The 103,084-nt window shown below is 49.3% G+C and overlaps 2 protein-coding genes across 7 annotated transcripts; both read right to left on the bottom strand.

Moving 5' to 3' along the window:
• Window positions 1–1,194: 1,194 nt before the first annotated feature.
• LOC141748715 (transforming growth factor beta activator LRRC32-like) lies at window positions 1,195–4,245 on the bottom strand. Its single transcript, XM_074601204.1, has 2 exons — window positions 4,090–4,245; window positions 1,195–3,184 (listed from the first exon to the last, which is right to left on the bottom strand). The coding sequence occupies exons 1-2, from the start codon at window positions 4,207–4,209 to the stop codon at window positions 1,196–1,198; spliced, it is 2,109 nt and encodes a 702-aa protein (XP_074457305.1). The 5' UTR covers window positions 4,210–4,245; the 3' UTR covers window position 1,195.
• A 5,714-nt stretch (window positions 4,246–9,959) lies between these two features.
• Window positions 9,960–93,889, bottom strand: EDA (ectodysplasin A). 6 transcript variants are annotated; one of them, XM_074601352.1, is made up of 8 exons: window positions 93,529–93,889; window positions 40,489–40,594; window positions 21,907–21,936; window positions 18,068–18,247; window positions 16,660–16,694; window positions 16,206–16,257; window positions 13,201–13,331; window positions 9,960–11,197 (listed from the first exon to the last, which is right to left on the bottom strand). In XM_074601352.1, the coding sequence occupies exons 1-8, from the start codon at window positions 93,808–93,810 to the stop codon at window positions 10,946–10,948; spliced, it is 1,068 nt and encodes a 355-aa protein (XP_074457453.1). In that variant the 5' UTR covers window positions 93,811–93,889; the 3' UTR covers window positions 9,960–10,945. The 6 variants fall into 6 exon arrangements, with proteins under 6 accessions (XP_074457453.1, XP_074457454.1, XP_074457459.1 ...); XM_074601353.1 differs by having other exon boundaries at window positions 13,207–13,331; XM_074601358.1 differs by having other exon boundaries at window positions 13,243–13,331.
• Between the last annotated feature and the right edge of the window lie 9,195 nt (window positions 93,890–103,084).

The following is a 103,084-nucleotide window of genomic DNA, read 5'->3' as shown; positions in this document are numbered from 1 at the left end:
TTTGTATCCTTCCCCAGAGCTGGCTCCAGCCTTTCAGGTGCTTGTTGGGCACCTGGCTGCTCTCCCGGGGGGGGGCAGCATCACTCTGCCCTGGGAAGCTGGACGTGTCACAGCCGGGACACAGGGCCGGCTCTTGCGTGCAGACCCGGAGCATCCCACCGCCACAACAGCCATCCCACATTGCCGGGGCAGCTCACCATCCCGCTTAACATCCTGCCTGCTTCCTAGCTGGGAGCCCACCCGTATTAAACACCGGCTGCGCGTGGACTAGATGCTCCGAGGGTGCTGGATGCACCACGGCTCTGCCAGCACTTACCCCTGTGATGGAGACCGAGAGGCCTCTGCCGCTGCCGACTCGGGAGTCCAGGCACTGAGGGTGGGAACGTTCCTGCACCCATCTCAGAGAGTCCGTGACCCAGCATCAGCCAGGGACAGCACAAGACTGGTTTTCTCTCATTCTCGCTATCTCAAGGGGTGAGGAGAGGGCAGATTTCCCTCCTGCACCCATAGGGGTCATTTTAAGCCCTGCCGACTTCACAGCATCATTCAGATGACAGTTTAGCAGGAAAAGGCAGAAGAAAGGCACGTAGGATCCCGCAGAAACCCCCTCCCACCCCACCACTCGGTGCTGTGACCCACCACTGCCAGAGTCACCGACAGGCACCATTCCCTGCCACTGCCCGCTCCTCCTGGGCTGGGGAATGCCTTTGGGAACAGGAGCAGGTATTTAACTGAGCTATTAAACCTACTTAAAAGGCAGATAATGAGTGCTGGGGAAACTGTGAAACGCTCAGGTGGCACCAATGGAGACAATTCCCTTTCCATGAGCAGAGTGTGGTGGGTTCGGGGGGAGCAGACCAATCCAACCAGCCTAGGCCTTGGTTTCTTGTCCTGGGTGACAAGGACATACGATGGCAGGGCAGAAAACTCACCCACAATTGCTTATAGAGAATTTAATTTCTTGCAGGGAACAGAGGAGATGGGGACACCTTCCTTCTCGAGAAGGAGAGGTGGCCCAGAGACCACGTCTGCCCAGCCCAGAGCTCAGCACCAACCACGCTCCCTTTATTGGGTTTGCAAAACACACAGGATACTGGTGAGGGGAAAAGGCTTAAAATACAATAATATTATTAATATTATTAATATTAATTAGAGTTCTGACCGATTGCTACATTTCCTGCTCCCCATGGCTAGGCTACACTTTGGTGACACTCTCTGCTGGCCTCTCCTCGGCTGGCTCCTCTCTTTTGGGATGGTGGGGGAAGACTCCCACCCTGTTGCTGTGGAGTCCCGCGCACCCCGGCGACTTCTGCCCTTTCTTCAGAAGGCAGCAAGCCACGGAGCTGAGAAAGAAAAGGCTCATCATGACCATGAGCAGGGCCAGAGAGCTGGTGCCCTTGGGATGGGGACAAAGCCACCGAGGACTGCTGGTTATCTTGGCGGAGAAGTTCCTGCTCTTGTCCCGGTAGGCGCAGAGGGCTTCATCCAGGTCCTGCACGCCCACGCCGGCTGCCTGCAGCGTGTCCAGCCAGGCCAGCGAGCAACAGCTGAAGGGGTTTCCAGCGATGGACACGGCCTTCAGGCTGCGGGACCAGCTTGCGAGCGCCGGCTTTTCCAACGTCAGCAGGTTGTTGTTGCGAACATCCAGGCTTTCCAGCGGGGAGCAGAAAAGACCTGTGGGCAAAAGGCTCAAATTGTTGCCCGAGAGGTCCAAGACTTTCAGCGTGTCCAGGCAGGGGAGCTCTGCCTTGCTGTTGTCCATCTGGTTGCCCCTCAGAGAGAGTTTCTGCAGGGAGAACTCCAGCCCCCCCAGGGCTTCCTTGGGCATGAACAAGTCCTTGTTCCCCGACAGGTCTAGGGAGAGCAGCGAGGTCTGGTTGAAGGCGTAGGGGTGCAGCCTGGTAATGTTGTTCTTGCAAAGACTCAGGTGCTTCAAGCGAGGCACACTGTAGAAGGGGGTGCAGGTCCCTCCCGGGGCTGGCACGCGAGACCCCCCTCCCGAATTCCCTCCCTGATCGCTCCCCTGGCTCCCGCAAGGCTGGAGCCTGTTGGAGCCCAGATCGACCCTTTCCAGCTGAGGCAGAGAATCGAAAAACCAGCGTGGCAGCACGCGGATGGCATTGCCATGGAGGTCCAGCGAGTGCACGGGGAGGACGATGTGCTCCGGCGGCGGGGACGAGTGGTCGCCGGGCTCTGTGCTGCTGGCGAGCGACTCCCCAGCTACGTCCTGGAGACAGTTCTTGGCCAGGCTGAGACTGTGCAGAGAGCCCAGGCTGTGGAAGAAGGTAAACGGGAACAGCTGCAGCCGGTTATTGCTGAGATCCAAGTCAGCTACATGTGTCAGCCCAGCCACGGTACGCAAGGTCCTATTAAACCTCGCCATCTCCTTGTAGCGCAGTACAAACTCCCCCGGATGGCGTGAGCCTGGGAGCAGGGAAGCAATAAGGTTGCTGGAGAGGTTTAAGTGTGTGAGATAATGGGCTTTGGGGAGCTCTGGAAAATAGAGGAGTCTGTTATGGCTCAAGTCGAGCACTTGAAGCAGGTAGGGCTCTGCTCCCCCCTCCGAGACGAAGAGCTCCAGGGCGTTGTGGCTGAGATTTAAAACTCGCAGCTGCGTGAGGCTGAAGCCAGAGATACAGTGGAGGGAATTCAAAGCCAAGTTCACCACCTCCAGCTCTTCCAGAGCCTCAAAAGCTCCCTCCTCAATTTCCATGATGTAGTTGTTGCTGAGGTCGAGCTCGCGCAGCCGTGGCGTGCTCTGGAAGATCCCCGCCGGCAGCCTGGTCATCTTATTCCCGGAGAGATCGAGCATCCTCAGCCTGGTGAGGTTGCTGACGTACCAGCCTGCCATGTGGCTCTCCAGGTTATTTGCCGACAGGTCCAGGACCTCTATATTCCTGAGCAGACGAAAGGCTTGCCCGTTAGTGAGGTAATTGCGGTCCAGGTGGTTTGATCCCAGGAGGAGAGAGCGCAGCCAGGGCAGCTGAGCCAGGGTTGTGGCTGACACAGTTTCCAGCTGGTTGAAGCACATGTCCAGGTACTCAAGCTGCCCAAACCCTGGCATGTAGCTGCCTGACAGGTTTTGGATGAAGTTGTTGGAGAGCTCAAGGTACTTAATTCCTTGGCCAAGCTCCTTTGGAAACTTGCGCAGGCCAACTCCTTTGCAAGACACCTTGGTGGAGCTCTACAGAGAGAGAAGAGAAGCCATCAGCATGAGAGCGGCTACAAACCACAGCTCCAGCCAAGCCATTTGCTGTCCAAGATGGGCACGAGCAAGACGGAAATGAGCACCGCTCCTGCCTCCCAAGCCCGGGATGGGAAGGGGCCAGACCACCTAAAGCCACTGCTCAGAGACAAGAAGCTCGTCCCCAGGGTTAAGGTGGGCTTTCCAAGACCCTACTGAGTTGTTTCTGACGGGGCAAGGAGAAGACTCAGCCTCTGGCTCCGCAGGCTGTCCTCCCGTGCATCCCAGCAAGCAAGATGGGCAAAAAAATAGTGTAAGCACTGAAGATGCAGCAGGGTGGCGGGGCAAACCCAGCCTCTGGAGGGCACTGGGACCGCCCAAGGACTGCTCCAGAGCATCCCTGTCCTGTCTGGGCAGAGGAAGAGCACTGTCCTGGTGGGCTCCACCTTCCTTCTCCCTCCAAACTGGTTTCCTCTGTCAGTTTGGAGTCAGGAGCCTGGATGTGGAGCAGCTGGTCTCTGTCTCCCCAACCCACGAATATGGGGGGAGAGACCCCAGCCGCTCCATGTCCTGGCTCCCAACTGCCCCATGGGACCCTGCGCTCTATCCTGCCTCTGCACGAGCATCTTCAGCTGACTCCTCCCTGGCAGGGACTACTGGAGGGTGCCACCAGCGCGGCAGGGACATGGGAGCAGCGGGGTACTGGGGGCTGGCTACTGGGAGACCAGCTTGGAGACAGGAGAGCAGAGAGGAGACTGAAGCTGGGAAGGTTAAAGAGATTGAGGCTGGAGGGAGGCGAGAGCCGCAGGGAGGAGATGCACAGAGGGATGCTCACGGCCCCGCTCGGACCCAGCGATGCTGCTGGAGCCGTCCCAGTCTAGGGGCTCCTCGGAAAGCCACCTTACCTGCTGGCACGACGTGGATCTGGGCCTCACCTCCCCGTTAGACTGGGCTCTGAGAACAGAGGGGAGCAGCCAGAGCAGCAAGCATCCTCTTTCAGACAGCCGGTGTTCAAACAAGAGCATGTTGGGCTGTGGGCGCTGCCAGCCCCGTCCCGCTCCTCCGGCGCTCTCTAGCAAGCTTGGCAGAAGCCAGGCTCTGTATAAATAGGCTTCAGGATGGGACGGGGGAAGGAGATAATGCATGTGGGTGTTCGTAGCTACGGAAGTGGGAAAAGAAAGACATAAGATTGCAGAGGGGGAAAAACAGTGCAGAAAGCCACAAGGAAGGGAAAGAGAAACGGCGGGACGGGGAGGAGGCAGGGCTGCACCGGCGCTCAGGTGATCGGCTGGTCCGACCGCCGAAATCGAACGCCGGGAGGCAGAGGTGGTAGTTGGGAAAACCAAGTGGTTTTGAGGGGAGTTCCCCTGTTTGGACCTGCTCTTCCTCCAGCTTCCTCTGCCTGTGCCAGGGCCAGGCTCTGAGCTCCTGCCGTGCAGCTGGTGCCCAGGACACCAGGAGCAGCCGGCAAGGGCTCCCGGGCCATCCCGAGCAGGGACCGAGCTCCTGGCTGCAGCCGCCGGGGATCACCGCGGGACTCCCGGGGCCGCAGGTGAGCTCGCCGCAGGAAGGCAGAGCAAATTCCCCTCCCCGCGCTGCCGCAGCCCAGCCGAGGGGACTCTCCCACGGCACCTGCCCCTCCTCGGGCAAACAATGGCTCCCCGGGGTTTGCCGCCCGTTCCCAGCGGGATGCGCATCCCCCTCATTCTCATCCTCCTCCTCTTCCTCCCCAGGAGTCCGCTGTGCTGCAAGTGCTGGGCTCCTCGCTGCCACGTCCCCGTGTCCCTGCCAGGCCTGGGGGACCCTGCTGGGTCACCTCCTCACCCAGGGCAGGAACCAGACGGGGACTTTCCCTGCGGCAGCTCCAGGTGGTATCAGGGTGCCCAAGGCTGCACCCCACCCACAGGGATTTTTTTGTGGCGGCACCTCCATGTCCCTGTCACCACCCAGTGCTGACACGCTCCCTGGGTACACGCTCCTCACACGCTTCATGGAGCGTTCTGCAAAACGCACGCTTTTGGGTATTTTGGCTCACGGCGGCCAATTTTGTTCCCATCCGAAGGACCACCTCCAGGCTGCTGCACGGTTGCCCAAGGACGTGCTGGGCTGTAGTTTCAGCTGTAGAGCTGTTGCTCTACTCCTAGGTGTGTCTGGCAGGGAAAAAAATTATACATATATAAAATATATAAATACATACATACACACACACGCGTACACATCTGGAAGAGGAAGCAGCCTGGCTTCTGCTGCTGTTGCCCCTCGCCCTCCTGACCGCTGGCGCGGTGGGGAGCACTGTGTCACCTCTGGGACGTGATTCAGCCAGACCTGTGTCACCAGCCAGCCAGGGCACACACGGCGGCGGTGACAGCCAGCCGGGCCCAGCTCAGAGGCCAGGGCCAGTCTTTTAGACTGATGCCCTCCCCGCGGTGGACCTGGGCTCCCGCAGCAGCCGGGGCCAGCAGCAGCTGTGAAGGAACAGCCCGCTGTTGTTTTCAGAGGTGCGGTAAGGATAGCACATCTGTGCAGATGTGAGATCCTGCAGGCTGCTCTGGCCACGGAAACACCGACCTCTGGATGAACCTTTGCCTCCAGCGTCCCTCGTCTCCCATCAGCAGCTGAGCGCGGAGCCCCGAAAGCGGAAGGCGGCGCAGGGGAGGAACCGCGCCATGCGAGTGCTCCAGCCCCCGGCGCTGCCTCGCCTGGGGAACCCCGGCCCTCTCCTCCCTGCATCCCGAATTGCTGGGCACGGGTCTTCACAGCCGGCACGACCGATGAAATCAGCTGAAAAGTCCCTGAATTTGCTCAGGGACTTCTGCGGAGAATCCCTGGGCATTTGCATCCCAAGGCTGTGAACTCCCTTTGCAGGAGCGCCCGGCCAAGCGAGCCGCCCGCGGGCCGAGAGCCGTCCAACGTGCCCTGCGAATAACAAGAGGGTTTTCACGGACGGAGGCGAAGGCAGAGCGAACCGCACAGCAGGAATGGGAAGAGGTTTTGCTCCTGCAAATCACAGGGCATCCCGCCCTTCTCGCCACTCCCAGGTCTCCAGAGGGGTCAGTTAAAGAGAGACGCCGCTGTTCCCCCCGAGGCTTTCACGGGAAAGGTCTCCAAAGGATAGGAGGAATGAGCAACAGGACAGAGGCTTGATAGAAAAGGGGATAGAGTCACTTGCCCAATGTCACAGCCGTACCGCGGGGTGACAGACGCTCGCTCCCAGCCTGGGCGTTAAGGAGGCAGAACGGTATCGGGTTATCTACGTACATCAAATCTGTATTTCCTTCCTAATAAGTATGGTGACAAAACGGCTGTTTTCCGTGCTCTCCCTTGACTGCAGAGAGCAGCGGGGAGGTGGAACACAAATGCTGAGCAGCTCTGAGCCCGCTGAGGGGACCCGGTGCCTCTTGCATCAGCAGCAGTGGCCACAGCAGGTGCGTTATCAAATACTCCCCCAAGGATGGGGAGATGCCTTTCAGCCGGGTCCCATCACACGAGCGCAGTCAACATACATTCCACATTCCACAGAAACTCCTGGTTTGGCTGGGGAAGGAAGTCCCACCCAGAGCAGCGAGATCAGGAAAAAGCTTTATTTGCAAAGAAAATATTGACAATTTACATAAACTTACATCCTAATTTATATACATTATGTATATTTTATATACAGATAGTGTCTTGAATAAAGATGTGGAAGCACAAAACAGCATCAGTACATCACCGTGCAGCTCTAACGGGTAATGGGGGGGAGTTGTGTCTCTTCCCACAACTCCTCTCCTGTTAGGCTGTTGTTGGGGAGGCTGAGGGGCTTCCTCCCAGCCGGGGAGTGGGGAACATGGGGGGCGTGGGAGGGTTCAGGCTTGTATGGGCACAGCCACGAAGCGCATCTGCAGTTGTCCCTTCCCCTTTCCCCCAAAGCCTGGCGCCAGGAGCCAGGGCAAGTGCCGCCAGCCCGCAGTGAGCGGGAAGAACTCCCCACACCCCACCTCTTACTGGGAAGAGGGGAAGAAACACAGACGAGACAATGCACTTACTCATCTCTTATGAAGAAAGGCTGAGGGATTTGGGTCTTTTCAGTCTGGAAAAAAGACGGCTGAGGGGGGATCTTATCAACGCTTATAAATACTGAAAGGGTGGGTGTCAGGAGGATGGGGCCAGGCTCTTTTCAGTGGTGCCCAGCGACAGGACAAGAGGTAACGGGCACAAACTTGACCATAGGAAGTTCCACCTCAACACGAGGAGGAACTTCTTTCCTTTGAGGGTGGCAGAGCCCTGGCACAGGCTGCCCAGAGAGGTGGTGGAGTCTCCGTCTCTGGAGACATTCCAAACCTGCCTGGAGGCGTTCCTGTGCCACCTGCCCTGGGTGACCCTGCTCTGGCAGGGGGTTGGACTGGGTGATCTCCAGAGGGCCCTTCCAACCCTATGATTCTATGATTCTAGGATCTCCCTCCCAGTGCCGCTCGGGTGCCCTTTTCTAAGCACCTGATGTTGCTCTGATGATGCCAAGTCCCCTGATGGGGACAGGGGGTGGCAGGGAGACCACGACCGCTTACCTGGGTGAGAAAGGCGCTGAAGGGAAGCAAAGGGCAGGTAGTTTTGGGTAGGGAGCCATGACCTAAAGCTTTTATTGATGGGAATCCTTCCCTCAAAAGGGGCCCTGAACGCAAGAGCCGAGTTGGCTTCCCTATAAATTGTCTCCGTAGAGAGGCACTTGGGAGGGAGAAGGGTTTCAGGTGATGTATTATATACCAATTAGCTGCCTGCTACATTTCCGCGGCTGGAGTCCAGCCGAAAGTTGAGCAGCAGAGCTAAGGCACGTAGGTAAGAGCAGAGGCAGCGAGTACCACGGGAGCGGAAGGCTGGCACCCGGGAAGTCAGCGGTGACTGCTTTCGTGTCCACCGTCCTGCATACGCAGATGTTTGTCTATAACTGAAGCACTTCCTTCGTGACCAGACTAGGAACTGAGATACATCAAAATTCAAAGGCATCAGAGGGAAAGACTGGAGCAAGGCCCTGTTCCTGCTGCAGTTTCTTAAAACCTCCCATACGCATCCTCCTCACGCTCCTCCGAGCTGCTTCCAGGCCTTTTTGGCTCCAGTTAAACGGAAGAGGCACCGAAGATGGTGGGACACCATTTGGAGAAGCATCACACAGAAGAAGCTATGCTACAGCCCAGGTAACCTGCACTGTAATACTTCATTAATGACAACTTGTTGCTCGAGAGGCCGAAGGGTTTCAAGTGTAAAGACTCTCCACGGCTGCTACAGGACCACAGGATCCACCTGCTCATCCCAGGAACGAACGCAGCTCTCGGTACCAAGGCCACCTGCAGCCAGGTATTCTCTGCTCTCCGACTCCACGCCCAACTCCCAACTCCGCGTCTCCGACTCGGCTACACCGAGCTCATGCTTTGGTGTAACGCCAGCATCAGGAAAAGCCCGTCAAGCACCTTCCACTGCTCGCGATGAGGGAGGCAGGAACCGCTGCCTTCTGCTCTCCTCCCGCATCCCGGGCACGTGCCAGAGAGGGAACCTGACAGCGATGCAGGGGGCTTTTACGGAGAGAAGGGATTCTCCCTCTGCCTCCTCCTGCCTGCAGCCACAGTCAGGAGCAAATCCCAGATCCTGCCAGCGGGGGACAAGGAATGCAAACTCCAGCCATCGTGGTCTCCCAAGTCATTGCGTTATTTATGCTTGCCCCTAAGTCTCGCTGGTCAGGCTGTATTCTAAAGCAATTCTGTTAATGATTTGCTTAATGTTCTCACTAGACACAGTTGTCCTGATTCATTCTTGTCAGAGAAACATGTCCTTCTTAATCCATTTTAAAGGAAATAAACCACAAAGACTAGTTAAGTGCGCCTAAGGCTCTTGCTAGCCCAACATGTTAAGGCTAGAAAGGAGGAGAACATATTGAAAAAGAAATAGCAGGCAATTTTTCATGCAGTTATTTTACAAACTGCACGCCTCCTGTGAATAGCGAGGCTGTAGCCAAAGCTGGGTGCCCCCAAGAAATATTTATCTCCCAATAACTGCAATACTTGGCAAGTGAGATCACTGGCTACGGATGGGGAAAAGTGCCGGAGCCAAGAATGCTTCAGCCAGGGTGGACCCTTCTGCGGTCGGATGAGTCGCTCCAGCACGGTGCTGAGACACGTCCGCTCCCACCTCCCTGCAGGTGACCACCCCCAGCCACCTCTGCTTGGAGATGGAGGTCGCCACCGAGACACAGGTTTAGGACTTGCCCCATTGGCTACGTAGGCTGAAACTTCACTAGCCTTTTTAGTTCTTAAAGAAAAAAAACCCCAAAACCAACCACAACAACAACCAGGCTCTGAAAAGAAATCCAGTTTTAAAAAAAAAAAAAAACCCAACCCAACACAACCAAGCACAAGCCAAGGCATGACACAAAAGAGCAATTAGCGCTTCAGCCTCTTCCTCAGCTCGAGCACATCTTATAGCTTTAGGTCTCCCCAGCTGAGGGGAGGTAACGGGAGAGAGTTGCTCAAGAAGCCAAAAGAAACAATAGCGTCCCAGCTCTTCTATTAGTCACCAGAAATCGAGTTATGACTAGACTCAGCAGGGCTCAGAGAAAAGAAAAAGTGGTGACTTCATGCTGGACCAGACTTTTTAAATACAGATTATTTTTGCTTTTGCTAGAGACTCTATCACCACTCATTAGAGCATTTTAGGTAGAAGGGTGCGAAAAGGGAAGGGGTGGGGGGAGGAAGGATAAAACCCGCATCTAAAAGCAGGACAGTTGCTATTAAAACAGAAAAAAAAAAAAAAATTCCTGTTTGAATAATTTTATTCTTAAACATGACAAACTTCTTCAGAGTGTTTTCACAAGTACTTGTGTCTGCTCTACGCGGCTCAGTGAAGCCTGTAGAAATGTGTTCTGGTTTGCAAAATATTAATTAAAAAGACCAAAAAAAAAAAACAAAACCAAAAACAAACCCCGACAAAACACAAATTGCTGTAACAGCAGCAGTACTTTAAGGCAGCCCCCGTTAGGGCAAGGTATACCTCTGGGGTAATGGCAGGAGCTGAAAGTAGCAGAGGCTCTGGAACCGGTAATCGGCATTTTCTTTGGGACTTTGTGATTTCTGGAATGTGGAGGCAGTTTCTTATCTGCTAAGCCTGCTCTATTAAGTATTCCCCTTCCCCTCGCACTTACTGCTTTTGCAGCCTGCTTCCAAGCTCTAGGTAGAGGCGCTTCGCCTTCTTTGCTCGCACTCCTGAGGATGAATGTAAACACCACTGACCCCGTCTTATTCACCTCTCTTCGCACCCTGTGGCCGTTCCAGTTTGAACTGGGAAGGCAGAAAAACCAGAAATCCCCCCCTTTCTTGCTTTCGTTAGCATGCAGAAGCAGGAGTGCCTGGATCGGACAATTTGGACGTTAGTCTTTCTTCTCCTGCTACCGCCTGGGATGCTCTTGCTAGTGCAACATAAAAGCAGAGACCCACACCACTCTCAACAAGCCTCGTGTGAAGATCACAGAGCAGAATATCAGTGCAGTAATACTTGAAATACTGAGACAAGGCAGACACAACAGCCTTTCTTCCTCACAACGCTTTTTCGACTAGCTTTTTGATCCAAGTCTCCATGCAAGTCACAGAAGACAATTGTGCTTCCTGCATTCACATATAGGAATAAATAGCTCTGGATCAGTTTTCTTTATGGCCGGATTACAGAACCCCCTGAAATACTGATACGCTTATGAACAGCAGCACTGTGCAGTTCTGTGAGTATCCTTGGACACGCCAAGTTCATCTAGGATGCCGGTGCATCTCCTAGGCGTATGGCCCCAAAGAAAGTTGTGTGCTTGCTCATGTTGATGGAGATGTCAGCATGGACCATTTTCACAGCGATCTTCTGCCTGGCTTTGAGGAGGCAGACCCCAGCTGTATAGCAGGTATTGAAGTTGGTCTTGCCGGTCTCAATACTCCGAGTGCATTGCAGAAAGGGCTTTTCATCCACCACCACCTCATAGCTGGCAAAATCTGTGAAGTTTATGTAGTATACCTGATGTGAAGCAGGAAGAAGAAAGGTATTAGGGAGGGTATTTGTGCACACGGAACAAGTCCACATTCCTTTCAGCGTATACATATATGTTCCCTCTGCTAACAATCCCTTCCTTGGCCCCAGGACACCTATACTCACGGAAGGTTGACTTTTTTGAGGCAGAAAGAACCCCAGGCCAACCAAACACGAGGGAACTCCATATACTACTTCATGCTAACACGAGCATGCAGGCATCTGTGAATTCACGTATCTAAGGCCAAGCTTTAGACCCGGCTTATTACAAGAAAAATTACAAACCTGCACAGGCCTAGTTACAAAAACGTGTAGACAACCCTATCTGCTACAAACAGCTTTTCATCCAACAAACAAACAGAAAGATTTTTAACTGAAGTCCTCTTTCACTTACCTGGCCAGTCCTGCTTTCTGGGTCCCATGGGCCTCCTTTAGTGTTGACATCAAAAATGCCCTAAGATGTACTGGGAGTTGCCTTCTTTGTAAGTGGACTTGAGATGTTTTCAAAGGCATAAGCTACTACAGGGAAGACACTCTCCCAACCTCCACAGCTTGGAAGCAAATGACCTTACGGTGTTTGTACTGCTTTAACTCTTAGATCTAGCGCCTAAGTTCCCATGACTCCATTACTTGCTACTTAACCATCTCCCACGCCCTGGTTCTGAAGAACTGCGAGATGCGTGAGAAAGACCTGTCCAAAGAGAAGTCAGTCGCAGGGAGCTGCTTCTTCCTGACAGAAGAAAACCAGCCATTTTGGATGCATCTGCTAGTTCTTCTTAGTCTGCTCCCTGCCACCACAGAAGCTACACAAGACTGAGACTTCTTTTTCCTTTGATGGACTAGAAAGGACAAAGCCTTCAGAGGCACAACGTTGCGGCCAGCAATTAGCACTTGGGAAACAATTATACTCTGGCCCACGCAGAGTTATTTTTCCTGTCCCCATCCAAACCAGACACATAACCAGTTCCATGGAAGAGCACCTAACTTGGCACCCACAGCCCACTTTATCTAACTTGGTAGAGTCCCAGTGGGGCTGCCAAGTGAATAGAGGCAAATCCTGAGCAGGATTTGAATCTGGAGCAAGGTGGAAGTTGCTTAATTGTGGCTGTCACAATGAAACCCTCTTGTCTTGCTAAAATCTGTCCCAGAACCCAGACAGTGTTTCAGTCCGCAGGCGGGTGGACACCCTGCACGCTCTGGGAGAGCTTCGCAGCTCATACTCCACGAAGCTCAGCAGTTCTGTTCAGAGGTTTGCAAGACACCGGGAGCAGTGTGTTAAATGACAGTCCATTTCCTACATTTTATTTGAATGGGGAGAGGAAATAACGTCTTAATTAGCTGTATACCAAATCACAATACAATAATTTATTACTTTGTTTAGCCCTTGTTACAGAAGCAGGTCCGTACATCCATCATCGGTACCCACTAAAGCAGCAGATGAGCCATCCCGCTACACAGTGGGCATCGTGTCCGTCTGAAGCTACACGAAGAAGGTGGAGGCAAAATGGAGTTACCTGGGCCGGAGTTTGGCCAAACCACCCGGGGCCGAGAGTCCTACGCTTACAAAGAGTGACACAGCTTCGAAATGACCATGAGTTGGCAGGGTTTTGGTCTTATATCTGTTTTAAAGCACAGAGCCTAGCATCCTGCCGGGACCCTTGTTCTGCCAGGAGGTTTAGATGGGCGGGCAAATGACTGCACAGACAATATGGAGGCTTAAAAAAAAGGCACTGGTGGCATGTGGGATCTGGCTGGGCGTCTGCGCATGTGTTACGGTAACTAATCTCTTGCAGCTGGTGTCACGGCGAAACGTGTGACCTTGCACTTCGAAACTCTAACGTCTTCCTCCGACACACATCTCCTAGAGCACGAAGCGGTTAAAAGTACATACAAGTTCTTGGCATTTGCTAGTTGTCTGGAGCCCTCTCGTGGTTCATGCAAGGCTTCCATTGGAACACAAGAATAGGAGTTAGGCCTAGGACCGTACTCACTTCTACCTGACTATAGATGAAGTATGTGCCGTCCACCAGTACCTCCAGCTCCCCACTGCGGGCATGCAGCTTAAACACCTTGGGGTTCATAGTGATGCGAGACCAGTCATTGAGGACTCCACCTGAAAGATCTCAGTATGAGAAAACGGCAGTCACTCAGTACCCGTCAGAATGAAAAGCGCAGGAGCACACAAATACAGTGACATTGCAAGGTTTCATACACAACGGCTGGCACAGACTCAAGTCAAAAAGTCAAGTAACTCGGTAAGAAAATCCCAGAATTAAAGGCTATGGTGTGTTAGTTTGGACTCCTCTCTGTAGCTCCAATTACACCATCACCTGCTGGTGGACACTCATTTTGTTCAGTGCACAGCATGACTGATTTAAGCTCTACTCGTCCTTATCAAGGGTGCTTCTCCTCATCCTTGAAAGAGGCGTATGGCCCTTTGGACTACACTACGTTCATTCCCAGTGCTGGGTACAGACTAGCTTGTCTCCTCCTGACACTAAGTTGAGATTATTACCCACTCAAACGAGTGTTTTACAGGCCTGAAAACATCTTCCCAGTATCATCCCCTCGCCGGAGCAAAGACACTCCGGCACATGCAAATCAATGCCTGTACTGTAAGGCATTTGCTAAGTTTTCGTAATTCACCTGAGAGGCCAGGGGCTGATTTTTCACACTGTTTTTGTATGTTCAGCCATAGATCACAAATGACATCACAGCTGTGCTTCTAAAAGCATTTCTACAACTCAGACCCCGGGCGCCTCCTGAAGAGCATCCGTTGACAGCCCTTATAAAAGCTTTGTTTCTGGCGATTTTCCTGGTATCATGGAAGAAACTCTGCAGCAGAAGTAGGATCAGGATCCAATTCTCCGAGAAAGATCCCCAACTGACATCACCCAGCCTTGGGACCATTAAACGCCTTCCTCTACTTTCCATCTCATTCGTTCCCCTCCCCACACCTCTCTACCCAGTGTCCACATGAAACAAAGCAGAGCTTCAGCAGATGGTGTGCTGAAGACTACATCAACAGGTACGTCCTTGAGGACCACAGGAAGGCCCATCAGGAGGGTGATTCCAATCTCTCACGGCCAATCTGTCTGCCCCCCTCTCAGTGCTGCTGGGCAGGAAGATGTTCTCAGCAGCAGTGTCATGATACAGGCTTCACCCTTGCTTTAAGCCTTGGGACCATCCCTAGAAGAAAACTACCCCTTGCAGCAAAAGAGACAACAGGATTATAAAAGAAATCATGTGCAACTATGGGACTACACCGTATCTCAGGACACATCTGTGCATGGAGGCCAACTTGGGCTTAGACAATCGATTTTAATTCTGGTATTCCTTAGCTTCAGCATTCTTGACTTTGTAACTAGCATTAGTTTAACAAATGCTTTGTCATTACATTTCCTAGGTTTTTAAAAGCCAAAATAACAAACAAAGTATGAGACTGCAGCACGTCACACCACATTAACCCCTAACTGGGGTCCTCAGCACGGTTAGGGGTTTATAGATCCGTCACCCAGTCCTCTGGCACTGGAGCCAGTGGAATAACTGACGTGAGTGGACCTCTGCTCTCTGGACGGGCCAACGAGCAGGTCCAGAGGACGCGCTTCGCTACGAGCCCAGAACAGAGCCATTCTCTGTAGGTGCCTTGTATCAAACACAACTCTTTTCCTCCTAAGTCTCCGTCTGCTTCTCAGCTCCCTGCCCCCAGTTGCAAACTGGCCAGGGCTGTGTTTTCTGCCGGCTGTCAGCTGGACAGCATTAATGGCTCACAGCAGCGGATTGTTCCCGAGCAGCAGGGAAGGACACTCACAGGGCAATTCCCACTCTTAGAGAGTAGCGTACGCTCTGTAAACATACAGGCTTCCCATTAATAAAGGGATAATTACTTTTTGCACATAAGCAAACCAGCATCTTTTCCCTCGTATTGTTCTCAGGAGCGGCCAGCTTCCTTTTTGTTTTGGGGAGCTTTCCCCCGCCCCGCTGTAAGCCTACTTCCCTAACCATGAGAAATTTCAGCTCCCACAGCTCACGTCTGCCGAAAGAGAGAAATTGCCTTTCAACAGAGGCAGCGGCCAGCCCTCATCATCCCATACATGGGGGAGAAGTTGGTGGACAGGGGTCCTGCGGCCTCCAACCCTTGGGAGCTGCAGCCCTCCCGGTCCGGGGTGGGGGGTACGTGCACCAGGGCCGCTGCCCGCGCTCCCCGGGGAGCTGCACGTGGTGGCTTAGGCAGGGGACAAGACAGCCAGCTCCTCTCCAGCACAGCCAGACATCGTGAGCAGGGAGGCAGCAGCTAATGAATGAGACCCAGCTGTTGGCAAGAAGAGCAGGAACTCGAGCAGAAATCGGATAGGGAGCCGTGGAGGAAGGAGGAGAGCAAAGAGCTGCCTTGTTGGATGTGAAATGGCTCGGCAGGACTCGAGCGTAAAGGTTGTCAGTGGGGGTAGAGATGCACAAGGGACCGGGGAGGCTGCGTGTGTGCAGGATTGCAGCGTAACGCAGGAGGAGCCAGTGGCTGCGCACCTCTGTGTCCTCACACCACAGCTGTGCCTTCCCCTGCCAAAAATTACAGGGAAAACTGGAGGAAAAGCACAGGCTAAACGGGCTGAGACAGGAAAAGGATACACTGAGGGCTTAAAATAGAGTGGGAAAGAAGGCTGGCCGTCGAGGGGCTGAGGAAAACTGATGATACAACAGCAGGCTGGAGGAGGCACATATATCTGGAGGCCAAGGAGGGAGACTCAGTGGGACAGAACTACTGGGATATACAGGATAATCTGGGAGATAAATAGGAGTGTGTGGGAAACGGGGATGGAGACTCAACAGGAGACTCTGCTAAGGGGGTCTGAGCAAGGCGAATCAGACTGTCATGGGGGGAAGCCAACAGCAGGGATAATCAGGGACCCGAAGTATAGGATGGGCTGGGACCCAGACACGAGGCTATGGGCGCAGGATGGGCTCATTTCAGTAACTGCCAATATCATGAGATCCTTACCATTCTTCACTTGGATTGCGGAGCCTTGGCCTTGAAGGTGGACCACAGCTGGCTGCAAACGAGATTACAGGGATTTAAAATTAATGGGAAACACCGCATCATTTTACAGTAACTGCCCACACCTCCACAGCACTGGTAACCAGTACAGAGGCACGAGTACCCTGAAATCATTAATGCTTTTCATAAACGAAAAAAGACGATCACAGCAGCTGACAACAAGATGTTTTGGAGAAGAGATGAGAAGCCCAAGCCAGATTAACACAGCTTTCTTTTGAGCAATAAAAAGGGTGAGCTCAGGCAGTCACTCCGTATAGCTGTGATTTAGCACATCCAAGAAGCGGTGGGTTTTTTCAGAGCTATACCATGGAATACAACATTAGCAAACATAACCAGTCACGTTTACAAAAATCCAGCCAAAGCTGGATTTTTTTCCCTTAAAAGAATATCAACTAACCTGGATGTCTCTGGAGCCGGCCTTGTCTGTGGCACCTGCAAAATGCAATTTCACATCGTTGAAGAGGAAGCTTGAAAGAGCTGCAGCGAACGCTCCTATAAATAGAACTTCTCTTACCCCATAATAACCATTAAAATCCCATTTCTAACAGGAGGAGGGTGGTAACAGTGGTATGGGGTGCACCTTAATGTTAAAACACGCGTCAACAAGAAAAAGAGACATCCTGCTTTTTCCTGTTTTATTCCCGACTTTCTGTCTAACATCAATAAAATGCCCCAACGTTATTCAACCAGTTTCCACTAGAAGGAAAAATTGCACAACCCTTTTCCTGATCGGTAGTGGCAATAAAGCCTCTTGGCTGCAAAGATTACAAGTTTCACTCCGCAGTAACTCAGGTCATTCATTGCATTCAAGCTACGTGCTGAAATCTCGCTTCTCCGAGAGCCAAATCTCTATTAAAGAGGAGATGCTTGTGGGCAGCACTCCGGAGTGCTAAGGACCTCATGCTGCTCCTGGCCTCTGCTTTGGCAATTTCTGAGATAGAAACTGAGAAGGCAACCAAGTTTTCTTTTGAGAGCCATGCAAGCGAGCTATAGGGTAATAAGCCCTGATTTCCCCGAGGATATATTTTTTAATACCAGACTGTTCATATATATATATATTAAAAATATATATATTTATAATATACATGTATAACAAACAACACTGATGTCAACTTCCACTAATCTGCATTTTAAAGAGTTATTAAATCCAGGGATTTTAACAAAATAATTGGCACATGCCTCCGTGAGAGATAAACGGTATGGTGCAGATACAAAGAAACAAAGAGAAATGAAACCAAGAACCGCAGGAGAAAAACATATTTCCGTCTGGTAGAGGCGGCAAGCTGCCTCGGTTGGTGTGGTTCCTGGGCTGTGCTAAGCCTCAGCATTCCCGGTCCGGCTGCAAAGCTGGGCTTTGCGTCGGCTTTAGAGGAATTAACACAAAGTCCGAGTCACCGCCGGGAAGGGCCACCTTGCAGCCAGTTTGCGCGCACAGAAATCGCCCACCGGCAGACTTCAGTGGGATGCTTAAAAGCAACCGAGGCTCCGCAGGTCTTTGCTGCTCCTTCTCTGCATCCTCCTCCGACAGGCACCACCTGTCCTGGGGCATCGCACCCCCGCACCCGCCGCCGCGGGGCTCCCACCGCGCTGCAGAACTGCTGCTGCTCCTCTCATCCCCCCCGCGGGCGCAAGGATGAGCCCAGGAACACCCGAGTCCTACTCAAAGATGCTGCACCGTGGCGTCCAGACCCTACGCTGGCCTCAGATGGAAACCTGGAGCTTTTTCATTTATTTGTACAGCACTGTGGCATCTTCTGCATCCCCCCGGCGTGCAGGGGCTCTGGAGAAGGGGACAAGCTGGTTACCTGAGGGGCCCTGAAGTCCAGGTGGTCCCTGAGGGCCCGGTGGGCCAGGGGGGCCGGGCGGTCCCATGACGGTTGTGCCAGGAATCCCTGGGATGCCGGGAATGCCGGGGGGACCCTGGGGCCCGGGAGGACCTGGCGGTCCTTGGGGACCATTGGGCCCCGGAGGACCAGCCTTCTTACCTGAAAAACAGAAGGTCAAACGTTAGCTTCTCCGCACACGGAGCGTGGGATGGTCTTTTACCCACAGGAAAGCCCTGGGAACGAGGAAAGCAGAAGACAGGGGATGGCTCGTCGCTGGCTGGAGGGCAGGGATGAGGAGGAGCACCCAAGGGTGGGGTTGAGTGGAGGTTCCACGGCTCTGCACCATGAGGACAACCCTGCTGGCAGGGCAGAAGCAGGTCACCGCCTTGCAGGCTCCTTCTAGCATTTATAATTACATTTAAATGAGGCACGTGGACTCTCTGAGGCCTCCCAAGAGATGGAGGCTTGGACGGTCTCTGTCCCAGAGCTCTGGCCGCAGCCCTCCCCTGGCCACCCTGCTTTAGGTGTGGGGCCGGGACGTCCCACAGCCCTCAAAGGCAGCGTGCCCGGGAGCTGGTGGCACCCCTGCAGCAAGGTGGGGATGTCAGGATGGCTCCCTCCGACCAACCGCGCGCTGCAGTGCAACGCAGGGAAAAGTGGGGTATTTAAAATCGAGATGAACCTCTCCGCAGTTTCTCAGTTTTTTCCCATTTTTTGATGGAAAACGGCTGCAATCTTTTCCACCTGCTGCATACGTATGCGTTAGGATATAATCCCCGTGGCTGGATCTCCTGTCTGAGGGAGAGAGGTGCCTCCAGAGGGCAGTTCAGAGCTGAACTTCAGCTCCTCGCCATCAGCTCCGAGCGCCCAGGGCCATGCGGGAGGCGTCCCCACCAAGCGGCACGATGGGGACGCACTATAGTTGCGCGAAGGACTTCGATGCTACAGTGCCTCAAAGTATTTAAATGTGCGTTTTTTTGGGCTTTGGATGGAGGGGTAAGGGAACGGCGAACCCAATCAGGAGGGTGAAAGCGCTGAAGAATTGCCATGAGCCACAAACACATCTCACCGCGCCGTCCCAGGAGAAGAAACAGCACAACCACGTAAGCAAAAACTCTGATCAGGTATATACATACGGGACTGCAATAAGGTCTGCAGGGAAAGCCTGACCTGCGCTCTCCTGATTTTCCAGATCCCTGTGAGAATTGATGTTCTTTTCATGTAGTTTTTAAAATGCAATTTTGTGACAGCTTTTACGCCAGAGAGCTTTATTAAGTTAGCAAAATTGCTTCAATTGCTGAAACAAAGTCCACTGTAGGACAGAATTAAACACTTTTTTAGATGACAGCAGCAGTTAGGTTATGAAATAATGGTTATTGGAATTGTTTCCAAGTACATTTATGTACTTGCTTCTGTACTAAATATCCATCTTTGTCATGGAACAAAACTACAAGGAAAAACCCATCTATTTTAGTTAGTACAGAAGTGGAAAACTCTGGATGGCCACTAGCCACGAACAAGGGCACGTGGAAATCAGCAGAAGACAACTGTGCGGTTTAGTTTCAATGGGCAGAAAACTCAGTTAAAGTGAGCAGGGCTGATCACAGTAATACTGGTACTAAGGGGACAAATCGCGTTCGCAGCAGTATTTCTGCCCAGATTAGTAGCCGTGCCTCCAAATCTGAGCTGGCCACAAGCCAGCCTTCCTCTAATCCAGCAATTCTCCTCCTCCTCCTCAGGATAATGCCATCCTTTGGAAAGTATCGCCTTGCATCAAACCCCTTACCTATTTCCCCTAAAGCACACTTACTACATAAATTCTTCTCATTCACATCCTCTCCGATCCAGGCCATCCAAATGAAGGATCGTATGCACTAAGTCAGGAATCCGGCTGCTGTCACTCCTTGTTTTCCTTCCCAAGAGGGATGCACATTACAGCTGGTTTAACTAATCTGTCTCTGAAATCTGGTCTGCTACTAAATGAGCTGCTAGTTTAGCAGTAAAACAATTGCACATAATTCCGACGCCGCACAGGGACACTTATTTTCTGTGCATTCCCGCTCCTTCAAGTACTTTCAACTACTTTTCTGCATTAATGGAGCCTCACTTATTAAAGTCACACGGGGGAAAAACCAGATATTCAGCCAGTATAAAGCTCTTGATTCATCTTCTGACCGAGGGGACCCCAGCCCCACCGTGAGCAGCTTTCCAGGGAGGGTCTCCAGCACCCAAGTCCCAGCGTGCCAAGTCTCCGTCTTTACCCACATGCACCAGACAGGCTCCGAAACTCAAAGCAGGCAGAACCAGTAAGTTTTCCTTAATCATCGTTCGCCAAACAATAAGCTCTCACTCGAAAAAAAAAAAAAAAATTAAATGTGACAATACCATAAAATTAAACTATTTTATATAGCCCTACAGCTGTATATAATATAGCTCTCCGAGATCCCCCTGCTACTCCAGGATTGCTATGAATACCACAGTCATCGTTTGTTATTAGTTCGCCTGATTTAACACGGGTTTAGGGTTTCCGAGTTTTGTTAGGACAAACTTCTCGCACATAAAATTTTATGCTGCTTTTGAGAGAGTAAATATAAACTAAGTTTCTAGCTGGGGCCCGTCTCAACCTCTCAGCTGTAAATTTTGAGCTTGTACCCGCGGATTAAAAGCAATTTGATGTGCTATTAAAGTAGCACAGAACACGCAACGCTCGGCCGCTCTCGCTGCCGCAGGTCGTGATGGTGGGTCGGAGCCCGGGCCGTGTACCAGCACCTGAGGGACACAGCAAAGTGCAGAACAGCTAACTTTTCTCTTAATTAAACATACATTAAGTGCAACAGGTGGTAAGCAGACTGCGGGAGCCCCTCGGCAGACGGAGCTCCGCAGGCTCCTGCGGCAGCACAGCCCCACGTCACACAACAGTTTCTGCGTTTCTCATAACCTACAGCCCGTTGTGAGCGTGCACCGCAGTTTTTATAACGTGCACGGAAGTGTTTTGATGGTTACAAGGAGCAAAAATGGGTAATCTGACTGTGTTTCCCTGAAATCAAGACTGCAGCATACTTTTGCGGAGAAGTTTATAAAGCAGCTCAGATCTTTGGAGTCGCTCAAGTTCCTAGTAGCAAGTACGGGTATGGCGGTAAGCGTTCCCCAGCAGCCCTACACAAACACGGATGGCATCAGACGTCCCAGGGAAACACGGGGCTGCCTCTCGAATAACCCAAGTCACAACAACTCATCGATACGCGTTTTAAAAAATTACCCATTGCAAACAGCTTGAGGAACATAAGCAAGTCAGACAAAATACCCGTGGGCTGACCAGCACTCGGAATGGACAGATAAAATAATACTTCTGAGGTTAATACACAACCAGAAGTGAGATGCTGAGCCTATCTACATTGACTTTGGTGGGTCCGAAGGAGACCGCAACCTGCAGCAAGATGCATGGCAAGATAAGGATGAAAACTATAGGTGTTGCGGCAGAGACGGCCTGGCAAACAGCAAGTGGCCCCCGATAGCTGGTACGTGACTCAACTCCACCCGACTGTTTAATTATAGCATCTTCAGAACTTCCTTTATCTTTTCCGGAAGGCTTTAAGGAGTGCCGATGCTCCCCTGCCGCCGCTGGGTTGTGCAGCCCCGCCATGGCCACGCGGGAGCAGGAGAGCAAAGCCATGGTCTGTGGCGTGGGACCACGCGCCACGTTAATCCCTGCCCTCCCCGGAGAAGGAACCTGCTGTTGGTTTCTCCTTCCTAAAGACAATTCATAGCCAGGTAACACAGGCACAGAAAGGAAAATTAAATGAAAAACTCAAACTTACCCTTTTTCTTGTTTTTAACTGAACTTGGACCTACAAAGAAAAGAAAAAAAAGAAAACTCGTGAAATTCAGTGATCATTTCATCTTAGAAAAATCCCCACAGCCACCAGCACCCACCGACCCAGAGGGTGTTTCTCCAGAGCTGGGACAAAATTGGCAACAAAACCGGTAGGCCCAAAGATGTAGAGCCTTCCGTTTTCTACAAACAAGTGCCATGAAGGTGTAACGATTTCACCGGGACCCAGATCTGCTTCACCCTCTCTCAAACTACCAACCTGTGGCTGGTATAACACAAGTGAGTGTGTTTTGGTGGGCAGCTCTCCCCCTTATTGCAAAGATGAGTTAAACCACCCGCTTCTGGCCAACGGCAAAGCTCAGGGGAGGATGTTCTTCAACCTTGAGCCAGAGCTTTAACCCCAGGGACCAGCTTAGTCCCAGCTCTGCTGAACACCGCTGAGTTTTGCCATACGTATCTCCTGAAGCCGCTGATAGAAATATGGCATGTCAAAACTTCAGACAGCAGAAATCCTGAGACGCAACAGAAACCATTTAAAAATACGATCCCTACAACAGAGGATTATTTTTCAAGTGGACAACGGTTGCTTTTGCGGTCTACGCAGCCGTACGTGAAATTTCTCTGTTAGCTTGAAATCGCCCAGCTTCACGTTTAAAGCTAACGTGTTTTACTTCCCAATGAGGACAGGTTACAAGAAAGTTAGCGTGACTCGGCTCTCAGCTGAGAGCGGTATCCCAAATAGTTGCAAGCCAAGTTGTTTAAAAGTAATATTAAAATACTAAAAAATACCCCAAAAACACAAAAGCAAAGAATTAGCATGAACTGGCTCATTTAAACAATGGGAATACAAGCCTCCCCAGCAAGAAGTGAAAATATTTACAGTGAAGCTGAGAAACTACATGGCTTTTTGAGCAGAAGCTGAAGTGTGAAACATGTTCCATTGCTTCCTCAAAAATTAATCAGGGTTGGGAATGAACTGTAAAAATCCCCAAATATTCCCTCGCTGTTCATCAGCGAAGTCCCTCTCGAATCTGGGTTTAAACACACAGCGAGGACTGAAATCACCTTTAGCTGAGATACGCTTATAATGAATGGAAGGTAATGAGGTTGCTTCCAATCAGCACTGGTAGAGAAAGACAAATTAGCAATTAGTACAGAAGCGCCGCGTTCCCATGGCTTCTTAAAGGAAGAATGAGAGGACCAGAGAAACACCCAGTAACCTCACTGATGCCTTTTCAACAGCAATATTAATTTGCCTACTTTATGCTGTTGGGTCATGGGAAAATTATGGTATTATCTCATTTATTATTTCTGCTAATTTACTGGTTTTTTACTAAGCCATATATTCGCAGCATTAAAACATGCAGATAGGGTGAGATGTTTCTAACAGGGCCAGTCCCAGTATCGTGCTGGGGAGCAACACCGAAGCCAGCCAGCAGGTCCAGCACCAGCAGATGAACTGCAAAACCTCTTACGTTTGGCAAACACCCACAGGGTCGTCTTCTTTTTTTTTTTGTCATTTTCTGTGCTCCTGTGATGCAGGATGAGCTGCAACCTCACCGGCGATTTCCGCCAGCCCCCATCTTAGGCACCAGCTAGTTAACAACATTTCCAGCGAAGAGGAAAAAAAACCGTCTGGGGGACATCATTTGAAGAAACCAACCCAACCCAGCAAGCAAAATGCGAGTACCACGTATGTGTCTCCCCAGACCTCGGAGTCACGAGAGTTTATTTCATGTTATATATATCACACCATTAGCGCTATAACCAGAGTGAAAGTACAAATAGCTGCGGCGAGCCAAACACATTTGAAATGGATGGAACCAATTAGCTTCAAAGATGAATGGGAGGAATGAGAACCACATGCGATGTCAATGTTCACAGTCTATATTACAACACACGCATCTGTTCCAGGCACGGCAGAGAGAGATGTTACGGCTGTGCAAGTGAATCTTTCGACAAACACAAAAATACTTCTGACATGAAAAAAAACACAATATTATTAGCCTTGGGAGCTTCTGAGTCGCTGGGGCTTGCATCTGTTCGCCTCTCAATAGGAGGGGGTGGATAATTTAATTGTAGCGGGGAGCCATAAGGTTCATCCAGTACACGAGAAGACAGAATTTTCCTCATTTTTGCTCAAAATGGTAAACTCATCGGATCTTTCTCAATTTAGTCTGAAACGGTAACAAAGTCTCCTACTGAGTTTGGGGAGCAGAGTTCCATCAAAATAACAGATCTACATTCCTTTCAACACAAAAGGTGCTGAGGCTCGAGGTTCGAACGCTTCACTTGACATGCACTGGCCCGACACGTGTGTGCAGAGGAGAAGAAACCCAAACCATGCTTTTCTGAGGCCACGCTCCAATATTTAAGCAATAACGTCCGTTAGACGGCTGCAGTGGTTGAATGCATTATGACCTGCTGGTTATCTGTTAGTTGATGGAGCAGGTTAAATACCTACCAGTTAGGCAAGTGTAAGTCTTTCATAGAGTCTTCTCCTACACCGTTAATCCCACCTCGCCATCCCCGTCCTCCTGTGGAGACGCTCCCGGTTTCAAAGCCTTTCCCACTACCCACGTTTATTTAGTGTAGTTTCATGGAGGCCATTAGATGACTCGATTCCAAGGAAGGTCTATGAGAAGATAATTTTTTTCGCTCCAAGATGCAGACTACAAGCACGCGCATTATGTTCCTCTACAGTATTAAAAGCCTTATAAAAAAAAAAAAAAAAGTGACAGGATACCTACTGCTGCTGTGGAGTCCACAAGCTCTGCCATCTTCTTGTAGAAGAAAATTGGTTTGACTTGAAGAATTCTCCACCCATCAACGCTGTCTGCTACCGCTCTCGTCTCTGCTTTCAGGGGCTTCACTGCGGTGCATTTGAGGATTTATTCCAGTCCCGGTGGGATCTGAGACTAACCCGACTGGTCAGCTGTTCCCCAGCACCTCGTCTCCCTTCTTTATAAAAATAACCTCAAGTTTGCTTTTCTGCAGTTTCCTGGCATTACCTCTGTTCCTCATGAACTCCTTAAGGTATCCGTTACGAACTTATTAGAGATGAAGCTCGTGGTCTTGCCTGCTGGTATTAAATACGACAGCTACCCAAGAATAGCTGGTTTTCTCCATATGTGCTCACCCTCGACTTTTGTACTTCTTCCTACTAATCCCACCTATCCCCCACCTCTTTTCCGCATGCTGTCTGCTCGTGTTTGAGGTCAAACCAGACCCCAGACCTAGGGAAGTCCATCCCCTTCTACATTTCCTGTCTTTCATCTGAAATTAAATTTATGCTTATGCTCTAATCCATCCTTGAAGGAGCTGTCAGCTCTGTTCAACTCCTCATTTTAGCTTTGCTTTGCAGAGGAAGGAAAGTTGACAAGAAGTGTTAATACAGAAGAGGACCAGGATATCGGAGAGGACAGGCTGGATGGCTTTGAAGGATACAGTAATAAGCATGGAATGAGATTCAGTCATACAAAATGCATAGTCCTATAAATTATATATAGAGAGGGAATAATAAACTGTTCTGCTGGATGGGGGAGCTCCTCAGATGGAGCTGCGGAGGACAACGTCTGCACGCGCTGAGTTGCTGTTGCACAGCCAGGAAAGGCAAAAATACAAACCTAAAACAGAGCAGTGGAAATACCTCCAGCAGATATGGGGCAATACTGATGCCCCTCAGTAGGGGGGGGCTGAAAATCCTAGGAGTAATGCAGTCAATCCTCATCATCTACATACAGAAAGATTGATTTTAATGAGAACAATTTCACAGAAGGGCTCCTGGGAAGGTCAAGAAGTGGTCAAGCAGAGCTTGCCTGCTCGGCCGTCAATGCTGGGAAAGGGATGAGAGCACCGCTGGGAAAGGCTACAGTGATGGGCATGGAGGGAGAAGACCTGTTAGGACTTAAAGAACGGCACTGGCACATCCTCATGTGTGCAAATTGCTCCCAAAGACCATTAAACTGGGAATGAGAAGGCTTCTTCTAACCTCCAGAAGGAGGAGAACAGGTTTGAAGGGAGTCTTCGGGCTCAGAGCGAGCCCTCCGGCATCACGGGTCACTGCTTCAAAGTCTCTCAAAAGTTCATCAGTCCCTTTGGAAAGTGGTGAGATTATTTTTTGCCTAACCACTAAAGCCATAGCTACTAAACTCTGAAACAAGGCCGCTAGCCTGACCTGAAACGTTTAAGCTAGCTACCTGATCGACTTCTAAAATTTATAATCTCTTTCATTGGATTTCCTGTAGGAAAAGCCCACCAGCTTTTCACCCACTGTAATAACTCAGGCCAGCTCTATCATCTGCCAGCTGAGCTCTCCATCACAGGACGGGATTTCCCCAGCAAAGGTGTTGGAGTCGCAATACTGCGTGCCAGGCTTTTGAAGACCCTGAGTTTGAACAGCGCTCAAAGACCTAGACGTCCTCAAAAGCTTATTTTCTACATCTGTTGGGAAAATAAAAGGGAATGATAACCGAAAAGGAGGGAATATAAAACCAGCAAGACTGGTAAACTTTGAGGGAAAGGCACAAGTGGGAAAATACAGCTCTAGATGATAACAAAACAGCCACCCTGGAAACCTTCTGCCCGCAGAACCATCCAGCTGGGCATCTGCAAGGGAAAGGCTCCAAGCAGCGCCAAGTCACTTCTTCTAGCAGAAGCACTCTGGCCACGGGTTTTAGCAACGAGCCAGTTCAGATGCAAGCTTCTCACTTAAGCTGAAGAAAACATTTGCAACAGATGAGTTTTTTCTTGTGTAAAACCGCAGCTGTGGCCCAGCAAGCAGCAGAAGACATCTAACCGTGCTTCAGGGAGCAGGTTCTAGCCCCCAGCTCCTGCAGCCCTAGCATCTGCTGGATCATTTCCAAGGGCTTCAGAAAAAAAAAACAAACAAAAAAAACAGATGGTGATGCAACTTGAGGATATTACATATGACATGTTTTCTCTTATAAAGATTAATAGAGTTTACTCTACCCCCCCCTCCGCCCCGCCCCAATTTTTCTTTCTGCACGCTACACACTGCTATGATTTACTATAAATACAAAAATATCAAAAACTTCTTTAGGACATATGCTGATATAAATAGTATATTAAAAAAACACTGCGTTCCCTTATTAGTTATGTGTGTGGATTAACAAGAAATAGTTTAAATTCCTGCAAAACAGTTCAAACTGGTTTTATTGACGGGAACAGATCTTTGTAATTACGCTTATTTTATATAAAACCTATAAAAGGCTGACCATTCTAGAAACCAGTCAAACAAAGGACGAGTACTTCCTAAAATTCTCAGTTGCCAAGAGCAGAACAAAGTCAAGGAGTGCCACTACCATATTCTAGCAGCATCCACATTCAATCCAGAACAAAGACGTCTACTGATGTCTTCAAGGTGTTCAACCATTTTTGCCAAGGTACACTGCGGCAAGCACCGTGTCCTCTAGAGGCTGTGCCAACCCATTTTCAGCATTCGCTGCCTGCTCCTAGGATTATTAAGGCATCCCTTTTCTATTTTCCTAGCACTAAATTAGTACGGTGTATCATCAATCTTCTTACCTAAGCACAGCTCTGGTTTGGGGAATATGTAAGACCAAATAATACAACCGAGCCATCTCCATATTACCACCACCCCTCTGCCCCCAAGAGATGAGAAGATGGAGGTACTGAGAAGTTATCCTCATCGCAGCTCACAAGCAGAATCAGAGGCAAGACCTTCATGATTAATGAGATGTTAGTGTCCTCCAGAAACACCACATTGCTTCTCGCTCATCCATAAAATAAGCATAAGGCGACCCGAAATCATTAAGTCTACAGCTACTTTCAAGATGAATGTCTAATTTTGAAGATGAAAACAGAAGTGGGGAGCTCTGTGTGACTTATCTAATACGCACGTTTTTAAAACTACAACATCTTTGTGCACTAAAAAAAAAAATATTAAATTTCATCTTTTTCTTTGAAGTATGAGCTTCTGGGTGTAGATGGAAGAAGAACATTAGATTTAATGATCACTGTTCTCAACAGCTATGGAAATTTGTGTACAGTATTTTTCCAAACCCTGCTAACCATCTGGTTTAACAAAGGGACCACTTGCTAAATCTCAGACAAAGCTCTGAATACTGCCCAAATCCACCAGTAACTTCTGCAGAATAGATAGCTAACAGATTTTTAAATGAGTTCCTGGACATTAGTCAGGATACCATTATTAATGGAGTTATTGAAACACGCAAGGGTGCCGGACAAAACGAAGTTATTCCCCATTTGCATGCAGGGATGTTTTTCCTCAAGGATCCTGGATTCTCAGTCAACACAATGCACAAAGAGAAGAGAAGAAACAGAAGCCGAGCACGACAACCAGGCTCTGCGGTGCAGCGGATGAGTGTCCCAGGACTCAAGTCCTGCTAACCCTCAGGCTACCAGTCAACCCAGCAATGTAGGTTGTCTCCATCTCTCATAGAAAGCTCTGACCACCAAGTGCCCTCCAGTGCGAAAGCTTCCCCCTCTCCGGGAAGGAAGTTCTCTGCCACTTGGGGCTTCCTAAAAAAGAGGGGCAAAGCAGCTATCAAAATGTTACCGTTCCTGACCCAGGCCTGGGAATTAATCAGTCCCGTCAACTTTCACAGACATTAAGACCAGAAGGAACCATTATGATCATCAAGTATCTACCCATTAAGCCTCCCACCAATCCCTCTATCTCTCTTTGACCAATACTAAAGGCAGGAGGGGAGGAAAGGAAAGCTCGAGTGTTACTTGCGATTTCAAGTGAAGAAGAACCTACTACCTTCTTTTGTTGTTGTCTCAATGAATAATAAAATACTCCACTTTAGTCAAACTTCCAAAACTCAGTTGTTTCATTTACAGAACTGGTGTACCGATACTTACTTCATTCACATGGGTATGAGATATGTAAGGCTTTTCAAATATTTTTAAGTGCGGCGTTATTAATGCCAGACTATGGTGGAGTTGGGGAAAGAAGGATGTTAGCTCCCAAACACATGCTTAATCTAGAACATGTGGTTTTGGGGGAGGTTTGGAACCAATATGTTTTCAACATTTTCAGGAAATTTGGTCTATCCAGATGAAAGCTTCTTGGACCCTACTGAAATATCAGTCAGTGATACAAATACTGAAACAAGATTAATTTTTTCCCTTCCCTGAAAAAGAAAGTGCTTCTTCACCAATTCCAGAGGAAAAGGCAACGGATCTTGAAGAGCAGCTTTGGTATTATTACTCCATAATATTTAGAAAATACCATAAATTATAGATCTAGGAAAATTTCCCAGAAGTAAAACACATTGTGCGCTACTCAAAAGTTCTGGCATGCCTTGGCAGGGTGGTTTTTTGGGGGGTGGGATGAAGAAGGCAGGTCTTCTGCTAAGCATGCAGGAAAGATGTTGCCTTCAATTACAGGCAGAATGGCTGAATCCAAGTTAGGGATGCAATGTGCCCAGTACAAGGCTAGTACTAATTTCAATAAATCAGAATATAGTGAATATATTACAAAACAGAATGGGGAGCTCATTACACAACGTGGGGGAAGGATGAAACAGTGCTGCTTGATATATTAGTATGTAAGGCAGAGCCCAAGGCCATCCAGATTTTCCTCAAGCACTATTGTTGCTTCTCTTTCTGCTTCTGTTTCAATTTTGTGTTAAACTCTTCAAAATTCATGTGTGAACACAGTCACCCTTAATTGTCTTTTACTGGTTACATCTTAAATTGAGATGCTGCATGAAGGCATCCCATAAAACAGCGTCCCCTCCTTGTGCTTCATCTAACGGCGCCTTCCTTCCACAGCAGTACCGAGTCATGCCTGGAGGACATCCCAGCCCGCTGCTCTACCTTCGGCGCACTTAAACTCTGTGCCCAGTAGAAACAAAAGCCCGAAATTTCAGAAATCTTTGCTTAGTGGTAGCCCTGTCATATTCTGGAGTTATAGGCTGTTAAGTCCCCAAGGCTGGCCCAGAGCCAATTTATAGCTGACACTTCTTCTGATACCCCACCCCTGTGCTGAATTCAACTGCCTAATGCTCAAAGCCAGTCTCCTCCAGCCCGGGAGATCAAGAAGAGTTTGCAGCTCATCTTGTACTCTTTTTGAGGCACTCCCTTGGCTACATCCACTTTTTGAGGCTATTCTTCTTCTTCTTTAAGGACTTTTCCCATGTCTCCATACGTCTCCAGGGGAAGCATCCTGCACTGAGGTCTCCCCCGACACTTCTGGGACGCTATGCTGCTTGGCCAGAGGGTCTGAGAAGAGCTTGTGAATCAACACCAAAGGCTGAGAATCATTTCTCTTGTGGTGAGTTAGGTATGAGAGCGGCTTTCTGCTGCCTCACTGCTCTTCTCCTCTGAGCAATCCGTCAAAGGACAAGCCTACATCCATGTGTCATCCAGATGATCAGATGCTGCTCCAGGAGCCCCATGGATCAGTAGCCTGCTCCCTCCCTATTCCTCTGATCCCATACACCAGACCCCAGTTCAAGCCTATCGGTCTAAAAACAAATGGAGAGAAGTCACAGCTCACCCCTGCCCCATCTCTCGAGTCCCCGAAGTGACACTAGATGCCAGAGAGCCACAATCTCTCTTCCTCAGACAGCTTCAGGCGATGTAAGATCTCATCACGTAACAGGTTTTTTTTGTTGCTGCCATTGTTTCTTTTCTTCTGCCAATACTCAGAGATATTTTTGCCTGGTTTGACGATTAAAAAACAGGACTCTTCACATCAGGGAATAACTTGGTCAAGCTCATAGGGAAAGGGAGGATAGTTAAATGTAAAACCGCAGAGATACTGGCTAACAGTAGATTGTGATGTACTTCATACTGATCTTTAATCATATTAAAGAGAAAAAACCTCTTTAGTTAGCACAGTTCAGGATGATCGGAACTGAAATGTGACCAAAAGAGACAGACCTCAGAGACCATCAGTCAACAACCTCTTTCATTGGTTCTAGTAAAGGCACCTTGTCGAGCAACCACCCTCTGCCTCAGCTGGAGAGGGGGAAGGTGGAGGAGGAATGTGATTGCTCTCATGCATTTACGAGGTTTTTCCACCTTAAAAAGTGTGACTTGTAGGTCATCAGCTGCTGTTTGAAGGGCCCCATGCTAGACCATGTGGAGACTCACCAGCCCTGTGTACCTCTTAAGGGCTTTTTGGCATGAGGAACAACATAGGTGCAGGGTCATAAAAGAACCAGGCTGGAACAGCAACCATCCCCGAGAGGTCTCTTACCTCTGCTGTTGCCACCTCTGTCATGGTATTGGTCCTGCTTTGGGGGAAAAGGGCTGGATCCAGAGGTCCCCTCCACCCTACATTACCCCATGATCTCAGCTCTCCTTCTCCAACAGCCAGAGCTCTGCTGAGAATCACTACTCGTTGCTTCCTCGAGTACAGGAGAACTATCCTTACCCACTGCAACGGGAATTTCCATCACTTGATACAACATAAAGAACAACCAAGTTGACTTATGTCCTCAATCCCATCCAGATCCACTTTGGGCTCAGCAGCAATGTACCAGGTCAGACCAGTGACACCATGAGGGCTTTTAAAAAAACCCTCCAGTCTCCACGGAGTAGGTGCAAGCACACCACAGCGCAAATGTGTTCATGAACAAAGACAAAATCCTGCTCCCAATTAACTACAGAGCCACTGTTGCTGGCAAAATAATATTGCACTGCCTTCTCAAAAACACAAAAAACCAATCAAACATAAATCTCCACCCTTCTTAACTCCGCTCCCACATAATCAGTCCCAGCCAAGTTCCTGGGGTTCACACCAGAACCTGTGGCCATCATATTTCATTTTCCGCACTCTCACTGGCTATGGAAGAAGAATATGATGTGCCTTTTGTTTTCCTTCAGGCTTTTAGGTTTGATTCCAAATGCTGGATCTTTACAGCAGAGCTGACAAACAACATTACTATTTCTAATTCAAGTATCTCGAGGCTTTTTTTGGCTTGCTGGCTGCACTCACAAGGCTTATTTTCTATACACCACTGCGCCCTATTGCTTACTTTATCAATACCACATATTTGAATTCAACAATTTAAAGCGTAGTATTACAGCTGTGTTTTTATTTTGTTTGTTTTATTCGGTTGTTGCTTAACACAAAACATTCTGACATTTTAAGTCATATCCCACTAAGATAAACAACTAACATATGTCATGAATTCCAGTAGAAATGATTCCCAAGTGGTGCTGCAGCAAGGTTTTAACCAAGCGTACGAAAGGCTCTTTTAAATTGCTTGCTGGATGTTTTAAATGCACTCTTCCCCGCCACAGCTATCCATAAGGAATCGAGGGCAGGTGGGGGGAAATCTCTTCAACTATCTCATCTCTGCAGAACTTTACATGTTTTTCTTCCTCCTCTACGTAATTCTGCCTAATTGGACTGAAAAATCTCTGCAGGGTTCAACAGCTGTCTGTAATCTGACGGTTTAATTACAGGGAATAGCATGGGATCTATACCCAAAGATATATCCGTGTGCATCTATGTGAACTTAGATTTCTATGAATCAGAAAAGGGGTCTGAAGGAAACCTAAGAGAGACCCCACCACTCTTTGGGAAGCCAAAGTCACCAAAGTTAAGTCCCCGCAGCAGTCACGGCACAGCGAAGTCTTGCCTGGCTCGGCCAACTCTTGAGTTTACCCATTCACAGCATTTCAAACAAATTAAGGGACTTCACCAAATCCTGCTCGTATTAACGAGATCAGTTACGAATCCACTAGTGTTGCTACGCATCGTGGCCAACAGAGCCCTAATGAAAATACGCAACTGCCATGCCTCATTCACAACTTTTTCCCCAAATTGTCTCCTGGTGGTGGTGGTGGTCTTCGGCTTGTCACATGGCTAACGTATCTGGTCTACTATAGCCGAGAGGATTTTTAATGAGTGCCCAAGACAGGCCACAACTGAAGACCACCTCACCATTCCTCATCACCAGCACAGCAGGGTTTGGCTATCCAGTCCCACCCTGGTCTCCACAGACAGAAAAACAAGCTTATTCAGCCCAAAATCTGCAGAAGGCAGACACCCCGTAGTGGCTGCAGCAGGACCCTGAGCCTGGACTGCCGTACCTGGCCATTTGGAAAGGCGTAACGTGCTCCAGCTCAGCACCAGTTCCTCAGCTTTTGTGCTAGAGCAGATCTGTGACCAGATGGGCTTGGAGCATGTGCTAAGCAAACTTGTGCCTGCCTGCAAAATACTCCGTGGATGTGGCCAGAGCGCCAGTTTATTCACAGAAATCAAAGCTCAGCTGCAAACACTTCAGTGCGACAGACAATAGAGCCCCTCACACTGTGGGAAAGAAATCACCAGCTACTAGTTGAGTTCAGCATTTACAATGCTCGGTGCATGGCATCCATAGTTCAGATGCTCACATAGTTCAGACGCAATCGCATTCCTGCCCGGCTGGAACATCTGTTCTCCTCTCATTAGTCCTGGCCGTGTTTTGTTACAGAAGAAACTATCTTGAGATTCCTGAACTTCAGATTTGACCCGAGGCGTTATGAAAAGCCCCGGTTTTCAGAAGTGGAATTCATACGGAATCACCAGTCACTTCTAATAACGTCGGTCCCTGCTTAACATACAGCTGTAAAAAAGGCTCCGAGTTGTAGTTCAAGTTTCAGCAAAGCCTGCAGAAGCACACAGCGTAGGCTATGCACTGAGGATCCGGCAGGACAACACTGAAACCCACCCAAAACCAGCGCGAGTCTGAAAATGCAACTGAGGTGAGATTCTGACCAGAGAATTCCTTCTCCAGCCTTCTGCATATCCTCGGCATCTCAGAATCTTCCAAGCGGTCATCCCACCACCTTATCCGAACCAGACGGGAGGTACCAGGGAAGGACAAACATGCACCAAAGCAGCTCTACGGATGGAACAAATCAACAGCACCTAATCACACTTTACAAATATTAAAAATAATAAAGCAGGGTTTATTTTGGAACAATCCAGATCACAACTGGAAGGGCTGGTGAAGACGACAGGAGGCAAATGGAGGTTGTGTATGGATCAGAACACATTGACCGATATACTGTGAACCTTGTGACCTGGAACAATTCCTCATCACGACCACCACACGCCTGGGCTCATACCTCTCCCAGCAAGTTAATTGCTTTTAATATTTAACATCCAATTAGGACAGCAACGTACCAGAGTTCAGTGAAGAATTCTGGACTGCACCAGTTTTCAGACCCTGGTTCCTTCTTGCTGGCGGATGCAGCACATCCTCAGGAAAATATCACCCTCAACGCATACTGCGGGAGTGAACGTCACCACTCAGGCTTCCAGCATCCCACGCTTTCCAGTTAGAGAAAGCGACTCCGAAACCTTTAAGCAGGAACAGCATATTGGCTCAAGCCGAGACAACACCTCTGCTTTCCCAACACGCTCAAGGCTACGTGGAACTTCCCTCAAATTGTGTCTTTGTTTGGGTATCTACCATACCACACTGCTGGATGACAAACAACTGCCTCTGGTTTCCCCAAGACAGGCTTCAGCAGAGATTGTTAACGGACTCAGCAGTGAATTTATTTCAGCATTAAAAAATAAAAGAATTCAGAGTAATCTGAACGAAAGATAAGCTGAAAATGTCTAAAAAGGTATTCTTTTAAAAGTGCCTAGACCAAGAAGATCCCCCTTTAATGTTGTCTTCACCTTTGCTTTCACTTGTTTCCAGAAGTGACATGGTATTAATCTACCACTGCTCCAACAGAGCTGAAACCAGGACCAAAACATCATGCTGGGTTTTTAGCCGGTTTTTAAGCTTCTCTGGATCTGTCTCAGTGGAAATGTTAGTTAGAAATGAGCACGGACACAAGACCGTGGTCTGAAATAAGTTACCTATGTATTCATCACTGTATCTTCACGGCTGAAAAGTGCCCGAGGTGTAAGACTTTATACAGGTACCTGCCTTATTATCATAAGCCTAGGTGTAACATGTAGGTAGGGATCTCTAAAAGAGCTGTAGTCTTAATTTTACCGTAGTAGTAACAAGTACTGAGAGCAACATCACAGGAAAGGGATGGAGATTGTCCAGGAAGATTGAAACATCATCTTAATTCCTCCCTCCTCCCATTTTGGGGGAAATCTCAGAGAAATTCTGGGGGAAGCCAGTAAGTGCGAGCCCTTTGTGGTGAGCCTTGCTTTTGGGACCGTCCCCTGCGCTCCAGTATCCAGGAAATGTTCTGTATTTACTGAGCGCTCATCACCATGGTTTCGGAGCACAATAAGGCTCTATATCGCCCTTCATACATCTGCGTTTCTGGGAACGTCTGGGCTTTGGGGAATTGCACGGGGCCGACACAAAGGCACCGATTGTTCTGGAGGCTGAGGGACGAACCTGCCCTTTCCAAAGGAGAGGAAGCCGGCAGGAAAAGTCGTTATTGTGATCTGGATATTAAAAAAAAAAAAAAAAAAAAAAAAAAGGCAAAAAAAAGCCTTATTGCATCATCAGCATGGCCAGGTCGGGAGAGGGGTACGGGGACGCCTGAGAGACGGCACCTGTGGGTCTGGGGGCTACCCGGGGGGACGGAGGGAGCCAGGCACCCTCGGCCGGGCTCTGGAATCAGCTACCTGCTAAACCATCACCAAACCATCCTAAATGATGGAATCCTATGATTCTAAAGCCATCATGCGAATACAACCTGGTGAAACATGGGCCCCGCATAGCTGTTGCATCACTTCCAAAGCTCCAGGTAGAAGCAGGGGTGGAGACGAGCTTCTGCTCTCCCAGAATTTCATTTTCCTTTCAACAAAAACCATTTGCAGCGCCGAAACCCATGAGTTCTCATCAAGGACTTTCCTCGGCAGTAAGGACTGCCAAAGTAGTAGGAACCAAATTGTTGTCAGCTTAAGGACAGCCATCTGCTCAGCCTCTTCCCAGCTGCCATGCTCCAAATCAAAGAATGGATAACAATCACTTATGTTTCTCACCAAGCCCAATATGAAAAAATCTAGGAAGGAAAAAAAAAAACAACCCCAACAAACCCCAAACCAAAAAGCAAAAAACCAAACAAACCAGGAAAGCAGCACGGCAGGGATCTAACTGGGAACAGAGATGAAAGTAGGAGAAAAAGAAACTAGTTTTCTTTTTTTTTTTTTTTAAACAATGTTTTTTAAAGAGTCCTATTGACATCTGCTTTGTAAATGCTCTGTCATTATTTATAACCTCAAGAGCACGGAATTGTCTCTGTAGTTACAACCATGCTACTCCCATATTTTGGCTTTGTTAGCAAAGAGCCAGCAGCATTTTTACTGGTGCTCTGGGAATAGAGATCTAACATTTCATACACAGTTTATTTAAAAGTGGACTAATTTAACATTCTTGATGGTTCCTTTTAGCACAACTGTTGCTAATTACCAGCTCCAGAATGATTTGTTAATCTGGGAGCAACAGTGGTTCCACAGCAGCATAAATACACCAAGGCAAAAAGGAAGGAGAGGAAAAAGGGAAAAATAAAGAAGAGATGTTGGAGGGGGGTCAAGTTTTAGTGAACTAAAGCAAATTAAGTGACAGGTGGAACCGGTAACACGGAAAGAACACCATAAAATGGAGCTGTAAAGGGAATAATCCTGGTCCTTGAGAAGGAGAAAAAAAATTAGTGGCAATTTTTAAAGCTGTGCAAATGTTGGTTTTGGTGGCACGGCCAGGAAGCTGGCTTGAAAGATGATCTGTGCTCCTCAGGACTGGGACAGGCACCAGCCTCCCATTAACCCTGTCTGCCCGTGGCTGGAGCGACGGCGAGCAGAGAGGGGAGCCAGGCAGGGACCTCTGCCCGGGACACAACCTCGGCTGCTTAATCGGCTCCAGGGCGCCATGCGTGGAGGGACACAAACAAAAAGTAAACAAACACGACCATAAAACATGACAAAGCGGGTAGGAGGGCCCAAGCTGGAGGCCTTAAAGGAGGAGCCCTTGAAGAGGACTGAAGCTAGAGGCCTCAAAGGAGGAGCCCTGGAAATACTGGAGTCATGTCTGGAAGTGACAGGATCCAACCGATAACTTTGCACGACTGCACATGATTTTTCTTGGGGTTTTTCATCAAGCAACAAAGAGACACAGAAGCAGCTTCGCTGCTCGTGGCCTCCATGTCCTATCCCTGTGGCTCCGTGCCCTGGGCACAGCCATCAACCCTTCCCATGCCCCGTGGGAATAGCTCTGACCTGTCTCAAAACCAGCCTTTTCACCACAAAAGACTTGAAAGCAAATTTACCTAAAAGAAAAAAACCAAACAAAATCACTTTTAGGAAAGGAACCTTGTTACCTCTGTCATTTATGAATCATCAAAGCCATCCCCTTGTTGGGACCAAGACGAGCAGGACTCAAACAGCCGTGGAAGGGGACGGAGCAGCCGCCCTCCAACCACCGCTTCCACACTTGGATCGCTTTGGTTTTTCACTGCATGTGTGAAAGGACTTGAAAGTTCATAAAATTAATTCCAGACAAATATTAGTGAGGCCTCAAGTGGAAAGCACATCTCCTTCCTTCTGGGAATTTATAGTTCATCCACTTTTATCTTCTGGAGGCTCTTTGGAGATCAAAGATATGATCAACTTTCCCTTTGCAAAACTCATGAAGAAAACGGTGTTCTCAGTACCGTGACGTGACTTTATTTATTTATTAAATGATTCATTGCCCTTCTCTAAAAAGTAAGATTCCTTCCTGTAGGTCTAAAACAAACAGCACAAGTCACCCAAGAAAGCTATTCTGTTTGTTTATAGATTTTACGGTTGTTACAAGGTCAGTCCCTACCCTGGCAGCTTACACTTGTTAAATACCGCTCTACCTAATAAAGCTGAGATGGCCCAACACGAAGTAACTGCTTGCCAACATAACTCGCCTTGCTAACACCACTAGGAAAATGACCCGTCACTCTGGCAATTATCCCCATCTCTGTCACACTATGGGGTCAAACCCCCTAATTTACAAAAAGACATATATAGTCGTTGGAAAGGTGCTACGTTTCTGGAGTGACTCAACTCTGATGCATTCAGGGAGCAACAAGGAGATCTGGGAAACGAGCGCGAGTTACAAAACTACGACATTTGTCCCTGCTCACTGCAGGGGGGTTTGGACTAGATGACCTTTAAAGGTCCCTTCCAACCCAACACATTCTATGAGTCTATGACATGTTTTCACCCGGGCCCAAGGATGATGAGAAAAGCCCTCGTTAGTCCACCAACTGGCAGCATCTCTTTCTCCCCGTTGCAGTGATTCGCTGCACATCTGGCAACAGAAAGGCAGCACTTCGGCAGCCTAACGGACTGGGCTAATTCCTCCGAACATCTGCCTGCAGCACGCCACTTACACCGCTCGCGTACGGTGGAAACTTGCTACTTATACAAGCGACTTGCGAAGACACTGGAATAGATTTCAAGGAATCGGTGCAAAAGGACTTGGATCCTGCCTGAGCCATCTGAGCATCGGAGCGACACTGGCTCTAAAGATGATGGACCACATTTAGCTGGAATCACTCAGGGAGTCTGTACCAAATGCATCTTACTTGTCAGCGTTTTGGGGACGAGGAATCCGGGGACTTTCACGAAGCTCTTCCTTGGAGCAGAGCCACGCTGTGAAACTGCAAAGGCTTCGGGGGAGATGGGAAACTCATGGAGCCACGGAGCCAGAGAGGAAAACTAATGATGGCCGAGAGCTTTGTAACGCCGTGAGGACTTGGGCTTAGCAGGCATCAAGCCATGCCCAGATCACTACTGCGTTATTTCTTTCCCTGCCTTCCCTGGCATCCAGTCCCCTTCTCCTCTCCGTATGAAAATGGAGCTGTGCTTTTCTGCAGTAGGAAAGCGCGGGAGCTCTTCCAGGAGCTCGACACGGAAGAGACAGCCCTCACATCTCAGGGTAGCTGGACAATCATGAAAAGACAGCATTGGAAATAAAATTCCTCACATTGAAATGAGGCAGGATTCAGGCTGGGGGAAATGACTGAAGGCGAAGTTAGTTTTAATTATTTTGGTATTCGTTACTGAAGTTCTCAACAAGAGTTGAGAGTGTTTTTGGTGCACTAAAGATGTCGCAGTACTTACACTTATTATGCGCTACCTAAGGATTGTGGCGTTGTTCTTAGAAGAACAAAAACAGTAACATGACCTCAAGCATGAAATATAATTTTGGCAGGGCTCATTTTCCATTTTAAAGCACCCTTCAGATGTCCGTGGGCTTTAGAAAACACCTGCTGCATGAAGAGCCAGCCATTCAGAACACAGAGCACAGCTCCTGGAGAGCCCCCAGGAATCACCACCACGTCCCAGGGCTCACACGCCATCAGCGCCTCAAGGGACATGCTCCTAGTCACCTGCCTCCCCATCCCTTCCCTACAGTGCTCCTGGTGGCCGTGGCCACCTGAAGGTGTGTGAGCACCTTCAAATCGAGCTTCCTGCCACTGTATCTCATGGGGAGGGTTGCGAGGCTGTCCTTTCCCCGGTCTTTCAAGCAGAAGGCTTTCTCTAATTCTGCCCCGCATCTCCCAAACCTTACCCACAAGTGGTCCCTCACCCTGCAAAGCCATAACGGACTCAGGTAGCCCAGCTCCTGCTCCCATCACCGCGACCTGCACCAGCTCAATGCCTTTGCAGCCATCAGGAATGGTCTCCATCTCCCAGATTAAAGACTAAAACACTTTAAGAAAACCCCTTATCAGACGGTAGCATGTTGTAATATTTAGCACTCGTATGAAGCACTTGTACAACTGCATCATGGCCTGTCCCATCCCACCAAAGGCACCGTCCACAGAAGGCATGTGCATTGTCAGACACCAAGTCCAAAACCAACCAGAAGGTCTGAAACGAAGAGACCAGACACAGGAGAAGGGCTTTGGCATCTGAGGATAACAGAGCAGGACACGTGGAGGACGATGCTCTCGCCGAGGGATGGTGATGGCAAAGGGAAGCAGCAGCTGCTGCCCTGCGGACCAGGAGAACAGACACCATTGCCACACCAGGGAGGTCTTCAGCTACCACCCAGCACCAGGGAAGTCCCAGCACCCCTGGGGTTTGCATCACACATCCTCATTTTCATATTTATCAAATCACAGATATATAATTATGTTTTGTTTTTTTTTTTTAAACTTTCCACTCTCTTAATACAAGCTCTGTACAACTCTTCCCTTCACGTGGGCTTTGATGCCCCCTGAAGCCTTCTGCTGCTCTGCAAAACCCTGTTAGAAGCCAGTTACCATTTTGTGTGCAAGCTGTTTGTTAGACTACAAATAGCTACTTGATGATTTTACGCGAAGACAAGTGTACAGAACAACAAATACAGGTATATAAGCAAAAATTATAACACAGAGGCTGACTATGAGAGAAGAAGAGCCAAGGACAAGATTACTGAGCAGCATTAATTTGCACAAAATCTCTAGAACTACAGTTGCAGAGCTCAGAACTACTGGAATTCATCATCTGGAAGGCAATCAAAATCAGACAGAAGCTATTATAAGCCACAGATGCCAATTTATTTTTTTTTCCACACACAGAATTCTGTATATAACCACGATCTGGAAAAAAAAAAAAGTCAGTTTTCCGCTTGTCTGTGCGTAGACGACAAGCGAGGAACCAAGTGGGACTCACCGTCTGGCCCTTCGCTGCCTTTACTCCTTTTATTTCGACGGACGCGTCTACCTTCTTCTCCGACGTGCAGCTTTTCCTCAGGGTGAAAGAAGTTCAGCAAGGCCAGCTGAAAAAAAGGAGGACAAGGTTAAGCATCTTTTGGCAAGGATGGCTTAGCCGACCAGAGAGATCGGAGCCTGAACGCCGAATCTTTTCCATCAGGCATAGCTCTGCTGAGAGACGGCCCCCCACGGATGCCCAGTGCATCCCAAGGGGTACCGCAAGGAGCTGTGTCCCCTTGGAAGCAGTCCAGGACTTGGGAAAACTCAACCTGCAGGGTCTGGGCAGGGAGGAGCATCCCCCTGGGGCACAGGGGGCTGCAGGGACAGGGACGCAGGCGGCAGCGGGGAGATCTATAGCTGGAAACAATCAAACGCCCCCAACGCCGATGCGATCATTTCTAATTATTCTCTGCAAAACTTGCTCAATCCTGGAGCTCTTTCACCAGTATTACTCACTGCCAGTAAGTTTTTCCTCTTTCAAGCTCTCTTCTGCAAGCCTCATTAGCTACTGAGATTCAAAGGTCTTCAGGGACCTTTAAATCCAATTCAGTATACCACATAAATTAACACTTTAAACCTAGAGCGAGTACATCTTTATAACGTGATGTTTGCCAAGAGGCAAAAATTTTATGTAGCGACCTCTTATTTGTGAAAAAAATAGCTGCTGCATTAAAAACTCTTTGACAGTTATTAAATCAACATCCCTACCCAGAAACTGGAATTTTGGTTTAGAAACTTCACGGGTCCTCCCAGCTACCCCGGGGCGCGACAGCTCAACACCAGCGGCATTTTCCCCAGCTATTTCCACTTCCTAAAATAAGGAATTTCACAAAAAGATGAATTCGGAGCCAAACACCTTGTTCTGCGTGTTACCGCAACCGCCTCCAACCGGGATGGGGTTTTCTTTACGCTGAAGAAACCTGATCGCAGTTATTTGAGCCATAAATACACACACCAGCCAAATACAGCCTAAGAGAAGAACCAAGAGGCTTCAAAAAAGCAGCACCAAAGGTTATCAAGCGCGCTATTGTTCTGAGAACAAAACCTGTGGCATCAAAAGCCTCTTTGAGATAGCAGAGGAGAATAAACTCCTTCCGTGAATTGCTAGTTAAAAGAGCGGCTCCGTTAAGCTAAAGGCCATAAAAGTCCCTATCAAAAGTAATGATCGTTAAAGGTCTCTTTACCTTTGACGTGCCCCTGGGCGCTCGCCTCCCCTCTCCCACCCGCTGGGGTGCAGGGGGGTGCACCCCTCCGCACACAAACCCCTACTCCCGAGTTATTTCCCCCCACCCACACTCTTCTTCCAGCCTAAAAGCATCCCATTCCTGCTTCCTAATGAGCAGCCGCTGGATTTTACATTTGCTTTACTCCAACGAGCCCCAGCGCAGTCTCATGAATGGGATTTAGGAAACCAAAGGCTTTTCACAAAAAAAATCTAACCCAACAAACCAAAGGGTTTCCCAAATTCCCAAGCTGTTGCTATTTCTTTCCGCTTGTCAAAGTACCTAAAAATCAACGACAAGGAAAAGCCAGCACTTACCTACCTAGGGAAGGACCAGTCCCGGCATCGGATGAAGAAGGGAATTCTCATTTACAACAAGTCTTGGTGAATGGAGGGAAGAAGGGGCCCCGTTCCGCTCTGCCCGTCCTCCCTCATCTCCCACATCCCACCCCGCTGTCCCCGACATGGAGCACGGGAGCGGGGTGTTCCCGCAGGCACCGCCAGCGCCTTCCACAACAAAGCAGGGCAAGGGATGAGCAAAAAGCGAAGGTTTTTCTTTTTAAACCACGCACTTAAATCAAGTTGAACCACAGCAGAACTAATTGAAGGAACAAATTGCATTATAATTCAGGTTAAAACTTCAATGAAGTCATCCGCGCTGCTTTTGAATGCTGTTATTACTTGGCTCTTATTTGAGCTTTACAAAACACGACTAAATAAAAGCACTGAAAATGAAGTGGTGGGGAACCAGCCCGTTAAGACGTGCTGGTGGTGAGATTTTTTTTTTTCCTGCCAAGCATAAGGTGGATCCTCGTGTGCCGCCCTCCCACCCATGCTGTAACGAAACAGAGCTACTACCGGGCTTGGACTAGTTCAGAGAAAAGTTTCACCTGGAAACTCATAAGGATTTGGAGAGGATAAAACACCCTGATTTCTCTTTTTGATTGAGGGGTTTTGTTGTTTTCAGTGAAACAATCAAAATTTCTTAAGAGACTTGAAAGCTTTTCCCAATCTGAACAAAACCATTTAAGTTTCGTCTCAAAAGGGGAAATACGAGAGATTGACACAACATGTTTAACTTCCTGGACAGTTAATCAAAATAACCTTTCAATTCCCAAAACAATTTCAAACTGAAAGAGGTGAGATTTAGATTAGGTATTAGGAAGAAATTCTTTGCTGTGAGGGTGGTGAGCCCCTGGCCCAGGTTGCCCAGAGAAGCTGTGGCTGCCCCATCCCTGGAGGGGTTCAAGGCCAGGTTGGACGGGGCTTGGAGCAGCCTGGGCTGGTGGGAGGTGTCCCTGCCCATAGAAATGGGCAATAAAAATAGCTTATGACAGCAATTGTGACCACACCAGCTATGAGCACACGCTGCTTTGAGACCAACCCCCACAAAAACAAGCTTTCCTGAAGAAGCAACGTGCCAGTTCTCCGCATTTAGCCTGCTGATGGACACAACTGGTGTGAGCAAAAAAGAGAGAGAGAGGAGTTTGTCCTAGGGACTACTTCATAATTACGCAAATAATGAGATTTAATCCATGGTGACCAGCGCACAGGGGTTCAAAGAGGTCCACCTCTGGATGGAGGGAGCTGCTCAGGACTGCTCTCCGGAGCCCTGTGGCAGGGCAAAGGATGGCCAAGCTCAGCGCATCACTGACCCCACTCAGCTGCGAGCTCCCTGTGTCGACGAAGGAGAATTTCCTCTCCAATGACTCAAGGGGTCCATTGTTCCAGGGGCCGCAGCTGCGGGAGGTCAGGGATGCTCGGCCACCGGGTCAGCCCGAGAAGGGCCGCGCTGGCCAGCTGGGGACTGGCGGCTGGCACAGCTGCACCAGTTGGAAAAGCTAGCGAGGCTTTTTCCATTTAGCCCCCCCTGAGATATGATTAATATGTCCACTCTCAGCTCTTGGACTTTGCAGTTTTTGGTCTGGATGGATGTCTGTTGCTGTGCCTCGAATTAAACTCATCTACTCCCTGTTATTTGGTGTGGCTGCAAGAAGGGAGAGGATTTGCAGAGCCGAACGAGCAGATGTTTGCCACCCATCTAGCAAAATATGATGCAGCCACACAGACAGATGCAGAAGCAGAAATAACCTTCAGTGAAATGCTGCTGGCTGGACACTAGCGCAGCATTACGACACGGAGGTCGCTGAAAGCAACACGCTTCACATGTCGGAAAAACACGCTGAAGCCGCAAGGATGGCTTCTGTTGGCTCCCTCCTTGTGTGGGGGGCAAAGCAGCGGGCTGGGCAGGCGTCTGGGTCGATCCGCTGCGGCCATTCCCACGGCTGAACACTTCACGACATTTTAAAAACACCCAGAAACATTTTGTGCAAGTATAAGTTGCATCCTTTTAGGAAAATGTGGAACAAACACACTTGCAAGGCTTGAATGGGCACTCGCTCGCTAAGCTCAGGTACCCCACGCTCATCCCACTAATTGCGGCTTGTGATTTGAAGGTGCAAGATCTGGACCTTTGGTGGGTCTGGGAGGTGAGATGCTGGAGCTGACGGAGCAGGACCCCGAGTGTGGGTGGCCCCAGCCCAGAGGATGATCATGTGCAGGGCTGTGCAAACACGTCTGCGCTGGCCAACAGCCCGGCTGCAGCATCCATCCCTTCTGGAGAGGTCTAAAAGAAATGGACCTGTTGGAGCGGGTCCAGAGGAGGCCACAAAGGTGATCAGAAGGTCCGAGCACCTCTCCTGTGGGGACAGGCTGAGAGAGTTGGGGAGGTTCAGCCTGCAGAAGAGAAGGCTCCGGGGAGACCTCATAGCAGCTTTCCAGTATCTGAAGGGGACCTACAAGAAGGCTGGAGAGGGACTTTTTACAAGGGCATGTAGTGATAGGAAGAGTGGTAGTGGCTTCAAACTGAAAGAGGGAAGATTTAGATTAGATATTAGGAAGAAATTTTTCACTCTGAGGGTGGTGAGCCCCTGGCCCAGGTTGCCCAGAGAAGCTGTGGCTGCCCCATCCCTGGAGGGGTTCAAGGCCAGGTTGGACGGGGCTTGGAGCAACCTGGGCTGGTGGGAGGTGTCCCTGCCCAGGGCAGGGGGTGGCACTGGATGGTCTTTAAGGTCGCTTCTAACCCGAACCATTCTATGATTCTATATTACTCTCCTGGTCCGTCATTTCACTGAAACTCCTCATCCTCAAAGTCACAGAGAATTGATTCTCTCAGGCTCTACACTTGCAGAGTGAGAGTACTTCTGAGGAGCCCAGGCAGCACACACCTCCCAAAACAGAAGTCGTATTTTCTCTGCAGTTACGCAACAGCGACAGAAAAGTTTGGAACAATCACCATTTCCCTCCTCCCCCAACCTAAAGCTCTCAAATTACCTTAATTTTAGAAACACTACGTAAACCCATTCCGCGTCCATACTTTTAAATCAAGAAAACCACTATAGGATGCGAAAAGGTCAAAAAACCAAGAAAGGAAAACTCCCAGGGGAAACCGTACCTCAAAATAACCTGCGAAACAATAGTAAAGGCATGCCTCGCCAGAACGAATCTGTTCTACCTTGGTTTCTCTCAGCAAAATAGCGAAAAACAAAGGCGCGTATACAAAAGCAGCGATTTTCTCTGCAGCCACACGCAGAACGTGCTCTGCAAACACAGAACAAAGCCGCTCGGGGATGTCAAGGGACCACAGTGGGAACCCCCAGAATAACGTACCCCGCAGTCACTCAGAATCTCTGCTGGTTTGTGAGGATGGACGTTCCACACACTACAGAAGTAAGAATAGAGACGTTTACTATATACATATATATTATTTTTTTTTTAAGGTACCATAAAATAGGAAGCTTTCTTCAAGGTATGAAACCCAAACATTCCATGGAATTATGGCTGGATATACAAACCACGTGCAATAAGAAAACCCAATGGTGGGATGCTGAAATAACTGTTAAGGTTTGCCCATTTAATTCCATCCCTCTCCAAATGCCTTAAATAACACACATCCCTCAGAGACACTTTACAGGAATGAAGATCCGCTGGACACCAAGGGAATGTATTTCCAACAGTCAAACAGCTTGAAAATAAGAGAAGTGGAAAAAAAAAATAATCCAACCTATGCAATTACGCACAAAAGGCATGGTTTTTTTTCCTTAGGCAAAGACAAGTTGGTAGGAAGAACTGGCGGTTTTTTCCTGATTAACAGCAGAATGGGGAAAAGCACGCGAGCGTTCAGATGCGCAAGCCCTCTTCAGTGAAAAGTGCCTTCTTGGGGAGTTTTTCAGGGCATGTTTATCACTAACAAAACCCCCAAAGACTTCTCCGCACGCCGTATTACAAAGTCGGCTTCCAATTAATCATGAGAAAGCTCGACCAGCCGGCTTTACACCTAATCCATAAAACCCACGCTTTCCTACAGCACAATATCTTAAAGCACCAGAGAAGGGAAAAAATAAAATAAAATAAAAAAAAAGTATGAAATCATCCTCTTGCGTTATTGTTTAATGGTATTGTTAAAGTCAAATTCCCTCATCATTTGCAATTTTGGAGGCTAATAACAAGCCTAAGCTGTGCAGAGGCATTCTTTGCAGGCAGTACTGTTGTTTTTCTGGTGCTCTGAAGCTCAGCCGTCGGAGGTTGTGGTTCAGAGCAGCAGCTACTTGAATATCAGCCCCATTGTCCTCCATCAGAAATTCGCCTCCGGTAACACGTGGTACGAAAAAAAAAAAAAAATTAAGTAGATTATTTATTTTCAAACAGACTAGAAAGAAGCCTGGAGAGTAGCTTTGCTTTATTGAAAAAAAAAAAAAACCAAAACCAACAACGCAACCCATTCAACATATTTTAAGCCTTGTTTTTGTCATCATTACTTTTTCTGCATAAAAATGCAAGAAGCGAAAGAGTAAACAATTCCCATTTCAACGTGACAAAAAATTATACACGGTATCTTGCCTGCAAGACAAGCCACAGCCCTGAATGCAAAACTCTTGTAACGTGACATATACCACGAGCCAGAACGTGGTCAGAGATAGCGATGGAGAGAGCGGAGATTATACTTTCTCTAAGCTGGAATTCTCATAACCCATTTTCCTCCCCAAAATCCAGTGTTTTCAGCCTAGTTGGGCTGCACGCATCCTTTCCCGGGGTCTGGAGTAGGTTACACACCGTCCTCCGCAAACTCCTCCACTGGATTTTTTTTTTTCTGCGTGAAAGTTCAAGTATGGTCCTCTCCTTCCAGACTGCCCATAACTCTTCTGGTCCCTATTGCTTCATCTCTCTCATCGCTCCCCGTCATCCTCCCTCCCCTCCCGACGCCAGCCACATCCCAGCTCTCGCCAGCTATTCACCCTGAAGCCCGAGGTCCCAGGGGCACAACCCATCAGCTTTGAGTTGATAGGAAACCCCACCACAATTGCCCCTCAATCTGATCTTCACCTAAGGGTCCTTGCTGAGCTTTTTAGACTCAACAGTGATCTTTAAAAGCGTTTTTCTCCCAAAGCTATGAGGCAAAGCAATTCTATAATCCAGAGAATAAAAGCACCAGAGATGCTAATGAGTTTATCCAAAGCCAGGGGGGTGGAAGGAGGGACTGAGCGAAGCCTCTGGGCAGGAGCTGTAACAGCAGAGCCACCACCATCCCAATAGACATGAGGAGCTTCATAACAAGTGACGAGCAAGCAGCCAAGTAAGCATTTGGCTATTAGGAAACAGAAATGACCTTGTTTTCATAGATGGAGGTGGACCAGGTAACACCATGGACTGGTGGCACTGCACCGGCTGCTGCCAGCGGGCAGGAATGCCCATCTTGGTAAATCTACGGCCCTTAACATACCACCATGGCTTTTAAGAAGCAGATTTGAGATACTTTCGATCTGCCGAGAATTTCTGTCCTTGGGTTGAAAAGCCTTTCCAAAGAGAACTGCGCAATCCCCGTTTTCAGAAGGCCAATGAGTCACGCTCCCGGGTCTTCTAGGCACTGTGGTAACAGAAAATCATTAGAGAACAATAAAAGAGGAGGGAGCATATTTTCCTAAGTTTTTATTGGTATTTTAACTTCATTACCCAGGAAAGCCACTGTATTTTTCAGCACAGAACATTAAATCCAATTGCCAGTTATCAGTTCGAGCCTCGTTACAAACTGATGAACGCAGTGAATTAACTGCTATTGGAGGGTATAATGCAACTCTCAGACTTTCCTTCAGATCTGACCCCTTCCCAGAAAACTTTCCTCTCCCTTCCTCCTTTTTACCTGTTACAGAACTTTAAGTACCTTTTCACATACTGCAAACTCCCACAGTTCCAGCTACTGAGCTTCCCCTGCCAAAGCTGCTAACCTGTCCCAAAGAAGGGAAACCAGAACACAGATTAAGTATTTCAAAAGTTCATTCGAAACTTCAGTAGCGAAATGGCTAGATCAAACCAATCCACCAAATACCACACCTTTTTCCAGAAACAAGCGTATCTTTAAAATAAAAACAATTTTTTCCCCCCCTACCAAAAGCCGCTCAAAAATCAGGAGCAGGTCGCTCTTTTAACATCTACCACAGATAGTGAATTCCAGCAACATGGGCAGGAAGGCAGGATAAAGCCGTACACTGATTAAACCACAACTAAGACTGCCCAGCTCATGATATAAGACATTACTTCCCAATATGAAGTGCCTCACCACCTGTTTACCACAATATAATGCTGTCTCGTGGTGGTTTCTGTGACTACCTCAAGTCTAGAGGCTTTGGGCAGCTGATCAAGCCAGCTTCTGCGCATCCCATAAATTTAGCTTAGTTCAACATGCAACGTACCAAGTATTTGTATTTCCACCACTGATGCATTTAGAAACATAGAATGGTTCGGGTTAGAAGGGACCTAAAAGATCATCTAGTTCCAACCCCCCTGCCCTGGGCAGGGACACCTCCCACCAGACCAGGTCGTTCCAAGCCCCGTCCAACCTGGCCTTGAACACCTCCAGGGATGGGGCATCTCTACTTTTCCAACTGTTAACTGTTCCTTGTGAAGGATCAGATCAGCAGCAGCTCTACTCTTTCCATCCATTTTTGCGTTAATCATAGACCACACACACAAAAAGAAGTTCTCACAGCAACGTGCTTTAAATCCTCCAGGTTGAACACCAGCAATGGCAGCCACTGGACAGCAAGGCACAAGGTGTGCTGCTCTTCCAGCCCCCGGTTTCAGTAGTCCTACCAGGCAGCAGGACTTTCTGCTGACTCGGGAATCCAAGTCTTCTCCTGTGAGCACCCTGTCTTGGTCCAGGGGTATGCAACGTTTATTATCCAAGCTATGGCTGATCTTCCGTATTTTCAGCTGCTGGTACACGACTTTAGCCTAAAGGGAGAGTTTCACCCACACAAAAATCTCAGCCACAGTAATTAAAGCACAACCTTCATGGACACCGCTGAGGAGACAAAACTTGAAGCTCATGTTAGAGCTGCAGACTAAACGCAAGGTGAAAGCAGTTCTGGGCCAACACTGATATCAAGCCACATTGTAGAATAACTCCTCGGGGTATTATTTTCACAATTTCCCTTCGCAGCCACATCTGGGCTGTGAATCAAGGGAATTAGAGATGCCAACATCCACGTACAACATTCCCTACTTCCACCTGGAAGCAGGGAGTACTGATCCCAGGTGCAGGTCTTCACTGCACACATGGATGACCACCCGAGGACCTCACCCTGGCACGTCTAAAACAGAAGTCAACCATGGGAGAACTGGCTGCAATGAACATCTCTACAAAGACTGGTGTTTTCTGCACATTTTTTTAAAAAAGAATAGGATATAAGAGTGTAAGTGAAGGGAAAACCTGATCCAACTGAACATACCACTTGCTTTTTACTTTCTATCAACTCAGGGAACCGGAAGCCAATGCACTTAAACCCTGACAAGTAAGAGCATGGCAGGAGCAGCAGACAGATGGATATGCTCTTCACAGGAGAATGGAAGAGTGCAACTTTGGAGAAGGAAGGATTCTGGCTTTCCTTCACAGCACAGGCAGAATAACCCATACAACCCTGACAAACACAGCTTCTGTCATAAATTTCCATATAAAATTTTTTTCTAGCATAAAATGGAACCAGGTACGCAGTCCAAATCCCTGGACTATATGTACATCACAACTTAACTGATTTTGTAGGAGCACCTAAATAGCTAAATTTGATACCAAACCAGCATCATCTCAAGCCTAGAAGACCATGATTTGGTTTACAAGGTTGTTTTCCCAAATGCTCGTCGCAAGACGTCCTTCTTTGGAGCTGCCTTGGTCTGAAGGTGAGGTGGTGGGTCCCATGAGGACATTGGATGGAGGCGGGATGCCACCAGCGTTGCAGGCAGACACAGCCTCAGCAGCACGGCACGGAGCAAGGGCTGAGCTTTCCAATTTATTACACCTGTTGGCACTGAAAGGGAAAGCTAAAAACACAACCCAGATGTGAGGTAGAACAAGGTCAAAGCCGAGTTTAACACCGTATACGAAGACACCTGTAGTAAATTTTTTAAGGGTGGCAAGAATAAGAGATTCCTGCTGGAGGCTTCCCCGTCCAGGCACAGCAGACCTGTAGGAGCCGAGCACTTCGCTGGGAACACATTGGTTAAAACGCCGAAAAGTATCAATATCAGTGCAAGGTAAAGAACTTAAATCAGTTCCTTTCGTCTCCCAAGGAAATCAAATTTAGCTGTGAACCAGCGCCAGACAGAGATCTGCTGTCTATTAGCATGAATTCTCAGTTTTTCACATTTTAATTAGCCTTCATAGTCTTTTTCAGTCCCATATTCAGCCAGCTGGGCTATGTCCCCCTCCATATGGAGGTCACGGTTTCTTCTGCATACCAACAGCAATTCTTTTCTCATTTTAGCATTTACATTATCAAAGCATTTGTGCACTTCTAAAAAGCCCTGTGCACACTTGCTTTGGGGGGAAACCCTGTAAGCTTAAGTGACTCGATATTAGCCATATTTTCTCCTTTTGCCTGCGTCTCCATCTGTGCCTTTGCTCTTGCTTTCTCACGACATGGATCTTCTCCCACACATCCAGGACAGCATGAGGTCAATAGCACAATCTTCCTTGAAGGCATAACACCTCTTAAAAATCCTCCCGAAATCAGGCACTCCTCCAGCAAACAGCTTCAGGGCTCTGCTGCTCTACCTGGAGCACCTTCACTGCCACTGTGAAATAAATGGGCTCTCTCCAGCCTGCAAAGGCTCACCTTCAACCACCCTTGGGTCTCCTCCTTAGAAGAAAGTTTCCTTTCGCCGTGTTCGAGAACATTTTTAAGATGACCTGGCATGTTCTGTTAACCATGATAGAAAGACTAATCTCATCTGGCTTCCACAGTCAATATAACATGAACCATAACGAGATGGAGAGACCATTCCCAGAAGAAGCGATGGGGCCACTCTCCACTCAGCATGCTTCTCATCTACCCAAAGCCTTCAGCTTGCATCACTTTCAGATGTTTCTTATGAGACAGGAGCACTGAAGTCCCAACACCTGAGAGAGCTGAGAACAGCTTCTTGAATGAACAGTCATCTCTTTTTTGGACCCCATCTCCAAAGCAGACACACACTCAAGGTGATAAAGCCACCTCTTCTTGCAAGAAGTGACCAACCAGCAAAAGAGACACAACCAGATCCTGCTCTGGAGCTTTCCATTGAGAATATGGCTATAGTACCTGAATTTATGACATTTTTCAGTTCTCTGGTATTTGCCTTTTTAACTTTCGAAGTTCTACATAAAGCCTTTGCTTGAGATGGGACTGGCTGCAGCAAAGAATGGGTTGGGATTCACTCACTGAGATGATCCCCACAGTAGAAAGTTACAGGAGAACATCTGTCAGACGTTGGAACTGATGAACTTAATTCTGCCCCTGCTGTCAGACATCCACTCCTACCCTTTTTTTTGAAAATGTTCAAAAAAATCTTCATCATTTTCAAATCTTTTTGCTATAAACAGTTCAGATAGAGAAAGTTTTAAAAACATTTTTCCTTGCTCCATAACAAAACAAAGACTTCCTGTTAAGAGCGCATTTTTCCTTTCAGCACAAGGGTTTGAAAATCCGATTTTTCTAAATCTGGATGTTAAAATTGGCCTTCAGCTATGATTAATTTTTATGACATTTTATTGGAAGGAGAAAAACGGAAGGGAAGGAAACAGGAGGGGGGAATCAAGTAGTCCAAATCAAATAGTATTACCATTAAAAGAAAAACAAGTCCACTGTAAATGTAACATCCATGAAATAATCCATCCAATACAAGGATAAAAAATCCACTGCAGCAAGTGGCAAATAATCTCAATCAAATTACTACCCACGCATTTAGAACAGTTTCCATACTCGGGCCCTTAATGAAAAAAGTCAGGAAACCAAGAATAGACTAATTGCCTATTTTTTAGTTGTTGATTCCCATCATGCGAGCGGAGCAGCCCTAATTTAGGCAGGGGTTGGGCAGCGGCACGGCGGTGTGCCCGGACCTGCCGAGCGGGCACGCGGCCGGCACATCAGACAGTTCACAACCTTGAACTTGAATTGCTTTTAGAAAGACGTCTGCTTAAGACGGTGAAGGTTTTAATGCCCATTCCCATACCTGCAGGAACGCATGATATTGCAGTGGGAGACGGCGGCTGCCAGTTTAATTCTATAAAGTAAATCTGCTCAAATAAATTATGCTTTGTGGCCTAATTAATCAGATCCACTGCAATTAGTGTCAAAAGCGACTATGATCTCATACAAACAGGATTAAAAGCTCTGAAAATGCTCGTTTTGTTTCAGGGCACGGCGATGCAAACAAGTCACCGCAAGGCAGAGCTGGGGTGCGGTGCCAGCGACGCTCCCGCCTGCAGGAATTGCAAAACACTGTATCATAGACTCATAGAATGTGTTGGGTTGGAAGGGACCTCTAAAGGCCATCTAGTCCAACCCCCCTGCAGGGAGCAGGGACATCTGCAACTAGAGCAGGTTGCTCAGAGCCTCATCCAGCCTGGCCTTGAATGTCTCCAGGGATGGGGCCTCCACCCCCTCTCTGGGCAACCTGGGCCAGTGTCTCACCACCCTCAGTGTAAAGAACTTCTTCCTCATGTCTGATCGAAACCTGCCCTGCTCTAGTTTAAAGCCATTGCCCCTCGTCCTATCGCTACATGCCCTTGCAAACAGCCCCTCCCCAGCTTTCTTGTAGCCCCCTTTAGGGACTGGCAGGGGCTCTAAGGTCTCCCCGGAGCCTTCTCTTCTCCAGGCTGAACCCCCCCAGCTCTCTCAGCCTGTCCTCACAGCAGAGGGACTCCAGCCCTTGGATCGTCTTGGTGGCCTCCTCTGGCCCCACTCCAACAGGTCCGTGTCCTTCTTGTGCTGAGGGCTCCAGAGCTGGACACAGCACTGCAGGTGGGGTCTCAGGAGAGCTGAGTAGAGGGGGAGAATCCCCTCTCTGGATCTGCTGGCTACGGTTCTTCTGATGCAGCCCAGGACGCAACTGGCTGTCTGGGCTAATCCCGCAATCCAATCTTCTGGGCCTTCTGGTTATCCTGCAAGGAAAGTGCCCGCTGGCACCATGCAAACCAGGACTCCTTCAGAGCAAACAGGATACCGCATGGGAACAGGGGGGGAGGAGGGAATGTCCCCTCGAGTCCCAGTTCCAGGGAACACTGAGGCACTGGCACATGGCACCTGAGAGGCAAGTTGCCTCCAGATAAACATAGTCCTTGCCAAAAACTGAAATTATGCTGCTGTTTAGTCCCCTCCTGGCTTGGCATCCCCTGGCTGCGGTAGCTCAGCCAGCAGCAGTTGTCTCCTCTGGAAGCAGAGAAAGCCGGAGCATGCTCCCACAGTCCCAGCACACACTGAAACCACCATCATGAGGAGAGAAAAACCACCTGCAGCACTTCATGTGTGGCTGCTTCAAGAGGTAAAGCCTATGGCAGCCCGACCTTGTGCACCATCTCACTGCCCTTCCCAACCTGCTCTGTGTCATTTGGGCAGCCGAGGGAGCACGAGGTGCCACGTAGGAACACCAGGAAAATGCCGAGTACAACAGGAGGGATATACGACCATCCGCTGGATGTTCACTCTTTTTGCTGCTGAGCACCTTCCCTTCGGGAACTCTGATGGCTCTGCAAGGGCAGAGGGATCACGGCGCCGGCACTGCCGAGCCTGAGCCGGTGAATATTGGTGGGTCTACCCAGGGATGTCATAAACCACCATCATTTCACACACAGTGGAACAGCAGGGAACCAAGCTGTGAAAGAGCTAACGGTGCCTGGCTGATCTGAACAAGAAACCCCAGGACGTGCTGTAGAAATGGAAACTATGGGAGAAGAGCTGGGAGGAATTCAGGAATTTGAATTTTTCCATTAAGACGCTGTCTCACACTCTTGGTCCCGAACACCGGCACCGTGCGGGTGTTGTATATCCCCAGCCATATTCTAGGCTGAGCTTCAGGGTTGCCAAAAAAATCCAGCTGCACTTGCTGGTGTAAGGACCAGACGGATTCATAATCAGAAAAACATTCTCCGTTTACTCTCCACATGGAAGCAGAAGGACTGCTGGTAACTGAAATAAAGCCGCACCAAAGCACCCCATCGTCTGAGCAGCCGGCTACCAAGGAGGAGGCGCAGCTGGCACTGCGCTAGCAAGTGCATTTTGAAGCCGAGCAAAGGAATTCCATTATCTTTTCAGCAAAAGAACCTCAGTTACGCCACTCGGTCTCCGGCTGTGGGCAAGAGACACAGCAGCACTAGACAAGAAAGGAGAGATGTTGAGTTTTGTGCAAGCCAAGCCTTTCTGCTTCAGACTTTGATGTGACGAACCGGAGAGCACGTCTTTCAAACAGGCGAGAGCAGCGACAGCAAGATGCCGCGCGCAGCAGCAGTCAGCACAGCGCCTCATGCCGCGAGGGCCCGTACGGTGTCGGACCATCCAGATGTTTCCATCCAGCGCGCCAGGCCAGCTGCTGCACAGCTGCCTCAAGTCAGGCTTTGATAGCTCTTGTGCGAGAGCAGTGCCGGGGAAGCGCTTGCTTATGGCTCGCTTACAGGTTCTTACTTTCTGACGCAGAAACAAAACGCTTTTGTATAGCCCTACTAGTTTGTGGAGACGAGTGAAAGTATTTAAGTATCATTTTAAGCTGGTGCATACTGCTCGTGCCACTGCAGTAGCTGCTTTCGCCATCGTATGGACACTGCAAACCAAGGCGCTGAAAGATTAAGTAATTTTCCGAAGGTTAAAAGTCAGGAAAAAAAAATTCATACACAGTTCTGTCCATGCCCAAATCCTAAAATAAGGACTAAACTGGCTTGTAAGATTGGCAGGCTGGCTCTCAAGTCTTTCTGACATATCACTTACTCCCAATCATTTACAGCTCAACATTCAACTTTAAGCGTACACATAGTGCATGAGGGTATTCCTGACCTGCTCCTCCGAAGTGGACCCTGCCGACTCTTCCCCAGGCAAATCTAATCTTGCCGCGCTCTCTTTTTTGTTTTACAGTCATTGATTTTACCATTATCCTCTTTTCACCCAGAAAAATGCTGGGTACCAGATACGGAAGGGGCAAGCCTTCCTGTACCAACCCACGTCCTGCTGGCTGTGAGGCTTCAAAAGTAAATATATATATATATATATATATAAAAAAGACAGATATATATATATATGGTAAATATATATACACACATATGGTAGCGATATATATATATACACACACGGTAGAGAGAGAGATATATACATGGTAGAGAGAGAGAGATATACACATGGTAGAGATATATGTATATGGTAGAGAGAGATATATATGGTAGATATATATATACGGTGTAGAGAGAGAGATATATACACATGGGAGAGAGAGAGATATGGTAGAGAGAGATATATATGGTAAAGAGAGATATATACACATATATATGGTAGATATTTATACATACATACATATACACACACACACACATCTATTATACATATATATATACACACTCACACACAAACACACACACACGTGTGTGTGTGTCTGCTCCCCAGCCACATCCGAGCGCGCCCGGTGAACAAACTACTCCAGCACATCTGGGGACCCGCCGCGGCCGATGCCAACTTGCCATACCACATCCCCGGAGGTACAGGTTTTATCGGTCCCTGCAAACCATCGCGGGCACGTCGATGCCAGCAGAACTCCTCGGACAACCGGAGCTGGCCGGCAGCTTTTTGCTTGGCTTTTGGCACTGGGAAACAGGCAACAAGTCCAGCAGCAGAGGATGGGGAATTCGCCACCATGTCCCATAGATTTCCAACATGGTGCGGCACGCGTACTGGGAAACAGTGCCGTAGCAGAGGAAAATTGTGAAAACAAGGCACTCCTGCAGCCAGGGAGTATTTTCCTACTTTTCTGGGTGAGAGGAACAGCTACATCGCTTGGGGCTCAGTGTAAGGAAAAAAAGTAATAAAAAAATTACTGTTTACAGACAGAATTTTGCAACTTCTCCAAATGTCACCCCAGGTCATGTTTTGTTGATGATGGGGACACAAAACCTGAGCAAAAAAACTCCAAAGCCCGTGCGGCCCCACGCGTGCGGGGAACAGCCCCACGCCTGCGCCGAGCAGCCCCGAGCACGGACAAGGACAGGCAACACCATGCGCTGAAGAAGGACCCATAAACCTTCTGAAGGCCCGAAACTGAAGAAGGATGGAAACTGTTTAACTTTTGCCAGGAAAAAGTATCAAATATATCCTCACTGGATTTTTCAGTCGGTTTGGTTTTGTTTGTTGTATTATTATTTTTTTTTTTCTAAAGCTGAAACTGGCTTTTCTAAATCATCCTAGACAGACAAACAAATAGGGACATCACACTGATTCAATACCCAAACAAAAATTATTCCACTGGCCAGGTTTTGCTACAAATTAAGCGTACTGAAGCCTTTATTTTTCCCGTAGGACACACCGAATCTGCTAAGAACTGGTCATCGACACAGCCAGCCACACCGCCTGAAAGGCCACCACAGGTCAAGGGCAGGATCCGGCTAAAATCCCATTCCTGAGGAGCAACAGCATCAACAACCAGCTGGAACCACCACTGCCTGGGTCACACCGGGGATGATTTTGGTGACACGATATTTTATTCCCCTGACTACGGGGATGAGCCAAACTGGGAAAGGCTCCCACGCGCCCCCAAAGGAAAGGGATATTTTACCATAAACTTCAATAAACAAAAAGCAAAGCAGACAAGATGCTGCCGGGAACTACAAAGGGCAGTTGTAAACACAAGAGCAGATGAAGCAGATGGATGTTTTAAACAATCTTTTGCAGTGGAGCACAACACACAGGATTATGTCCCCACACCCGCGGGGAACGAATTCACTGCGGCCAGAAACCACGTCACGCAGCCAAACTTCCATTTATAAGCATTACCTGCTTACCCTGAAAAAGCCCACAAATAAAGGCCAGGAGAGCAAAAATTAGTAATATTGCAATGAGAAAAAAAAACCCCAAACGGTAGAGGATCTCACACGGAGAGAAGGACGCTGGAAATCCTGACACAAGGTTCTTAAGGTGATCCAAGGTGAGAAACGCTTTTGGTGGTTTTATTACCACAGAGATCTGATGCCCAGCAGCCGAAAGGAGATGGAGATGCTTGGTCTGGATCACATTCAGACTCAGTTCTGTCCTCTTTAGCTTTTCACGCAGAGAGAACAATTTGAGTTTTTCCTAGCAGACTGGAGAAGCTATGGGGCTAAGTCTGTGGGGCCAGATGGAATTCACCCAAGAGTACTCAGGGAGCTGGTGGGAGAGCTCACCAAGCCTCTCTCCATCATTTATCAACAGTCTTGGTCAACAGGGGAGGTACCAGATGACTGGAGGGTGGCTAATGTGACGCCCATCTACAAGAAGGGTCGGAAGGAGGATCCGAGGAACTACAGGCCTGTGAGCCTGACCTCGGTACCAGGAAAGATCATGGAGAGGATCATCTTGAGCGAGCTCTCACGGCAAGTGCAGGGCAGCCAAGGGATCAGGGCCAGCCAGCATGGGTTTAGGAAAGGGAGGTCCTGCTTAACCAACCTGATCTCTTTCTACGACCATGTGACCCGCCTTCTGGACGCGGGGAAGGCTGTGGACGTTGTCTGTCTGGACTTTGGTAAGGCCTTTGACACCATCCCCCACAGCATTCTCCTGGAGAAGCTGGCGAATCATGGCATAGACAAGTGTACTCTCTGCTGGGTTAAAAACTGGCTGGATGGCCGTGCCCAGAGAGTTGTGATTAAGGGGGTGAAATCCTCTTGGTGGCCAGTCACCAGCGGTGTCCCTCAGGGCTCAGTTTTGGGGCCGGTTTTGTTTAATATCTTTATCAATGATCTGGATGGGGGGATTGAGTGCACCCTCAGTAAGTTCGCAGATGACACCAAACTAGGTGGGAGTGTTGATCTGCTTGAGGGTAGGAAGGCTCTGCAGAGGGACCTGGGCAGGCTGGATCGATGGGCCAAGGCCAACTGTATGAGGTTTAATAAGGCCAAGTGCCGGGTCCTGCATTTCGGTCACAACAACCCCAAGCAACGCTACAGGCTTGGGGAAGAGTGGCTGGAAAGCTGCCCCGCAGAAAAGGACCTGGGGGTGCTGGTGGCCGGCCAGCTTAACATGAGCCAGCAGTGTGCCCAGGTGGCCAAGAAGGCCAACAGCATTCTGGCTTGTATCAGAAATAGCATGGCCAGCAGGAGCAGAGAAGTGATGGTGCCTCTGTACTGGGCACTGGTGAGGCCTCACCTCGAGTGCTGTGTCCAGTTCTGGGCCCCTCTGTACAAGAGGGACATTGAGGTGCTGGAGCGTGTCCAGAGGAGAGCGACCAGGCTGGTGAGGGGTCTGGAGACCAGGTCATATGAGGAGAGGCTGAGGGAGCTGGGCATGTTTAGCTTGGAGAAGAGGAGGCTGAGGGGAGACCTCATTGCCCTCTACAACTCCCTGAAAGGAGGTTGTGGAGAGGTGGGTGTTGGCCTCTTCTCCAGGTGAATGATGACAGGACCAGAGGAAATGGGCTGAAGCTGCGGCAGGGGAGGTTTAGGTTAGATATTAGGAAGAATGACTTTACTGAAAGAGTGGTCAGGCACTGGAACAGCCTGCCCAGGGAGGGGGTTGAGTCACCATCCCTAGAGGTGTTTAAGAAACATGTAGATGTGGCACTTCAGGGCATGCTCTAGTGGCAGAGATTGTAGGGGTTTGGTTGGAATCGATGATCTCAAAGGTCCTTTCCAACCATGAAGATTCTATGATTCTAAGCGCGAGGCTGGGATGGAAAGCAGCATGAACGCAGCCAACACGAGGAACCAGCCTCTTGTGCTAGATCGTATTGTCCTTACTCAATAAAAGCAAAGCCCCATAAACAGAAAGTAGCAAAGAATAGAAACTACCAATAAAACAGCCTTACAAAATGGATTATTTTGGAATTACACCACCATTTAGATGACGGCATTTTGGTAGCAGCGGTCCACAGGATTCGTGCCCCTCGAGAGGGTCGCTCCCGCTCCCTCAGCAGCACTTGAGTTTTTTTAATTTAAAAATTTAAAACTGCTGCATTACTGATGAGGCTCTGGGCACTGTCTGGTCCCTCGCTCCCAGCTTCCTCCCCAGGATCCATGAAATCCATCTGCTGAACACACAGAATCATCACCAGGGAAGGTAAATATTTAGCTAGACTGGGGTTAACCTTTTTAAAGCATAACCCTACTTCTTACCATGAACTCGGCTGATTGCACTCTGTTGACACTCGCTATGTCAACAACCCATTGCCCAGCTCAGCCCACATTTGATGCGAGTCCCGTCTCTCAGGAGTGACCTCCAAGCGTCCTATGGAAGAACAAACCCACCGAGGAGTTAAGATGGGGGGCTTTAACACGCGAGGCAACGTCTCAATGCTCAAGTGTTGGAGCAATCCGAAGAGAAGGACATAAAAAGCTGGTCTGCCTCTGCGCTGTGCCAAACCCAGGCTGATCTCACCTCTGGTCTCCAGGCTGGATGTCCCGGTGGAGAAGCTACAGCCGCCCCCTCATGGAGAGAAGAGCAGGATGCTGAGAGGAGAAGGACAGACTGCACCAGAGCTGCAGCTGCCTCTGCCCCAGGGTGTTGGGAGGGTGGACGGGCTCCTCACTGCTTGGGTGTGATGGCACCTCGGGTGACACTGGGTGACACCCGTGGGTTGCCCAGGCAGGGCAACTGACTGCAGGAAAGCGGGGCAAAGCCAGGGAAGCTGGTGGCCTCGAGGTAGCCGAGGAAGAGGAGGAATGGAAATGCTCTCTTCTGCATTAACCACTGCCAAAGAGAGGATGAGGTCAGGTTTTTAAGATGTGATCCGGGGCGGGTCCTCCAGCTTTGGAGGGGCTTTGCTGTGCAGCTCCTCAGTGAGGCCAGAGCTGCTGTACACACCTGAACTGGGTAGGATGGGGGCTCAAGTCTTCACCTGCCACCTCCCTTCCCATTGCAACCCCTCGAGCTCAGCGGAAATGGAACACTAAAGACATCCTAAGGCTAATACTACTGTCACGACCAATACTGATGACATACAGCAGCCTACCAAAACGCCCAAGACGTGCCCAGGAAGGCAGAAGGAGATCGTATCGCCTCAGATCAGAGGTAAACTCAAATAATGGATGAATACATCGGACTAATTCAGACACATTTAGCAATACCAGAATACCAGGGCACGTTGACCTCTTTGCTTTGCTCAGGGGAGCTCTGCCTCCAGCCCCACACACCGCAGCTCTGCACGCTGGGCTGGGTCTGAGATGGGAGCACTTCACCAGTACAGGGATACTGGGAAGAGATGCTGAAGTACACGCATGATCTTAGTTACAGAAATTCTGAAAAACTAATGATCAGCCCCCGCCTCTCATTACCAGATGCTCACATATATCATTCGGCAGGGAGAGCAGAAAGTCAGACAACTTTATGCAGCAAGGTCAACATTCAAAAGGAGAAGAATCCCAAACCCTCTTTCAACTTTTAGAGTCGAGGAAAAAAGAGAAAAGGAGAACGAGCATCTGAAAGGGATGAAATATGTACAGCACCCCAGAAGCACACAATGTAAATCCCCCAAAAAGTCAGCTAACTCTGCTAAGAAACCAATTACACTTAGACTGAACGTGCAAAACCACCCTGTACCTCCTGAGCATGCTTTCTTCTGGGATGCTGTCAGTTTTCCATTAGCAAGAGAGAGGAGGGATTTATAAAACAGCTGCTTCTGTGCAGACACGATATCCAGCAGCATGTCCCAACACCTACCCCTTCGGTCCTGCTTTATCGTCTCACCCACACCCCTTAAGTGGCTCTTTGTCAGACACCGGAGTGTTGACATATCCCGTTCTGCAGAATTATGCAAAATGGAAAGCAACAAAAGGTTGGGCTGCACATGTTTCTGTGGATTAGCTGCTATCATCCTTCTAGCCAGGAGCAGTACTTGTACTGTGTATTTATCAAGATAATTTCCTTACACATGCATTAAGCAGAATACCCAATGAAAGTCAGCAACAGTTTAAAGCACCATAACAAACAGTCATTGCTCCTGCGCTACCCGGTGAGGGGGGAGATGCACAAGTTTTCAACAAGACCTTCTTGTAAGTGCTTAACTTCAAGTGAAAAAGCAAACAATCACCACTTACTGTGTGCAGAGCAGCTGGTAAATTAAGGCAAGGGAAGGTGTGAGCAGGCGATGGTGGAAGCTGCTCTTCTACTTTGTTTCTGGTTTAGCATCTCCAAGTCACCTTCCAGCATATCTCATTGGGCCTCAGCCATACTGCAGTTCAAGGTTCATCCATGTTCCAGCACCCTTCTTGATGCCAGTGTCAGACCATATCTTTGAAGAGCAGTTATTTACTATCAAGCAGATTTTGAGATGGGTCATTACATGGTACTGGAGTCTTTTCCATCAACACAATCAGGGCAGTCAACTCCTCTCGCCGTAACCAGACCAGGAAACCTCCGCCCCGGGGAAAAGCAAAGCATACCAACAAAACCCCGGGTCGCAAGCACTAGAAGCCCAGACTGATGTCTCAGGAGTGCTGTGGAGAAGATCTCCATAATCATGTCACCTCATCATGCAGAGACAGATCCAAGCACGTGGGCTCCCTGCCAAAGCCCAGGCTTCCCCATAGACCCATTCCGTCATGGGGCCAGGGACACCGTGCACCGGCATCAACGTGAAACCCTCCAATATAAAAGCAATGAGATTTGAGGACTATGTATGAATAATGGGATAATACCCTCCATAGCTGCTTTGCTCCCCATTTCGCTCCTGCACGACCTGCTCCCGATGGGCTGCTGGGCAGAGACGTCAGCCGAGGCTGCCCATATCTTGGGTCATGTTCAGCACGGGGCACATCAGCTGCCAGGCTCAGCCCGAAACTCACTCTCCATTGCCTGAGCCAAAAAAAACACCCCCAACTGCGTCCCCCCAAACTCTAACAACGTTGTTCCTAACTTGTCATTTCTAAACAATCCTACTGCTTGAGAAAGCCAGAGTGCCTGACAGTAAATATAAAGAGAATTCGCTCTTAAAAAAACCCCCACAAACTATCACAAAAAGCAAATTCCGATTAAAGTCCTGTGCATACCGCCAGCTTGTCACGTTACCAAAATCCTCTAATTTTAAGCTTAAAAAAAACCCCAAAAACCAACTAAAACCCAAACCAAAACACAATCAGGAAACTCTAGGCACTACATCCTGTACCTTCACTAATTTCGCAACTTTCCTTTTCTTAACAATTGGTTAAGAGACTTAAATTTCAAACCCCAGAATAAGGGGTTACATTAAAAAGCAAAACCAAGGAAAATGAGAGGAAGAAAGCTTTATTTGTGCTTTGCAGTCGGTACTTTGGGCATGACAAATCCCTCTTAAATCTGAGAAAAGTGCTCTGTTAGCAGACACTGTGGCAGCTAGCAAGATGCTCCTTTCTTTACAGCTTCTCCTGGCCAAACAGCTTGTGCAAAACTAATTCTCATTTTCTTTAGAGCAAACACTCAGAAGCTCCATTACCCAATCCCTGAAGGGTTGGTTTTCTCCTTGAAAATCAACCAAAAAAAAAAAAAAAAGACTTAAGACACAAAACACGAGCTTTTATATAGCTTGAGGTCATCTTTGCCTGTCTTCTGGTAGAGGGACAATGCTCATCTCAAGCGTACCGGGTGGCTGGGGCACACAGAGATACAGCGGAGGGTAATGAGCATAAAAATGCAAAAAAATTAATATTAGGAGGAAAAAAAATAAGCTCATGCAAATGTAAGCTCAGAACAGTTGTCCTGAGGAATTATCCTCCTCGGTTAGGGCACAGGAGCATGTTCCTCCACCGCAGTGCCTTGCTCTCAGAGCCTCTATTTGCAGGACCCGGTACAGCAATTTTTGGGGGTGAGGAGGAATTAACTATCGCATTTAAACAATTTTAACTAACACCCACCCATCGGCAGATTTACCGGCCTATTGCTCGTTTTTCAGCAGAGACGGGGGAGCAATGCAATTTCAAGAACCGTTTCAAACAGTTGTAACGAAAAGACGCACATGGGTTTGAAATGCGTTTCGCCAGCTTGAAGTCATATGTTGCCTAAGAGACTTTACAATATAATCTGGAGAAAGAACAGCACATAAACACAGTGCCTACATAAGCAAAGAGCCTGGAGAAAAAAAAAAAAAAAAAAGAAAAAGAAGAAAGGTTACCAAATACTCTGGCAGGGTTTGAAAGAGATTCTGTATCAGCTGACAATCCTTCCAGATTAACACAGATAACGCACTTGAACTTTTAAAGATTTATTTTGAAAATAGCGAGAAGCAACTGTTGGATGGAGGAGCAATACGAGCCTGATCTAAAAATACTTTAGAAAGAGAGAACAAACCAACATGGAAAACTACCTGCTGCAGAGTGAGAGAAACTTAAAAAAATTAAAAAAAAAAAATAATAATCGAGTCTGTGCATGACGTGCCCAAGAAAATGTAATTTCCATCACCATTCCTCGAGGCATCGGTGCATGCTAGCTATTTTATTTTTTTTTTTTTAACTCACTTTTAGTTCAGTTCCTCCCAGTTGTTCGTGTCCTCTATAGGGGCAGGTCCTTGCAGTGGTTTTCATCCTGAGGGAGGAGGGATTTCAGGAGGAAATGCCATTTCAAGGCTACCAAACTGCCCAGGAGCAGGCGAAGACCTGAAACTTCCAATCCACTTTGCCAGTACGCGAATTTTCATCCTACGAACCTTTGGGACAGACCTCGTTTGTAACTACTTGTGGTTTCTTCAAACCCAAACCTGTTGCTGAACGTCCTCTCCAGCAATACCCACTAAAGAGGTTTTGAACAAACCCCCTCAGGTTTGCAGAGCATTTCCCTGTGGCTGCAAATTACCCTCCAAACCCCAACCCTCCTGGGCAGCGCAGCATCAGAGAAGACCTGAGGAGAGACGGAGACACGCTACACCCTACCTTTTGGTTTGGTTTTTTTTTTTTTTTTTTTAGTTTTTTGACTACCATAACTTTCTGCCAGCCAGACTGGAGCAGTCCCCGAGAGGTCTACAAGGCGTAAATTACAGCAACCCTGACCTCGGGGAACACGCACTCACCCATTAATCTCTGCAGCAGCTCAATACCAACACATGGACAACTCAGAGCCTTGGTCCCAGACGGTACAAATTAGTTCTAACTATGCAAATCACAGCCATAAAACAAAAAAATTCAAAACAATAGAAGAGAATCCAAACCTTACCAAGAGACTGTTTTCTTGCAATATAATTTTTTGGTCGAAGCTTGCTCCATAAATCAGAGCAGAAACGGCCTGGGTTTGATGACTTCATTTGAGGACGAACATGTCAAAGCCTTTTCTAGTGCAAAAAAGACTTTTCCAGAACCACCTTACGTGGTCCAAACCAGAGGGAGATTTACCGACGGCAGGCATGCGTTCGCAGGAGAACAGCGCCCTGGGAACAGAGGGGACACAGCGCAATTCCCATCCCCTTTGCTCAGGGATCAGTTGCAATTGAAAAACCTGATTTTCCAAACCATATTTCACGTCTCCACGAATAGCTTGTCCATACCTGACACTCAGGCATGGCAGGAGGAAGATGCCAGTGGGTAGGCAGCGGTGGAGAGGGAGAAGTGGCACACAAAAAAACCCCCAAACCACCCCAAAATAACGCACAATCCTTTTCCGTTTCACCTGATTGGATGCTTAACCTGAGGCACTGGTGCAAAATATTCCCCGTGTTCAGTGAAGATGGGGCACAACCCCAGACGAGGTGCCGCTCGAGTACTGCAGCGATGCGTCCACCCGAGTGGCAATGCTGCGGCACGCGGTGCTCCGTGCCAGCTCTGTCCCATCTGCCCACCTCGATGCCACCTCCGCGGGACCCCAAGGCTGGGAGGAAAGGCACGACACGGGGCTGGCATCCAGCCACCATGCTGGGCAAGATCCTGCTCTGAAACACCATGTAGCAAGTGCCACCGCACACAGATCGTATGGGGGAATAAATATCTCCATCCCAATGCATACAACCCCCCTGATACTCCAAAACAGTTGCTAGAGGGTGGAAAAACGGAACTGATGGCTCTGAAAAGCCAAGCTACCGTCCTGATTTTCAGGGCACGCACCTCTCGCACCCGAAACGGTTAAGTTTCACTTCAACAGCCTTCTGCAAGTGAAAGCTGGGCTCTTCCTCAAGCTGCTCCGGCAGTTTGGGATGCCTTTTTTTCATTAAATCGCTCGTTCCAAGTTGAGAGCTTTCCGTAAATTTAATTTGAGCTAATCATTTTCTTGCCAAAGGAGAAAAACAAATCAAAGGTTTATTTTAATGCTATTGAATTCAATGCCTGTAAATTTAATTTCTATCTGTACTTTTGTTTAAACATTTTACAGTGTTAATTACAACAAGCAATGCAAATTAGTCTTCCAGTGTAATAAAAGGCCTGTTATAACAGATAATAAATAGCTTTGAACCATAAGCTCATTAAGATGCTGTTGAAGTGCGTGCTCTGACTCACAGGTTAAGATCAAAATCTTCATCCTAAAACCAGGATGAGGATCTTTGCGGCAACTACAAGCTGCAAGCGCTGACGCAGAACATCGCATTCTTTCCAAAGGAAGATCCTGGAGCAAGCGGACGGTCTGAAACCAAAGACATAGAAACCAAAAACCTCAACGTCTGGACTTAGGACGCCGACGAAGCTATTTTAGCCAGGTACCGTGAAGCGCTACGGCACTATTTCTTCTTATCTGCGACCATTTAAATGCCAAAGTTAGTGCAAATAAATTATTTCTTTATTTGAATAACTGACATTCCAAAAGCCATGCAGCCCCAATCCCCTTTCTTAGACCTGTAGGGAAAACCAGCTGAAGTGTCAAATATGTTCATTCCCTTGCAGTATGTGCAGGTCAGGCTCAGCAGCTTTCCGGTCTTCCACGTGGATGCGGTAAGATCTCACCTTAACCTGCTCCCAACCTGCAGCCCAAGGGAGAAACACTGGCCGAGGAGAGGCAGGAGGAATGGAGAGAGGTGCAAGGCTGTGCATGACAGCTCTGAATTCCAGCTCCTGGCTGGGAAGGAAAGGCTTTGCCAAAACCCCACCAAGCGCCCGATGCCAGCCCGCAGTGCCTGGGCAGGGGCACCCATGTTCCCCGGCTGAGGCACCCATGGGGCAGAAGCAGAGATCCAAAAGCATTCTGTCTTTTCGAGACCTTGGAGAGATTCGGCAGACCCAGACACGGAGCCGAGCAGCAAAGTTTTTCCTCGATGGACTCCAGGCTGACTGTAGGATAGCTACAGGATATGCAGGATTTTGAGGACATCTGGTTGATCCTCCCCTCGTGATCCAAAAGCCTGAGAAAGAGGAAGGTTGCCTGCCAACAACGCTTTACATGCCTGATATACTGTTGACACGAAGCCAGAAAAGACTTACCACTTCCAACAAGGAGCAGGTGATGGCTGCTATGATTTGCTGATATGAAATACAGCAGTGCTGCTGCCAGCCAAGGCTTGCACAGGATGCTGGCCTATCCGAGGAAAAAACCGTCCGGCAGCCCCGTGTTGTGACACGCAGATGCTCGCGCGTCCCACAGGGATGCATGAACGTCCTCCCACTCAGGGCCACCACATCCCAAGAGGCAGATCTGAGCCCTCAACCTGCAGAGGAACTGCTGCAGCTACGCACGGGGACTGAAACGTAGGGAGACCTGAAAAGGCACACACTTAAATAGGGTCGGTGAGCAAGAGGAAAAGCTCTTTGTCACAGGTAAGACAGAAGACAGTGATATGAACTCAAGCACCTTGCTGGTCAGTTCTCTGGACCTCACCATCCTTAACCTGCATGGTTGGTTAAGGCTCCAAACCGGCCAGGGCTGACCAAGCAGCAGCACGGAGACCCTGCCGGTGCCCCTTCCCTCCTGCCTTTTGAAAGGACACCAGTCCCAACACCAGATGCGATTGGCCCCATGGTCTTCATGGCATCTCTCACGGGTCCAGGAATGCTGCAGCCTCAGCCCGAGGAATATCCCTTTTCTCTGCACCGTGCTCAGGGTGGTTCATCCAGAAGAGGACGATGTAATTCTTCTCCTTACTGACGCCTCCCACCAGGCCGGACAGCAAGATCACCATCTCGCTTTCTGCTGGATGGAGGTACAAAGGCTGCGCGTTTGAAGCACCAGCTCAGCATGGACAAACAGCTTCGATGTTTTTAGCTTGGTACTAAGGGGAATTATACCCTCCTCACAGAACAGGAAATTAAGTAGTTAAAAAAAATAAATCGTGAATCAAGAAAGTCTATCCTCAGTAACATCCCTGGCTGTTCTATGGATTCAGGCCATGTCCTACCTAAGGAAAAAGATGTTTACAGAACAATCCTATAACGATATGAAAGATGTACCTTTTTGCTGAAATGCCAATGCTTTGCTAGCAAATACTGCTGCCTAATCTCCCTTTTCCTGCCTGCTGTGGCCCAAGCTTTAGCTGAAAGGAAGATTTACCGCAGAGAAGAGACCACAACTTGCAGTCTTTTCAGTCACCATCTCCCTACCTACTTTCCTCGCCCAAGACAAGAAATCCTGGGCAAACAACCACCAACTGCGCTGCTCTCATGCGGCTACGAAGAAGGCAGATTTTACAACCACACATCTGGCACATCAATGGCTTTCCTTGATTCCTTCTGCATGGTGCAAATGACATCAACTCATTGATCTCATAAGTTAATGCGGATTTCAAAATAGAACACGCAGGCAGGTGTTTTTCTCTGCAGTTGGCCTTTTGTCTCTGTTTTAGATGCAAGAACAGCTAACAAGAGCTTTAGGAAAGTCACATAGGTTTCAAAATAGTGGCTGGGCCAGAAGCCTCCAGTGCAACCTTTGGCCAAGGAGGCTCTTCTGCACCAACATCTTCCATTTATGAACCATATGGGTGACACTGTTCCCAACCCAACCAGCACCCTCCTGGCTCTAAGAGCTCTTGCAAGGTCAAAGTCCTCCTACATTGCAAACATGGCTTGAAACCAAAAGCAAAGCCTATATTTGCAGCTAAAAAGGAAGAGCCTTGACCAAATTCTCTCGGTATATAAAAACAATCACCATGTGCAAGGAAGAGGAAGGAGCTGAGACTTGGGGAGAAAGGGAAAACGAGGCCAAAACGGAAGAAAAAAATCAATGTTTAAAAGCAAGGTGCACATAAAAGCACTGTACCCTTTTGGGGTCATACAAAAGGTCTGAAGAAGGCTGGGCCGGTTCAACCCAAGGGTGTGTGGAGAGGCAAGATGCCTCTAGCTCACAGTTCTGGAAACACAAGCCTCATTTCTTCTTCCTGGAAAAGTATGGGCAGTTAGAGAGAGATCTGGTAGGTTTGCGCTATAAAAAGAGAATGGTACAACACAGACGAGAAGGAATTTTCCATTCAGAATTAATTTGTTTTCATTAACACCCAATTCCATTGCTCACTATTAGAAGAAAAGCTCTTTTGTTAAAATTTCTAGGGGCTGAAAAGGCCAATGAAGGGCTGAAAATGCTCCTCCCCGTAACAATGGGTTCTCTACACCAGACTGCCCACAGAAACAAGCAATATCAGGCTTCATATTCCTGATATTTCTGAGGTTAGAAAGTGTAGGGAAGCCACTTAAAAGCAGAGTTCGGTCTCCTCCTGCCATAAACAGCAGAGTTATTCTGTCTTCAATATAGGAATTCCACAAACCCCAGGGAAAGCAGCAGCTATATAGGGATACGAGCATCTTCATTCATAGATTTCTTCCAGAATTTAGGATAATTATTGGCACGTAAAGAGAAAAGCATAAAGCAGCTAAGGTGTTGGAACAAAGAAGGAAATCCAGTAGAATCAGATTAATATAGAAACAAAGAGGAAGGTGACTCTGCCCTTCTTCCCTAAAGACTAACATTCAAAAAAGCGAAGTGAAACAAATGCTGAGAGCGCCCCGTAGGTAAAAAGAGGAATAAAAGTCACTTACCAGGTTGCAAAAAAATTTTTTTGGAAACCAGAGTATGTTTTACAGATGAGAAATTTAACACTGTAATCTCTTTCTACAGAGTTGATGCAAGACTCTGGGAAATCCAGAATCAATTGCAAATATTTACTCCCGATAAAGATATTTAAACAAGTGAAAGGAGATTTCAGAGAGGAGTAAAATTCAGCAAGAGCTGGAGGATGTGGCTTAATAAAGCTCTAGAAAACCGCACACAGAATACTACGTGCCGGCCTATTTCTAGGTATTATGAACTACTTTCCTTTGGCTTCCTATGCTCATTTAAAGCCCTTTCACGGTGGGTATCAGAGTTTTGCAGTAATTCCCAGCTGAGTTGGTACAAACTTTCATGCAGCTGCTCTGCCAGCCCTGCTCTGGCAGTGTCACTGTGCCATCCCAGCTCCAGCTTCAGCATTCTGGGATGGAGAAAGGCACAAAGGGCTTACAGCCCCTTCCCCAGCCCTTGCTGGAGCAGCCTTGGGTTCTGCAGTCCCTGGGTCTGCAGCTGCAGAGCTCAGCAAGGGACCGAGAGGAGCAGCGCTGGTCAGAAACCTGCCCCGTGACATAGGGATCTCCGGGCCACCGCCCAGGGCAGGAATGGCATCCTGAGGGCAGCATCCCACCAGCTGCCTGTGTCTCAATGTATAGAATCATAGAATGGTTTGGGTTGGAAGGGACCTTAAACATCATCCAGTGTCACCCCCTGCCCTGGGCAGGGACACCTCCCACCAGCCCAGGTTGCTCCAAGCCCCGTCCAACCTGGCCTTGAACCCCTCCAGGGATGGGGCAGCCACAGCTTCTCTGGGCAACCTGGGCCAGGGGCTCACCACCCTCACAGCAAAGAATTTCTTCCTAATATCTAACCTAAATCTCCCCTCTTTCAGTTTGAAACCATTACCCCTTGTCCTATCATTACACTCTCTGATAACATCTAGGTACCTTCCTACTTACAAAGAAGCGAACAGCCCCACAACTCAGGTCGCAGTAGTTTCACAGACAGATGGAGGCGGACAATGGATGGAGATCTCAGCAGCAGGAACACACCGAGACAGGGGGAGAAGGGAGCAGGAGGGACCGCTGCCACCTCAGCACAGTGCCTTGTGCCACAGATGTGGGAAAGAAAACCACGTACACGACACGGTCCTCTTTATCATCACCCACAATACAACTTATCTCAGCAACTGCACAGGGCATCCCGGGAAAGGCTCTCGCTGCCTCCGGGCACTGCAGCCCAAGCGGTGATGGGGACGGAAAGCTCCATTTCCAGCAGCCAAGCCTGGGCACGGGAATGTGGTGCTTACGGCTGCCCGCCCTCCCCATGCTGCTACCTTGGCCCTTCCCTGAGCTTCGCTCCTGGTAGCGAGCTCCGATAGGAGTGAAAGATGAACTTTAATGGCAGCACGGGTGATAAAAGATGACATAGAGAGGAGTAAGGGAATGCCAACGTCCTTTCCCAGGTTGAGCAGTGACCTGCACAAGTTTGCAGCTACCACAAGGCTCACGAATGTGAGATGCAGCAACACATCATCCCGTCAGAGGGACTGAAGGCACCCGGCTGCCTGCAAAAACCCCCAAAATAACGCCGGGCTGGAAGATGCGGCCCTCAACCCTGTGGTGCACCCCGCCACCCCTCCTTGGAGATGCCGGGAGGAGGCTGGAGATGTCCCTGGGAAGGAGGGGGAGCATGGGCCGCTGGGGGAAGGCAGCTGAGAAAGGACAGGGACATATATGAAACGTTTCCTGGAGCGGCCGTGGAGCCAGCCGGCTTCGCTGGAGACCATGTTTCCACATCGCCCCACAGCTACGAGCGCTCGCGCAGCCCAGTCACGTCTGGCAGCCCGGCGCGAGCTGGCAGCGGCCACCCCCCTCCGGACCCTGGCTTGGGGGGACCCGCTGCCACCCCCCGACCCACCAGGCACCCCCGGAATGCCGATGGGCACCAAGCTCCCTCCAGCATGGCAGGTCCCACATATACGTGCACTGAGCTGCTGCCCTGCTATACAGCCCAAATTCTGCTTTGTTAAGGGTTTTTCCCCCCCCCCCTTTTTTTTTTTATACTATGTTTAAAGTTGTATATTGTTCCAAAGTTTCCTTGTTTCATGTCATTGTTTGTTACTGTGTTTGAAAGTTGGCACATATTTGTTCAATTAAAGATTTATTTGCACTATTTGTTGAATAAAGATTATTCTTGCTAAAAGCTAAATAAAGTTTCATAAAAACTCACACATCCCATAAACAAAATACAATGTCCTTTCCAAAAAATCGTTGCACAAAACATTTCAAAATCACTCAATTCATTATACAATAAATCCACACACAAAATAACAAGACCTTGCCAGAATACATAATAAAATCTCATTACAACACTTTCAGACCCGAGCTTCAAAGCGGGAACACAAAGCCCCCATGAACCCCTTGGCCTTGAAAAATCGCTAATGGCGTGGCCGGAGAGACTCCTCGGTACCTCCCGAAAGCCCCCGCACCTCCACCAGCACCCATGGGTGCCAGGTCCCTGTCTTTTGGCCACCACCGGTGGCTCTAGACCCATGGTGGCTCCTGGCCAGCGGGTCGTCCCCCCCCCCGCCCCTGCCCCGGGGGCTCAGCCCATCGCCATTGTGCGGCTCCTCATGGCTGGAGCGGAGATGCTCTCTCATGGCCCCAGCATCACATAAAAGCGCTCGCAAACCACGGAAACAGAAGGCGAGCAGGGCTTCCAGCAGCATAAGGAGGAGTCAGCACAATTGCCACACGAGCCCCGAAAGCAGAGCCCCACTCTTCATTAAAGCAACAGGCGGAGTTTCTCAAAACCACGGATCCTTCCAGAGCCCGAGCACATTAATAATCAGGTTGATGACGGTTACGAGTTGGCTTTCCAAAGCCCAGAAAAAAAAAAAAACAACCAAAAAAAACCACATCAGCAAAAAAAAAAAAAAAAAAAAAAGCAGCCCTTTAAGTTTGGGATGAGGTTTGGGGCAAAAAGCCGTGTTGCAATACGCTTAGGGAATCCCAACCATGCAGAAGCATCCCTCGTCCTCGGTGGCAGCCCTCGGGGCCCACTGCAAAGCAAAATGGCAGCCCCGGCCAGTCCGCCTGCACCAGGCCGAACGCTGCCGTTGATCACGGCAAAGGCACTGGCCCCGTGCTCCGGCAACCCGAGGGCATCTCGACCTGCCACAGAAGAGGACTGTGGCGTTTGCCACCCAGCTGCCACTGCCACCTGTCCTGGTCATGCCAGAATGTGTTGTGCCACCTCCAAGGGTCTCCATTCCTCAACGGCCATCGCCGTCCCAACGTCCTGCAATACCCGGCTGTGACAAACAGCCTGGCTCATTTACAATTCCGGAACCCCCCGATTCTTCCCACTAACTACAATTTGGAAGTTGGAGAGGGGTTGGGTTTTTTTCCCCTCCTCATTTTAAGTGCCATAAGTGTCCCTCCTTTTAAGTGCCAATGCTTCCCGGCAGACAGGGCCCCGCCACCGGGCGCTCGCCGTGCACCAGCTGCACCGGCCGCCCCGCGCTCCCCCGGGCAGAAAACCTGAAGCTTTATGGATGCACTTACCTACTCCCCTCTGAGCAACAGCTGCCCATGTGGATTCAGTTATTCCGGAGCAGCTACTCCGAAACGGCGCTCGCGAGAAACCCCCCCTGCGCGGAGAAACCCTCGGCAAATATCAAAGGGAGATATGACAGATCACGAAAGGCAATGGCAATGCCCGGGACTCGCCTGGCCGGGTGCGACAGAGCTCTCGGGTTCAGCTGAGCGAGGAAAACTCTGGAATAACGCTCGGAAGACCCCGCTGAGAGGGATGAGGCTATGGAATAGCTTTCCAAGAAAATATGGAAGCAGAGTTGGCTCTGCTGCCCAAACAGTGAAGGGGAAATGAAGCCAGGCAGCAGAACGCAGACGGCAGCAACAATCCCCATCTCCTGACAGCCCAGGTGCCAACGGGCACATTTTCCATCACCCCAACATCACCTCCTTTTATTTATTAAAATAAGCTCCTAGAGATGGTGGCACGGGCTGGGGGGACAGGGGACAAACTCCGCTGAAGGACAAAGACCTTTGAAACGGCGCTGGGCGAGAAGAGCAGAGATGGGCTGGGCGAAGGTCACCCCCATCCCAAAGCCGGGGTTAAAAGCTGTGTTTTTTTCCTGCCATTTCAAGCACATAATCACTCGCATTAGTTGCTAGAGACGCCTCCCTCCCAATTCTTCGCTGAATATATTGTCTCACCAGGCAGAGGAGTATGAACTCATCGTGGTTTCCCAATCCTGACCAAGGGCTCCGCGAGCTACTGGCAATACATATAATAAGTTATTATGCAAATAAAAACTGGACTCAGCCAAGTGAAATATGCTGGCTCTTAAAGTCCCATCTGCATCACAGCAAGGATCTCAATGAACTTTAAAATACTTATTGTCACCACAATGGGCAATATTATATTCTAGTTTGGATCTGTTCCTTCAGAGCATTAGCTCTCATTTGTAGATATTTTTAGATTTTCCTATCCCACTCCTCATTATGAAACACTGAGCTGCAGATTGATTTATTTCTTAAAAGCAAGTTGCTGTTTTCCCAATAACAGATTTAACAAATTTGTTCCACCTGTTCAGTTATGCTTCCAATGTCTTTTTTGTGGTTTCATTGAAGTTTTTTTTAATCCAAACCTCAAAGACTCTAAACTCAGCATTAAAAGACAAGCTCAGCATCATCACTACCACTCACAATTCAAATGCTGCTCCAAATTACTGCAAGCTTTCATTTGTAAGTCGATACAGACAGCAAGATTATTAAGCTTAATGGCTGTGGGCGCAAACACACGCTCTTCGGAGGGCATTCTCCTACTGTAAATCCTACCTCTGCAGCGCACAGGGGCTGGCTGCGTTATCCTCAGCATCTTCTGTCACCTTGGCCAGCCTTAGCCGCCGATTATAAATAGACAGCTATTAAAAAAAATAAATCAAATCATCCTATACGTATTCATCAGAATCCCTCGATCCCAGCGTTTTTCACTGCTTTATCGCACCGGTGTGGGTCAGACACCGATACGGGGAGCCCTGGGAAAGGCAACGGCGTGGGGGAGAGCTCTCGGTCTGGAGGGGATGGATATGGCGCCATAAACACCCCCCCCCTTTTATTCCAAGGTGCACGGCTGTATTCCCGGGACTTGAAAGAAAAGCTCGGTGCTGTGATATTTCATTAATGTAATGACAAGCAGCTTTCTCCCATGCCCAGCTCACTGAGGAACTTTACAGGCTGATATTAATAACAGCAGATGTACGGTTACCTTACCAGCAAGAAATCACCCTTTTGGCAATTCCTTGTAACTGGAACAATAATTAGAGTTCTCAAACCTCTACAGCCAGTCCAGATAGTTGCCAATTCTGAAATAACTTGAAATAAAAGCAGGGAACGACAGGGAAACCTGCGTTCAGCAGAAACGCATTCAGCCTTTCACGTAAGACCAAAACCCCATCCTGACAATCGTTAGCCATAAGACTAATTATCTTGGGATTTTATTTATTTTAAAAGTTGAATCTAGGGAATTCTTTGCTATCGGGTACCACTACAGTCAAGAGCCTCAAATAATTACAGGGAATACTCAGCCGTTTGGATAACAAGCATGCACAAAGTAACAAAAGATGGCACAAAATTAGAAAGTGATAGAAACGCTCATTCTTCAACATCCAAGAGACATCCAAGCTGTGAACAGAAAGAAGCAGTTTACCAAAAGCTGAATTATTTCATAATGATAATAATAATAATAAAATAATTCACAGCTCTCTCCAGACTCGCTGGTCCCAGCTCCATCACACCAACTGCACGGACCGGCTGCACCCCTGGATGAGCCCCACATCTCCACCGCTCCAGCCCCACCTTGGACCACACGCTTCTTTACCGAGCACTCCAAACTCGGCTGCAGTTCTCCCCATCTGTGTTATCATATTTTCCCCTCCAGGCCTGATGGTTAACACCTTGCCCACAGGTCTGCTGGTGGGTCCTCAAGCAGGTAATGGTGCCAGCAATGACGTGCTGAGAGACCTGCCAGCAGGTCTTCTCCTGTGCTGTAGGGGAGCAGGTCACCTGAACACAAGCACCCAGGATGACACCTGTACTGAGCACCCAGGATGACTCCCATACTGATCATGCACCACCCTGGCTGGGGTCAGAAGCAGCACAATGCCTTACGGTGCTGCCAGTGGGACTTTGCAGGACTCTTCAAAAAATGATGCTCACCAACAACCACCTTGAGGTGGTTTTAATCACCATCAATGAATGAAGAATCCGTCCTGAAGGCTGAAGCTCCAGAAGGAGGGAGCCCACCCTGGCAGCAGAAGGGAGATGGGGGGCGCAGGACACCAGGGCACGGACAAATTTACCCTTGAATTGAAGAAATGGGACTTGGCTGCTGCTCCAAAAGACCCAATGGACTACTTTTAAGAACAGTTCATTTGCTTAAACGATAACCTATTTTCATGTCACCTTGACTGACAAGTGATCACATTAGAAGTTCGAGTCTTAGAAGAATAATTTTTAGATTTCCAAAATCATTCCTCAGTAAATAATTTAGAAGCAACGTTTAACTGCAGCAATTTATTGGCAGAATGTGGGAGTGCACAGGTGTGCACAAGAGCTGGCCAAAGAATTCTACTTAATTTATGTGCAAACAGTTATGTTATGGAGATATCATAGGGGGAAAAAAAGAAAACTAGGATCCTGTAAGAAATAACCCAAGCCTTCTCAATCTGAAAGTGTTGGCATTGTACAACGAGAGCAGAAACCTGAGAATAATCTTCTTCATTCTTAGCATGAAGGCTGGGAAAAAGCAAAATAATTTTATTCACCAAAGGGATCCTAAAAGTGGGAAACATACCTAGTGACATGTTTCCAACTGGGTAGCATGCAAATTTAATGCTTAATCCAATTTTAACCTAAAGCAAATTTTTAAGAGTATGTGAGGCTTGGTGTTATCAAAGTAATACTCGAGAGGCCTGAGTCTGAACCAAGGCTTGCCTCTGCATTTCTCAAAGACCCATGACCCAACCTCCCTCTAAATAAATTTGCAAAGAAAAAGTTTTATTCCCCTTGCGGCTATTTACAAACACAACCGAGGGCTCCAACAGCTAAAGCGAGGGTCACGCAAACCTTGGCTGCCTGCTCTCCTTCGGCAGCACCCACCATGGCATCTCCCGAGGCTGCACCTCATCCCAGGTACAGATCCTTTGCTCCAGAGCAAAATCGGTTTGGATCTTTTCCCCCCAAAAGGAAAAGTTTCTACAAAGACCCGCTGCGCTAACAGAAAGAGTCTACTTTTTCGGGGGTGGGGGGGAGGGGAGAGTTTGGATGTAGCCTGAGGGTGAACCAAAAGCTGACTGTGGTAAATCCCGACTGCCGCTGAAAGTCATTTCATCGGGGTCTCGGAGAAAGCAGGCAACGGGAGAAGAATAGCAAAAGGGAAATCCTGCCACAGACATACAATTTGCACATGCACTCACTTGCTTTTATCCAACAATTAAAGCCGTTTCTCCCCAGCCGCCGCTCGGCGTAGCCGTTACCGGTTGAGTGACAGCTTTACAGGCCTGAAAGCTATTTTGTGTAGGGAATCAACAGCGCGACACAGCCCGCGCCGTCCAGACACGAGCCCCAAACGCCGACTGGTACACAGAGCTGTCAACATACTTCACTGATATAATCAACTGAAAATGTATAGAGCTGCCTGGAAAAAATATCCACCCCGCCAGATTACATGCTCCGCTGTCTCCAACTGAACAAAAAAAAAAAAAACAAAACAAAACAGTTTTGAAGCACGCCAAAGTTCGAGAACTTTCAAAATATTAGTTAGTTGCTGCAAAACAGATCCAGGCTGGCCAGAAGAGCAGCAGGTAGTACCATACTGTTGATAAAAAGAGAAGAGTACCTACAAAAGCAGCCAAACCTTGAAAAGGCGGACAATGTCTACAAGATTTAAAAGCTCCACCAAGAAGCCAGCTTGCCTTCCTTTGCTTTTTTAAGTGCTTATTTGTTCGGCAGTTCACTCAAAGAGATAAGAGCCACCACCAGCCTAAGGGTCTCAAAACCATAGCGTGCATCAAGGCTCAGCACAGGCTACTGTAGCCCCGCTCAGAATTAGCCCTCAGGCCACCACAAAGGGTGAATCCCCTGCCCTGATGACACTGCTGGACCTCTCCCCAGTCTTGGAGGTGGAGCTGAGAACCCAACCTGCAACACTGTCATCATTCCTACCCAATACTCAATCCATTGCGTCTTGAGCTTCTTCAGCAAGATGCTGGAAGATGCAGTGAAGTCCAACATGTCTCTGAAGCCTCCTTACGAGCAAAGCACGGCTCTGCTGATCTTCTGCAGATGTAGCAATCAGCACCTCCTAAACGGACTGACACGCCTCTTCCCCATGGACAACCAACCTGGCAGATCACGTTGGAAAAAACCTTTTGTAGATAAGAGCCCAAATTCAGCCCAAACCAACCACCAATGCGTTATCTCTGAAACGAGTGGCACAATTCATTGTACCTAACACTGAAACAGAGCACTACGCGAGACTGTTCATCCATCCTGCAACTCAAGCCATCTCACACACACATCTTCACTAGCTTTCAGTCAATCTACATCAATACATCTTCCTACACCAGCTCTTCCTAAATCACTCGTCTTAAGGTGTGAAAGCCATTAGTCCACCAAGCCCAGCTAAATCAACCAACCTAGGAGGACAAGGGGCAATGGGCACAAGCTGGAACACAGGAAATTCCATCTCAGCATGAGGAAAGACATCTTTACTTTGAGGGTAACAAAGCCCTGGGACAGGCTGCCCAGAGAGGTGGTGGAGTCTCCTTCTCTGGAGATGATCCTGTGCCACCTGCTCTGGGTGACCCTGCTCTGGCAGGGGGGTTGGACCAGACGTCCAAAGGTCCCTTCCAACCCATATGATTCTGTGAAGGGCCACCGCAACAGCAGCTGCCTGGGACACAATACCAACAGGGCATCGCTTACAACACAGACAATCTCTTCAATCTCTAAACTGCTGGTAACCACCATAAAATTTCCCCATAGAAGTCTAAGATATTAAAACCCAGAGTACTGGCCTTAGAAAGACTAAAAGCCAGGAAAAAAACCCACAACCACCCAAAAAAACAAGAAATTGCCCTGGGTTTTGTTACTGTTGTTACATTGCAGGCACCCATCAGCCTGACACGTACCGACACAAGAGCCCACAGGCGAGCCGGCAAAACGAACCACGGGGCCGGCCAGCTCACCCCATGTTGTTGGCTTGCTCGCATTCACTTGCTCGTTGTCAGACCTTTCCCCGAAGCACAATTAATCTGTGTTTTTCCTCCACAACCAAACTCTTTACTAACACAAACATTTAATTTGGGTCCATTTTGGGGCAAGACCAGGGAAGAAGAATTTCTGGAACAGCAATAACTCCAGCTCAGTTTTGGAGACGTAAGGCATATTTCATGTTAAGATGTCAGTTACCAACATTTAACGCTAACAGTGTCATTTGCCCTTCAGCTAGAAGAAAGGCATGTAAGCAACCCTAACCCAACTGAAGTTTCCCCACTGCAAAGCATTTCTGCCAGGAATCACAATTTGAGTGTCGTGTTTCTTAGGCCCTTCTTTGTATAATAACCCTCTAAGTCCATGCCCAGAGACAATGTTTATTACTCGGCAGTATACATGCCAGCGTTAACAGAGCATCCCAGACGTCATCTGGACCAGCTTCACTGTCAGCGCTTTTCTGTATCATATAAAATTATAGGGAAATAAAGGGGAACAGCTAGATGAGAACTAACATTACTGCTTTATAACCCGAACGATTGTTATTGATTTTTCGTGCCAGAGTGCCCCTATTTCCTCCTCCCAGCAACATTTAAGGCCAATTCCAGTCCCAGCACAAGGCGATGCCATGAAGGCCAGGCGGGGCGGGTGGCAAGCTGGCTTTATGGGTGACACTGCCATAGCACCCTCAGCACGTGTCCCCGCGGGACGGGCTGCATGAGCTGCTCCCCTCCAGCCTCCCACCCTTTCCAAACTCCATCTTTTGCTGTCCAAAACAAATGTTTTAAGTTGTTTCTAAACCCCCGCTTCGCCTGCCTTGAACAGCCTCGTGGACTGAAGTTAAAAAGCATTAATTCAAAACCTCTCAACTCCAGTGTTTTTAAAACTCTGTTTTATGAACTATCTAACTCTACTTGGCCTCACTCTAATTAACCACTAAATGCCAAGTAGTCAAACAAAGAGCAAAAAAATAATTTGTTATCTTGAAGCTGCATCTGCTCACAAAACCTGCCGTGGTTTTTTTGTTGCTATTGTTCTCGAGGTTTGGGCTTTTTGAGAAAGTGTACTTAATGATAACAAAATTGCTAGGTAAATATGTCAGTGAGACCTTCCCTGTCAGCCGTAGCCTTGGGGTGTGATTTCTGTTCACAACATAAAAATTTTTCGCTCTTTGCCAGATTTCAGATAGCAAACTTGGATCCCCTGGAAGATACCTGGCGTTGCTTTTGTACACCAGCAGCAGGAATATTTAACTGCTTGAGTACCTGATCCGGACATGCAGCTTGAAGCCACACAGGACCTTCGCTGGGACCTGACCCAAAGTTTAACTTCCCCAACAACCCCCATTGACTATTGTTACCAGAATTATCATTTGTAAAATTGGTTTTCCGGCATCCTCAGACTTGGGAAGAAGAAATGGTTTTAAGCCAGCAGGAACCAACAGCAGAGAAGCTCATGGTCCACCAGGTGGGGGGACACCAGCCTAAGGGTCTCTGGAGATTTTCTTCTGAGCCCAACTGCAGCCACCTGCATGCAACTGGGCTCAAAACCCAAAAGTCTTCATTAAATGGGAGCGATCTAGTTAATATTTCAGCCAAAATCCCCCCCTTGAATACTTTGGTCCAATATTTGGGTACTGGAGGAGAACTCCTCCAGTTATTCTCAGCTTGATGTGACCCTCAGCCCTCACCTCCTCCATGGGCTTGCAGAGGGACCCAATGGCTTTGGTGTGGGTTGTCACCGGCTGGAGGGGACTGTGAGGACAGAGGGAAGGGGACGGGGCTTTGCTGAGTGAGGGGAAGCACCACTAGGCACCGAGACACTCGAACTTCCATATCACTCCCAAATAGCCCGGTTATTCCAAAAAGCAAGAGAAAAGCAGAGTGGCAGACTAGGGAGGAAAGAGTTGACAGCTATTTGCTGTATCTAGCGTAATTTTCTTTGGCAAATCCAGCCTGTTGTTAGAAATGTGCGCCAGACGCCTGGATCGGCAGAGCTGAGCCTGCAGGAGCAACGCTTTGTATTTAACACTTGAAGACCTCAACTTCCGAGAGCTCATCCTACCATTTCATACCAGCCAGCGCACGAAGACGGCACATATGGAACCGACTAAGGCGCTTGATGCAGCGCCTATAAATTGTCCAAGCCTTGCAGCCGCACATAAGAGTGCTAACAACAACTGTGCCGTACACATTTGTTTGAAGTCGGATCCTGCTTTTATTAGGGGCGTGCTGCTTTCCTCTTCAGAGCTCTGCACCGGCTGCTGCTCCCCGATACGTGACTTTGCCGCTGGCTGGGACATTTGCAGCCAGGGGTGATGCCAAGGTGCAGCCACGGAGCCCAGCTCCCAGCAGGGTGGTACGGGGTTCCCCCCACCCAAAATGAGAAATAGCCACCCCCCGCCACCAGCACGCACGGGCAATGTGGGGGACACAGCCCTGAGCTGTGCTGTGCTTGATTTGACACAGGGGTCTCTCGGGATTAAATACGCCAGCATCCGTATGATGAGCGTAGAGGTTCACTGCCTCTCCTAAGGAAAATCCACCCTACGAGCAAAACGTTTGGTGTTTCCCATCGATCCGGTGTTTCGCCAGACACAGAGGCCAAGGGCAGCTGAGCAAGATTAGCGCTGAGCCTCCACAGGCTCAGCTAAAGGCTTTAGTTAGAGGATTTTTCCTGCACACATTCCTTTTTTCTGCTTTGAACACGACAGCAGCATCGCTGCAACTGAAGAATGAGTCTGAATTCTGTCACCGCATCAATAAAAGCTCAGACCTGCTGCAAAACCCAGCTGTGGCTTATTCAATCTTCTGCTAAAGAAAAACAAGAGAAAACTCATTCATGAAAAGGTACATAGCTGAGAAGAGAAGCAAGCAGAAGGAAAGGGGTTTGTGTGCGTTTTCTTTCGACACGGGAAGGTCTCCATCCTCCCATGAACTTTGCTACCTGAACACCTCATTCACTAGCAGCGTTCCTGGGGTTTCCCACACTTAACAGCAAAGCAGAGATAAGCAAGACCAAAAAACAAAATAAAAACCCATCAAACCCTCCTAAACCCCAAGCAATCTCAGGACAGCGCTCAGGTGATGTAAGTTTTCCCCAGAAGATTACTTCAACACCAACAGAAGCAGCACCAGAACTAAGTGGTTTGGGGTTACTCAGTCTCACAACTACTGGGCCTTTCTTCTCCTTCAAAAAAACAAAAAACAAAAAAATAATCAAAAAACCCTAAAGCAGTAGCCAGCAGATACGCAGCTTGCTGGTGACTACCCATGCTCTCACGCATAGTTAATTTAAGTCTCCAAACCTGCTTCTAGCCATGTCTCACAAAGCACAGCCACCTTCCCCATGCCTGCGGCCAAGGGCAGGAGCCCCGGGACAGCGAGCCCTCGGGATGCTCCGCTCTCCTCAAGCGGGTGGTTCACCAACAGCCCCTGCCCAGGAATGCCCCGGGATGCCCGTCCCTCTCTTTAAAGCTTAGGTATCTCAATTTTTTCCTAGCAGTTATCGCAGCAGCAGGATTTAACATCAGCAGGGTGATTCTGTGCATCCAGCCCATTTCAGCGCAGCAGCATCCTGCACCTTAAAGCCCACCCCTGCCACATCGGAAACATTTTCCTGCAGAAGTGCCTTGGAAGCTCTGGCACATGAGCCTTGGTGCAGAAAACCCCTTTTCCCCCCCATTTACCTGCTCTTTGCTACCACCAGAGCCCAAAAAACTGCAGCAATGCTGCAAAAATCACTGATCCCTAGATGTGAGCTCCAGCCTTACACGTGCAGTTTACTTGTACGTTTGGGCTTTCAAAATTAAGTTCTGCGACCTGCAAAACCATAGTGGCTTTGGGAAGGGATGAAGATGGGTCAGCAGCCAGCAAAGAGGACCAGCAGCGCTACTAGAGGAGCTGGAATTAAAACACAGCATCACCGCTAAACCAACTTCACTTCCCTCATAAGCTTATTCTGTTGAATGCCAACAGAGCTCTGCGCAGTCCAATAACCTGTGCACAAGCCATCTTCTGAGTCGAAACAACTCCTTTCAACAACAGAAGAATCACAGAATGGTTTGGGTTGGAAGGCACCTTAAAGATCACCCAGTGCCACCCCCTGCCCTGGGCAGGGACACCTCCCACCAGCCCAGGTTGCTCCAAGCCCCGTCCAACCTGGCCTTGAACCCCTCCAGGGATGGGGCAGCCACAGCTTCTCTGGGCAACCTGGGCCAGGGGCTCACCGCCCTCACAGCAAAGAATTTCTTCCGGAGACCTCATCTAAATCTCCCCTTTTTCAGTTTAAAACTGTTACCCCTCATCCTATTGCTCCATTCCCTAATAAAAGTCCCTCCCCATCTCTCCTGTAGGCCCCCTTCAGGGACTGGAAGATGAAAACTCCAAGCCAGCGATAAAGATGCAGCTAAAAAGAGGATAGGATAATCTTTTAAAAATGACAATTAACATCTCTAAACTTCACCTTCCCCCTACACACAGAAAAGGTCTCCTTTTGGTCTTGGAAAGGGAAAAATCTCCCTCAATGTACCCCAATGACACAGAGGGAATTCTGGACTTCCCCCTGTCCCTTGGACAGGATCACCCGGCTCCCCGGCAAGAGTTAACACCCACCGCAACCTCCGCAAGCACCAACAAGCCCATCCATAGCTCAAAGGCAGCAAACGTACTAATTTAGCTCATTATCACTAAAAAGATAGTAACAGCTGCAGTTAAAACCCAACTATTTTCTTTACGGGTTTTCATGCTGCTCTCTGGATACACCCCATCAGCTGCATGGCCAGCAACTCCTCATTTCGTCTGATTTTTCTGCCATAGGGTATGTTTTACAGGAAAGCACGAGAATTAAAGCTTTCCAGGCAGAAATACCACCCCCCTCCTAACTCCTGCGGATCCAGGTTTCCCAACGCCTGATGAGTCTCCGGGTGAAAGGCATGGACAGGCAGCACTGCGGCCAAAAAGAAGAAGAAAGATCTCATTTTTGAGCCTGACCTGTTTAGTCCTCTGAGTGTCACAGCAGGTCAGCAACAGTTCCAGCTATCAGCTTTAAATCATTTATCCTATTTTTCCTACCCCATGGGAAAATGAAAAAAAAAAAAAAAAAAAGTGTGCTAGTTAAGGTTAGCAGTAGCTCTGCAACTTATTTGCAAGGTTGAAGGAAATAATTGCTCCAAAATGATTTCCTGGATTAATTTCACCCAGCCCAGCACACGGAGAAGATGGGAAGGACCATGCGGAGTCTGGTTTGGCCATTAGCGCCTGCCCCACGCTTCCCTGGGAAACCCGGGAAACGCCGCTGCCGCTTCACAAATGAGAAAATGAAAGGAAAAACTCAAAGATTCTCATTTTTTTTTTTTCCTGCTGGACAAGGTACACTGCATTTATGTCTGCCGGCCCCAAAAGCTAATCAGGTATTTGCGGTGCATCTGGGAACGTGGCATTGTTTTATCCCCCCTACGAAGCCCCTTCTTCACCGGGGCTGCCCCGGAGGGAGCGGGAGCAGCTGAGCATCTGCAGCCAACGCAGCCAAAAATACCCATTTTCTTGCTCCAGCGCGGGACGTGCCATCAGGAGCCCTGGTCTCATCTTTTCTCCTGTTGCAAGCACTTAATATTATTTACATAGGAAAAAAACCCAACCAACCACGCGTGCAAACCTACTGAGAAATGCTGACTGTAACGGAGATGGAGAACACTGAATAAAACGACTGAAAATCCCAGAGCCAGGGGACAGCATTTCTCTGAGACATGCAAGTCTCATTCCAGGGGACAGACGGTCTCTTGCAGTGCTGGCGGCTGCGAGGGAGCGAGGGACCACTCTTGGGGAAGGAATGCCAATGTTCCAGCCCTTTAGAATAAGAAATGGAAAAGGAAGAAGGGACAAGACAACAGGAATTTGATGAAGAAGCACGAGGAGGTTTATATCCAGGGAGCAGCGCACAAGAGCAGCAGCATCCAGGGTAACTATCATGGGGAAACAGGAAAGACATCCCGGATCCAGGCCAGGAGCATCAGCGCTGGTCCACCATGAATATGGCTCAGCCTTGTCCACGGTGGAGACCACAACCCCCATGCAGCCGCCCCCCAACTCTTCCACCCGAATATAATTTACAATTATAGAGCTGTTACATGCTCTGAGGTGGATTTTACTTCCAGTGCTGGCTTAAAAAAAAAAACTTTCTCAGTGTCTTCCCCCTTCCACCTTGTGTGCCTCAAGAGAGATTTACACCACAGATGAATTGCAAAGAGGGATTAAGGGCAGCCAGACAAAGGCTGGGCACAGCGGGACAGGGCTGCATTGCCACCGGGGATGGGACACCGAACCCTGCTGTGTCACGGATGGGCTGCCAGGCTGGGGGGGGGGACATTGTGTCTATTGTGAGGAGGTAAAAGCAGCCGAGACAACGAGGGCCTGACCCTGCAGAACCCCATCTGCCAACATTGCTGGGGCTGTCTGGTAGCCCTGCGCTGCCCAAATTCAGCCCACGGCTGGGACACAGTTCAGGAGGGGTGAGCAGCTACCAGCCATTGCTTTGCCAGCCGCTGCGGTAAAGCCCTGCTGCTGCCAAGCCAAGCCATGCCATGCGGTGACATGCAGCGCCCACAACCCCATGCAACACGACGCCTCACCTGCTGCAACACCGTGTCGAGCGATGGCCACCATGGCAACGCCATGCCACTGCAAAGCCACGCCACGCAGCAACCACCACTGCACAGCCATGCTGCATCACGCTGATTAACACCCACTGCTGCAACGCCATGCCACACCACCCCACATAACGCCCACTGCTGCAAAGCCACGCCACACCACCCCACATAACGCCCACTGCTGCAAAGCCACGCCACACCACCCCACATAACGCCCACTGCTGCAAAGCCACGCCACACCACCCCACATAACGCCCACTGCTGCAAAGCCACGCCACACCACCCCACATAACGCCCACTGCTGCAAAGCCACGCCACACCACCCCACATAACGCCCACTGCTGCAAAGCCACGCCACACCACCCCACATAACGCCCACTGCTGCAAAGCCATGCAACGCCACTCCACACCATGCAACTCCCACTGCTGCAAAGCCATGCCATGCTACCCTATGCCATGCCACACATCTGTTGCTGCAATGCCACCCCATGCCACCCCACACCATGCAATGCCACCCCATGCCACCCCACACCATGCAATGTCCACTACTGCAAAGCCATGCAATGCCACCCCACGCAACGCTTGCTGCTGCAAAGTCATGCAATGCCACCCCATGACATCCAACTCCTGCTGCTGCAAAACCATGCTGTGCCCGCTGCTGCAAAGCCATACAACGCCACCCCACAGCATGCAACGCCTGCTGCTGCAAAGCCATGCCATGCTACCCTACGCCATACCATGCGACGCCTGTTGCTGCAAAGCCATGCAACACCACCCCACGCCATGCAATGCTCGCTACTGCAAAGCCATGCAACACCACACCACGCCATGCAATGCCACCCCACGCCATGCAATGCCCACTGCTGCAAAGCCACACCAGACCACCCCACGCCATGCAATGCCCGCTGCTGCAAAGCCACGCAACGCCACCCCATGCCACGCAACGCTATGCCAGGCAGCACCCACTGCTGCACAGCCATGCAACACCACCCTGCGCCACCCCCACGGCCGCAAAGCCATGCCACACAATGCCCGCCGCTGGCGTCCCACACTTTTCTCAACACTTTGAGGTCTCCCGAGCGAACACGGGCGAGCAGAAGGCACAGGCGGCAGGGGCCAGGCTGCGCACGGTGTTCCTCCTCCTGCAGTGCACACAGCCCGATTGCTGGCAGGTTTCCCCACCACTTCGAGTTGCCGCTGGGTTTCTCCCACCACGAGAGCCGTTCCTAAGGAAGTGCAGCTACGGAGCGGGGAACGACAAGCCGCAGCCGAGGTGCGGCTCCAGCAGGAGGATGCTGGCACTTGCCATTTGGAACACATTATAGCCCTGGCATTTCATCAATACAGGCTTGCATATTTAGTACTTTGCACTTACAACAGAATTTTATTTGGGCTTATGGAAAGAGCTCATTTTAATATCCACCCATCTGTGTGCAATTATTTTTGTTATAGTAGCATTCGGGCCCAACTGGCATCAGCACCAGCAGCGTACAACAACACTGCGTTTCCCCAAGAGTTTTTAACAAGAGAGCACTTACAACTGCAACATGTAAAAGTCTAGGCAAGAGTTGTATTTTCCCCTCCTATAAAGGCCGTTAACTATTTTAAAATTGCATCCAAATCTCACTGTAATTTCGTACTTGTGCACAATGAATTCTGACAGATTACACATCTTCAGAGACACACTTACCACTTACTCACTGCATAGTTTACCCAGCGCTTCCCACCCACAAAACCCCCTCAGCCTCTCACATACGGGTTACCTTTCGCAGCCAGACACCTCTAAAAATAACATCCTCTTCAAGTGTTGAAAGATATTAAAATATAAAGTCATTAACATATAATAAGACTGGAATGAGAGCTTCGCATGCTCTGAAGCTTTCAGGGTTTGGCTTCCCGTCAAGAAAAATATATTGGATTAGTATGAGAGCAAAATTAGGATAGTGTGCACTTTAATTAGCATTACAAGACACTATATGTGTATGGAAGAGCAGAGATGATTTATAGTATTATGTGGTAAGAAAAATAATGTTAAAAGGTTACAATAATATCGGTTTGATAAAGCACTGTGTACTATGAGGTTAAATGAAAAATAACTTTGGAATGCCACCGAGTGTTCTTAAAAAACACGGGTTTGAGCGTTTGCCAGTTAACTCATCTAAAAATTGTGGAAAACCCTGCAACTTTGGTCACGTGTCGGTCAAACGCATACTTTGGCAACAACAACCTTCTCCGTCATGGAATTCAATAAACGCCGATAAAAGAGTCCTGAGTCCTCGCACAAAGTTGTAGTATTTACCCTTCATGGAACGAGCAGAAAATTAAAATAAAGAAAACATACTGGCAAGCTCGGGTCTGGAAGGGGAAGACAAGGCAGAGCCCACAAAAGCCTGGTGGGCAAGGAAGCACCGTGCTCCACCGCCGTCCCACCGCCCAGCCTCCTCGGGACAGCGGCCGAAGCAAGGGCTGATCGCTTGGACACTCGTTTGCTTAATTATTTCTATGTCACCCGCACTTGGTGCGCGCCACTGTGCTCTCCCCTCGGCACCCACGCCTCCCAGCGCAGGCAGGATGCCGGGGCTGACCCTGCCCTGATGCGTTATTCCCGCGTTATTCCTCTGTTATTCACATTTTTCCGCCTCCGACAAGACTTCAGCATCCTCACATTCCTCTGTGAGGTGAAGCCTGTCCTCCTCTCCTTCCCGCGCATCACCGAATTAATTACACACTTGTACCCCCTCTGCTCTTGGCTGGAAAAATTACTCTTTTCTTTTGGACTCCCACAGTTATTTTCCAAAAATTGGTCATTTTCCCTGGCAGTTTCACTCAAGAGCACCCGAGCACACAGGGCAGCACCCACCGTCCCCAGCACGGGGCTGCCCGCGCTCTCCCCGGGTACAGCCACCGGCTGAGAACCTGCCCGACGGCAACACAAGCTTCGAGACAGCAGTTGCAAATCATATTCCCTGTTTTCCAACTGCTTCTTGTCTCCCAGATATGAGATTTTTCTTTTTCTACCTGTTCGCTATTTTCGCCAGCACTTCGAGGGTTTCCCCAGCCAGACATCCCCACAGTTGACCTGAGCTTGGGGACGCCCGAGCTGCAGCTCTTTATTTTTCTCACTGATTGTTTCCCCCTTTCCAAAGGGGAATTCCTAAGCTCCAGCCCTGGCGGCTGAACAGCTCGGGAGCGGTGACATCCCACCGCATGTGACACAGTGTCCGTCTCACCTGCTCGGGGTAAGGAGGCAGAACCAAACGCACGCCGGCAGCATCATAAATCTCTGTAAAGGAGCAGAAGGTGTCTCAGTGGCAGGGCACCAGCTGGGCAGTCCAAAGGAGACGGCTCCTCCGCAGGCCGGGAATTAAACCTACGGCACGCGCACGGATGCGCCTCAAACCCTGCGGGCAAAGTGCACGCCGCACTTAATTTTCCAATTAATGCAGCATAGCCGGCAGCTCCTGCCACTCTCCTGTGCCATTTTCTTTTTAAAAGGAGGAGCTGATGGACTCGCGCCAGGTTTTGTACAGAATATTCATAGGAATAATAGCAGAAATATGTTTTCTATTTGCTATCAGGCAATCCGGCTGCAGCCCCCTCTCCCCACCACAGACCCCAAACCTCAGGAATTTTATCCTCTCTGTCGAGGGATGGGCACCATTAAAAGGTGAACGAAGGTTACCAGAGCCCTGACGTGTTATACCGCGCTGTGGTCTCCCTTTATCGCCCTGCAAGAGCTTCCTTGAGCCACAACCAAGACTGCCAAAAGGATAATTTGAGGGAAAACCCGCCACGAAATGCATCCCTTAACACCATCTTCCTTCTGCTCCGTGGCCCACCTGCACGGACTCGGGGCTTCCATCACCCCAGGTCAGAAGCCACAAAATCCCCATCACCCCAGGTCAGAAGCCACAAAATCCCCCAAGCACGAGCCCTGCACAGGTATTTAAAGGTTTGTGCCCCGCGGGGAGGCTAATGCCGGAGAAGCGTTTCCAGCAAGACGCTCTGCTCCAAGCTTTCAGCGCGCTGTCAGGTCTCAGCTCTTCCCCGATCCATCACGCGCCGGTGCAGCCCCTCCAGCTCGGGATGCGGGAGCCAGACACGGGGATGAACATGCATGGATGAGCTCCAGGTATGCTCGGGGAGGGAGAAGTCTCTGGAGCAGCTTTAATGCCTCTTACACCCCTTGACAGCACGTGCAAATCACACCTGAATGCCGTCCTGTACTCTGGAGCTGGAATTGAGACAAAAGGCCAAAATAATTGGTATTTTCTTTTACATTAAGACCCCAAGGTGCCCGCATGGCTGAGCATTAACACCCTTCTGCTTTTACACTAGGTAAGTCTTGCCTCGATGTTCTGACCAACCTTCAAAACTCCGTGTCAGTATAGAGCTATGTACACTACGCTAACAACATCACTTTGAGAAAGTACAATTATTTTGAGAACAGACCTGGCCAAAATCCCCTATTTTTGGTTACGACCCTTCGGTGGCAGAGTGTGACGGACAACACGATGTCCCTCTGTCCTCGCCCTTTCCCACGGCCATTTCCAGAGGCCAACACGCCACCACCCTTCTCTAGGTGAAACCACACAAATAATTCACCAAGAGTTACTCTGCCACAGCATCCTCACCAGAAATGGAGAAAAACCACGTACGTTGCCCCCTAAATCTCTCCCTGCCTCCCCCCCAAGTAAAGCCAGGTCTTCATTTTTACTAAATACAACAAAAAGCAGCGTGCATAGACTAATTTGCACACTCTCACTGTATTTCTTTATCCACGACTACAAGCAAAATATTACTTCGCCTCTAAAGCTTTATTCCTATGATTTCCTTGTCAAACAGGCTTTTAGAAGGCAGATATAAATTAACGAGGCCGTGTACCGCTTAACGACTGCTGGAAGAGAAAGGCCCTGACTGCTGCTGCAGGAGATGGAGGGATACAGGTGGGAAAGGGAAGAAAAACAAGGTAACGAGGAATTCGGAGGTTTATAGATGTTGCTTTGGCGGAATCACAAACACCGTCAGGAAAGCAACGATATTGCCAGGGATGCCGATGTAAGCGCTGCTTTTAACATCCCTCATTAAAAAGGCGAGAGGCGGGGAGCCAGCAGGGACACCTTTGGCACGGGGGGAGGTAAGTGCTGGCGACCCCATTGCTGCTCAGCACATTTTTTTGGGTGACTCAGCAGACCCCTCCCAACCCCCTCCGGGGCATCCGCAAGCGCCTCCACCATTGGTTTGATCTGACAGATCCGATGGATATTTGATCTTATTCCAAGAGGCTTTGGCAACTTTGAAGCCTGTCCCAGGACACTCACAAGGGTTTCGCCCGGCGCCGGCGAAAATACAAGTTTTTGCAGAAATGTGGCACGACACGGACTTGCTCGGAGCAACGGCACGGAAACGATGCTCCGGGAGGCTCAAATATTACACGGATGATTTTTGTTGACAACAAACCACAATCGAGTTTAGGCGTAAGATATTTTAATGAGCGGTCGGCGGGACCCCGCTGCCTGCTCTCCGCCAGCGCAGCCATTAGCAAAGCGCCTGCCAAACGCTAACGAACACACCGACAGAATCACTTTTGTATCCCACGAAAAGTGGGATCCCGGCGCATCCGGCCAAAGGGATTATTTAGATTTTAGCAGAGGGCTGAACGTACCGCCACTCCCCGGGCTCCGCTATCGCATCTCGGAGGGATGGCAATCGAAGAGCCGATGAATTAAAGCGGCGCTAACAAACTTTTCATCCCAACGCCAAACCGGTGATGCAACACCCCGCAGCTTCTGGGACAAAGATGTGAACTCCAATGCCTCAACCTCTGCCATGAAAAATTGCCCTTGTATCTTAAATGAGTTACATATTTGAATACCCTGTAAGATAGGGAAGCGGGGCGTTATCGAGCTGCCAAATCTCACTCCTGTCATGAGGTCATTTCTGGCGCGCGGCCAGGCACGATTTCTGCCAAAAACAAAACAAAACAAAAAAATCTCGGTGCTGACCATCGCTCCCCGGCCTTCCCCCAATTCCTCTCCCTTCTGCCTCAGGTCAGGAAGGCGGGGGGGGGGGGAGGGGGAATAAAATAAGAAAAAAAAAAAGAGAAAAAGGTCAGGAAGGAGAATATTTTTTGGTTTTTAAATCAGCTTGTACAATTGCGGTCCATGCGGTCATTACTCATCCTCTTTACTGAAGATATTCAGCATCACTAAGCACAACCAAAGGCCTGTTTGAGGGCTCACAACACTTTATTGGGATGCCGGGTCCCCCCCCAGCACACTCCCATTCCGAGCGTTCCCTCGCAGGTCCCTGGGAGAGGGATGCCATTGATCAGATCACTTGAAAGAATTCCTTAGTAATTTCTGTTTAATGTCTGTAAGCATCTGTCTCCCGACACACATGCACGGGACCGTAATTTGGATTTACCAGCAATGCAGCTGGGCTGCTCCGGGATGGAAAGCAGCGAGGAACCCCATACACACCCCCAAGGTTTTAACACTGCTGATGATAACTTCTTAAATAAAGCTGTTTGCAAATACCTCATTTCCTTGCTTCACTCACAGAAGGGATATATTCGGAGCACCCTAAGACGCAGAAGGTGGCTGGCTTTAGCTGCACATAGACTCAAGCAAATGGTAAGGGAGGAAAGGCGGCGAGAAAGAGGAGAGCAGCGCTACTACAAATACCATGAGTTACACGTTGTCACAGCACCGGTTCCCAAACAGAGCATTTTCAGTGCCAGCAGCTCAGCTGCAAGCTGCACACTGCCCCGGGAAACCCAGCGTCTCGCATGCCCTGCCCACGAGGAAACTTTCTCTCCCAACCAACTGCTTCAATATGTCCGAAGGAATTTTTCATCTTTCGCCTGACAGGCCAGATGTAAAAAATAAAGAAATAAATAATTAGCATTACCTTATCTGGAGTATGTCAGCTGTAACGAGCGACGCTTGGATCTTTGTACACATCCAGAGACAAATTATCTAACGCTGTAATTTATGAATGCCTCAACTATTTACCCTGGTATTTCATTATACATTTGCTGGAGAGAAGAGCTCTAAAGACTAAGCAGATCCAGCACGATAACACGAAAGGAACTTCAGCCACATGCTATTACAAGACAACCTAAGAATTCCAACACGACATCAAGCTGCTCCGACTCACTTCATGTTAACATCGCTTAAGTACCGAAGCGGAATTAAAAAAATAAAGCAATGTCCAGATAGCACGGGTTCTCTCCGGTTCAAGGCTCACTTAGATTTTATTATGGGAAGCTGCAGGATCCAAACGCACCAAGCATGAGCCCGGCTTTCCCGGGAGCAGCCGAGGCCGGCGCAGCCGAACAGCTGCCAAGTAGAAGGAAGAGTTTCCAAACTCGCCGCTTTATCAAAGCTATTTTTGTCCTCCTGCCCCCCCCCCCCGTCCCATGCATTGATAACCAGCAAGGCGAGGGCTGCCGGGACGCTGCGGCTGAGCTTTGCGTCTCTGCCCCCCCTGAACCCCCTGGCGCTTTGGGGGAGCCGGCCATCCGCTCGCCGGGCTCCAAGGGGAGGAAACTCCTTCCTCCAGCTTATCCTGCTCGCAGCGAGGGTTTTGTGCCTGGAAAAAATGAGCTAAGTTTGGGAGCGGAGGCCCCAGCTCTGCTCCTGCTCTCCTGGAGGCTCTCAGGACAGGCGAGTCCCCCCCACCCCCGGGCACCATCACTCCCCGGGGCTCAGAACACTGGCCGGGAAAACCGGAGGCAGAAGCCAACCTGTCCCGCATGGATCAGACTTAGAAGCTGCTGGGGGGGGACACATACATGCTGAGCCATCACCGCACAGGCTGACTGATGCATCTAGGTGGCGGGGGCGGGGGGGGGGGGGAAGGAAAATTCAAATAATTTGAAAAAAAAAAAAAATTCAAATAATCAAAACCACCCCAAGGAGGAGAGAGGCGAGGAGGGGGGCGGGCAGGGATGAGGATTTCCACCGTAAAGCGAGGTAGGCAGGAGGGGTGGATGCACAGCTGAGCTGTCCTGAGCTCTTCGGCTGCAGCACGGACCCCCCCACGGGGAAGGGGCGGGGGGGCTGGGACCCCCGCCGATGGCACAAGCACCGCGCTCCCCCCCTCGGCCGAGGCCGGGCTGTCGGGAGCGCGGGCGACACGGCGGGGCTGTCACGACAGACCGACAGGAGAGCGGCGGGCTGCAGGTGGTTTGAGGCTTCCCCCCTCCCGCCTCTTTTTTCCTAAATAAACACAAACGGGGGGGGGGAAGGGGGAGGGGGGTGTTGTTTAAAAAAGCGCCTACGGGAGCGGGACGGCCCCAACCCGCGGGCGGAGGGATGGAGCCAAACACCGCCGCGGTCCCCGGGGTGTGGGGGGGACGCTGGGCTCCGCGACAAGTGCGGTGCCTCCCGGCCGGACCCCCCCATCCCCGCCACCCCCCCGCCCCCGGCCCGGCACCCACCTGCTGCCGCCGCTCCGCGCCCTCGGCGGGCCGCTGCGGCCGGCCGGCTGCCGGGGATCCCGGGGCCGCCGCCGCCGTCCCGTCCCGCCTCGGCGGGGCGGCGGGCTGCGGGCCGCGGTCGCGCCGGAGCTCGGAGCGCAGCTCCAGGTAACAGCCCAGCGTCAGGACGTGCAGAGCCAGCGACAGCGCGAAGAAACCGAGGAAGAGCCGCCAGCTCCCGCCGCCGCAGGCGCAGCCGCCGCGGGGCACCGCCACCGCCGCCTCCCTGCGCTCCGCGCCCATGGCCGGCGGTACGGAGCGGCGAGCCGCTACTGCTCCATGCTCGGCCGGGGCGCGCCGTGCCGCCGCGGGGCTGCGCGGCCGGGGCCGCCCCAGCGCCCCGCCAGCGGGGCGGGGCTCCGCAGGGGGCGGGGCCGCGCCGCGAGATGGCCACGCCCCCCGGCCGCGAGAAGGCCACGCCCCCCCCCCAGTCGCTGGCCCGGCCGCCGCGGGAGGTGGCCCCGTTGGAAATGGGGTGGGGGTGGTGGCCACGGAGGGCGGTTGGGGGTGGCCCGGCGCACCTGGGTGGTGCGGCCCCGTCTTTTGTTCTTTTCTGCGGGCAAATTGGGAGAATTGCTACAGGGTGGAGCTGGAAACGGTGGAGATTTGGAGCGCTGCGGGCAGCTCTGGAGTCCTCAGCACGGGAAGGACGTGGACCTGTTGGAGCGGGGCCAGAGGAGGCCACGGGGATGCTCAGAGGGCTGGAGCCCCCCTGCTGTGAGGACAGGCTGAGAGAGCTGGGGGGGTTCAGCCTGGAGAAGAGAAGGCTCCAGGGAGACCTTAGAGCCCCTGCCAGTCTCTAAAGGGGGCTCCAGGAAACCTGGGGAGGGACTCTGGATCAGGGAGGGGAGCCATAGGACGAGGGGTAACGGTTTCAAACTGAAAGAGGGGAGATTTAGATTGTATATTAGGAAGAAATCCTTTGCTGTGAGGGGGGTGAGCCCCTGGCCCAGGTTGCCCAGAGAAGCTGTGGCGGCCCCATCCCTGGAGGGGTTCAAGGCCAGGTTGGACGGGGCTTGGAGCAACGTGGCCTGGTGGGAGGTGTCCCTGCCCAGGGCAGGGGGTGCCACTGGATGGTCTTTAAGGTCCCTTCCAACCCAAACCATTCTGTGATTTCCAAATCAAAAATCTGCAAAGAGGGCGGCTCCGTTTTTACAAGGAGTTGCGTGGAAAAGACGCGGGGTAACGGGTACAAGTGGCTCCAGGGGAGATTCCGGTTGGACACAAGAGGAAAAAATTTCACAATGAGAACAATCGGCCATTGGAATAATCTCGCTGGGGAAGTCATGCATTCCCCATCACTGGACAATTTAAGACTCAGCTGGACAGGGTGCAGGGCCACCTTGTCTAGATCGTGCTTTTGCCAAGAAAGGTTGGAGCAGATGATCTTTGAGGTACCTTCCAACCTGGCATTCTATGATTCTATGATCATTAATGGGCTGGTGTCGTGGTTTAAACCCCACAAACAACCACTTCCCCAGCTGTGTTGGGGGAGAGAATCTGAAAAGTGAAAGTGAGGAAAAAAACCCACGTGGGTTGAGATAAAGACAGTTTAATAGGTAGAGAGGTGTGGTAGGGAGAGGTAGATGCTCCATCCCTGGTTCAAGGCCAGGTTGGATGGGGTTCTGAGCAACCTGCTCTAGTTGAAGATGTCCCTGCTCATTGCAGGGGGGTTGGATTAGATGGCCTTTAAATGTCCCTTCCAACCCAACACATTCTATGATTCTGTTTCTAGAGCAAAAGCCATGCACGCAAGCAAAGCAAAACAAGGAATTCATTCACCGCTTCCCATCGCAGGCAGGTGTTCAGCCATCTCCAGGAGAGCAGGGCTCCATCCCCCGTAATGGTTACTTGGGAAGACAAACGCTATCACTTCAAACGTCCTTCCTTCTTCTTCCCCAGCTTTATATGCTGAGCATGATGCCATAAGACACGGAACAGCCCTTTGGTCAGTTGGGGTCAGCTGCGTCTCCTCCCAGCTTCTTTTGCCCTCCTAGCCTATTCGCTGGCGGGGGGCGCGTGAGGACCAGCAAAGGCCTTGAGAACTCAGCAACAACCAAAACCATTAGTGCGTTCTCAACAGTATTCCCATCCCAAACCCAAAACGCAGCACTACACCAGCGGCTAGTGAGAAAGTCAGCTCTCCCCCAGCTGTAACGGGGACAGCTGGGCAGTTGCTCAGCTCAGGTTGCATCTCACTAGTGTTGGAAGCCACCTAGACAAGGGTGGAAACCGAGAGCTCGTCTCGTACCGCGAGCAGTTTGCTGCAGCCCCCTTGGGACGGCGAACACCTGAGCGTGTGGTCACATTAGGCAAACGGCCTCTCAAAATGAGTTTCGCTGCCAGGCGGCTGCACGTGCGTAGGATTCTCTGCGGTGAGAAATCAGAGGAGGGTTTTTGAGAGCCCCTGGCAAAGACACCCAAAGCCCAGGGCTCAGCGGGTGGACCTTAATTCTGTAGGCACTGCTTGGGGGGGAGGTGAATGCAGCTGAGCACTGGGTGCCCAGCAGGTTTCTGAAAGTTTTGGGGCAACTATTGATGCCTTCTCCAGCTTTTTGAAGGTTGATTCTGGCTGCTAGAAAAAAAAAAATCAAAGATGGAAAGCAGCTTGGGCACAAGTTAACCAAGAAGAAGCGTGGGTTTTGAGAGGGAAGACTGTGAGCTTCAAGAAAGCAGGTTTGAATAAACCACGAATTTGGGTATATATCCCTCAGAAAACAAGGAGCGGGGGGAAGACATCCAGGGAGTTGCCGGTTCCTTATTGGAATTAGAGTAACGGCACATCTGCAGACCATCCCAAGGCAGAAGCGAGATAGAAAGAATAGCATGAGATCAGCTTGGTCATCTCCAACACAATAAGGAACACGCACAGAAAGTATAAATCAGAGCAGTCCCTAATACGGAGTGTAAAAGAATAGCGTGAGCACCGGGGGGACAGAGCTGGAAGGGGCGAGGCTGCGGCCGCGGGGGAGCACGAGGACGGGCAGCGGGCGGCGTGGGAGATAAGGAAACATCAACACGTACGTCCGTAAACAAGGAGAGAAAAACCAGGTGGTTCTTCTCAACAAGGAGGAACACGCACAGCTGAAATGGAAGCGAACGGAAGGGGTGGGACTATTTTAGTGAGAAATTATATTAAAAAAAACACCCAAACATTCAAGTTTCAGTCAGGCAACCGCTAACACCAGCAGCAGGTGAGACTTAGGGAAGGTGGAATAGAGTTAGGAACATTAGGAATTTTGCAAATAGCTGGATGGTGGATCATTAGGGGTTATCGTTGGGAATTTGTGGGGTCAGGGAGAGCTTAAAAGACTGTGTGAGAATGAATAAAATGTTGGGAAATTATTATAGAGGCCACACAACTTGGCTAAATACCCCCAAAACATTGCAAATAACGAAGATGTTTGTTATCACCTGGAGGGAGCGATGGAAAGGCGGACAGCTGACGGGGATTTGTTGAGGGTGACCTTGTCAGGCCCATCTGACCTCCTTGAGGACCAGTAAAGCTGGCAACTGCTTTATCTTGATTTCCACGATGCTTTGACGTTCCTGCTGCTGATGGGTTCCCTCCTTTGGGTCACCATAAAGCCACCAGCCCCAGGGGCTTGCAGGAGGAAGGCAGGAACCCACGGCTGACTGGGGGGGAGGCTCCTTAAACAACCATTTGCATCTCAAAGAGCAGTTTGTCGCTAGTTTGCAGCCAAGAAAGCAACATATCAAAAGGAGCTCTACAAAAGTCACAAAATCACAGAATGGTTCAGGTTAGAAGGGACCTAAAAGATCATCCAGTTCCAACCCCCCTGCCCTGGGCAGGGACACCTCCCACCAGCCCAGGTCGTTCCAAGCCCCGTCCAACCTGGCCTTGAACCCCTCCAGGGATGGGGCAGCCACAGCTTCTCTGGGCAACCTGGGCCAGGGGCTCACCACCCTCACAGCAAAGGATTTCTTCCTGAGATCCAATCTAAATCTCCCCTCTTTCAGTTTGAAGCTGTTACCCCTTGTCCTATCATTACACTCCCAAGTCTTTGCTGGTTCTACTACCAATCCCTGGTTTTACTTGATAATGAAACAGAGAGTGAGATTAATAAGATTCTGCATGATGCCTGCTTGCCCCAGGCTGCGAGGAAGTTTGACTTAAGCATTAGAAATTACCTTGACAAATTGGAGAAGGGGCCAGGAGAAAATAATTTGAAAAACAAAACAATTTGAAAGAATAAAAGGAAAAAAAAAAGGGGGGGGGGGGGGAAAAGAGTGCAAAGGTCTTAACTGGGGCTGCAGAGGGTGAGGCAGGAGTGGCTAGGTGGCACTGCTGAGGAGCGCTTCCAGCTGGTTTTAGAGGATCAGCTAACGCAGAGCCACCAGTGCTGGGGAAGCAAGCACCGAGAGGGAATGTGGTAACGATCATCGGAGTAACGATCATCAGAACTACAGGAGAACCACCTAGCAATTCCCCTAGGGTCAGGAGTTCCGGGTGCCCGGTGCTGGTGAAGCACCCCTGGGACGTTAGAGCTCTTGGCGCCCTGCGCTAGACGTGCCCCGTGGTGCCCAGGGACGTGCCCTGTGAGCCCACCTGGAGGAACCTTCTGCTGGGCGGTCAGTGCTGGGCTTGGAGAGCTAGGTGGTCTCCTGCAGGTCTGTGGTCCTCTGCTCTGTCATCCCGTGGGTCGCGTGAGTTTTATGCGAAGCCGGCGCCTTCAGGAGAAAGCCTTCCAAGTCCTGGAAGGGATTGTCTGGGAATTTGTGGGGTCTTCATCACTCAGTATTTCATAGATAACGGCTATAAAGAATACTATAGTTGCTGTTTATCCTGCCTTTGGGGAGGAGGAAGAGGAGGAACTACGTGACCTCTTTGTAGTCCTTCCTAACCTTATTTTTCTGCAGTAGGGTTTTTTTCTTTAAGTTCTGCATAATGCTCATGAAATTATATGAGAGTCTCTGTTTTCATTTAAGAAAGAAATGTTTCCCTAATATTTGTGAAGGAAAAATGGGAAGCATTAACCACTGCCAACCCTAACAACTCAAGAGCAAAAAGCAAATAGAAGCAAATGAGCCCTCTGTGCAAAATTCTGTAATAATTTTAGGCCGATTTGTAATTATTTGAAGGCTTAAGATTGTCGCTGTTTTTGAAGAGTGAGATCCAAATTATTTAAAACCAATCATACTTTGACCTACTCAGACTTGCAATAGCCTAGTTCCATTTTCAAGAGTAATTTCTGATGAATTTTAGAGGCCGGTTAAGCCCAGAAATCCCAGAAATACTTTGTACTGTGCATGTTCTTAGGGTCTTTAAGACAGGTCCGTGTTGCAAATGTCTTAAGTCCAAGCTGCATGGTTGGGTCAATCAGTTATTAACTGCTCATAAGTAGGGACATCACCATTTCTGCTGGGATCTCATTAGGGGCATTTGCCAAATCCTCAGATTGAGGTACTTCTGCCTCCTAGAGCAGATCATCGTGCAGCATCCCACCAATTGAAAAGAATTCCCATCTGATGATAAAATTAATATAGAATTAATACGTGCCATCCCAGACATGAGAGAGGTCCTCGCCCCTTGACCCGAGCCCCACAGAAGCCTTGCACCCTTTCTCCAGTATTTTATTTTAATTTCTCTTGCGCTGAGCATTGGTGCTTCAGGCTTTGGAGAGATGTTTGCTTTCTGAACCATGGGTCCTCTTTCTTCCATGAACGCAACTTTCTTTTCCAAGTTTCGCCCCCTTTTACTATGCCAGCCCTGATAATCTTCATTTTATGGATGAAGAACCTCAAAGGTTCAAGTTGTCTTCTGCAGCTCAGCCTCATTGCTCCAAGGAGCCCTGGTCCAGGAGAGGCAGGAGCCAGAGGACAGAAAAGCTCGTAACGGCTGCAGAAATGACATGGATTCGTAATGCTTTGGATGGGCTGATCAAAGGCAGGGGCCACAATAGGAAAATAAAGAACAGTTCTTTTTAATCAGAAAATAACATTACTTCTTTCACAAGGAAGAGGTCCCCCCACCCAATTTTTGCCTCTTTATATCTGCTAGACTTTATTGGGTCCAGCTGCCCCTGCTTTTGTTTTTCCCCATGAACAATGGAGAGAAATCTAGGAAAAAAGGAAACATTCCAAAAATAAAGGCATTGTTCCCTCCAGCCCATGGAGCGCGACAGAGTCCTCTGGAGGGTGGGCAGGGGCTAAAGAGGAGAAGAAGGCGCAGAGGCAACGTTTCTAACGCCAGGGGAATTTTTCTCTTAAATCCTAAACTTGTTGGGTTTTGTTTTTTTTTTCCCCAGCATCACAGTGTGACGGAGCCTTCCCATCCCAGCAGGATTGAACCAAAGGTGGGAGGAGAACCTGCCATAGCAGCCTTGTCGGTTTAGGAGATCTCCCTCTCTTTTGGCACGGGTCAAACCCTCTCAGCATCACACAGGGCACTTCATGGCAGGTCCAAGTGCCAGTTGCTATGCATCCTTGTCAGATCAGTGAATCTCTTAGAAGGATGTTGTAAAGAAGATTTTTAGCCCATTTCCCATTTACATTTTGGCAATGGCTGCAATATTTGCAGCAGCAATAGAGCGGATTTTAACATGTGTGACCTAAAAGCTTTGGAATTCATGACTTTCCTTTGAGGAAAGCTCCGCTAAATTGCAGAAAAGCCATCTCTTTTACTCCTCTCGATGATGTTAGCCGCAACGTTAATACAATAAAGTCTCCTGAAACCTGAAGTCATAGCATACCAAGAGTGTGTCCTCGGATAGGTTTATAAGCCCTTAGGACAAAGGATCCTGACTTTTATAAAGCTTCCATACATCACTGCAATTACAATTCCTTTTTCCTCAGTGAGAGCCGAGATGTTTCATACAATCTGCTTTCCTTAAGATCGTCTTTTCAATAACTACGAGCTCTGCCTGTGCAGTAAAGGTAGTTATTAAGTGAAGTTATTTGTGTCCGAATTTCCATACGGGTGGGGATTGAACAATACGTTCACATTTACAAGAGCAACGCGCACTAAGAACTTGCATTCATGGGATGCCTTCCTCCCTAGCTCTGTCTAGGGCTCTTCCGACATTTTCCCTCGCTCAGGCCATCACTGTCTATCTCTGATCATCTGTCTGTCCCTCCCGTCTTACTCCATGAATTCTTATAATTGTCACGAGCTGCTCATCCCTCCCTTCAAAGTCCCCTGGGAAAGGATCATCCCGTTCCCCCTGCTTGACTGGCGGTCACTGTAACAGGCTTCAACAAGTCACGCAAGACAGACGATGATTAGAAATCACTCAATATCCCAATGTCAGCTAAAGAGCCACTGCATTTTAAGCCTGAATTATTTTTTTCCCATAAGGCAGCGCTTACAGAGCGCAGTGCGCGCAGCGTCACTCGAGGCTCCATTTCACATCATTAAACATGACAAAAGGGAAAGCAAAACCTACCGCTACGCATCGACAGACATCTTTTCTTGGAGATGCACTAATAATTATCAACAAGCAATAACAAATGCAAAGAGTTACGTATGCTTGTGTCCTTTTTACAGAGAGGGGGGAAAAAAAAAGGGTCTTATTGCCTCTTACCGTGCTTATTTTCACACGTTCTTTCCCCTGTACTAGTGACTTCTAAGAAATAGCAGCACATTGACATCAAGCTTTCCTGTGCAGACAAGCCTTTGCTTCGCTTTCTGTTTTAAAGGAAGATGGAGGCCTAATTGCTTAGCCAGCTCTGCTATTTCATTTCACTAGAGTATCCAAGGAGGAGGTTTGGCCAAAGAAGGCTAAGTTAAGCCTAAACACAGCTTCTTCTAGAGAGGGTAACTAGGATGTTGCTCTTGGTTCTGTTGTATGTTTATTTATATGTTATTTGGCGATAATGAAAAACAAATGTCAGGAATCTATTCAGTTCTTAAACTTTTATAGACTTATTGTCTTTATTTTCAACTGTGCAACCGTCTCTCAGCCTCCCCCTCCCTCAGACACATGGAAGTGCAGTCGGTGACCAGCCTCAGCTGTGCTCTTACTCATCCTGGCTGGAACAATGATATTCCACACCATGTTATACAACCTCCCCGGTGCTCGCCCCCTTGTCGCCCCCGACCCTTTGGCTCTCCCCACCCCAGGTCGCTCAGGCGAGGGGGCAGCGGAGGAGTCTCCCAAGTTATTGTCCTGGAGCGCCGGTTTCAGGATTCGCTGTTGCCAATGAAAGAGGAGATGGTCTTTGCCTCAAGGAGCATACGTGATATATGAAAGACACCCTTTCAGACAGCCCAGAGCCTGCTTTGACCCTTTGCTTGTATTGATATTACTCAGTCAGCAGCAGCCCATGCGAAAACAGGGAGGAGGAGAAGGGAGCTCCACCGTTCAGCTCAATTAGAGGACCAAGAGGAGGGTGCTCCTCTCCCCTACCCATTGCCAGAGGATGGCAGGGCTTTCGCCAGGCTCCAGCATTTCTGGCACAGGCATTTACCTGACCCGTCCGCCGGGAAGCACGGCGCTGGATTAGGTGTTCCCCTCTCCCTAGGTGCTCCCTGGGGGGAAAGAAGCCACCCCACAGAGCCCCTGTTCCCTTCCAGGTGGGAGACCCCCAAAGCACAGCCCTTCCCACCCCAACCAACCACGGTGACCGCCCTCAAAGCGGCAGCAGATGGGCCTCGCAGCTCGCTCTTCACCCATGCCGGGGCTCAAACTGTGGCCCTGCTCCATCTGCAAGTGATTTCGGTCATTTGATATATTTGTCTCTGTTAATGCGCGGCACAAATTACCTCTTTGGAGAAGCAATCCTGATTGAATTATTAGCCACAGAATTTAAATCTCTAAAGCAAGAGAAGCAGAAACCAAAGAGGCTGAAATATACACACACGCCACAAACACAGGGCAGGGGGGATTCCAGGACATCTCCTGTCAGATTTCCTCTGGCTGGAGGAGATATTATGGTCATGAAACTGGGGTTACAACTTGCTTTGCAGGGATAAGTCATAGAATGGTTTGGGTTGGAAGGGACCTTAAAGCCCACCCAGTTCAACCCCCCTGCCCTGGGCAGGGACACCTCCCACCAGCCCAGGCTGCTCCAAGCCCCGTCCAACCTGGCCTTGAACCCCTCCAGGGATGGGGCAGCCACAGCTTCTCTGGGCAACCTGGGCCAGGGGCTCACCACCCTCTCAGCAAAGAATTTCTTCCTGAGATCTCGTCTAAATCTCCCCTCTTTCAGTTTGAAGCCATTCCCCCTCGTCCTATGGCTCCCCTCCCTGATCCAGAGTCCCTCCCCATGTCTCCTACAGGCCCCCTTTAGGTACTGGAAGTCCCTGGACAAAATGCAGTACTGGGTCAGTGGAGTTAATTCTAAATGGCATAACCTCAATTTCTGCGCAGCATGTGAGCTCAAGTACTAGTGCTCATGTCTCTCTCAGCCCTGTCCTAGAGGTCAACTTACCTAAAGGCTTGGTACTCACCAGACTAAACCTGCAAGTTTTCCGCACCTCGAAGGCAACCCACAGACTTTTCTTGCACCGCTGCAGCTCTTCAGGGTATTCCCAAATGTCCATCAGAACAGCAGC

Source organism: Larus michahellis, chromosome 9 (assembly GCF_964199755.1).
Source record: "Larus michahellis chromosome 9, bLarMic1.1, whole genome shotgun sequence".
NCBI lineage: Eukaryota > Metazoa > Chordata > Aves > Charadriiformes > Laridae > Larus > Larus michahellis.
The sequence above is the reverse complement of the archived record's forward strand: the minus strand, read 5'-3'. Positions and strand labels throughout refer to the sequence as shown.

What these genes read in the sequence shown, in the direction of transcription:
- LOC141748715 (XM_074601204.1), bottom strand. Translation starts at nt 4,209, where the DNA reads ATGCTCTTGTTTGAACACCGGCTGTCTGAAAGAGGATGCTTGCTGCTC. An exon ending in GATCCACGTCGTGCCAGCAG is followed by an intron (nt 3,185 to 4,089) that starts GTAAGGTGGCTT and finishes CTCTCTCTGTAG; the next exon opens with AGCTCCACCAAGGTGTCTTG.
- EDA (XM_074601352.1), bottom strand. Translation starts at nt 93,810, where the DNA reads ATGGGCGCGGAGCGCAGGGAGGCGGCGGTGGCGGTGCCCCGCGGCGGC. An exon ending in GCGCGGAGCGGCGGCAGCAG is followed by an intron (nt 40,595 to 93,528) that starts GTGGGTGCCGGG and finishes CCTTTTTTTCAG; the next exon opens with CTGGCCTTGCTGAACTTCTT. An exon ending in TGGACTTCAGGGCCCCTCAG is followed by an intron (nt 16,695 to 18,067) that starts GTAACCAGCTTG and finishes TGCATTTTGCAG; the next exon opens with GTGCCACAGACAAGGCCGGC.